This window comes from Heteronotia binoei, chromosome 2 (genome assembly GCF_032191835.1).
Source record: "Heteronotia binoei isolate CCM8104 ecotype False Entrance Well chromosome 2, APGP_CSIRO_Hbin_v1, whole genome shotgun sequence".
In the NCBI taxonomy this organism is placed as follows: Eukaryota; Metazoa; Chordata; class Lepidosauria; order Squamata; family Gekkonidae; genus Heteronotia; species Heteronotia binoei.
The window spans coordinates 44,844,169-44,973,583 of NC_083224.1; the positions used below are offsets into that span (position 1 = coordinate 44,844,169).

At 44.4% G+C, this 129,415-nt stretch overlaps 1 protein-coding gene across 1 annotated transcript; it reads left to right on the top strand.

Moving 5' to 3' along the window:
* Nucleotides 1-40,759: 40,759 nt before the first annotated feature.
* On the top strand, nucleotides 40,760-121,032 carry ZHX3 (zinc fingers and homeoboxes 3). Its single transcript, XM_060230916.1, has 4 exons — nucleotides 40,760-41,033; nucleotides 85,216-85,325; nucleotides 115,067-118,034; nucleotides 120,647-121,032. The coding sequence occupies exons 3-4, from the start codon at nucleotides 115,205-115,207 to the stop codon at nucleotides 120,676-120,678; spliced, it is 2,862 nt and encodes a 953-aa protein (XP_060086899.1). The 5' UTR covers nucleotides 40,760-41,033; nucleotides 85,216-85,325; nucleotides 115,067-115,204; the 3' UTR covers nucleotides 120,679-121,032.
* The last annotated feature ends 8,383 nt before the right edge of the window (nucleotides 121,033-129,415 follow it).

The following is a 129,415-nucleotide window of genomic DNA, read 5'->3' on the forward strand; positions in this document are numbered from 1 at the left end:
GCAGCCAAATTTTGGGGGAGTTTGCCCGCCATAATGGGTGCCTGGCAAACTTAAACGAAGCAAAGTCTGCTTTGAGTTCCAGCTTTGCTTGTGTTCATTCCTCAGAAAGGAATGGCAAAGTAAAAGCAGTAACTTAAGACCAGTAATCTAATTAGCTCCTTGGTTTTGTTTCTTTTGATTAGTTGCTGTAACACTCCTGCTAATGTTTTGATGCTAGCTTCCTGTACTTTTGTGCTCCTTGAAAACAGAGTTGTATGGAAGGAAATAATTGCCTTTTTCCTTCTAATAGAAAGTTTGAGAAGTGGCAGGTTCTACTCCATACAACAGGTGAGAAAGAAGAGTGCAAATTCACTTGTTCACACACAGACCCCCCCCTCACCTCTTGGGTACTCAGATGCAAGGAGAGTGGGGACCAGTGGATCATTACCATCAGGAATGGCTGTATCTCTCCAAAACACTTAAAAATTGAATCACTGTTTTCATAATAAACTTGTAGGGCCGAAAAATACCCCAATTAGGGAGTAATATAATATCCCAACAGCAAAACCTTATGGTTTTATTTGGGGGTTCCCCAGGTTTGTTCTTGTTCTCTCCCTCCCTCTCTGTAAGTGTTAATGGCTGTTCTTAGAGAACACTGTTTCCTACTATACAAGTGGCAATATACTAAGAGAGAGAGTTTCTTGAGACACTTCTGACTGGATTCTACCAAAAAACACCATGTGAGGTAAACTAATTCATCCCAATAGTATTTCCATGGTTCAGAAAACTTAAAATATATTGGAAGCTGCATTGCAAAGTACCAGTCCCTTTTAAGTCAAACAGCTAGGAAACTGCTGTGGGCAGCTTGGTGAAAGAACATCTGTTTTGGATGCAGAAGGTCCCAGGTTCAATCCCTGGCGTCTCCACTTAAAGGGACTAGTAGCAGGTGATATGAAAAACTTCTACCTGAGACCTTGAACAGTTGATGCCAATCCAATTACACAATGCTAAACTTGATAGACTGGTGCTCTGATTCAGTATAAGGCAGCTTCCTATGTTTCATCATAGTAGATCTGAAGCAATTTTCTTCTGTTTGCATCCCTACATTATCGGATATTGCACAATGACCATCATTTGCAACTGGACTGATCTGTTTGTGGTTGGCATGGCATAGTGCAACACTACTGCCATATCACATGAACACATAGATGAACACATCGACGAAGCTACTTTATCCTGAATCAGATCATTAGTCCATGAAGACCAGTATTATCTACTCAGGCTGGCAGGTCTTTTAAGCCACCTACTTACTACCTTTTTTTAAAAAAAAAACCAAAACCCCAAAACTTGGAGATTCTGAGAACTGAATCTGAGATCCTCTGCATGCCAAGTAGATGCTCTATCACTAAACTGTAGCCTCTCCAACCCATTCAGAGATGTGTGGATACAGCCAATCAAGCTGGACCTATGGAAAGAAATGCAAAATAACAGCCATTATCTGAAAGCAGTCTGTCAGACTGAGGTGTCACATGGCTCTGGTCTCTTTCCAGGATATTTAATTAGGCAGGCAAGGACCTATGCATAACTGAAAGTAGCATTAATATTGCACAGGAGGATGCAATGAGGCAAGACGGGGGGAGGGGGGGAGCCGTTGCCGTGAAAGGCCAGGAGACAGACAACCCAACCAGATGTAAACATCACACCAGCAATTTATATCTTTCCCCCAGACCCAGGTGGTAGGCAGAGACTAATTAAGAAGAAAATTGCTCTAATCCAGCAGAATTCTTAAAAATATTCAAGGAGAGGATAAATAGGATTCAGGGAAAGGATAAAAGAGAAGAGCACAGTAATCAAGGCAGCTCTTTATCAGAGCAAGGGTACAAAATGGGAGCCCTGAAAAGAGAGGATGGCATAATAAGGACCAGCTCCAGGTAGCTGGTCACATTGGACGGAAGCCTGAAGCACCCTACTACAGATTTTCACCACTTTCTACAGCCCTACACAGTTCTGAAGCATTTGTCCATTGCTTTGGAAGTTCCCAGGTTGTTTACTGCTAGTTCCACAATATTTTTGTCCATTCTGTAGCCATTAAGATTGGCTGTTGCTCTAGTCACTTTGGTCCTCGATAACACAACAGAGCAGTCAGCTAGCCAAGGGGCAGCCTAGGTTATGTTTGCCTCTTTAAATAGCTGATTGGTCTGCATTAAGTAAGCAGGCAAAGCTCTCTATGGCTGGGAACCAAAAGTTATTACCAGTTCGCTGTAGAGTATAGCTGTTAAAGCTGCAGGAATACAGTCAAAAGTTGGCCAATGGTGCTAGCAGAAATGGCCATGGCAACAAGGACCAGTGCTATAGTGATGAAGACAGAGCAGTGGTGGTGGTGGGGAGACTGGAAAAGGGACAACATTAACAAGGTGTTTCAGTCTGCAAAAGCTAATGCTGGAATAGTCTTGTTAGCCTTTGAGGTGTCACTACACTCCTGCTTCTCCTAGCTACAGCTGCCCCTGTGCAAATCACCTTTTACACCCTGACTTAGTGGTGTAGGAGGAAAAAGCAGCTACACCCAGCTGATAAATGAACAAAGCAATCAACTGTTGTATAGAACACCCAACTGAAGGCAGGTCCTATCAAATAGGTCAGTAGCAGAAAATCAAGAAGCATTCTCTTGGGATGCCATCCTAAGAACACTTTCCTACGAGGATTAAGCCCCAGTGGACAAAATGTGACTCACTTCCAAGTTGACTTAAGATTGTTCAATAGATGTCTTCCTACAGTGCTGTTTCCACCCAACATCGTCAAGTGCCAACTTTTGCATCTCTAATTCTTAATGTAATGTTAGACCGAATTACACTTTAATGGGCTTAGAAGGGGACAACTCTGTTTAGGATTGCACAGTTAGTTAAGACATTGCTTCACTTGCACAGTTAGTACTACAGTGGAAGAGTGAGGTCAGCTGCCTTCACACATGTAGTTGTGCTATCTAGCAGTAGGTTAGAGACACTGGAACAATTACGTACTTGCAGAGAGAGACTGAATAGAAGTTGCACATATTCTGTTGAACACTTACAGCTGCCTTATACAGAGCTAGGCCATTGGTCTTTCAAGGCCAGTATTGTCCCCTCTGTCTTGCAGCAGCTGCCCAAGATCTCAGACCTCTTTTGCATCACTGACTACAGCCTTTTGTCCGAGCCAGCCCTAGACTGTCTGGCACCCTAGGCAAGGCTAACTTCAGATGCCCTCTCCCCACACTGATAACATCACCAAGTCATGTAGGGGGTGCCCAATTCAGTGCCCTGAAAAGGCTGGCGCCCTAGACAATTGTCTAGTTTGCCTAGTGGCAGGAGCAGCCCTGCCTTTTGTATCCACTTGATTTTGTTTTCCATCCACATATAATCAGAGCTCATGCTATGTACAATCCTCCTGTTATGCACTGACAGCATTTTGTGTGAACTGGACAATGCATATATTTTCTGTGCACCGACAACTTCCATGTGTGTAACTAAACTGGCACTTTAGTTTTTGAAGGAACTCATTTACGCATGCCAAAGATGTACATGTAAATTGTGCACATTGCCCCATTGATAGAAACTGGCAACTGTATATACTGAAGAGTGTCCTGAGCATATGCTGTCATCACATGAGCCTGGAGCATGAAAATCAAACATCTGAAAAAAGCTTGTCAAGTCGTTTAGCTGAAGATGCCGGGAGTTAGAACCTGGGACCTATTGCAAAGCAGATGCTCTACCACTGAGCCACAGCTGCTCACTGAGTCTCACACTCTTCCTTCTCATTTCAGGTGGGTAGCTGTATTAGTCTGTACTAGCAGAACAGCATTTGACTCCCATAAACTCTTTAAAGCCGCCCTGAGCCTGCCTCGGCGGGGAGGGCAGGATACAAATAAAATTATTATTATTATAAATTACAACAAAGTTCTCCAGGGTATAAGCTTTTGCAAGTCAGAGTTTCCTTCATCAGATATATACTAATGTCATCATGCACTGTTTGGACTAGTAAGGGTTCACAGAGACATTGGTACAATCCCCAGTGTCTAGGAGGGTCAGGCTTACTGAATGGGCATATCTGAATGAACTTTAAAGACTTCTATTCAGGAAACACATGTGCATCTTTGATCAGCTTTGCACACAGACAGCTTCATTAAATACTTCGCTTTTCAGTTCAACAAGGTTTAACTACAGACAACCACTTATATCTCTACCTAAACTGTCAGAAATAGACATATATGTTTTTTTAAAAACGCTCTGGGAACAAATCTATATGCACTCCAGAAATTATTTACTATGCATCCTTGTTACTTCTGACTAGTAATCACATAATTTGTTAGTACTGGAGAAAGGGGGCTGAATCAGTAAATTTAATATCAACTCTTCCTACCCATAGCTTCTCATTATCTTGAATCCAATTCCATACTGTTAGAGGGCTGGCCCTGGAAGAATACAGTTTTAATTTAAGCAATGAACTAATTCAAGCTCATTTAACTTTCCAGTAGGGATACTAAAAACACAAAGCAATGGATCATAAGATATACACAGCCAGCTATGCACACCCACCTGTCCATGAGCACCAGATAATCAGACACCTTTCTACCTTTCAAAGTAGGGCAAATTTCAGTGCCACAAAAATTTAAAAGGCCCAGCACTCTAGCTTACCAGCTCTAAAGGCCAAAGCAATAGTTCCAGTCTATTCACATACACAAGCTAACAACTGCAGATACAAGAAAGCAGACTGATATATTTCCATACCAGTACAGTCTGGCAACACAGAGAGATGTTTCTATCACAAGACCCATAATAGAAGTTGCCTGCTGTGCTAGAAGGGCTCTCCCTTAGAATTTTCCAGTCAGCACACACACTTCACAAGAACACTCACACACAAAAGGTACCCCCCTCAAGTCTTCACTACAACAGCATCAAACAAGTTTCCTAAAAGCATAACGGTGACACCCCAGCCACATGCATTGAGCATATGTTACCTGAGCAGATCTTAACTTCGACTTAATGAGTCTTGACCTTTGAAACGGTCACTGCCTTCAGAATCCCCACAAGCAGCTGCATACAGACACCGTTTCATTCAGCCCCACCCACACCTTCCTGATGCTTCCTGTTTCCTTCACACCTGAGAAAAGGGGAGGGGCTTGTACTGCAAACATCAGCAGGGAGGGATACTGTCATTGGAGCCCACAGCCACCACCAGAGCTCTCCTTGCATCAAGCAGCTGCCAAGAGACACAAGTGATTTAGCGACTGCTGCCACCTTCTTCAGCCAAACCTGCACTGCTCCTCACTCCACTTGTCAGAACTGCCAGATATCACTTGTTTATGAGGAGGTGTTCTAGCTGGTTGGCTGACAGTTCTCTTCATGGGCAGATGTAAATGCTCTGAGTTTTGCAAAATGAGCTGCAGGAATGACAGTGGGGTGAATATTTTTGTAGGAGGCCAGTTCCTCTTTTAGTGTTGCAAACAGACCAAAGCATGTCTCTGGTGTTGTGCCAAAGAAGAACAGAGCCTGGCACTCTTGCAAAATGGGCATGAGGGGAACTAAAGTGTTTAACTTAGCCTGCTTATAGGGTTGCCAACACCAAGTTGGGAAATTCCTGGAGACTTGGTGGGGAGCTCAGCAGCATAGAGTGCCATCAAGTCCATCCTCCAAAGCTGGCTTTTCCTCCAGGGGAACGGATCATCAGGGGAGCAACAGTAATTCTGAGAGATCTCCAGGCCCCACCTGGAGGCTGCCAATCCTAACTTATGTACCTTTTAGAACACAGAGATGTTTAGTCATGCAGCATTTCTTCCTATACTATGGTCTGCCCCATGAATGCTGAATTACTGCCTGTTGGGATGCTCTTAAATGCTCAGTAGCAGGGCCAGTAAAAGGGAAGGGGGGGCGCCATTAGCTCTTTACTATGAATGGGCATCTTGGAAACCTAAACCATGGATATATCTTCCCAATATGCATGGCTGCCATTTTGTATGAGCAGGAAAGAGAAGAGATTGGATTTATATCCTGCCTTTCACTCATAGTGGCTTACAATCTTCTTTCCTTCCTTCCCCCACAACAGACACCCTTTGAGGTAGGTGGGGCTGAGAGAGCTCTTTCAAGAACTGTTCTTGAGAGAACAGCTCTATGTGAACTGTGACTGGCCTAAGGTCACACCAACAGCTGCATGTGGAGGAGTAGGGGATCAAACCACTGCTCTTACCACTACACTAAACTGTCTGTTATGGTTTAGGGAAGAAGTAAGGAATGCACAGGAACAACTGAAGTGAAGAAATAAACTGTGCAAATATTCAAATTATTGAAATATGCACACTAATCATAGAAATATGTATAATATACAATAGAATTCACCCCATACAGTCAACAAGATTTACACACAATTCATAAACATCCACTTCAGTAGCTCTTATAAGAAATAAATCCAGGTTGCTTGGAATTCAGTGTAGCAATGTTCTTCCATAAGCTGCTAAAGCAAAATCCTTCATGAGCTGCCAAAGCAGTACCACCCCGACACCTCTGCTGGCTTGTGAAAGTGTTTTGCTTATGGTATCATTTTACTCTGCTCTGGTAAGACCTCACCTTAAGAAGGATATAGACAAGCTGGAACAGGTCCAGAGGAGGACAATGAAGATGGTGAGGGGTCTGGAGCCCAAGTCCTATGAAGGTTAAAGGAACTGGGCATATTTAGCTTGGAGAGGAGGCAGCTGAGAGGTGATATGATCACCATCTTCAAGTACTTGAAGGGCTGTCATATAGAGGATGGCGTGGAATTGTTTTCTGTGGCCCCAGAAGGTAGGACCAGAACCAATAGGTTGAAATTAAATCAAAAGAGTTTCCGGCTCAACATTAGGAAGAACTTCCTGACCGTTAGAGCGGCTCCTCAGCGGAACAGGCTTCCTCGGGAGGTGGTGGGCTCACCTTCCTTGGAGGTTTTTAAACAGAGGCTAGATGGCCATCTGACAGCAATGAAGATCCCATGAATTTAGGGGGTGGTATTTGTGAGTTTCCTGTATTGTGCAGGGGGTTGGACTAGATGACCCTGGAGTAGGGTTCCCAATCCCCCCGCTTTAGCGGGAGACTTCTGGGTTCCCAGCTTAATCTCCCGGTCTTCAAAAATTGAGAAGCGGGGGGGGGGGTGGAGGGGGGGAGAACATACCTATAGAGCTCCTGTTGTAGAGCTCCTGAGCAGTTTGTAAAATCCCTGTCCCTTTAAGGCTGGGCAGGAAGGAGGAAACAGGAAGGGCTTCGGAGAACGGCCCCTCCCTTCTTTGCTTTCGTTTTCTCAGCAGGCACAGTTCTCCGGAAGAAGACCAAGTAAGTATTTGTGTGTGTGTGTGAGAGAGGGAGGGGGATTCCCTGGTATGGAGGCCCTCCCTCCCTTTAGAAAGTGTGGGGGGGGAGGGAAATGTCTACTGGGCACTCTATTATTCCCTATGGAGAATGATTCCCATAGGGAATAATAGGGAATTGATCCGTGGGTATTGGGGGCCCTGGGGGGGCTATTTTTTGAGGTAGAGGCACCAGATTTTTAGTATAGCATCTAGTGCCTCTCCCCAAAATACCCTCCAAGTTTCAAAACGATTGGACCAGAGGGTCCAATTCTATGAGCCCCAAAAGATGTTGCCCCTATCCTTAATTATTTCCTATGGAAGAAAGGCATTTGAAAAGGTGTGCTGCCCCTTTAAATGTGATGGCCAGAACTCCCTTGGAGTTCAATTATGGTTGTCACACCCTTGTTCCTGGCTCCACCCCCAGCGTCTCCTGGCTCCACCCCCAAAGTCTCCTGGCTCCGCCCCCAAAGTCCCCAGATTTTTCTTTAATTGGACTTGGCAACCCTACCCTGGAGGTCCCTTCCAGCACTATGATTCTATGACTCTATTCTATGATTCACGCTCACAGCTTACTCAGGGATTTTTCCTTAACAAACTATAACCAACTCATACATTCGCAAACCAGAACTGGATTTCTTACAGGGCTTATGGATACAATATCTGAAGTTGGACTGCATTTTTGAATTGGAAAAAAAAAGACCTGGAGGAAAGTGATTTATATACACTATAATATAGTGGGTTCTTATGCAATCATGAGGCGAGGTGGTAATGAACATAGCTCTTTTATTGAATACAGCTTGCTATAGCGCTGCCTTAGAAGACTAAAAACTGGGCCTACGGGGCCAACTATATATACACACACAAAGTTCCCATGCTAGCATGCTATTGGACCATTCAAAACAGCAGGGGGCTCGTGATTGGAGCAGGGCAGTAGAATTTGGATCCTACTGCCTATTTTTCCTGAGTCCCCAAGCTCAGTTCTACAGGTTCCAATGAGCCAGGCAAGAACTCCATATCATAGATACAATTCTAGTCACATATACAACATACATGGGGATTTATGTTGAGTGCTGGATGTTTATGAATTGTGTGTAAATCTTGTTGATCATATGGTGTGAATTCTATTGTTAGGGTTTAGGAGCAATATGCATATTTTCCACGCTCCGGGATATGTGAACTGAATGTTGGATTTTTTGTGATTCATGCATACGGAGGCAGTATGTACTCAATAAACACATTTTGTCTGTGTTCACACAACACAGAAACCTCCTGTACTGTGAAGATCATGAATCATATGCACTGCCAACAAGTGTGGGTGGTAGGCTCCCATATGCACAGTTGTAACATCTAAAGAAGGCAGCTGCAGAGATGACAATCTATGGAAGTGCATATTGCTGTGTGACATCCTCACACCCTTCTTCCCTACAACCCCCCCCCCCCCCAAAAAAAGCCCTCTCTATTTCTCCTTTTCCTTCTCAAGTCTCATTTGGAACAAAGAAAACTTATTACTGTAGTTGACATTAATTTTACTCTGTTTCATTCCACTTCTGGAGACTGTATCACCAAGTGCTCTATTTGTAAATACCCATTGTCCTTTTATTGAAGATATCTGTAACACTTGCATTTAACAGCCTTTTTATTCTGCAGCTTCCAATTCCAGGGGTGGCCAAACTTGCTTGATGTAAGAGCCACATAGAATATATGTCAGATGTTTGAGAACTACAAGGAAGGAAGGAAATAGATGGGGGAGGAGAGGGAGGGAGAGGTGGAAAGAAAGCAATTTTAACGTTATATGCACTCTCCAAGCTGCCGGCTAGTTTGACTTGGAGAAGCGATTTAAACAGACAAAAGCTTTCTCCAAGCTGGTGGATGGGGTGGTGGGGGCTTCAAGAGCTACACAATATGTGTGAAAGAGCCACATGTGGCTTCCGAGCCGCAGTTTGGGCACTGCTGCATTAGACAGTCTGTCTTATTCAGGGAGTCAGGAAAAAAACCCAGAATCTTATTTCGCCACAAGATGGCGATGCCCAATCTCTTCTGAGCTGTCTCCCTGCCTCCTGTCCTAGCTTTGGTTATGGGCCAGCAACACACATTCTTTCAAAAGAAATAGGACACGAGCACAGACAGTCTCACCTATGATTGTTAAGATTAGCATGGTTATGTCCTAGAACTGAGTGCATAGATCACAAGAGGACAAACTTTCTCAGTCTAAGAGCCAAATTGCACATTATGCGGGGAAGTGGTGATCAGAATTTATGAGAACAAGTAGCTTTCTTCAGAAATCTACTCAAGTCTATTTGGTGGACCTACTATCAGGGAAGCATACTGAGGAGTGCACTGCTAACTTCAAAAGTAGTCATGTGCAGGGGAGGGGGCTATGGATTGGGGCACTGGTAGTAGGGCCATATCCTTTCCTTAGTCAGAACTCAACTTCCCCCAGGTTACTCTCAGCCCTAAATTGGTGAGGGGGGGGGGGGGGGAGAGGGGAAGCAGGCACAATTTGGGATTTTCTCTCTACCAAAACCTCCGATGCAACTTTGCAGAGTTCCCTCTATGCTGAGGTGGTGTAAGCTAGCTCACAGTTTTTTAGCCTCTGGCTCACATGTTTTTGTTGTAGCTCAGAAAGGATGGCCCCAGAGCAAACTAATTTATGCAGTAGCCAAATTGCTCACTCACAACTTTAATGCCAGTAGCTCACAAGACTCTATAGCTTAGAGGGGCGCTGGATGCAAGTCTCACATTTCTCCACTGCCCATACTTCACCCTCCTCAGTGCCACACCTCAGCCCTTCCACACTGCTCTCCTCCTGAGCATGAGCACAGCAGTTCTTTCTGTGAACTTACTTCTCGTCACAGCAGTTTCCCCTCCTCCCTGTTGCTATAATTCCTTTTTTCTCCCCAGCAATCTCCACAGTTTGCTTGTATAATATAGTGGGTTCAATGCAATGAAGAGGCAAGGTGGTCGTGATAATAGCTCTTTATTAGGTACAGCATAGTATAAGGCTGTACTCTGAGACTGGAGAACTGGGCCAACTATATACAACTCAGGGTTCCCGCACAAGCACGTTATTGGGTCATTCAAACAGGCCAGGGGCTTGTGATTGCATCAGGGTGACAGGTATTTGTATCCTGCTGTCCATTGTTCCTGAGTCCCCAACCTCTGTCCTTTTGGCTCCAATGAGCCCAGCAGGAACACACACACACAAGAGTCTTCATTACGGTCCGCATACACAACAGCATAGGTGCCAGAACCTCTTTAATCTCATCAAAAGCAAACACCTTCTTTAAATGATAACTCTGGATTACAGAAGCAGAAAACAAATCCTCTCCCCTTTAAGGGAAGCCTTTCTGCCACAAAAAGCTTCCAGTGCCCATTTCCAGACATTAAACCTCTGTTACAGGGGCATGACTTTTTTTTTTTATTTGAAGAAGAGACTGGATTTTATTTGAAGAAGAGACCTGTCCTTCACTCAGAGTCTCAGAGCAGCTTACCATCTCCTGTCCCTTCTTCTCCCCAAAACAGATACCCTATGAGGTAAGTGGGACTGAGAGAGCCCTCAGAGAACTGCTCTTGAGAAAACAGTTCTGTGAGAACTGTAGCTGATACAAGGTCACACCAGCAGCTGCATGTGAAGGAATGGGAAATCAAACCCGGTCCTCCCAAATTAAAGTCCACGCTCTTAACCACTGCACCAAGCTGTTGTGCAGGCCTTTTGGCAACCCTAAATAGAGAGCTAGCCAGGCAAAGCAGCTGATAAAATGGTGTGTGTGTGTGGGGGGGATTCTTATGTGCACCTTGGCCAAATCTGGATTTCACCTTTTAGATATTGCCAGCACTGTCCTAAATAACCATGCCATCCAAAAGTAGAATTACACCCTTCTAACCTCATTGAATTCAATAGAATGGTGTAACCCTGTTCAGGATTCCATTGAAGATATAATTTCAGGGAGCAGCCATGTTGGTCTGCACAGTAAAATAGCTCAATTCAAGTCTGGTAGCACCAGGCTTAGAGACTAACATGAATTTCAAAATATACGCTTCTGAGAGCCAAATCTCCATTCATCAGCATGCAGGGGGCTCTGAAAAGCTTACACCCTGAAACTCTTGTTGCCAACCTCCAGGTGGTACCTGTGGACCTGGAATTACAACTAATCTCCAGATGACAGTGAACAGTTCCCCTAGAGAAAATGGCTGCTTTGGAAGGTGGACTCTATGGCAGGGGTGGCCAACGGTAGCTCTTCAGATGTTTTTTTTGCCTACAACTCCCATCAGCCCCAGCCATTGGCCATGCTGGCTGGGGCTGATGGGAGTTGTAGGCAAAAAAAAAAAATCTGGAGAGCTACCATTGGCCACCCCTGCTCTAGTGCATTATACCCCACTTAAGTCTCTCCTTTCCTCAAATCCTGCCCTCCTCAGGCTCTCCCCCTCCCCCGATTATTCAGGTATTTCCCAACCCAGAGCTGGTTGGTAAGGTGCTACTGGATTCAAATCCAACTATAGTTTTACTGATCAAACCAGTGAACCAATAGCTAGTTGCAAGCCTGAGTGTCAGAAAACATTCTGATAAGTGACTAGATAAGGGTAGGAGTGTCAGCTCTGGGTTGGAAAACAAGAGGAGATTTTGTGGGTAGAACCTGAGGAGGGCAGGGTTTGGCAAGGGGAGGGACGTCAATGGGATATGATGCCATACAGCCACCTTCTAAAGTGGCAATTTTCTACAGGTTAACTGATCTCTGGAGGTTGGCAGCCGTAGTAAGCGCCATCTGCCATTTTCTCCCTCTCCGTGCCCCCCTTACTTTAAAAGATGAAGAAGAGATTGAATTTATATCTCACCCTTCATAACCCAAAGGAGTCTCAGAGAGGTTTACAATCTCCTTTCCTTTCCCTCCTCACAGCAGACACCCTGTGAGGTAGGTGGAGCTGAGAGAACTCTAACAGAAACTGCTCTTGAGGGGAACAGCCTTGAGAGAACTTGTGGCTGCTGACCCAAGGTCACATCAGCAGGTGTATGTGGAGGAGTGGGGAATCAAACCCGGTTTTCCCAAATAAGAGCCACATGCTTAACCATTATACCAAACTGGCTCTCTTTACTTTGATATGCTCCATTTTTTTCCTGCAGTATTGACCTTTCAGCCTGACTTACTTTTTATACCAGAGCCAGGATGGAAGGATTGATGCTTCAGGTGCTGCAGTGAGATGGGGAGTAGACCAGACTTTAGCTCTCTTGCTCTGCATAATCTCGGTTAAAAGAAAAAATAGACCTCCCCCCTCTCACATACTGGCCCATGTTCTTTAATTATGAAATGAAAAGGGTTGTCTGTCTCCCCACCCCTATTCAGGCTTGCAATTGCTGGGGTTTGTGTGTCACAGCTGCTGGGTGTATGTGTGTGTCATGTACATCAGAGAGAAGGTGTGAGCAATCCTACTCTATCCTCACCCCTCCCCATCTGTGACTCCTGATTAGTTGCCAGGCTAGCTAACTCAAGTAAAACTCTTTCCCTCTATCCATGTAGAGTTGTCAGGTAATCAGCAAGGGATGAGAGGGACTTACCTGAAGAAAAAGAAAGGCCAAAGCCTCACAGGAATTGATGTCATCACACCAATGCCACACAGGAAGTGATGTCATCACACCAATGATGTCTAGGTGATAACCTGGTATTTGGGCAAAAACTCTATGGTAAAACTGGCTTCTATCATAGAATTTTTGCCCAAGTACCAGAATGTCACCTGGACATTGCTGGTGTGATGGGTCTATCAGTGGAGGACCAGCACCTCCACCAGGAAGTGGGGTCTGTCAATCCTAGTGCCTCCTTATTGTAATTGGTTTGTTTCTACCTACCCTCCCTCTGTCTGTCCATCCAGTCTGGCAGTAGGTAATGGGCACAGCCTCTTCCTTGCTTTCCTGGCACATGAGCAGCCCCAAATAATGATCTCAGGTGCCCAAGACCTGTGGTTATCTGAGGCCAGAAAGTCCTTCTGAAGTCAGACAGATAATTTTATGATGGATGGAAAATTTTATTTGTTTACTAAAAACATTTTATGCCAACTTTCCACCAAGATTAGGGTTCTCAATACTGCAAACAGTCAAAGTATTAAACCACATCTTAAAAGGCACTTATATGTTAAAAAAATTAAAAAAAAAATAAATCAATACATATACATGTAAACAGTAAGAAGTAATAATGGAGGAATGACAGACAAAGCAGAAATTTCTTCACATGCAGGCAAAAGATAGTGACAGAAGGGGACAAACAAATCTTCTGGTTGGTACAAATTGTTGACCTGATACAGACTCTTGAAGTCAGCACTCACTGCCCATATTCTTTGTCCATTTATTGGAAGCAGAATGACACAAAGGGAAAAAAAAGGTCTGAAATTTCCAAAGCTGCCCACAAGTTTGTCACAATATAAACAGAACTGGTATCATAATATTTACCTAGACATACATGGCTGCCACTTAGTTCAATAAATATTGAAATGCTGAGTCATTTTGCTGGTCATGGGCTTTTCCATGCTTCTAAATCATGTTAATTAGAACAGAGACTGCAATGCATATACTCTGGTGCATGTAATGGATAATTGAAAGATGAGAGTCCATCTCTTATGCTATTTTCCCCACTAAACTTGACTTTCTCAGAACTATAGCCAGCAGGGGGGCACAGGGGCCACTATTGAAAAAGTCCTGCCTCTACTTGCCATTTGCCTGGCCTCTGCAGGTGATGTCACAGGAAGCAGAAGTTGTAAGGCAGCTCTTAACTAGCGGGCAGGACAATTATGGGAGGGAGCGGTCCTTCAGATATCCTGGTCAAAACTGCAGCTCGGGAGCCACATGTGGCTCTTTCACACATATTGTGTGGCTCTTGAAGCCCTCACCACCCCATCAGTCAGCTTTGAGCAGACATTTCTCTCTTTAAATCACTTATCTGAGACAGCAAGCAGCTTGGAGACTGTTCTATTTAAAGTTAAAGTTGCTTTCTTTCCACCTATTTCCCTCCTCCACCATCTATTTGCCTGCCTGCCTGCCTCCCTTCCTCCTGCTCTCAAACATCTGATGTTCATGTCCTGTGGCTCTCAAACACCTAACATTTATTTTATGTGGCTGTTAAGTAAGTTTGCCCTGGTCCCAGGCCGTTCACAGCTTTAAGGAACAAGCACTTTGCATTGTGCCTAGATTGGAAACAAATGGGCAGTCCGTAGGGATCTCTCGGCACTGAGTCAATTACAATCCCTGTATTCCACCTCCACCCCAATAACCTGGCTGTGGTCTGTTGCAAACTGAAGTTTCTGTGCCATTTTCAAAGGCAGTCCCACATAAAGCACATTTGGCTCTGGAAAACAGAAACAGAGATTTTGTTTTCTTAGCAGGGTTTCCTATGTCTTAAGTTATGTTACAGGCAAAGATTTAACAGGTGTAGCTTCCCTTAGAGTAGGGTGTGTGTGTGTGTGTGTGAATTTTCACTGTTGAATTTGTCCCTGTTACGCAACTAAAGGCACAGAAACCACAACAGGAAGAAAAGTGGCCATTGTACGTGGAAATTACATGGGGAAATAGTTTACTGCTTTCAACAGGGAACCCAAGGAACAGTCAATTCCTCCTCCTTTGCTATGTTCGTCCAAAATCTGTGATTAAGCAGGAACCCTCCAGGAATTTGAAAAAAGAGAATGATTAGAACCAAGGGGTCTTTTTGTTCCTATTTCCCCCTCTTTCTTCCATAACAAACCATTTGCACAGGGGGCATGGGGTGAATTTGGCTCAAAGCTTATGCATATAATTGATACTCTGGGTTATTACAGATAGCAACGGTGATATTTCATCTAGGATGTTTACACAATCAAATGATCCATGACACCATTTCCTTTAGAAAAAGATCCATTAAAATGCATGGCCAGAAGCCATGCGGGCCTTAGCATGCTACTCAATTGCCAGCTCTGGATGCGATCCGTTCCAGATGTCCAGACCATGTTTTAAGACAAGCTCAATGTCATGAAGGGTGACAGACCTTGGAATTACTGCTAGTGTGTTGATGACTAGCTGTGTGAGACAACGTCACAACTGACTCCAGTGCCACCCGTTTGTTTTGAAAAAGCTAAAATAAGTAGCCACAAATGTTTAAAGGGATAAATGGCTACAGCCTCCTTCAGTACAATCTTCAAAGACTGAAGGAAATTTCCCTCAGTGTAGTGGCATCTTATTACAAGGAAAAGAAGATGGAATTTTTGTTTCTACATTTCTGAGGAAATAAAGTGGAGAGCTGCTCAGATCTGTCAGTTTCAAGATAACTGTATTCTCAGTTCCTGTATTCTCTGTAAACCTTTTGAAAAACCATTTTGAATACATATAGCTTGTTCTGATCATTTTCAAGTGTGACTGGGGGGAAATTCTGTTGCTGAAAAAGAGAATCGTGCATAGGAAGGGACTTTGCCAAAGAAGAGGCCATGGCTCAGTGGTAGGGCCTCTGTTTGGCATGCAGGTCGAGGCTTCAATCCCTAGCAACTTCACTTTAAAAGATTGGGTAGTAGGTGATGTGATAGACCTCTGCCTAAGACCCTGAAGGGCCACTACCAGTCTGAGTAGACAACAGCCCCACAGCTAGGAGCCATGGAGAGAGGGGGCTGTGGAGGGCCATGGGGGAGGGGGTCCTTTAAGCCGTGCAGGAGGCCAGTGCCTGCTCCTGCCACCCCTCCAGCATGATTTGGACCCCACCAATCAGCTGATCTGTGGACCCTTTAAGTGGCACTGGAGTAGGGTTGCCAATCCCCAAGCGGGGTCAGGGGATCCCCCGGTTTGGAGGCTCTCCCCCCACTTCAGGGTCATCAGAAAGCGGGGGGAGGGGAGAGAAATGTCTGCTGGGAACTCTGTTATTCCCTGTGGAGATTTATTCCCATAGAAAATAATGGAGAATTGATCCACGGGTATCTGGGGCTTGGGGGGGCTGTTTTTTGAGGTAGAGGCACCAAATTTTCAGTACAGCATCTAGTCCCTCTCCCCAAAATATTACCCAAGTTTCAAAACGATTGGACCAGGGGGTCTAATTCTATGAGCCCCAAAAGAAGGTGCCCCTATCCTTCATTACTTCCTATGGAAGGAAGGCATTGAAAAGGTGTGCTGTACCTTTAAATGTGATGGCCAGAACTCCCTTTGGACTTCAATTATGTTTGTCACTGCCTTGATCTTGGCTCCACCGCAATGTCTCCTGGCTCCACCCCCAAAGTCCCCAGATATTTCTTAAATTGGACTTGGCAACCCTACACGGGAGGGGCAGCAACTGCTTCTGGGTGCCCCTCCCTTATGGTTTAAATTGTGCAGGAGGGAGAGGAGCAGTCCAGGGGTGAGGCTCTCCCCCCAAAAAAAAACTGTTAGGGGGCCAGGACCTATGGGCCTCTGGTTAGCTACAGGCCTGGTAGACAATATTGACCTTGATGGGTCAATGCTGTGGTTCATTATAAGCACAGCCAGTGTGTGGGAGTAGACAATGGAGGCAGCTGCCTGGGGTGCTGCCTGGCCTATGGGCGCCATTAGGTGCCCCATCCCCACACATCACCCATGCCTCACTGCCCCTTTTGCCCACTCAGGTCTCAGGCTGACTGAAGAGACAGTGCGGCTGTACTCCAAGGCTGCCTTCCCTGCAAGGAAAGGCAGCCTCGGAGCAAGGCAAAAGCATCGCACTGCCTCTTTTGCCCACCCAGGACCAGGTGGATGAAAGAGGCAGCACTGCACAACCCCCCCCCCCCATTTAAATACTCCTGCCGATCTGCTGATTGGTGAGGGTCTTTAAATGGGAGGGGGAGGCAGATCAGCCACTTCTGACACTTCTCCACCTAGCAGGGAGGCAGCAGAAGCAGCCCCACCTCCCCCCCCTTTAAAGCCCTGCCCATAGGGGGCAAGGATGAGGGGGCAGCGGCCTGGGGCAGCAAAAGCTCAACTCTGCCCCTAATTATAAGGGAGCTTCATGAATACCTGTTAACAGGGTCAGAGGATTTGCGAAGCCACCTTAGAGATTGTTTGGGGATGCAAGAAGGAAATGGTAGTGCTCTTGTGGTACCATCTGACATGGATCAGGAAGTACTAGCTGCAGTTATCCATGTCGTTGCCAGATCCTCATTTCAGGTGAAAGATAATATAGTGATTCTCCTTGCAGGAAATTTGAAATGGCTGCCCCACATTGTTTCCCAGCTTCCCCAATGGATTATTGACACATGGGGGGCTGTGGTGGCCAGTCTGATTGGCATTCAGGGTGGCGTTAGCAAACAGCTGTAGTGATGGTATCATGGAGGATTTGAAGAGGGTAAACGTCAGGAAGAAGCCATCATTCTCTAACTTACTCCTGCAATGGTAGTGAGATGAACCTGTGACAAACACACATGAAGCTGCCTTTTACAGAGTCAGATAATTTGAACATATGAAGCTGCCTCATACTCAATCAGACCATCAATTCACCAAGGTCAGTGCTATCTACTCTGACTGGCAGTGGCTCTCCAGGGTCTCAGGCAGAGGTCTTTCACATCATTTACTGCCAGTTCCTTTAAATGGAGAAGCCAGGGATTGAACTTGGGACCTTCTTCATGCCAAACAGATGCTGGACCACTGAGTCACAGCCCCTCCCCTCATTCATCATCATTATTGTCTGCGTTGACTGGCTGTGGCTCTTCTGCATCTCAGTCTTTTATATCACCTTCTACTCAATCCTTTTAATTGGAGATGCCTTCTGCATCTGGGACCTTCTGCAAACAAAGCAGCTGTTCTCACTGAACTATGGCCCCTACAGCTAATAGTATGATGCCTATAGTTGCCAATGTCCAGGTAAAACCTGTAATTCTCCTGGAATCGTAACTGATTTCCGGGCTACTAAGATCAGTTCCCCTGGAGAAAATGGCAATTTTGGAAGATAGAATGAATGGAACCACACTCTTGCAGTTGGGGTGGGGGAGGGATATGGGGGGATGTCATCAGCCAACAGCATTACATCACTTCCAGGAAAAGCCCTGAAGTGACATTAGCCCGCTCTAGGAATTTCCGATGATTCCCACAGCAGACTGATTTCACTTCTGTCTTTTCCCTATAAGCAATATAACACTATCAGCTGATTTTCTCCTGCTGGCCACTGAAGCAGTGACAAGAAATAGGAGCCAGAGGCAGGGGATTCCCTGGCACTGTTGTGAACCTTGAAGCCCTAGCTTCCTCCCAAACATAGCCCACCATCAGCACCACCTACAAAACTTCAGGAATTTCCCCAGTTGGAGATGGCAACCCTAACTGCACTTGTCTCTTGCTTGCCTGGCTTTCTCCATCAGCAGCAATAAAGGAGAGCAGCTGCTAAGTCAACTCCCGATAGGTAAGTAGTCATCAATCAGTAGCTGCACCAATAGCCTTGCCCTTTTGGTGACTGTGTGTATCTCCTATGATTTATTCATTATACACATACTGACTGTCTATCTACCTACCTACCTACACACACACATGATAGGAGATGGAGTGGAAATGTATTTTCTGCATTGTTAATTCAAGTTTTTGCTCGGCTCAGCTTCTTGAGCTGTCTGCTGAGCATCTCAGTGATTTTCAGTTTCCAAGTAAACTTCATATAAAAGGTGTGGGCCTTACAGTAGGGGCAGCCTAAGAGGAAAAATGACCCCGGAAGAGGACCTATTCCAGCCTGCCCTGCCTTTCCCAAGGGGGGATAGAAGGAAAACCTGCCAGCTTGCCCTCTGTGTGATTCAGCCAGCTGCCTAGTGCAGGACAAGTGTTGCTGTGGGGGCAGTTGCTGCTGCTTGCCGTACATGGAGTGAAGGTCATTGGCTTATGGTAGCTTCGGCCTCACAAAAGGTAGTTAACCCCTGGGCCATCAGCCCCAAAGGACATCTCTTGGTGACCTTAATAACCCAGTGGTCTGCCCCTGCCTTTTTTTTTTTGCTGTCAAGTCACAGCTGACTTATGGATAGGGTTGCCAACCCCCAGGTGAGGGTAGGGGATCTTCCAGTTTGCAGGCCCTCCCCCCACTTCAGGGTCATCAGAAAGCAGGGGGGTGGGAAATGTCTGCTGGGTACTCCATTATTCCCTATGGAGACCAATTCCCATAGGGCAGAGGTGGCCAACAGTAGCTCTCCAGATGTTTTTTGCCTACAACTCCCATCAGCCCCAGCCAGCATGGCCAATGGCTGGGGCTGATGGGAGTTGTAGGCAAAAAACATCTGGAGAGCCACCGTTCGCACCCCTGCCTTACGGCATAATGGAGATTTGATCTGTGGGTATCTGGGGCCCTGGGGCAGCTGTTTTCTGAGGTAGAGGCACCACATTTGCAACATAGCACCCAGTGCCTCTTCTCAAAACACCCTCCAATTTTCAAAAACATTGGACAAGAGGGTCCATTTCTAGGAGTCCCAAAAGAAGGTGCCCCTATCCTTCATTATTTCCAACGGTAAAAAAGTAAAGGTAGTCCTGTCCTTTTAATGGAGGCTTAATATATGGAAATGGAACTTTCTAGAGATGTCCAGGCATCTAGAGATGTCTCCTAGTTCCTCTGCAGAAAATGGCTGCTGTGAAGGGTTGCCAAGTCCCTCACAGCCTCCAGTGGGGGACCTGGAAGTGACATCACTGCACCGGCAATGCCACACGGCAGCCACTCTAGGTATTTCCAGTAGGGTCGCCAAGTCCAATTCAAGAAATATCTGGGGACTTTGGGGGTGGAGCCAGGAGACTTTGGGGGTGGAGCCAGGAGACTTTGGGGCGGAGCCAGGAGCAAGGGTGTGACAAGCATAATTGAACTCCAAGGGAGTTCTGGCCATCACATTTAAAGGGACAGCACACCTTTTAGAATGCCTTCCTTCCATAGAAAATAATGAAGGATAGGGGCACCTTCTTTTGGGGCTCATAGAATGGGAGGTATTTTGGGGAGAGGCACTAGATGCTATACGGAAAATTTGGCATCTCTACCTCAAAAAACAGCCCCCCCCAGAGCCCCTGACACCCGTGGATCAATTCCCCATCATTCCCTATGGAAATCGTTCCTGGAGGTGCATAATGGCCGTGGGGGTGGAGCTTCCCCCGCCGGCCAGCTGGCTGGGGGAGGGGGGAAGCTTGTAAAACCAGGGGATCCCCCGCTGGGACCTGGGGATTGGGAAGCCTAATTTCCAGGAAAATTCCTTGGTTTTCCCGGACACTTTAGCCATTTGGGAGGAAAAACTCTATGGTAAACACAGAGTTTTCCCAGAAACGCCTAAAGTAGCCACCGCTCGACATCGCTGGCGCGATGACATCACTTCTGGGTGATGTCATAACACTGGCGACATCGGGTTGAGAACCTCACGGGCTGGGGAACCTCCGCCCGGATCGGGAGCTTAGCAGCCCTACTGCTGTGGAAGATGGACTTTATGACATTATGCCATCACTGTGGTCCCTTCCCCCCCACCTTTACCCACAACTCTCTAGGAATTTTCCAATGTGGAGTCGGCAACTCTAATCCTGCCTTTAGTGCTCTTCCATGCAAAGACATATTGAGAACATTCAAATCATGCATAGTGTTGCCATTTCACAAGCTGTTCATTTCCAACTGTTCAATGATACACAACTTTGTAATTTGTAGTTTTCATTAATTTATTGTAGTTAAAGCCCACTTTTCTGCTAGACTGACTCCCTAAGCAAATTTAATGGTATACACAAAGCAAACAACAATTGCTATTGAAGCAACTTGCAGAATTCTGTCTGATGGGAGCATTAGCATTTTTGTTGGTTGGTTGGTTGGCTTTTGTGAGAAGAGAATCCCAGCAGGAGAGTGGGCCTTCTTGATTCACTGAAAATGGCAATCTGACAATTAAAAGAACTGTGCCTTTGCTCTCTTTCCAAATCTGATATGTTCATTTCTAGTTCTCTCTCTGAGCTGCCTGTTGACCCAGATGCTGTTGTTCCTTCTTCTACCCCAACCAGATGTTGGTAGTTATAATTCCTCACTTGAGCCAGGCTTGACTTGTTGCTCTGCGTCTCTTCTCTTATAGTTCATTATGTCTTTAACCAAAAGAAGCTCTCTTTGCTTTTTGGTCACGCAGACAGACTCAAGCAATTTATTTCAAAATAAAAAATGACCAGGGGTTGTTTTGTAGAAAAATAGGTAGCGGAGCTCATTAGCATTACTCATTAGCATATGCCACCGCCCCCAGCCAAAAGCAACCCGATGCAAGAAAGGAGAGCCCTGGGCGAGTGAGGCCTGCTTCGGCTGGCTAGAGATCCAGCCAGTCCAAGCAGGCCTTGCTCACCTGGGGCTCTCCTGAGCCGCCACCCCCAGTCAAAAGGCCAGCAAGCCACCCACCACCCAAAATAACACAAGAAGTGGAGAAAGGGTGGTGCGGGCTTCTCCAGGAGTTAATGAGGCTCCTGGGAGTGTGTCAAAGCCCCTTGTGGTGGGCTGACTGCCCACTCTCCTGATCCAGGGATTGTTATGCAGCTTAACCTACTATTCAATGGACAAGGTAGGTGAGGAGGAGGGGGGACCCTCAGAAAGATTCAGGAGCTGTGCTCCTATGAGCTCCTGCTGAATCAGAGGCCTGAAAATGACTATGGGCAAGTGAATTATTTTTTGTTGTCCAAAAGCCAACCCCCCCGCCGCTAATATGTTTCCTTTTCATACCCTATATCTTGATTCACACCAAGTCTCTCTCCTTCTCAGCTCCTCCCTTTTCACCCCCTCTATCTTTAATTTTCCTTTTAAAAAATTCCAAAATGAATCTCTCTGCTGTAATGATTTTCTCTTCATAGTATCTGAAGAAGTAAGCTCTGTCCCATGACGCCTGAAAGCTCATACTGAAACAAATGTTGTTCGTCTTTAAGGTTACACTAGACTTCTGTTTTAGTTCTGACCTGGATAACCAGGCTAGCCAAATCTAATCAGACTGCAGAAATTAAGCAGGGTCAGCCCTGATTAGTATTTGGATGGGAGACCTCCAAGGAAGTCCAGGGTTGCTATGTAGAGGCAGGCAATGGGAAACCACCTATGAAGATCTCTTCCCTGTGGGCAGAGTATTTAACATAGCAATAGTGCACAACTGGCTTAAAGAATAGATAAAGGTTTATTTAGAAACTAACATACTTGATAGGGAAGAGGACAGACAGAGATAGATTCCTAACTATATCTCTAGGTGAGAGAGGGGGGAGACTAAATGAAGCACTTCCAAGGAGAAAGAAGAAACTGCCCTAAGATTAGCAATCTGGAGACAGACAAAGGATGACACTTAACAGGAGACAAAAGGTGCTGTCCTACGACAAAGGATAAATGGACACAAATCTGACATCAGGAATCACAAACTTAAAAACCTGTGGGAGAACACTTTAACCTTCCAGAACATTCATTGGGCGACCTCAAAGTTGCTGTTTTACGGCAAAGGAACTTCAAGAACAGAATGGGGAGGGAAACTGCTGAATTACAAATTATTATGAAACTTGGAACAAACACCTCCCCGGGACTGAAAAGGGATATTGGGTTTTTTAAAATCTCATTACATATGCTAAACCCACTTTCACCAAGTATGGCTATATATCCACAGTATTCCAATGTATTTTTCTTTTAGGATAGCATATCAGTATACTGTTTTTGTATTGACATACTCATACAAGGAATATTGGCTGTTTATCTCATTACATACACTAAACCCATCTTCCACTATATTTTAAAGTTTTTTTTCCTAGTGACAAACTAGAATGGTGTATATATTTATGTTACATGATAAAAGGTAAATTAGTTGGACAGGAAAAACTTCCGGGAAAGAAATGCCCTTATTTTGACCCTGGCTTATTAGCAATAGAATAATGAACAGACATTCTCACATTCTGACATGTTACTGTTTTATTAGTTTCCCATGCTAATGCAACCCAGATCAGAGGTTTGCTGAATTTGTTAATTTTACTATTCCACTATTAGATTTTAACTTTGTACCACTTTGCATTCTGAAGCTCACCAAGCTATATGTAGCTCTGCTTACTGTACCGCATTCCTTGTCTGAAGAAGTGTGCATGCACACGAAGTCTTACATTCAGAATAAAGGTTTGTTGGTCTTAAAGGTACAACTTGACTACTGCTTTGTCTCACTGTCCTACCTAATTGTCTTCTTGCTGTCCCTTTAAGGGTTTTCTTCTCTTCTTCTTTGTATGTCAGACATTTGTCTTTTCTAACACTTGAAAACCTTATGGGGTCACCGTAAGTTATCTGCATGTTGACAGAAGTTTCTACTCTATGGTTTTTCCAGTGATTCCTGGAAAGGCCAAAGATCACTTCTGGGTTTTCCTGGGAAATCATGTCACACTGTCAGTCCAATTGCCATTTTTCCTCCAAGCAGTAGTGGGAAATGGGAGTGGGGGTGGGGAGGCTGGCAACCCTGAAAATTGTGTCGGAGCGGGAGTAGCAGAGTGAGGGAGATGACTTGCCCGACACAGGGCTTCAGGAAAGAAAATCAGGCCGACACGTGCAACTAGTGCCAAAAGGTGTATTAACATATATACACAACAAGTGCTCTCTTGTGCAGTCTATACAATATCACCTCCACGGACAAAGTGCTTCGCCTAACCACCATCTCACAGGGAGATACCTGTGTGATGCACACACAGATCATATATAGTCCAAGCAGCCAATCCTGGCCGTGCTGACTCAGCAGATTGCATCACTTGGCTTCTGCCGGCTCAAGCCGGTCTGCTGATCAGGTCACTGTGACCTAGCCTGGCAGCTAGATCGCCAGCTGTCATACTGTAGCTGTCAGACTGGGTTTATGTAGATTCTTGCTCCAACACACCTCCTAATCTATTTAAACCCAGTGCACCAAAACACTTTACACAGTTTACATACATGTCCACCTGCAACATTACAGTTCATATTTACGTAGCTCGGAACCCTTTCCGGAATTCGTTCAGGAACTCATCATGATTGTAAAACACATCATCGTGTTCCTGTTCAGCCAGCTCTTTCAGACGCTTGGCTTCAGCCTCCTTCTCCCTTGCCTCGCACTCTGCCACCCAGGCTTTCCATTTCTTAGCCTTTTCTTTTAACATTTCCTCTAGTCCGGGTGGGTCTGGATTGACAGTCAGAGTGACATAGGGACACTTGTACCTAGCGGGACGTTGGCCTGTTTCAAACCATACAAGGCTTTGTTCAGTTTTAACACACCACTCCCACCATCAAAACCGGGGATTTGTTCCATAAACAGCTCCTGGTCTAAGGGGGAGTTCAAATAGGCTGTCTCGAAGTCAAAGTGATGGGCTTGTTGCCCCGTACTTCCAGCCTTACACAATGCTGCCCTGAGGGTTTCAGCTTTTAAAGTGGGGGCAAACACTTGCTGATAATCCAATCCCTTCCTTTGGCTGTACCCTCTGGCCACTAACCTGGCCTTTCGTTGCACGGCTCCATTTGCGTCTTTCTTTAACCGGTAGGTCCACCTACAGGAGATAATGTTCCGGTTGCCCGGCCTTAGCACCTCAGTAAACACTCTGTTTTTCAGCAAGGAATCATATTCCTTCTGCATTGCGGCAAACCATGCTAGCCTTTCTTTACTATCTAGCTTCAGCACCTCCTCGTATGTTTCAGGTTCAGGGGTGCTGACTTGGTTTGCACTTGGGAACCCGTATCTAGCAGGAGGGATGCCTTTTGTGGCTCTAGCCGACACCCGTGGCCCTGTGCCAGGATTCGGCTCACCTTCTCCAGCCCCACTGGGTGCCACCTCCTGGGCTGGGCTTCTGGGCTGCGCTCCAACATTCTTATCAGTACTTGGCAGCATTCCCAGGTCTCTTTCCGTAGAGTGCAATCTTGCCCAGCTGGACTCACTAAATCCAGCGGACCTACTAAAGGTTAGCTTCGCCCGCTTATCACAAAAGCGATATGATTTGGTTTCTGGCTGGTAGCCCAGAAAGGTTAGGCTCACTGCCCGGTCACCTCCTTTCCTTCTATGTTTCAGAGGAATATTCACCCAGGCTTGGGTTCCAAATACCCTCAGAAAGCTCAAATCTGGGCAGTGGTTATATAGCCGCTTATAAGGCAAATCATTTACAGGCTTACACCAAACCCTATTATGTACGTATGCCGAGCAATGCATCGCTTCCGCCCAATAACGAATTGGCAGCTTTGCATCCTCGAGCATGCTGTGCATTAATGTTTGTAACACGGCGCCTGTTCGCTCGGATAGCCCATGTTCTTGGGGCGTTGCTGGGTTCGTCAGACGGTGGGCGATGCCCTTGTTCTCCAGCCAACGTTTCATCTGGTTAGATAAGAATTCCCCCCCTCTGTCGGTTTGTACAGCCAGGAGATTAACCCCTAATTGTCTCTCCACTGCTTTGACCCACTTGGTGAATGTCTTATACACCTCAGACTTATGCACCATGGTGAAAACCCACGCGTACCTCGTGTGGTCGTCGGTGGCCACCAAGCAGTATCTCCTCCCCGACAGACTCTTTGGCAATGGGCCAATAACGTCTAAATGGACTAGTTCCAGGGCTCGTGTGCTTTCCCTTGAGCTTTCTTTAGCAACAGCACACGCCTTGCTTTTGGTCTTCTTGCAGACCTGGCAATCCAAGTAACATTTGCAAGGATTTACTTTCAAACTAGGCACAAGCTCCAGGGTTTTCTTTAACGCCCTAAATCCGCAGTGCCCAAGTCTCCTATGGAGCAAATGTATACAATTATTGTGCACAGGCTCATTCGACACCTGAGCCACCTGGGCACAATCACTCTGGACCACATACAGTTTACCTTCCCTCTTTCCTGTCACAAGCAACTTTCCCCCACCTCCCAGGATTTTGCAGCAGGTTTTCTCAAATCTCACCTGGTATCCCTGGTCAAACAGTGTGCTAACACTCAACAGGTTAGACTGCAGTGAGGGTACATACAACACATTTTGCAACATACATTTCAGTGCAGGAAATTCCACATTGCCTGAGCAAACAGAATTGGCAGTGGTCCCATCAGCCAATCTCACATACTTATGCTCAGGACTGTCAATGTTTTCCAACAACTCCTTCTCGCAGCAGAGATGGCTCGTTGCCCCGGAGTCTAAAATCCAAGCAGACCCTGTGCTCTCTACTGCAGACGTGACCAGCCGGGTTGCTTCCTCACACGGGCTGGCGGTCCTCCGCTCTCGCCGCACACGCCCCCGCCTCTTCTCCCTCTCAGGGCAAGCTCGGAGCAGGTGCTGCGACGACCCGCATCCATAGCAGCGACGGACTGCAAACGCAGTCGGCTCCACTTCCTCCACCTTCGGACGCCTGCCAGCAGCAAAAGCTGGCTCATTCTTGGCTGTCTTCCCGGACACACCGATAACAGCACGCTGCCTGGCCGACACCCCCGGACAGCTCACAGCCGCAATTCTCTCTTGGAAGTCAAGCAGGTGGGCACAGACGTATTCCATGGTCAGGGTCGCTACGTCCACCGTCTCCAGAGAAGTTATCAGGGGAGTGTACTCAGGTGGCAACGACGACAGCAAAATGTACACTCTGTCGTCTGGAGCTACAGTCTTGCCTCTTGCCTCCAGCTCAACGAAACAGTCCGTTAGCCGTTTGATGTGATCTTTCACACACCCTCCAGCCGGCATAACGGTGCGGAACATCCTCCTTGCCAAGGCCATGAGGGAACCAGCAGTGGTGCTAACATGCACCGCACTCAACGCGTCCCAGGCAGCCTTGGGAGTGTCCTTCCCTCGCACATAAACCAGCTGGTCATCTCCTATAGACAGCACTATGTTGGCCAGTGCCTTATCCGATAACACAGTCTCGGCAGGAGATAAGTCAGCAGGGGGGTTACTCACGAACAGCCATTGCCCTTCACGCTTGAGGTAGTGTTGCATTCTCAGGCTCCACACCGCGTAGTTGGCTGAGGTGAGCTTCTCAACGGCTACTCCAAGCTGTTGCTGAGCCATCGTGCCGACTCCTCCTCACAGCTGGCTGCCGACGTCCCTCTGGCTCTCAAACAGAGAACGGTGGTGCTTCTGTGTCCTTCACCGGCGTTCCTCGCCTCCGGCTCTTTCCAAACTCACAGTCAGCTCAACTCTCAACTCTCTCCTCCGCGCAGCGGAAGCGTGCTGGGCCCATTCACCTAACTAATACTAATAACGGTTTGCAGTTTGCACAGTTGCTGTTCTGTAGTTAAGTGCAACTACATCCACATTAAACATTTTATTAAATATTCTTAAAAGAATGGGAGAGTGTAATTTTTATTATGCTAACACACTTTGCCTCTGAATGTGCTAGGTAGCCTACTCCTGAATAACTTTAACTAAGAACATATTTTCCACAGCAAGTAATAGAGGAACACTTAGGCAGCGATCCTTTCTGTGAGAATACAAATCTTGTAAGTACATATAAGTATGCCTACTTAAATCATTAAATGCTTGAGGGCATTTATGCATTTCAAGTAGACTGTATTTCGACTCTCATTCCAACTTTCTCTTTGAAAATGGCACATGGATAGGAAAAACCACTGAAAAAATATACCCATCTTCTAACCAAACATTTCTCTGATTTTCAGTGCTGTTTAATGTCCTTTTGTTCCTTTTTAATCTGTTCTGTTCTGATAGTCAAGCATCTCATTCCCTTGTACTGCTGTTTAGTTGAATGGGTTAGCTGATTTCTGCTATGGAAATTCCTGGAGATTTGGGGATAGAGCCTGGGGAGGGTGGAAGAGGAGGGAAGAGACCTCAGCAGAAGGGCTGGCCCTAGACTGTCTGGCACCCTAGGCAAGGCTAACTTCTGGCGCCCCCCTGCACTGATGACATCACTGAATCATGAGGTGAAGGTGCCCAATTTGGAACCCCCAGAAGGCTGGCACCCTAGGCAATCCCCTAGTTTGCCTAGTGGCAGGGCTGGTCCTGCTCAGCAGGCTATAATACAATGCAATCTGTCCCCCTCCCCCCTCCAAGGTCTCCTCTCCTTCTGGTGAACTGATGAACTGATTTGTACAATCTGTTGTAATTGCAGGAGATCTCCAGGCCCTACCTGGAGGTTGGCAACCCTACTATTTCCCCTATTTCGCTTCTGGGCTTTTACCAGAAGTGATACATTTTTTTTTTTAATTCTCCTGCCACTGCTTGCAGCAGCAGCGACAGGAACTTGGGGCAGGTGATCCTGCATCCCCAGTAAAGGCTTGGCAGATAGGCTAATGGGGTCTGAATGTGCTGAGACTGAGAGGCAAAAAGATCTTGGGTCATAGTGGATAGCTCAATGAAAGTGTCAACCCAGTGTGCTGCAGCAGTGAAAAATAATAATAATAATAATAATAATAATAATAATAATAATAATAATAATAATAATAATAATAATAATAATAATAATAATAATAATAATAATAATTTTTTATTTGTATCCCGCCCTCCCCGCCGAGGCGGCAAAATCTACGTTAGGGATTATTAGGAAAGGGATTGAGAATAGAATGGCCGATATTGTAATGACCATGCTGGCTGGGGCTGATAGGAGTTGTAGGCAAAAAACGTCTGGAGAGCTACCGTTGGCCACCCCTGCTGTATGGCTTAGCCTCATCTGGAATACTTTTCCTATGACGAAAGGTGGGGACTTTTCAGTTTAGATAGAGATGACTAAGGGAGGTTTAAAAAAGGATGCATGGGGTAGAAAGAGTCGACAAAGAAAAATTTTACTCCTTCTCTCAAAATACTAGAACTTGAGGGCATCCAATGAAGCTAACAGGAAGTACGTTCAAGACAGACAAAAGGAAATACTACAATACACACAGTGTGCTTGAAATGTGGAATTCACTGCCAGAGGATGTTGTGATGGCCACAGGAATAAACATCTTTAAAAGGGGATTAGAAAGATTCATGATGGCTAAGTCTATCAATGGCTACTAGCCATGATGACTGTGGGGAACCTCCACACTCAGAGCCAATAAATTCTGAATCCAAGAGCCAGGAGGCAACATCGGGGAAGGCCTCTGCCCTTTTTTCGGCTGTCCAGAGGAACTGGTGGGACACAGTGCTGGACTAGATAGATCCCACATATCGTTTCCATTAAGGATGAACATATGAAGCTGCTTTATACTGAATCAGACCCTTGGTCCATCAAAGCCAGTATTGTCATAAGAACATAAGAACATAAGAGAAGCCATGTTGGATCAGGCCAACGGCCCATCAAGTCCAACACTCTGTGTCACACAGTGGCAAAAAATGTTATATACACACATACACTGTGGCTAATAGCCACTAATGGACCTGTGCTCCATATTTTTATCTAAACCCCTCTTGAAGGTGGCTATACTTGTGGCCGCCACCACCTCCTGTGGCAGTGAATTCCACATGTTAATCACCCTTTGGGTGAAGAAGTACTTCCTTTTATCCGTTTTAACCTGTCTGCTCAGCAACTGGCAGCAGCTCTCCAGGGTCTCAAGCTGAGGTTTTCAACACCTATTTGCCTGGACCCTTTTTTGGAGATGCCAGGGATTGAACCTGGGACCTTCTGCTTACCAAGCAGATGTTCTACCACTGAGCCACCGTCCCTCCCCAAGATTATTGGTCTGATCCAGCAGGGCGCTTCTTATGTTCTTACTCTGTAGTCTGGAGATCAGTTGCAATTTCTGGAGAACTCCTGGTCTCATCTGGAAGCTGGCAACTTTCATTGCCAGCTCTGGGATGGGAAATACCTGGAGATTTTGGGGGTGGAGCCTCGGCAGAATGGAGTTTGAGGAGGAGTGGGACCTTAGCTAGGTATATTGTCTTAGAGTCCACCATCCAAAGCAGCCATTTTCTCCAGGGGAAATCTTGGCCATCTGGAATTCAACTGTAATAGAAGGAGATCTCCAGGTGCCACCTGGAAGTTGGCAACCCTACATGGCAATCCAAGCAGGGACCCGCTTTTTTTCTTGTATTAAATTACAGTGTTGGGCGTATGAAGTTAAAGAGGGTAAGGACAAAGAAGAAGTTAATAAAACAGCGCACAGAACGATAACATCAAAATGCTGCAATTGTGTTTGCAAAAATATGTCCTCCCCAAATGACTGGCAATAGGATGGACATTTTGGCATTCATAAACACAAGATAAGTAGCAGGCACTTTAGCTAATTCCCTGCTTAGTCATAATAGTGGTTGGCATTGGCACTGAGGGCAAAGCTTGGACAAGTGAGTTTCTCAAGATCCTATCTGTCTAGCTAAACTGTAGTAAAAACCAAGAAGGTACTTCGCATGAGGCAGTATTTCCCTGTATTGTTAACATGATTTTTTTTAATTATCAAGTCATAGCTGGCATGGCAATCCCATAGGGTGGTTTGCTATTGCCTGCCTCTATGTCAGGACCAGGCCGGTAGCCAGAATTTTAAAAGTTGGGGGGCATGTAAAAAAGTCAGGGGGCACTTAGAGGCTCCCCTCCCCTGGCTGCCACTGCCATGACTCAGGCCACCCAACTCAGGGTTCCTAACCTTCCCTCCTACTGCCACCACTTGAAGTCTCTTTAGGTGGCATGGGAGGAGTAGCAGCTGCTCCTGGGTACACCGCCTGCGCAATTTAAATTGTGGGGAGAGGGGGCCTCTCAGCTTTCATCCCTGGAGGGGGTGGGAGGGAAGGTTGGGGCACTCATCAGGAAGTCAGGGGGCACGGCCCCCACAGGCCTCCCCTTGTAGCTATAGGCCTCATCAGGCCCCTGGTATTCTTGGAGGTCTCCCATCCAAATGCTATCCAAGGCTGACCCTGCTTAGCTTCTGACAAGACTGGGTTAACCTGGGCTATCCAAATCAGGGCAACAGGATAAATAGTGTATTAATATGTGGTGCTAACAATAGCTTGTTTCTAATGGCAGAAGGACTTTCAGTCGTCATCAGAAGAAGGGAGAGCAATTTTCATCTATTTATGTTCTGCTTTTCATCACAGTAGGAACCCAAAGCAGCTAACAATGGTGGTAGAAAGCACAGTCAAGTCGCAGCCAATTTATGGCGACCCCTCATGGGGTTTTCAAAGCAAGAGATGTTCAGAGGTTTATCATTGCCTGCCTATGCATGGCATCCCTGGATTTCCATTGCAGTCTTCCATCCAAGTACTAATCAGTGCTGACTGTGCTTAACTTCTGAGCTTGGATGAGACTGGGCTAGCCTAGGCCATACAGGAAACAAATACAACAAAAGCAAACAGGGAGGGGGCTTCTGAGTGCCAACCAGACCTTCTCTCTGTGCTAGTTGATCTTCCAGACAGCGTGCGGCTATGACCCTCAAGTTAAGAGCTGAAGAGACAGAGCACTCTGTCTTCTGCCTTTGGTGCAGTGTTCCCTCTAAGACAGCTGTAGAGTTTTGTGAGCAAAAATTCTACTTTGTGAGCTACTGGCATTAACGTTGTGAGCTACTGCATACATTACTTTGCTCTGGGGACATTTTTCGTGAGCTAAGATGAAAATCTGTGAGCCGGAGGCTAAAAAACTGTGAGCTAGCTCACACTAACTCAGCTTAGTAGAATTTTAATTAATGTGTTAATTAGTTATGTTCAAATACCTTGTAAAACTAATGTATTGATTATGTTGTTAGCCGCCCTGAGCCTGCTTCAGCGGGGAGGGCGGGATACAAATAAAAATTGATTGATTGATTGATTAGAGAGAACATTGCCTTTGGGCATGTCCAGGTCTTTAGTACCTATATGAAGAGAAGAAATTGCTCAGCTGCTGCTGCCTAGCAGGATCTTTTTAGGGTTGCCAGCCTCCAGGTGGGAGCTGGAGATTTCCTGCTTTTACAACTCCAGCTGGCAGAGATCAGCTCCCCCGGAGAAAATAGCTGCAATAAAGGGTGGACTCTATGGCATTGTACCATGCTGAGACCCCTCCTCTCCCCAAATCCCGCCCTCTCCCAGATCCACCCGCAATAGGCTTCCCAAATCCCCCGCCCTGCCGAGGGACCCCTGAATTAGCAGGCTTTCCCCCCGATCTCCAAAAACGTGGAAGCGGGAGGGGTGGGGTGGGGGGAACGGCGCGGCCTCCCTTTGCGAGGTGCATGCTGGGACTCGTAGTCCTTGCGTCCTCTCCGGCTGCTACAGGTGTCTCCTCGGGGAGTCTGGCCGGCGGAGGGGGGGAGAGCTCCGCCCCCAGAGGACCATGTGCGTTTCTACCTCCGGAGGCTTCAGTCGCTGATTGAAAGGCTTCCTCTTGGGATGGGTTGTCTGTGTTACTTTGAAGAAGTTGGCAGCAACTCATGAGTAGAGAGGCCAATCCCCCTTCAGTGTTGCCAGAAATGGGGGGGGGGGAAGTCTGCTGAGTACTTCATTATTCTCTGTGTGGAGATCGATTCTCATAGGGTACAATGGGGAATTGATCTGGAGGTTTTGGGGGCTCTGGGGGTGTTGTTTTTTGAGGAAGAGGCACCAAATTTTCAGCATAGTATCTAGTGACTCTCCCCAAAGTATCCTCCAAGTTTCAAAACGACCATGGGGTCCAATTCTATGAGCATCAAAAGAAGGTGCCCCTATCCTTCATTATTTCCTATGGAAGGAAAGAAGACATTTAAAAAGGTGTGCGGTCCCTTTAAATGTGATGGCCAGAACTTCCTTTGGAGTTCAACTATGCTTGTCACACCCTTGTTCCTGGCTCCACCCCCAAAGTCCCCAGATATTTCTTGAATTGGACTTGGCAACCCTAACCCGCAAAGTTTCCTGGTATTACAGGTCTGGGAACCCTAATCTTTATTCTTCTGCTGCCTCCATCCCTCTTCCCACTATGCTATTTCTAGGGGCTGATTCCTGAGTCCCAGTGTTAAATAGTGAGTTCGATGCAGTGGAATTCAACAGAGGACATGCTTTATTGCTACTATTTACTAACAAGACAACATGGTGGGACTGAGACCCCTCTTATAAAATATGTAACGAACCGCCCCCCAGAGTCCCATACCAAATCACTGCGGTCAAATTTCGCGCCCTAACTGCTTATTGGTTTAAACTTGGAGTTCAAATCCATCAAGGTAGTCTGTGGTTCCCCCGCGGTCGAGGCTGTTGGGAAGCCTTAAATTCAGTACACAACACCCAGGAACAAAATCCATGTACGTGTGAGGGGGAGAGGGTGAAAGTGCTTCTCTCTGCCACATGCAAAGGATGACCTATGGCAGCACTGAGCCACACAGCCACATTAAGGAAGGGGGAAGGACAGAGATAATCAAACCTTCTTCCTCTGAACTGATGTCTCTTAACAGTCAACGCAGAAAGCCTGTTTGGCAAGCAGACAGCAGGCAAAAGATACTGGCAAAGATAGTAGGGGTGTGAAACATTTGGCCTGGTTCAAACCAGTGACTGTTGTTTGTGCTTCCGCATTGTCTAGTCTGCCATCAAGGCAAGCGAAAACACAGCAGCCGGCTCTTAGCAACTGTCTCTGTGACACCCTCCTCTCTTTCTGTCTGCTTTACCGCACCCCTCCAGGTCAGAGGGAATCCCCACTGAGAGGAGGAGGGAGTTAAAGGGATTTCCCAGCCGGTCCACTTTTCTTCCAGGAGGAGTGATACATGAGCCATTTAAAACCACAGAGAGAGGCAGTGGGAGGAAGCCTGGCAGAGAGTGTTGTTTCCTGTCTCTTTCAGCTGGCCTTTGAAAGGAGCTCCTATTTTACTTTAGCAGATCAACAAAGAAGCTTTTGAAAGAGGTGATTCAGCAAACACTAACACAACAGAGAAGAAAGAGGGGAGAAATCAAGACAGAAACTCCAAGTCAGTTTCCCCTCAAAATGTAAATTCTCATGCAGTGAAATGGAATCTAACTGAAATCAGATAATTTTTTTTTCTCCAGGAGTGACTAGTTTTGAAATGTCGACATCACTGATCCCAGGTTTTGGATCAGAAGAGCACCAGGTGTTTATCAAGTGTCTTCTGTCAAGAGGCAGTTTGGTGTAGTGGTTAAGAGCGGTGGACTCTAATCTGCAGAACTGGGTTTGATACCCCATTCCTCCACATGTAGCTCCTGAGTGACCTTGTGTCAGTCATAACTTTCTCAGAGCTGTTCTCTCAAGAGCAGTTCTCTTAGAGCTCTCTCAGCCCCACCTACCTCACAGGGTGTCTGTTGTAGGGAGAGGAAGGGAAGGAGCCTCCAAGTGAAGGGCGGGGTATAAATCCAACCTCCTCCTTTGCAGGACTGTAATGGAATGTTTTAAAAATATCAGGAAACATATTCCTAGGAAAAAGACCAAATAAATAAGATGGGCACTTCAAGGGCATTACATATCACAAAATCTAACAAAATTAGCTAATTGCTCAGCTCACTAGCTCTGTTGAGCTAGAATATTATGTACCATCTGCAGAATGATATGTGGCAATAATGGCAACATCCTTCTTGGTGGTGGTCCCATACTTTTGAACTCTTTTCCCAAACAGACTTGCTTTGCCAGCATGTTAATATTATATCAAAGGAGAGTACACTCCATCATATTTAGCAGTGCTTTGTTTCATTCCTGATTTGTTATATAAATCTTAGTATTATTCGCAATCTATTGATTTGCTGATTCTCTAAAAATGTTCTGCTTTTTGTTCTTATTCGTTTTTAGATTATTTTTGTTCTTTGTAAAATACATACAGGTTTAATTTTATTAGTCACTTGGGAAGCATTGCTAAGAAGAGGAGTGAGACTTAAAAATAAACACAAATAAATTCATAGACAGAGGAGCTCATCGGATTATCTATGTGATTTACCCCAAATTTGGTGAACTTGAGTTGAAGTCCAACTGTTGGCATTTTGTTGATTTGACTGTTGTTGTTTTTGACTCTGTTGATTGACAAATTTGTGTCTTTTCCTTCTATTTAAGGCATCACTTGTATTCCGGCATTTATTTATTTATTCACATATCTATCCTGCCCTTCCCAAAAATGGGCTCAGGGTGGTTCACATCAATAAAAAAAATTACATGATTATAAAACAACTAGCTAAAACAACCAAATAGACATATTCCAGATTAACAAATTTATAATTCTGATGACGGCCAGTTCAGAAACTTAAGCCCTGGCTGACACAAACAAATGGAGTAGTCAGAACAAGTCCTGCTCAACTGGTATTCACAGGTAGGCCTGCATGTGGCAGGGAGGCCATGTTGATGTTTAATTATGTTTAATTTAATTTAATGATGCATAAATTGGCATTTTGCTTATTTCTTGGCTATTAGAAAGTAGGGAGCCAGTGTGGTGCAGTGGTTAGTATCAAACCAGGATCTGGGAGACCCAGGTTCAAATGCCCACTTGTGTTGCAGAAAATTGTTGAGTGACCTTAGACCAGTCACTGACTCAGTATAATCTACTTTACAGGGTTGTTATAAGGATAAAATGGAGAAAGGGAAAGCAATATTGTAAGTCACTTTGGGGAGGAAAATGGAAAATAAAATAAAGCATTTTATGGCTGATTGTTTTACTGGAAATTGCCACAGAAGCCAGTTGCCTAAGAACTTGAGGTGAGCACATCTATTAAATAAAATACACCAAGTTTAGAACAGCATGTTACCAGGGATGTGCAAAACAGGTGCTGTATTACATGGTCATATGATTATATAAGAACACTGCCAACATGCTGCACTTGGTGAGAAGTGCACAAAGCCAAGGATGGCTGGGCATCTTTTTATCTGAAGAAGAAAACTAAGAGTCCCAGGCAAACTGGCACAATCTTCCTTTGTACTTTTATAGTGGCCAGAATTTCGGGAGCAACTGAAATGTGGAATTTGCTGCCAGAGGATTTAATCTCTCTCTCTCTCTCTCGGCCTGACTTCGCGAACGAAGATTTAAGAAAGGTTCAGTAGTCCACGTCTGCTGCAGGCTCGCTGGTGGCTGACAAGACCAATGCGGGACAGGCAGGTCCGGCCACAGTGGCTGCAGGGAAAAGTCTGATTTGGGGTTGGTGCTGTAGCATTACGATTCTTCCTCGATCTCCTTTTGTCCTCAAGACCAGCTATGCGTGCAGAGGATTTAATGATAGCCACATAAATAAACAACTTTAAAAGGGGATTAGATAGATTCATGGAGGATAAGTCTATCAATGGCAACAAACCATGCCAACTGAGGGGAACCTCCACATTCAGAGGCACTAAACATCTGAATCCCAGAGCCAGAAGACAACGTCAGGAGACGGTCTTAGCCTCTATGCCCTGTTGTTGGACATCCAGAGGAACAGTGGTTGGCCACTGTGAGAGACAGGATGCTGGACTAGATGGACAATCGGTCTGATCCAGCAAAGCTCTTCTTATGAGTGAAGAGGTATTTCCAAGCAAGGGTCACAACTGAGCCGCTTGCTTAGTTTGTCAGAATACAATGCTACGGTACTTTAGGTGCGGCAATACAAGTTATTGTTTCCAGCATGGCAGCTAAAGCGGATCTTCAGGACTGGGCTGTTGAGCATTGCAGGCATACAGAAATTGACAGGAGCCTTTCCAGTGACTCAGAGGCAGGACAGAGCTTATGGATGGGTGTGCACAAATATATTATTAACAAAACAGGTCATGCTGGGAAGTCATCCCTACATGGAAATAGCAGGAATGCGGGAAGCATATTAGCAGGGATCTTTATTTATAAAATCACACTCACCTACATGAAGCAAGTTTGTGTTCTTTTGGTCCAAACAAAGACAAGACTGAAGGTTCGAGGATGAACAGTTTCTATATTGTCTATTATACATGTAGAAGGCTGGGCTGGGGATAGGATTGCCAATCCCCAGGTGGGGGCAGGGGATCCCTGGTTTGGAGACCCTCCCCCCGCTTCAGGGTCATCAGAAAGCGGGGGGAGGGGACGGGAATGTCTGCTGGGAACTCTATTATTCCCTATGGAGATTTATTCCCATAGAAAACCATGGAGAATTGATCCGCGGGTATCTGGGGCTCTGGGGGGGCTGTTTTTTGGGGTAGAGGAACCGAATTTTCAGTATAGCATCTAGTGCTCTCCCCAAAATACCCCCCAAGTTTCAAAAAGATTGGACCAGGGGGTCCAATTCTATGAGCCCCCAAAGAAGGTGCCCCTATCCTTCATTATTTCCTATGAAAGGAAGGAATTGAAAAGGTGTGCCGTCCCTTTAAATGTGATGGCCAGAACTCCTTTTGGAGTTCAATTATGCTTGCTACAGCCTTGATCTTGGCTCCACCCCTAATGTCTCCTGGCTCCACCCCCAAAGTCCCCAGATATTTCTTGAATTGGACTTGGCAACCCTAGTTGGGGAGGTGTTATTTTCTGAAACTATTAAAATGCTTCAGAGGGCAGCCATTTTGGTCTGCAGTAGAACAGCTAGATTCAAATACAGTAGCACCTTAGACACCAACAAGATTTGGTTGGTATGCGTTGACAAGGGAGCTTTGACTCTTGAAAGCTTAACCTCCCCTCCCCCTCCGAATCTTGTTGGTCTCTAAAGGGCTACTAGACTCAAATCTAACTATTAGAATGTTGCCAGAGTCTGGGTCTCTTTTTTGGGGATGACTTTTGATTACATTCCCTGCAAGGGGCTCAGGATAGCACAGCATATATGGTTTCCCTTTCCACATTTTATCCTCATCATAACAACTCTATTTGCTGCATGTAGGCGAATGGGGATTTCACCTGGGGTCTCCTAGTTCATAACCACAACACTATTTCTTAACATAGCAGGGGAGATACCCACACAAAGTGGTAACAGGCCTAGAATGGCACTTGTGAAGATGCTCTGAACAAACAACTGGACACCACAACTGATGTACACTGCTCTGAGCCTAGCTTTTGATGGTGCACCACTTGTAATGGCGCCCAAGGTCAGAAGATTGGGGGTGCTACTGGAACCTTCATTGACAATGGATGCCCAGATAGCAGCCACTGCCAAATCCGCCTTTTTTCCATCTTAGGCGGGCAAGGCAGTTGGTCCCTTTCCTCGACTGTGGCAACCTGGAACTGTGATCCATGCTACGGTCACCTCGAGATTGGACTACTGTAACACCTTCTACATGGGGCTGCCCTTGTCTCAAATCCAGAGACTGCAGCTGGTGCAGAATCAGTCAGTCACAGTCACATTTTATTTGTATCCCGCCCTCCCCGCCAAAGCAGCTCAGGGCGGCTAACAGCAAGAACTCAATACATACATTGTGCAATAAATAACATTTAACTACAATTAATTAAAATCCATTAAAATTCTAAAAACATTAATACATTTAGTGCTATAATCGCTGGCAAGTTTACTTGGTAGTTTAGTAGTTTCAGCTGGTGAAGGCCGTTTGGAACAAGATGGTCTTGCAGGCCCTGCGGAATTGTTCAAAGTCCCGCAGGGCCCGCATTTCTTCTGGAAGCTGATTCCACAGCTGTGGAGCCATAACAGAGAAAGCCCGAGTATGGGTACTCTGGAGTCTTACCTCTTTTGGCCCGGGGATAGTCAGCAGGTTCTTCCCTGCTGACCTCAGTGCTCTCTGGGGTTCATACGGGGAGAGACGGTCCCTAAGGTAGGCAGGTCCTCGGCCATATAGGCCATATACAGAATGCAGCGACTAGGCTGTTATTGGGGCTCCCCATGTGAGCACATACAGCCTGGGCTGCGGGAACTGTACTGCCTGCCAATAGTGTACCAGATTCCCTACAAGGTGCTGGTTATTACCTTTAAAGCCCTATATGGCCGAGGTCCTACCTTAGGGACCGTCTCTTCTCATGTTCCCCAGAGGGTACTCAGATCAGGGATACAGAACCTGTTATCAATCCCTGGGCCGAGGGAGGCAAGATTGAAGACCACTTGGGAGAGAGCCTTCTCTATAGTGGCCCCCTATTTGTGGAAACAACTTCCAGAAGAAGCAAGAGCCTTGCGGGACTTTGTCCAGTTCCGCAAGGCTTGCAAGACAGCTTTATTTCAGCTTGCTTTTAATTGATAGCTACATATGAGGATACTCAAGAAGACTGAAGTTATTGAAATGTACCATTAGCACCAAATTGTTTTAATATATTGTTCAAGGTTTTAATTAATTAATGCTTAATAAACTTGAAACTTAATATTTGCAAATGTTTTTATTTTTGTGAGCTGCCCTGAGCCTGCTTCAGTGGGGAGGGCGGGATATAAATCCAATAAAATAAATAAATACATTTTATAGGGGAAGGCGGTTTAAATTTTTAACTTAATAAGTAATAAATAAACTAGACCACCATCCTGTGTGATGTTTTTATGGCTGAAGAAACAACAATGGCAGGTTGTCAACAGGCGGGGGGGGGGCGGTCTGGTTCTTTTAACAGAGGTATCATTTACCTCCACGTCATGAAAAGCTTCGATTGCTAATTTCTACCCATGAAGCCTCTATTAAAGGACAGGACGTTATTCTCCAAGCCTGTTGGCAACCCTGAAATCTATACATAAGGTACCAACTGGCAAAAGGTTGTGGAATCTTGGGATTCTCTCTCTTTTTAAGTCACTGGACTGGAATCTGTCCCTTGCGACATAAAAACAGCCCTCAAACAAACAAACAAACCAGAAACTATTTTGAGAACACCTTGGAAAATTAATAGTTTTTCAGAAAATAACATAGTTGTTTTCAAGTGACTACACTTATTCAAAACCCATGTATGCATAATTTTTAAAAGGTACATTTTATGATGGGCCAAACCCTTTGCCCTGTGCTACACCAGACCGAAAGAACACAGAAGGCCTTACACACTTTACTTTTTCAGTGGCCTATTGCCAAAGGCTGCCTGCAGCTCTAGCCCTCTTAGCAAATTTCCCCACCACTTCTTCCTTCTCCTTCACTCTGTGGCCTGGCTTTTGAGGAGATGGAATTGGCGTGAGCCAAATGCAGGCCAAATCATCAAACAAATCAGGGGTGCAATTCTACCCTTTCGTTGGGTCTTCCTGGGCCATTAACTGTCCCCCATTGTGGGGCTGCAGGAACGTGAGCTTATTGTCTCAAACTTGGGTGTGTATATGTGCAATGATCCCACTACTCCAGGGAATTAATTTAGCCCTGCAGGCAATCTTTCTATGTGCCAATACCAATAGGTCCTTATCTACCAGATCTTAGGGGATTTGTCCCCAGATCTTAGAGATGTAAGCGACTGTCTCCCAACCTTAACATTCAGGATGAGCTACATGTCTTAGGGGAATGGAAAATAATGACTTTTGGCTATTTGAGCCATTCTGTAGTCTTTGACAAACAAGCATCAGAACAGTCCGGGCGCATGTACGTTTGGAGGAGCTCCTCTATTGAACATATCTGTTCTATTCACAGGAAGGAAAGCGACAAATTCATTTTTCTTTCACTTTGAAGTGTGTGTGTGTGTGTATTAGAGAAACAGTTGAAAAAAAAGTCCCCCCCAAAATGGGAGACTAATTGGAGGGGGATAGGAGAGAGGCAAGAAGCACAAGCATCTCCTTCGCCAAACGACACCCGCCACCCATCAAAGAAAGAGAACGGGAACAGCCCCCTTTGCTAAGCGAAACTACGGCGCAGGGATTCTAGCAAGTCGACAGAGCGCATGCGTACACCACGGGCCTGACACCGGTTACGTCACCCCCCTCTGAGGCCCCGGCTCTCCCCTTGAGTTGCCAATTCGCGCTGAACTTTGTGTCTGTCGCGCCCGCCCGCGCCGTGCTCTTTCCCCCTTTCCCCTCCACCCCCTGCCATACGGAGTCCACCCTCAGCCGTAACGTTGCTTCTGTGGCGTCGATTCGACGGTTTGTCCTCCCCCCCCCCCCCCCCCCACTCCGTCCAGCTCCTCCTCTTCCACCACGCTAAACAGAGCCACAGTTGGGGCCTCGGCTACCGGCTACCTCAGACATCTTCCCTCACCTCACGGGCACTGGGACCTGGCGAGGCAAAGGGGAGAAGTTACCGTTGGAGGAGGTGAGTCCTTGGGGACGCGGGAGCTCCGTAGGCTACATGCCTTCCCTGGAGCGCTCTGAACTCCCCCTTCATCCTGGGGTCCCGCCTCATGAGGGGAGGGGAGGGGGGTTGCATTGCATTTTCTCCATCCCGGGATTCATACCTCATTTACCCCGCCATAACCCTCCCCACCCCCCAGTTCGGTCTCACCAGTTTCCTATAGTCCTCTTCCTGAGATTTCCTCTCCCCACAACTCCCCCTCCGTAGGACTCTTTCCCTGCCCCCTCCCACTTCTCTCCCCTGTTTGTCTCATGATTCTTGACCCCCATTCCCGCTGGTCCTGCCCTTTTCGCCGGACCTCGCTTTCTCCATTCCTTCCCCCCTCTCTGCTTGAAGTCAGACTTATCAGTAATTTCTAAGCCTTCCTTGCTTCTTCTACGACACTCCCACCCCACGAGGTCTCCCCACACTGGCATCCATCTCCCTTTGTCTTAGCACCCCCCCCCCTCCTTTCTTGCACTCGGGGGATTCTTAATTTCTTGATACCCGCGTTGCAGACAGCTTTCCATCTCTTTCCACTTACTTGTGGAGTCTGCCTCTTTCTTTGCTCGGTTGTTTTCCCAAACCCAGCTTTACCCTGGTATCCATCCCCAGTTACAAACATACACCTCAGTAAAGACTTTTAATAATATCATTCTTAGATTCCCTCCTTACCCAGCTTTTTTGCTGCCAGTACAGCAGATTGGGCTTCTACATGGTGCGTTTCCCTGCCCCAGACCCCCAGCAGTGAAGCTTTTCCATTTTTTAAAAAATCAGCATTTAAATGTTGTTATAGGGGTATATAACAATAAGTGTGTAACAGGTTCTGTCTTTTAATTTCTCTTGCTTGCAGAGATGTCTTTCTTCTTATTTGTCTGCAACGGAAGATGCTAGAGACTTACTTTTAAAAAATGAAAGCTGGAGATTCAGGGAACCTGTTAGATGTATTGTATCGTTATAATGATATTCAGTTGCTGAAGATACCCCAGGGCTTGAAGAATCCCATACTTCTTAATTAAAAATAAAAAGCCTTTCAGTGGGGGAGAGGAAATGGCTATGGTGTGGAGAGACGGGGCAGGAGAAATGATGATGGGTGGGAAAACCTGAAGTTTCCTACCCACTCTGCAACCATTCAGGCTTTTCTTTGACCTTTCTCAAAACAAGTTTGAGAAACATTGAAAGAAAGCTGGGCAAGCTCTGAGAGGTAGTGCATGTGCCACAATGCTGAGGGGAAGAAGGGGAAAAAAAACAGTTCACAAAAGAATTGGTCTCAAGACAGATAACCCATGTGAACATGGCCTCTGTCTCCCACTTGAAAGTCATTAGGAACTCCATTTTTCTCTGTGGCTTTGGCAACTGATGGCCACTCTGTGAAACAGGATGCTGAACTAGGTGGACTACTGGTCTGATCCAGTAGGACACCTCTTAAGTTCTTGCTTTATGTTATTAGTCTGTCCCTTGACTTGAGACAAAAGGAAAGGACAAGATGCTGATGGTTGATGTTACCTTTTCAAGATATCTCTTCTTTGCCCAACTTTTCTGAGTTTCTAACTCCTGCTCCCCTTAGTTTCATTATTATTTTGGATGTCTGCTTCTGCTTCCTCTTTCTATTCAGTTCCAGAGCTTCATTTATTTTAATTCCCATTTTATTTTTCATCCATCTATTCTCATACAGATTTTCACTGGATGATTTCTTTTATTGTCAAGCTATTCCTTCATTGTTGCTTTTCTGATTGGGTGGCATTTGCCCCCATGCCCTTACTTTGCTTTTGACTTTAAGATGGACTTCCTGCTGCCAGTAAGTGATCTGTGATATTTTGCTTAGCAGAAGAAAATAAAATATTGAGAGAGTTTTATTCTGGTTCCAAAAGATGCCATCACTATGTTGAGAGATCAGGCTGTGACAAACAGTTGAGATTGTCAAAAGTCTATTAGTTTGGAAATCAGTATTTACTTCATTTATGTATTACTTTTCTCCACAATGGGGACCCAAGTGATGTACAGCTTATTTGCCTTCTCCATTTTATCCTTACAGCAACCCTCTGAGGAAGGCTAGAATTAGAATATGCACGTGGCTCAAATTCAACCAGCAAGCTACCATGGCAGAGTAGACCTTCAACCCTGGATTTCCCAGGTCCCAGTCTGATACTCAAAGCACTACACCACGGTGGCTGTCTAGTCAGTTTAGTGAGAGTGTGCACACTTGCGGTAGCAAAACCTTCATAGTTGTAGATCATTATGTATTGATGATTAATTTTTTTCTTATCAAAGATTTCAGGTTTTCACGGCTGGTAACATCATTAGGGTTTGTAGAATCTTTTGGGCTCAAGTGCTGTGTTCTACTGGAGAAAGTTTTCCTTCCAGACGTTTCGTTCTCAGCTGCAACGGCACTTGAGCCCGAAAGATTCTACAAACCCTAATAATTTTTTTCTTCTTTAAATATCCATATTTTATACCAAAATGAACCTGTTAAGTTAATGTTCTTGCATAATTCTCTCAGATTTCAAGTTTTCATAGGATGTGGGTGTCTCTTCTTATGCTGCCAACCCTCTTCCAAATATTTCTTCATAGCCATGAGGATTAGAAACTTACATTTTGAACACAACAGCTGAAATTTCTCAGAATGCCATTGTTCTGAATGCACTGACTGGCTACAAGGAGACGACATGGATAGCTTGATGGGCTAGTAGAGCATTGAGAGTGGTTGGCATATGTGTCTCAGAAGAATCACATTCGTTCCATAGTACACGTTTGCTTGTCCATCATGTTGCTGGCATGCCAGCTTATTGTGAACAGTGTATTACCTATACAGTATACCTGTGTTCCTGTGCCAGGCAGCTGATTATGCAATCCATTTTGTAAGGTGCTATTAGCTTTAGTCACATCAGAGCATAACAACTGTGTTTGGTAAATTAAAACAAATGTTAGCTTTTTACTTAAAAATATCTTAGGTGTTTTGGTGCTTAAAAATATGTTTGTGTTCTTTTAATTGATAGCCATTTGGCAGTAACAGTTGTCTGCAAAAGTTCACACCGTAATGCTTTTTCTGTTTTACACTGTTGGTTTTTTTAAAAAATCCCTTATTGGGTTGTTTTATATTGTGAACAGAATGATATGAGAACTTGACTAATGCTGCTTCTCTTCCATCTGAGTACAGTATGATCCCCGTACAAATAAGGATATTTTTTTCTTTGTAGTTTTACACCAAATTGTTCTCAGTTGTGTGTGTGGAAAATGCAGGATTCAGATCCCAGTTTCATCTTGGCATTGTTTGGGTAATTTGCCTGGTTAAGTGGCACCACTGTTGGGCCAAAGTACAAGTTAGAATTCTTGCATGTAACTTACTCTAGCATTTTTAAAAATGAAAATTAGCCTTGGTAGATTGCAGTCTTGAGCAAAGGACATGTGGGAGATGAGGTTGGTTTAATCTTTTATTTTAGCTGTTTTTCACTCAGAATCACCTGCTTATTTGCTCTTTTTCCTGTTGAGGAAAAGCTATGATGAACTGTATGTATTCAGCTGCAGGGAGCTGGCAACTGAAGAAGGGGGGAGAGTGACCTTGAGTGGAAAATGGCCAGTAGGAAAAGAGTTTATCAGCTTCTGCAACCCACCCCTCTTCTGCTTCTGTGCAACCTCCAGTGGCTTTTTTTTTTTTTTTAAATGTCAGAGGAAAGCTGGATGCAGTGGTGTACATATGTGCATTTTAAAATGGTGTTTTTTAAATTTGGATTTCAGGAAGGGCCTAAATACCATTTTGGGATTTGGGTTCATGGGGATGGAGAATTCTGGAATTATTTAGGTTGGCAAGTTGGCTAACAAGGTCCAGTTCTGTGGGCCCCTCTGAGCAAGCTGACCCGAGCCATCCTACTTGTCTCCATTGTTTCCTATGGGGGGAAAATTCAAAGAAGCCAATAACCAAACACATGCAAGAACAACCACTGTTCAGAAGCCTCCAATGCATACAGAACCAACAGATTCATTGTCAAGCCTGAGAATTCCAGCAGAACCAATGCAAGTGAGGGACAGTGTTGTAAGCTCAATACAACCAATGTTAAACCAGAAAATACCATCAGCATCCAGGGCCAGTGTGGCAAGCCTAACAGAACCAACAGCTCTTCATTATTTGTGATCCAGTTCTCTCCCACCCCTGTAAAGAAGAAACACAGAAGCAATATTCAAGGAGGTTTTGTGCCATTTGCTTCTGTTTGTTTTAACTTGAGATACTCCTTGTTCCCTAACATCTCTTGTTTCACTGGTATTGTGGGTTTTTTTTCTTTATGAAAGTGGCAAGAGCAACATTGTTGGCACCATATTTATTTTCTACACAGAATTTCTCCCCATCATGTCTGATCTTCCCTTGTCTTACTTATGTTGCCTGGAAAACCTGTAAAATTGAAGAAAAATGCCAACTTTGAATATTTTCAGATATTTCTGAATATTTTTTCATGTTCCTGAATATTTCCTGAATTTTTCAGGAATTGATATCCAGTAATCTCAAGAATCACGAATATCACTTGTATACCTGAATATACCTGAAAAATATTGATACGGTATTTTTCAGACATATATTGGGACTATAAATATCTAAATGCACATATACATACATATAAATGTGTATTTTGACTGTACCAGTCAGGCGTCTCCATCTTTACAACAGGAATAGCAGCAACCTGTCAAGATTGGTAGCCACATTTGTCTGTCTGTAGCAGTAGAAAAGAGCAAGATATGAACTCATACATCCCACAAATTTTGTCTGTCCTTAAGGTGCTGCTGAACTCGTTCTCTTTTCTGCAGCAGTTTGTCTGACAGAGTACCGGTAGTTGTGATAGCATTCAAGATTAAAGGCCGATTACCTGTTAAAGGCCCTTGGTGGCCTCGATGAGGGAAGAAAGGCAGGGTATAAATTTCATAAGTAAATAAATGGTATAGAACAGAAAGACTGGTTATAAATTTTGTAAATAAATAAGTAAATTATATAGAACAGTCGCATAAGAATAATTAGCTGAAGTTGCGGACATGAACTGATTTGGATGACATCACTTAGAGAACAGACAGCAGAACTCCAAGGATCACAGATTGTCCCATCTTGACCTAAGGACTGACCTTCCCCCTGCCCCCTTTAGCACCTAATGTGTTTGTGTGTGTCAGAGACAGGAGGAATGTTGTAATCAGGCCTTCTGACAATCTTGCATTTATCGTCCAGGCAGGCAAGATCTTACTGGGCTCAAGGACCTCTTATTGCATACAGCTGGCAGCAAAGGATTTTGGGAACTGGAAATATTTTGAGTGGGATGCCGAACCCAGATGGAAAGAGCGTGTGCTAAGGTCTTGCATCACTTTCACTTGGATGGTTAACATTTCTGAGAAATGACTGGTCTGGGATTAGGATGTTTTTAAAACTGTGCTGCAGTTCTTAGGAGGGAAAGGCTTCTTTTGAAATGGAATACTTTTATGTCTTCCCCTACTTGTTCACACCTACAGTCTCTTCTTTTGTCTTCCTTACCTCTCAGAAAAACTTTCTGCTTATGGATGTTGCAGGCAAACATAATTTTTTTTTTCTTCCAGACTTTTTAGATTTAGTTTACTCTGTTCTTTTTGTGTGAGAACTTGTATTTTGTAAGTCCCACACTTAGGATCATTGTGTCCTAAGAAACTTTGATGGCTGATTCTTCATGGATTTAGAGAAGCCAAATGTTTCCTCATAAGTTGGAACATGCTATGCTGAGTGAATTTGATTTTTAAGAGAACAGAGGAAAACAACAGAGCTACAAAATGAAGCAGAGCACACCACCAGTGAGGTGCAGAAGGAAATGAATTCAGAAAATAAATTGCTTTCTCCTGCAGGCTTCATTTCAGGATACCTATGTGTTAAATATATTGAAACTTTCTGTGTCAGCTCTTGTTCAGGTACAGTTTAACCCTCCCACCTGGCAATGGTGATCTTTAGAATTTGAAATGTTTACAAACCGTTGTTACAAACTGAGTTCCAACATTCTCCTCTTAATAGTTCTGTTCGTTTCTCAATCCGAGCCTTTTACAGTGCTCATTATGCTTTTCCATAGTCTGGGGTTTCGTAAACATATCTGCTGTATTGTGGCCAGTATCACAATACCTTATGTTTATCAACCCTTCCATGATACATGATCTGACATTTTGGTACCGTATGTCAGTGTACCTATTCCTTGTCTTTACTCCTTCCGCTTTTGCAATCTCAATCACAGCTTGATTGTCTTCCAGAACTTCAACAGGCTTCTCTGCCTCTATATGCAGGTCCTTTAGTAGCTGTCTAAACCATTCTACCTCAGTACAAGCGGTAGAAAGGGCGCAGAACTCTGCTTCTGTGGTGGACAAGGCAACCACACGCTGCTTTTGTGTCTTCCAGCATACTAATACCTCTCCCAAATATATGGAAAGACCTGTTGTTGACTTTCTGGTTTCACAGTCACTTGCAAAGCTTGCATCTGTATACACTTTCAGTGCTAGCTCCCCCTTAGGTTCGATATAAAGACACCAGTCAGCAGTGTTCTTTAAATATCTCAACACTCGCTTAGCAGCAATCCAGTGATTCTGCTTAGGGTTCTGGGTAGCTCTTGCCAACAGATTACAGGCTACTGATATGTCTGGCCGTGTCCAATTACTGATATAGCTCAGACTACCCATTAACGACCTGTACATTTCAACATTACATGGTGGGCTATCAGTAACATCATTTACAAAGCCAGTCACCATAGGGGTTGAAACAGTTTTGCAATCAGTCATCTTGTACTTGTCCAACAAATCTATGATTTTAGGTTTTTGTGACAGTTTAAAACCTTGTGTAGTTTTTGCAATATCTACACCCACATAGGTCTGTACAGTACCAAGATTTCTCAGTTTAAACTTCTTACTTAAGGCTGAAACAATATCATCTGTTTGTTTCTTTGTCTTGGTTAGAATCCCCAAGTCATCCACAAAAGTAAGAACAATACATCTTGTTTCACCACTTCCCTTGGTAAACACACATGGATCAGCAATGCTCTGGGTAAACCCTAGCTGTTTAAGTGTACCCACTAGGCATTTTGACCATTGATGACCACTTTGCTTTAGACCATACAAGCTCTTATTTAGTAACCAGTATCCCTTTCCAGTACCAGGAATACCTTCTGGTCTCTTTAAATAAATTTGGTGCTCCAAATTAGCATTTAGGTATGCCACACAGACATCCAAATGGGTAAAATGGAGTTTTTCTCTGGCTGCCACAGTTAACGCAGTCAGAAGTGAACTGCTCTTTAACGTTGGAGCAAACACTTCGTCATAAGTCTCATTAGTCTGTCTGCAACCTTGTGCTACAAGCCTCGCCTTATACTTTTTTCCCCCAGACTGGTCTGTTTTCACCTTGTATACCCATCTACTGCCTATGGGTTTTACACCAGCAGGTACAGTATCAGTCTCAACATAAACATTTAAACGTTTCAGGGAAGAAAGTTCATCGTCCATAGCAGCCTTCCAGTTACACTGCTCTTCCTTGGACAAAGAGAAAATGTCAGTATATTTCTCAGGCTCATGTATAGCAGACATTACAGGACTAAATCTCTCAGGAGCTCTTCTTTCACGTGTAGATCTCCTCAATGCAGGCTCATCAGTTGGCACATTCCTCCCGGATAATTCCTCACGAGTAGGCTTCTCCTCCATCTCCTCCTCGTCAGGCATCTCGTCTTTTGGGGTTAACTCAGCCGCCTCTCCCTCCTCTGGGTTGCTAGGCATTGAGCTGACTTGTAACCGGATTCCCTGGTCATCCTCAAGACAGAACGCTGGCGATTGGGTGCAACGATCCCAGCCCTCTGATCTCTCCAGAAACGTGGCTGAAGCACTAATCACCACCTCACGACTGTCGAGCGTGCCAAAACGATAACAGCTCCCGTTTCTCTCATACCCGAGAAACCTCATACGTCTAGCCTTCAGTTGGCCTTTACGTCTGAGCTGTTGAGGAATATGAACAAAAGCTGTAACTCCAAATACATGCAAATTTGCCAAGTTAGTTACCTTGTCATGCCATAGGCTTGCTGGTATTTTGCCAGTAGATGAACACCAAACTCTGTTCAGGTTGTAGTTGGCACAGCACATAGCCTCTGCCCAAAATCTCCAGGGCATATCTGCATCACGTAACATACACTGGCACATGTCTTGCAATGTACGGCCTCTTCTCTCACAAAAAGCATTATGGGTAGGTCTGTATGGAGCAGTCAATCTGTGCTCAATCCCAAGCTCTGCAAACAAACTTTGAAAACGTTTATTAACAAATTCCGAGCCTCTATCAGAAATAATGCATGCAGGCACATTTCCAGTTTTTCTCTTAACAAACCTTAGCCAATTCTGCATATTTTGAAAGGTTTCAGTTTTAGCTTTCAACAGGTAAACAAAACCATACCTTGAATAGTGATCTTCTATACTTAAGACATATTTGGCCCCGCCCACTGACTCCTTAAAGGGCCCTATCAGGTCTAAGAACACTAGGTCAAGAGGTTTCTTACTAGTAAATTTACTTGGAGTACGCACAGGAGCTTCTGTAGACTTTACCAGCTTGCAGATTTCACAGTCAAGAAATTCCTTGCAAGGTTTAAGACTAAGGCCTTCTGCCTGTTCAACAGTCTTCTTTAGAGCAGGAAAACCAGCATGGCCTAATTTCCTGTGTAAAAGATGACAGCAATTATCATGCACTGGTTTATTTACACAGACGTTATTACACGTTTGTACCTTGGTATGCAAGAAGTATAAATCTTCCTTAAGCATTGCCTTTACACACACACCGTCCTCGGTCCTCAGCTCACAGCACGAGGTGTCAAATTGCAGTTTGAAACCTTCCCTGCACAGAGCAGACACAGACAGCAGATTCATCTTAAGTGAAGGAACAAAACCCATATGCAGCTCCTTCCTTAGGCTTGGCAGGAACACTTTCCCTCTGCCAAAAACAGTTGCCTTAACTCCATCTGCCAAAACAACAGACTGGTTATCAACAGGTGTGTAAGAAGTAAACAAACTCCTCTCTCTACAGAGGTTCTCCGACGCTCCGCTGTCAATTAGGAAAGATTGAGTGTGGTTAGTTGACTTACCAGTAGTAACGAGATGCACATTACCACTCTTATCAGCAGACCTCATTTCAGACCGTCTCTCTTTCCCTTTCTGGCCTTGACAATTCCTAAACAGATGTCTAGATGAGCCACACCGGAAACATTTCTTCCTTACAGCCATTACATTACCTGTTTGACAGTCAGGATCCTCCTTAACAGTAAATCCACTGCCCCTCTCTGGCTTACAGACAGGCTTTTTCTCCACACGTAGAGAGGAATTGGACTGTCTCTTGCCATATTCATCAAGAAGCCGTCCAGTTACGACGTTCATGGTCAACCCTGTCTCAGGCAAACCCTCCAGGCTCGTTATCACAGCGTCATATGATGCATCTAAAGAACTTAAAAGTATGCACACCTCCTGTGATTCAGAAAACATTTGGTTATGCTCTCTTAGCTCTAGAAACATCCTACGCATAGACTCTATATGAGATAACATATCAGCATTAGCTGCCAGCCTGGTATGCAGAAGCTTCCTCACCAAACGAATCTGAGAACCGACAGTTCCTCGGACGTAAATTTCCTTCAAAGCATTCCAGCAGTCATTAGCCGTCTCCAGTCCTGCTATATGCACCAGCTGGGAGTCGTCTAGAGAAAGACCTATTAAAGACAAAGCCTTAACATCCTTTTTACGCAAAAGGTCTGCAGCTTTTCTGTCCTCAGCAGCTTCCTCTGCCTCCTCAGCAGCCTCCTCTTCACCCTCCGGGCTACTGATAGGAGCAGCCACCACCTCCCACAGCTCTTGGTGCTTTAATAACAGACTGACCTTCTGGGACCACGTAGCATAGTTAGTCCCATTCAGCTTAGTAATGCTGAGCCCAGAGAAGGAAACAACATTTGCAGCTTCCATCTCTGCTACTTATCACTGGACACCTGGGCAACTTGGCAGTCTGCCTCCGTCTCTTCCAAAAAACTGTGTTGCCTCCTCTGTCTTCAGAACAGCAGCACCTCTAGAAACACTGGGAGCTCTGGGCCCAGAACCAATGTTAGAGTATTTTGCACGCAGCAGAAGAGCTGAAGGAGAGGGACAGGCAAAACACAGGAATTAATAGACAAGAGAAACAGCTGTATTCAATGGTAGATATATTTACCAGGAAAATATCCAATATTCAGAGTCGTTGCCAGGCCAAGGTCATACACAGTAATCAGTACACACTTCAGTAGATAACAGTATACAGCAGTAAGTATACACAGCACGATCCAAGCACAGTAGCATAGGATCCAACACCAGCAGTGATCGCTGCCACCCAGATAGCGGGCCTCACAGAACCCACAATCCTTACAGGCAGACTGAGCAAGCTCACTGAGCTTCCCTAAGTACACATACCAATCATCAGGGTTGCATCAGCTCTGTGAGTCAGCACAAAGCCTAATTACAGGTGAGGTCATCCCACCTTACCTCAGTAACAGGTATCAGCTGGATCATGATGCAGCATGACTCAGCATGACATTGCAGAAACAACATTACTATTACTAAGATGGAGTCAGTCAGCCATTTTAGGACTGAGTTCCAACAATCCTTATATATTAAATACATATTCATAGCAGTATTGTCCCAAAGCTATCAATATAGATAGATGTTCTTCAGCTCATCAGGCTGTTGGGTTAAAGCAAACATATACATTCTAAAGCTGCTTTAGGGTGCATGTAAATGTCTACAGTGAGTATTCTGCAGATGTGATGTCATGGTATTTCAGATGTGCATTTTAACCTGTGCATTTCAGAATCAGCGATTCTGGAGTGGGCAAGCACTTTTCATCTTCCACAGTGAAGACAGGGGCAAAAAATGCACTCAGCTTCTCAGCTGTTTCCCTATTGTCCTTCAGTAATCCTTTTACCCCTTAGTCATCCAAGGGCCACTGCCTCCCTGGTTGGTTCCCTGCTTCTAATGTATTTGAAGAAATTTGTATTGTTGGTCTTTATGTTTTTTAAGTATGTTCCTCATATTCTCTTTTTGCCTGCCTCATCATAGACTTGCATTTTATTTGCCGCAGTCTGTGTTCCCATTTAGTAACCTCACTTGGACTAGCTTTCCACTGCTTAAAGGAATCCTTACCTTTTACAGCAGAGGTGTCAAACATGCAGCCCGGGGGTCCAAATCAGGCCCCTGGAGGGTTGCTATCAGGCTTGTGAGCAACTCATTGTTGTCTGCTTCCTTCTCCCTCTCTTGCTTCCTTCTATACCACAACTTGCTTTGCCAGGCCTACTCAATTGCACAGGAGCTACAGAGCAAAGCTCCTCCCTTGGGAAGGAAGTGGGGAAAGAGAGCTAGCTTTGCTAGGCTCTCTCAATTGCACAGCAGACCTAGTGAGCCAAGCCTCCCTTACTCCATTAGCTGAGGCTCAACAAGCCAGTGAGGTGGATTAGGCTGAATGTGTGTGCTTGTCCGTGTTCCTTATAAAGTTTATATCTCCTCAACCTGGCATTACATTTTATGACACGCATGGCCCGGCCCAACAAGGTGAAAATCCGGCCCTCATAACAAATGAGTTCGACACCCCTGTTCTACATCTTCCATTACTTTGCTTGTTAACCATGCAGGCCTTTTTCTATACCGATTTGTGCCTTTCCTAACCTGCGGTATATATTTTATCTGACCTTGGATTGTAGTCTTAAATAGTCTCGAAGCTTCCCCAAGGGTTTTGTCTCTATTTACCTTTCCTTTCAGTTTCCTCTTAACATGCTCCCTCATCTCAGAGAAATTACCCCCTTTAGAGTTAAAATTTTTTGTGTTGGTCTTTTTGGGCAACTCAATATTTATACAAGTGGTGAAACCAACAACATTATGGTCACTGTTCCTAAATGGTGCAATCACTTCTACTTCTCTCACCAGGTTTTGGGCATTACTTAGGATCAAGCCTCTCCCCTGGTAGGTTCTGTGACCATCTACTTTATAGCACAGTCACTGTGCAGAGGTAGGCAATGGCAAACCCCGTCTGAACATCTTTTTTCCTTGAAAACTATATGGGGTCACCATAAGGCTGTGACCTGATGGCACCTCTCCCTCCCCTCTCTTTCACACACACACTCTTGTTCCTGTGCCCACCTCCCCTTTTTATTTGGACTGACTTGATCCCTTTTTTTACTGACCCTTGAACTAGCCAGCCTCTTGTCTTACCTCTACATGAGTACACTGGTCCCATCTTGGAACATGAGATGCAAGGGCAATAAGAGGTTATAAGAAAGAGACCAAAAGAACAGCTCCATAAAGATTTGAGGAATGTGCTATAGATCTCTCATTGTTAATAGTATGTATAGTGGCTTGGGTCTGCCAGAGTGCTTCCTTAGGCAGGATCTCCACCCACAGAGTACAGCTTTCTCACTCTCCTCTTTTGGGGAGGGCATTTGAGGCTGCAGCGAGAAGGGGGGACAATAAAATTGCACTCCATGGGCAGAAATCCCCAAATCTATTATAGTCTTTATGTTGTTTTCACAAAAGCCCTGTGAAATAAATCTATAATGTTTTCATTCTACAAATATGGCCTCAAAATAGTATTTAAAGCTTGATTTCTCTTGGGTCATTGCTGTCGTTCCTTGGCCCATATTGGGTCTGTACTGTAAAAGAAAGAGGAATGGATAGAACCAGTTGAAGTACCACAAGTGCAATAAGCTTAAGAATTTTATAGTATTTCAAGCTATTTTAATGTCTTTGTTACATCTCTTAGGGCAGATCCTTTGTGGATTCTGCAGATAAGGAACTGAGATTCTAATTCAGTTGGGATCAGAACCCAGGCCCAAAGAAGAGTTTATCTGTTGTACAACACTGCTTATTAGAATTCATTTTTCTGATTGTAGGCTGTGTGTACACTAGGAATGTAGTATTCCCAGGCTTTAGGCTTGATCCCCAGAGGAAATAAAAGAGCTTAAGTTCCCACTGTAAATTTAATGAACGCTTAGAATTAACATATTGTAGGGTAACTTATTTCCTTACCTTAATTAACCTTGCAAAAGCTCTGAGAAGTAGGTCACTGCAGGTGGACAGAATATTCTGCCAAAGGCTACATATGAGATTTAAACCAGAGCTAATATTGTATCCAGGGTACCACACTTTCAATTCATGGAAGTTCTCTGGACCAATTTTGTGGCACACAAGCATTTTTTGTAAATATGTAATTGCAGGAGCTGATGTTGGCTGCCATTGAGAAATTGTTGTTTCTACAGTGATGGCTCTTGCTTTAGAAAAACCCACAGTGATTTTTGGATACATTTAAGTTCCTATTTGAGAGGTGACTGCTTTCACTTGTTGGGAAATTCATTTTTGGTCGACTTTAGATGGTTGCATGATGTTCGTGTTTGATGCTACTTGCATAGCTTCATGGTATTGGATGAAGAAACTATCACATGTGTTAATTTTAGAAAGGGGTTATTGTGCCTTGTGTTGGATTAGGTGAAAGAATAAAGTTTGCCAGGCACCTTTAAGACCAATAAAATTGTGTTCAAGGTGTAAGCTCTTGTGTGCAAGCACACTTTTTCAGATATGGAAAGTTTATACCTTGAATACAATTTTGTTGGTCTTAAAGGCTCCACTGAACTCAAAACTTTGTTCTGCTGCTTCAGACTAAAAGAACTACCCATGTGATTCTAGGTAAAGGAAGATACAGTAGATAACTAAATGAGCTGACAGCAGCTGATTCAAACAATTTATAAAGCAGTTTTGGGCTGGGAGGATTGTGATGGTTTGAAACAAGATAAATAGGTGAAGCCATTCTGTTTTACTGGACTAGCACTTTTGTTAAACTAAGAATACAGCATTTTTTTGGCTGCTGAAGCAGTGTATGTAATTTGGAAGTTGACATATTAAGAAAGCAACACAAGAAGAGAAATATTTCAAATGTGTGTGAATCCTGCATGCATTAATTATTTTATTTTGAGTGTAAAAATGGGCTTACAAAGCACCTGACTAGATCATATATGTGGCTAGCGGCTGTATTCGGGATCAGAAATTGAGCACACCTACTTCTATAGGTGTAAGTACAGAAGAAGTGGCAAGTTGGTTCTGTCTGTTCATATTAGGAAATACAGAATCTCAGTTATCTGCATTCTCCGAGAATCAGAGTCATTGTTATAGGGGAGATGCGTGATCCTTAGGGAGATATGTGCCTTAGGCTGTAATCCCGTTTGGGGTAGTTTGAGGCAAGTGCATAGAGAATATGCAGCACTGGGAGGGGTGATATAAGAAACCATGCTTTTCTTGTCATATTCCTGATTTAAATCATCCTTCTTCCCAGAGCAGCTGTTGACTTGGGTGGAAATGGGGTGGAGAGAAGTTCTAGATAATGGATCTTTGACGTGTCTTTTTTGGATCTGAAATGGCTGGCACTAAAGCTGGTCTCTCTGTTAGTAATTCAGCTTTTTTTTGTTGTTGAGGCGCACATTCAGCTCTATCTAATACTAAATTACCACCCTAGCACTCTAAGGTGCTTATCCAAAGCCCTAGAATTTCTTCAGCACCTTTAAAAACAAGAGTGTTCATTTTGCTTAGGAATTATTCAGGGCATTGACTAGGGATGTGCAGAAATATTTTCTGGATTTGGATAGATTGAACCCTCAAAATATTGGTATTTTTCAATATCTCTGAATCCTAATACTAGTATGGTATTCAGATTTGGGAAAAAATTGGCTTTTATTCAGTCTCATCTGTACCAGTAGCCGATCAGATCCTCTGTTCTATATTTGGCTTAAACAATACTCAAAAATACTGGTAAGGTATTTTGGGTTTTTTTAAAAAGTTCAGTTTATTCCAAATGCATGCCCCTCATGACTCAGCCATACTTGCACTGAGGCTACTCTGTGTGGAAAACCATTTGGTTCTTACATCTGACAGCCTTTCTCCATGGCATTGCAAAGACACCTTGCCTAGGTAAACGAGTCTTGCACTTTGTTCCTGTTATTGGCATACCATCTTATCAAACAGAGAAACCTTATGTTTTGATAGTATTCTGCAGTTTGGGATTACTTCACTCTAAAGATGCAACGCCATGTTGTCAAAGTGAGCAATTCTGGAGGGAGGGAGATGCTAAATACCTTAGGCTGTAATCCTAAACACACTGACTAAGCAGTAAACTCCATTAAGCTCAATTGGATTTATTTCTGACTAAACAGGCTTAGGATTTCATTGCAGAAAGGTGCTTAGAAATTTCAGCTATTTCTTCAACTCAGCAAAAGATCTGGTTCCTATAACTGTGTCCTTCGTCCCTAGGAATTTCTGCTACTGACTTGAACTTATCAAACAACATTTTGTGGCACATTCAACATGCATGATGTAACATAAGCTTTCTTGAATTTCTGTCCATATAATCAGTTTTATTTTAATCATCGTCCAGAAATATAACCTAATTTTCTAATCCAAGATGATGGGGTGAAAAAGGTAACCAGGAAACATTTCTTATATTCAGTAATATTTCAGTGCTCTCTGTATCATAGAAATGTGTTTGCCTTGTTCTTTTTTAAATTCTGTTTTGGATATTTCTGTTGGTTAGCAAAATAGCAAAGGGGCTGTTGGAGAGTAACTTCAATATTCTTATTGGGGTTTCTTGACTGGTTTAGAGAGATTCCTCTGAGTTCAGTCAGAAATTCTGGTGCTAATTTGAACTGTTTATTAAACATCTTATTGCATCCCTTTCCCTCTTCTGTCTTAAAGACGTTCTTCATCATTACCTGCTGTGTTGCAGTGGTTGGCTATTTGTGATTGCTGCAAGAACAGATACAGTTAATCATGGTTCAGGGGCTATGGTTAAAATTCAGTTTCATTTTAATCAGTCAGATTAACCACACTTTTCTAACGCAAATGAGAAACCTATATTATGTATTTAAACTTCCGGCACACTATTCTGATCTGCAAGTCTAAAACACACTGTCTTTCAGCCTTATTGTTGAGGGCTGCTTCATAAGTGGTCAAGAAAACCTTAAGAAAAGCAAAGCACCTCAGGAAACATGGCTAATACATGGAATAGCTTCTTTCCTTCTGAGTCACTAATGACTCAGATGTTCTAGCACTGTGTTGTGGCCTTGGTGTGCTAATGCTGAGCCATCTGGCTTTTTAATAAGCGTCAAAACTATGATATTAACCATCTACAGCTTTGTCAATTCTTTTTTTAGAGTAATCCTGCTGCTTGCTGCTACCAGGGCTGGTTTATCTCACTAACCACTTCGAATCTACCTTCTGAGACAGTTTCTGCATTTTTGCTAATCTCCATCTTGGATGTGGCTGAGTGTTTGAAGATGCTTGTTCCTACAAGATCTATTATCAGCCACTGTTTGAACTTGGGCTTTTTCAGTGACTGCCTCATGCCTCTGCAACAGCCTCCAAGAGGGGCTGCCACCTTTCTGACAAGACTGTAAAACATTGCTTATTCTGGAGAGCTTTGGGGCACCCTGAGCCTGACCAAACAGGGATACTCAGCTGGTTTGGGCCCAAGTTGTTTTAGTTTTTCCTTTTTAATGTGTTAGTTTTAACATTTGGTTTTATTAGGTTATTCATATTGTTTTTGCATTGTCATTACCCAACTTGGGTTCTGGGATACCTGAGAAAAAAGCAGATATATAAACATTTTAAATTTTAAAAAATGATCTTTTTCAAGAGTTCAGTTATAGATCAGACTGCCTTGCCAGAGCAAAGCCTCATTGAATCATAGAGTCAGAAAGGACCTTCAGGGTCAGCTAGTCCAGCCCCCTGCACTGTGCAGGAAATTCACAAATAACTCCACACACACACACCCAGTGACACCTGCTCCATGTCCAGAGGATGGCAAAAAAAAAAAAAATCCTCCAGGACCCCTGGCCAAACTGGCCTGGAGAAAAATTGCTGCCTGAACCCAAAGTGGTGAACAGTATTTTCCCTGGACATATAAGAAAGGGCCATGAGAACTAAGCACTGATGCAACCCTTCCTGCCCTCCTCATAATCTGCCTAAATTCACAGAATCAGCATTGCTATCAAGTGGTCAACTAGCCTGTTTGAAAACCTCCCACCACCTCCCAAGGAAGCCTGTTCCACTGAGGAACTGCTCTGTCAGGAAGTTCTTCCCAAGGCTTTTTTTTTTTTTTTTTTTTGAGCAGAAATGCACAGGAACACAGTTCTGGCTGGCTTGGCACCAGGGAGTGTGGCCTAATATGCAAATGAGCTTCTGCTGGGCTTTTTCTGCAAAAATGCCCTATGCTAAACAATGGTGATGTCAGGGGGTGTGGCCTAATATGAAAATGAGTTCCTGCTGGGCTTTTTCTACAAAAAAAGCCCTGGTTCTTCCTAATGTTTAGTTGAAAAAACTTCTGATTTAATTTCAACCCGTCAGTTTTGGTCTGAACTTCCGGGGCAACAGAAAACAACTCTCACCATCCTCTATATGACAGCCCTTCAAGTACTTGAAGATGGTTATCATATCCCCTCTCAGATATCTCCTCTCTAGGCTAAACAGACCCAGCTCCTTCAGCCTTTCCTCATAGGACTCCGTCTCCAGACCCCTCACCATCTTAGTTGCCTTTCTCTGGACATGTTCCTTTCTCTGGACATGTTCCAGCTTGTCTGTATCCTTCTTAAATTGTGCCCAAAACTGAACACAATACTCTAGGTGAAGTCTAACCAGAGCAGAATAAAGTGATACCATCACTTCACTTAATCTGAGACAGTTTCTGCAGTTTTGCTAATCTGGACACTATACTTCTTTTGATGCATCCCAAAATTGAATTTGCCTTTTTAGCTACCACATCATGTTGCTGATTCATGTTTAGTGTGTGGTCCATTAAGACCCCTAGATCCTTTTTGCACATACTGCTGCCAGGACAAGTCTCCCCCATCCTATAATTATGCATTTGATTTTTCCTACCTAAATGCAGAACTTTACATTTATCCCCATAAAAATTCATTTTATTTGTTTTAGCCCAGTTTTCCAGTCTGTCAAGATCATCCTGTATCCTGACTCTGTTTTCTACTGTATTTGCTACCCCTCGCTATTTAGTATTGTCTGCAAATTTCAGGCATCAACTAAATAGATCTTAATATTTTGGCATCGAACTTTACAGATGTGTAAATCAGCTTCCCAATGGTAGAATATATTCTATGATAGTCTCACTGGTAAGTCAAAGATAAACTGCCCAAGTGAATTGATCTATGGCTTGTGTTGCATTTGTTAAAAGATGAACGTAGCATGCTGGCAATTAACATTTGCTCATTCAACAGAAATTACATGTATGATACTTCAGAGTCACGATCAGGGGTCATTTTGTAGAAAAATAGATGGTGGCGCTCATCCAGGGATTGTTATGTAGCTGCACCTACTATTCAAAGGACAAGGTGGGAAGGAGAAGTTGGAACTCTCAGAAAGGCTCAGGAGCTGCACCCCTGTGAGCTCCCGCTGTATCTGAGGCCTGGTCACGATTCTTACAATTGTACTGAGAAGTGCCCTATTTATTCATATTCAGAAATTACAGTGGGGTCTGAAAGGCATACATAATCAGTTTCCCTAATATTTCTTGCTAGTTACCAAATTTCATACTCTTTTAATGAATGTGGCATCAGTGCTTTTGGTATGAAACAGATGAGAAATCTCACAGTACATAGCTTTCTCATCAGAATGAGTGGTTTGTGCCAAGTATATGTACCAGCATTGCAAATGGATTTTGCTAGCTTTTCACTTTCTCACTGCCTGTGCTTGTGGGGTCTGGCTCTCCTGATGATTGCTTGACATGGATGTGTGATCTTAAAACAAAAAGCTATACAGAGGTATTTGCCAAAGTGATGACCTCTAGTGGAGGAAAGTGCATGGGAAGCCATGGTACCTTTCCTGGAGTATATGTTCACTGCACATGCTACATATAGTGGTGTTCACTGCACATTGGATGCTTGATTGTTACAAGGTGGCATGATCTTAGAAAATAATGATTTCAGTTTGTTGGCATAATTGCATATAAGGAGAAGATACAATTCACAATTAGACATTCCCATTTTTATACAACAGATATCTTGTCACATTTATTATAGTACCACTGCAGATAGGCTGTCTGAACTGGATAGTCATGTTTTGATCCACTGGCTGTGAGAGATATATACAAGCAGGTGCTGCCTTATTCATTTCAGTTATGTGGATCAGTCTTTGTGGAAAAATAGACTTAACCCAATGCGAGATTGTTCTATAATACCAAAAGAAATGTATGTGTGGAACCCTATTGAACTGTGTTACTGCTGCATCCCATATGGATCTTGTTTAGTGTGTCTAAAGGTTTGCACTTCTGAGTAGAGCCATACATACACATTAATTTTATTTGTATAATAGTAAAGAGGGGGGAAAAAACAGGAAAAGGTGTATGTGTTTCCTCCCAAGGCACTTAGGAAAAACAAGGGCAAAGTAAATACATTTAGTTTAGTTTAGCTGAAGTATACAAATGATATTTGTTTGCAAGGGTATAATCTTCAAATTGCCTCTCAAATATCATTTGTATCTAATTGCTAGGAAAGTTTGTTGCAGTTATTTCCCCCCTCTTGGTAAATAAGCAGTTCTGAGGCTGTGGATGACACAGATTTGTTTCATTGGGCGCTAATATAAAACTAGACATTTTACTCAATGTGAGTGATTGCCCTTCCTTTTATACATGCTGTTTGCTGAAGGCCATAAAGTTATCCAGATTTTTCCTTTGAGAGCAGCATTTAGTAATCAGAATCCACCACACCACACCTTTTTTTTCTTCTTAGAAGCAATTTGGAACTTCTTGAATACACAGGGAACAATCTCATTCTCATAATTTGTTGTTTGCTAGATATCTCTATATTTGAATGGCAGTAGCTTGAACATCAATATTAAATTTGTAATAGAAAAATGCCTTCAAGGGCTTCAAGTGTTAAATTTTTCAAGGTATTTTATAACGTGGTTGCTTTCAAGAACTGTAGATATATTTTGCTTGGGGCTGATAGTCTTTGTAGTGTGAAATTGTGAGCAAATAGGATACACGGTATCAATAGGAAACCTCATATGGATTAAAGTAAGCCATTGGTTCTTAAGACTACCTATCATGAATTAAAGATGGGTCACCACCCTCCTGCAAGTGATCACAAGGCTAGGAGGGAGGATAAGGACTAGGGCAAGCTGGGAAGGAGGCAGCTTCCTTCTGGTGGGAGGAAAAGGAGCATTCCTCTCTCTTCCATTTCTTTTGCCTGTAACCTCAGAGAGGGAGAGGCTCATCCTGTCAGCTACCAGTTGCAAACTTGCATGTTCCACATAGAGGTTGGCTGGCTAAGCCAAACCCTGGTAGCATGAGAGAGGTGACAGATGAGAAAACCTATGCTTGTTGCCTTCTGGATCTGTACTGCCAGTGACTGGGTCCAAGCCAAGCCTTGACCTGTGGTGCTGGGTTTGGCTTGCTGCTGCCAGTGGCATAGAAGGATACAGACATGTTCTACTCCTGTTGTCTCCCAGACATCTGCCATTGGGAGCTATGACTGAGTTGAGTCCTGTGCCACAGTGGCTCAGTTTGATCCCAATCAGGTGGTACAGGAGGCAGTAGGTGTAGCCTAATATCCATTACCTCCTGAATGGATGCTGTGGATGGCTGGCTCCAAGCTGTGTCCCAGTGGAGGTGCTGGTAACTTTATTGTATCTCAGTTTATTTTACAACACTAAGGTGGAATATAATAAGTACCGTACATCACCCTGAACTCTTTTAGAAGAAAGGTAGGTAAAAATGTGATAGGATAGTCAACCCTTTTCAAGTGTTACTCAACTAGCTTACCTGTCTCTCGTTTTCTCTAGTCTTGTCCTGTAGTTGCGGGGAGATGAAATCATCTGCTTTTTTATTGTTGCACTAAGTAGCAGTGAACTTTCCTTTATTTTTCCTGCAAAATATTGTTTCTTCAGACATACCGTTGAAGCACAGAATCACATTTCTGAAGTGTGAGCCTAAACATATAAAATGTGATTTGGATTCATATGTCTATAAGTGTGACTATTAGACAATGTGCTCATCCAGATGGTTGCAACATCTCCTGCTCAGTGTATACTCAGTGGGAGACTTGAGTTTCTTTCAGCATTGCATATGAAATGGCTGTGAGATACAAGCTCTTGCTTGATATTGCTACATGTTTATGAATAATAAAAATGGGGAGAGGGACCATAAATTGTTTAGTGTTGAATGCTGTGAGATTCTTGTATTTTATATTAGGGAATGTGAAAGTGGCATGGAGTTACTTAACAATAGGGTACTTCAAGGTGGAGTCAGTTTTGTAGAAGTATGCTGCATCATACCTCAAACAATTTAAGCGCCCTTGAGATATTCCTGTTTGTGCAAATATGACCTGTAGCTCAGTAATCCTGCTGAAACTAAGGCGGGCTGGTTCTGGCCCATACTTGAGTGGGAGACTTCTTGGGGGCCTTATGTGTGCTGCCTTCAATTTTATAATGGATAAAAGCTGGGCTATAAATATAGTAAATAATTAAACCGCAGTTGAACAGCTTCTTGATGTACCTAAACTGCTGTTCTGTGGTGAGCTTTCAGTGAGGAGAGTCAAGAGTAGGAGATGACCCCAAAGTAATAGCTGTGGCCAATGTGTCTGCACAGCTGAATAATATTGTTGGCATTCAGTTGAAGGCAGTAAGTAGTGCCATAGATTTTAGCTTAAACCAATAGGCAGCTAAGCCTATTTCTGTTCTAAAAACAAGTAAAATGCCAAGAGAAGAGTTAAAACCATGTCTCTGTTAGGGGCCAAGAAAGATCATCTCAGGGCAATAAACAAAGCAACTTTTTCTTATTAACTCTTTGGTCATCTCTTTGCGGTCACATTGTGAATTTACCTTGCCTATAAAAGTCTCCTTCACTTTCTTTCAGTGTTTTTAGTACAAGCTTAAACAGCTTTAGTAACAAATCTCTAATTGTTTCCAGTTGCTTAGATTTCTAGATCAAATACAACTTCTTTCCCTAGCTAAACATATATATAGTTTTGGGGTCCTTTCAGTGGGGAAAAGAAGAAGCTGGGCTAGATAGAGCCAGGGGGACCCTTCTACATACCTCAAGTGAAGGGCCAGTGCCCAAGGAGAAGACTTTCAGAATGTGTGTAGTAAACAAGTAAGCAAATGAACATTTACCATGCCAAAAAAAAAGTGGATGAATCCTGGATGTTGAACCGTCTACACAGAGGTGATTTGTGTCTGTGGTTTGATCTAAGCTAATAGCCAGAAATTTCATTGTTAGAGATCCTAAGGATACATTGGGAAGGGGGCATTGTGAGTCACTTAGGAACAGCAAAAACCTAAATGTTTCCCATATGCTTATAATTTAGTAATATAAATTGAATTGGATTTTAGGTACTGTCAGAACTCAATGAACTTCAAACGGATCCCATACTCAGTTGCAAAGCTAGGATTTTATTGAAGAGAACTAGGTGCTGGAAAAGGCAAGATAACAGTAATGGCGAGAGCCAGCATCAGCTTGATTTTATACACGTAAAGCAAACATCTCACAAAGCCACAATTCACATTGTAGGGCGCAGCTGTCTTCTCACCATCACTATCAGTAGAGAGGATGCCTCCCTACTTCGAAGGCCATGCTGTTCGGCTTCAAAGGGTCCCAGTGTGAGAATGTGCAGAGACAAGACATAATTCACTCTACAGCCCCAAATATTTTGGATACCAGTGGGGCAAGGTTAATTACTATTCAGGCACTCTGGGTTAGACAGAGGTTACAACATGGAGTCAGTTTGGTTCAGTTGCAATATAACTCTAAGACACAGTAAAACTACCATACAGCATTGGTCACATTATAGGGGACCAGCAGCAAAGATACAAGTTCTGACATACTGCCCCCCCTAAGCGCCCCCTCCCGCGGGATCGGCTTTGGGCTTGTGTGGGTACAGTAGGTGAAACTTTTTTAGCAGTTGCGGAGCCACTACGTTCTGAGATTCGACCCACTCGTCACAGCTCGGGGGGAAGTGTTTCCACCTGATCAAATAATACAGTTTCCCCCGTTTGACTCTGGAGTCCAGGATCTCCTGGACTTCATGGTGACTCTGACCCCTCACTGTCGTCGGAGGGGGCGGTGGGGCCCTGGGATGGAAGGACGTAGCACCAGGGTCTTTCCGAAGCAAGCTGCAATGAAAAACAGGATGGATCTTACTTAGAGATTTGGGTAGTTCGAGTTCTACCGTTACTTTATTTATCACCCTTTTGATTTTGAAAGGTCCGAGGAACTTCAGTGCCAGTTTGCGACAGGACTGAGGAAGGGGGAGGTTTTTTGTTGACAGGAAAACTGTATCCCCCACCTTTAGGTCCCACTCCGGAGAGTGTTTTTTGTCAAATTGTTTTTTGTATGCTTTTTTCGCTTCCTCCAGGTTTTCCTGAATTCCCTTCCAGCCTTCACGAAGTCCCTCCCACCATTGTTGGCACGATGTCGGTTGGGATGGGTTAGCTGGGAGGGCGAGCGTGGGGAACGGCTTGCCCTCGTAACCATTGATGATTTGGAAAGGGGAGGTTTTGGTTGAGCTATGGAGGCTATTGTTGTAGCCGTATTCTGCAAAGGGGAGGAGGTCTACCCAGTTGGACTGTTGGAAATTAATGAAGCAGCGGAGGTATTGCTCTAGAAGGCCATTAACCCTCTCCGTCTGTCCGTCCGACTGGGGGTGGTAGGCCGAACTCAATCCCTGCTCAATACCAGCCAGTTTGCAGAACTCCCGCCAGAAGTTGGCAACGAACTGTGTTCCGCGGTCACTAATGACCTTGTCTGGGAATGAGTGTAGGCGTACAATGTGAGTGAAAAAGAGCTGGGCAAGTTTCTTGGCGGTAGGTAATTGTTTGCAAGGAATGAAGTGAGCCTGCTTTGAAAAGGTATCGACTACGACCAAGATGACTGTCTTGCCCTGCGAAGGCGGGAGCTCTACAATAAAGTCCATGGAGACTACCGACCAAGGTCGGGTTGCTGTAGGGAGGGGGACTAGGTGGCCCGGAGGTTTGCCCCCCCTCCGTTTTGCCATGAGGCACGTGGGACATGACAGTACAAATTCCGAAACATCTTTTTTCATTTTCGGCCACCAAAATTGGCGGGTGAGCAGGTTGAGCGTTTTAACATAGCCAAAGTGGCCGGCCAAGCGGCTTGAGTGGCAGCGGTCCAAAACCTCTTTTCTGAGGGGATCGGGCACATAGATTTTTTCATTATGTAAATAGAGCCCGTTCTCGGCTTTGACCAAGTTGGGGGGGCGGTCAGCTTCTTGTTTGTACTCCGAGAGGAATCGAGCAAGCAATTCTAAGTCCGGAGGGTCGGTCTGTTTGCCGGAGCGGGTGGTGACTCCCCCCGCGATGGCTGAGGGGGAAATTAGTGAGTCTACCACCTCCTCTCTAAGACTGTCGTGTTGGGGCAGGCGGGAAAGGGCGTCCGCTAAAAAGTTCTTTGAGCCTGGGATGTGTTTCAGCACAAAATCAAACTTAGCGAAGAAGCCTGCCCACCGGATCTGTTTTGCAGTCATTTTGCGACGCCCAGTGAGGGCTTCCAGGTTTTTGTGATCGGTCCAAATTTCGAAGGGGACTCTTGCTCCTTCAAGCCAGGAGCGCCAGGTCTTTAGGGCAAACATGACTGCAAACGCTTCCTTGTCCCAGACTGACCAATTCCTCTGTTCATTGGAAAATTTCCTGGAAATATAGGCACATGGTCGGAGCGCCCCATCTTCCCCCCTCTGCATCAATATGGCTCCCACAGCGGCGTCGGAGGCGTCGCATTGGACCACGAAGGGCTTTAGTTCGTCAGGGTGTGCCAGCACGGGTTCGGAGGTGAAGAGGCGTTTTAGCTCAGTGAAAGCTTTTTGGCACTCCGGCGTCCACGTTAGGCGTGCGCCGGGTTTTTTAGCCTCGTCACCTTTTCCCTTGGTTTTGAGGAGTTCTGTAAGGGGGAGCATGACCGTGGCGAACCCCTTTATGAAGTCGCGGTAAAAGTTAGCGAACCCGATAAAACTTTGTAATTGCTTGCGGGTTCGAGGGGGTTCCCAGTCTAACACCGCTTGGACCTTTGCGGGGTCCATGGACAATCCCTCCCCCGACACCCGGAAGCCCAAATAATCAAGTTCGGTCTTGTGGAATTCACATTTCGACAGTTTGGCATACAGTTTGTGTTTACAAAGGGTGCTTAACACTTTTCTGACCAAAGGCACATGAGACTTTAGATCTTGTGAATAGATAATGATGTCATCAAGGTACACCACCACCCCCTTGAACAGGAAGTCCCGCAGCACTTCATTGATAAAGTTCATAAAAACGCCCGGGGCTCCCTGTAGCCCAAACGGCATGACAAGGTATTCAAATTGTCCCAGTGGGGTGTTGAAGGCGGTTTTCCATTCGTCCCCCTCTTTGATGCGAACGCGAAAGTACGCGTCCCGGAGGTCGAGTTTGGTAAATATTTTCCCCTTTGCTACAGTGTTTAACAAGTCCTTTATCAACGGGATCGGGTAGGCGTTGGACATGGAAATCCCGTTTATCGCACGAAAATCTGTGCAAAGTCTAAGCGACCCGTCCTTTTTCTTTCGGAATAGAACGGGGGCGGCATGGGGGGCTGTGGCCGGTCGAATAAAACCACGCTTTAGATTTTTGTCCAAAAACTTTCGGAGTTCCGCCTTCTCCGCCCAACCCATGGAGTACAGTTTCGCTTTGGGAAGCTGCTGCCCGGGGATTAACTCAATGGCGCAGTCTGTAGGGCGGTGGGGCGGTAGCTCATCCGCTTCCTTCTCGCTAAACGCCAGTTTTAAGTCTCGGTACTCCTTGGGGATGGAGGCGACTTCCTCAAGTGTGAGGCATGCCCGCATGTTTTGGGGGGGAGCGTGCGGCCCCCATTCGGGGCGCCAGTGGTGATGCTCGCACCTCCAATCTGGGAACCGGACGATCTGTTCCTCCCACCTTATGTCGGGTTGGTGGCGGGCGAGCCAGGCTGAGCCAACTACCACGTCGAAAGAGCAGGAGGGGGCAATTACGAAAGTCTCAATTCCCCAATGCTCCTCGGTCCCTACCGGGACCGCCTGAGTTTCTAAAACACATGGTTCCCCCCTCATGGGCCCCCCGTCCATTTGCTGGAACTGCATCGGTTGTGGCAGGGGCGAAGTGGCTAATCCCAGCGCCTCAACAAGGCGGGGGGTGATCAAGTCCCTGTTACACCCTGAGTCGATTAGTGCTCGGGCGTGCATGAATCTCTTTAGGTTCGGGTTTAGGAGGGTAACGGCCATAAAAAGTAAACCCCCAGTTGCTCTCACCGTGAGGAGTGCCGGCTGTTGCTGGACCTGCTTTGCGGCACCCATTAAAGCAGGTCGCTGTCGTTTCCCGCCGACTCGGTGTCGTCCGACTCCTCGGTCGATTCTTCGACTGCCGCCAGGCTGGTGGTAAAATCCTCGTCAGTCGCCAAGGAAGTGGCGACGGAGCCCCGACTGGGCTCCTTCGATCGGCTGCTCTTCTTCTTTTTCGGGCCCGGGGTGGTTGGCCGCGCCGTGGGTGGTGTGGATCCCGCTTTCCCAGGGCAGTTAGCAGCAAGATGATTTGGGTCCCCGCATTGGAAGCATTTGCGGGCGGGAGACGGGGTGGAGGTCGTCGGGGCCTTCTTCCCTTCCGATTTAGTTGGGGTGTGTTTGGCTCCCTTCCTCGCTAGTTGCTGTCTCCTCATCCCCACGTGTTGGAGGTTGGTTTCCACCTCCCCGGCCAGTTGGATCCAGCCGACCAGCGTATCGGGCCTCCCCTGACTGTAACAGCGGTCGAGGATGCTTGGATTCAGCCCGTTGATGAACGCGGTGTATTTCATGACCTCGTTCCATCCCCTTGCTGCCGCGCAGTACCCCAGGAATTCGGTGGCGTACTCGCGGGTGGAGCGGTTGCCCTGTTCGATGCGTTGGAGGGCAGCGACCGCCTTCTCTTCCCGTAAAGGATCTCCATACTGGCGGAGCATCGCGTGCAGGAACCCTGCCACGGTAGCTAATTCGGGCTTTCTTCCCATGAAAAGCCCCACGTACCACTTGCGGGCCGCCCCTCTCAGTCGAGACGCGATGTGGTACACTCGGCTGGCCTCGGTAGGGTAGTCGGCACCCCAGTGGGTGAAGAACGTGTCGCACTGAATAGTAAAGTACTCCACGTCCTCCGGGTTCCCATCGAACGTAATCTTCAACTCCCTTCCCCGGCCCTCGGCCCCACCAGGCGCTTGCGGCACCCCAGGCGGCGGCGCGGGGCCCGGTAGGGCCGGCGGGATCGGGACGGGCGGTGCAGGCGGCGCCGGGGCGGCCGGGGCCCCTGGAGCCGGCGGAGCCGGAGGTGCCGGGGCTGCTGGGCCCACTGGGGCCGGCGGCGCCGGGGCAGCCGGGGCTTGCGGGGCGGGGGCCGGCGGGGCGACGGGCGGTTGCCCCAGTGGCAGCACTCCATACGGTATCCCCAGGACCGCGGTTTGCAAAGTGCGGAGCTGGTCGTGGATAGCGCCCAGGTTCTGCTGCACCTCCTCGGCCATCGTCACGCGGGAGCGGTGCACATCGCCGTGGATCTCCCGCACCCAGTCGAATAATTCGTTGCGGAGGGTCCGGATCGGGTCTTCCCCCCCTCGGGGCTCCGTACCCTCCGCCTGGCCCTCGTCGTCGTCTCCTGCCCCTCCTTCGCCCAACATGCTTCGGTACCGCTGCTCCGCGGCGTCGATTGCTGCCGTGGACTTCCGTGGGCTCCAGGTTCGCGGGGCCGGGAAAGCGGCGTCGACCGAGAAGGGCGCTGGAACCTTAATTTTGCGTCGGACCCCCGTCACGTTTGGGTCGAGTGGCGGGTCCTCCGATGGGGTGGTGGGCTCTCCGTCGTCTGGTACTTTTGCCGCCATCGGGCCAAGCCTCCAGTACAGATAAGCCACGAACAATGGGATTACTGTTATAATGTCAGAACTCAATGAACTTCAAACGGATCCCATACTCAGTTGCAAAGCTAGGATTTTATTGAAGAGAACTAGGTGCTGGAAAAGGCAAGATAACAGTAATGGCGAGAGCCAGCATCAGCTTGATTTTATACACGTAAAGCAAACATCTCACAAAGCCACAATTCACATTGTAGGGCGCAGCTGTCTTCTCACCATCACTATCAGTAGAGAGGATGCCTCCCTACTTCGAAGGCCATGCTGTTCGGCTTCAAAGGGTCCCAGTGTGAGAATGTGCAGAGACAAGACATAATTCACTCTACAGCCCCAAATATTTTGGATACCAGTGGGGCAAGGTTAATTACTATTCAGGCACTCTGGGTTAGACAGAGGTTACAACATGGAGTCAGTTTGGTTCAGTTGCAATATAACTCTAAGACACAGTAAAACTACCATACAGCATTGGTCACATTATAGGGGACCAGCAGCAAAGATACAAGTTCTGACAGGTACCAGATGCTGTTTATCTAGACTATAGGTTCTGTCTGATCCTTTGTTCTAAAAGAGAAATTAAATCTGTCCAGTTACTTGGACATTGTTATCAATACCCGACCAACACTTTTGTACCTGACAACCAACCAACCACAGCCTGATTACTGGCAGTAATTATATTTCATCTGACTCCAAAGTAGGCAAGTAATGAGAGGCCTCTAAATAGCTGAAGAAATAATAATAAAGTGGAAGGGAAATGTGGTGTTCTGAATTGCTTTATTATTTTTATTTAAAACATTTATTAGCTGCCTTTCTACGTACAGTAACTCGAGGTGGCTTATGGTGCATGCACAATGAAATACATTAAACCATCAAATTAAATAATTTAAAACTGGTATGCAGAAAAACTATAATTGAATGCTGTTATAAATAAAACTGTCTTCATCTGCCTCCTAAAGGTTAAAAGTGAGGGGCTGGGTGCACCTCCATGGGAAGGTTACTCCATAGTGATCAGGCTACCACTGTGAAGGCCCTATCTTGTGTACCCACCAGATGAGCATCCTTGGTTTATGGGATGATCAAGAGGGCCTTTTCCTGTGATCTTAGTTTCCAGGCAGAATTTTTTTTCAGCAGTAGCATTTGAGGAGAGACTGAGTGTTCAGTTAATTGGAAGCAAAGAGAGGTAAGATGGCAGGGCTAGAGAGGAACATGGTAGTGCAGCATATCTTTTGAACAATACCTTATTCAGTCTATAAAATGGCTGAGAGATGTTAAGACCCAGAATTTTTTTTTAAAAGTTCCATCATGTGTCTCCCTCCCTCCAGCACTTTTTCCAATGAAACTTAAGTGAAAAGCTGAAAAAAATGCAAGTATTTCCTTGTTTGGAATGATTGAAAGCTTTTTAAAGAGAAGGCTTTACTCACAACAAGTAGCATGAAATTGTTGTTTAAATCAGTCTATGGCATTACATTGTGATAATTTCTGTGTATTATGTAGACATAGAAAAGAGCAGGGACTCATTTGCATATTAGGCCACACCCCGGACACCATTGTTTCATATCGGCTTTTTTGCAGGAAAAGCCCACCAGGGCTTCATTTGCATATTAGGCCACACACCCCGACACCAAGCCAGCCGGAACTGCGTTCCTGCTCAAAAAAAGCCCTGAAAGAGTCCAGTAGCAATTTAGATTAACAAAATTTGTGGCAGGGTATGAGCTTTCATGACTCACTGCTCACTTCTTCAGTGATTCATGAAAGCTCATACTCTACCTAAGGTGGTACTGGACTCTTTTCTACTACTTCTAATAGACTAACATGACATCTTGATCTATTTTGTAGACATGCTCAACATGTTTTTCAAGAATATGTTCATTATTTAAATGTAGTCTGGGTAAGGGTGGGGTGGGGGGTGGGCTCCCTCTGGGAATCCTACCCCCCCCAGGGAAAGTGTATGCGCAATACATAGCCTCTCCTCTCCCGGTGTAGTGAACGCCGCGTGGTCACTGTCTGGCTATGCCTGGCAGATGGTCACTGCAATGGCCTCCCCTGCATTACTGCATCCGTAGCAACACCTTCTCGCTGGTCCCCCCCGTTTTCACAGAGTTTGCTACGTCATGGTGCGACCGAATTGTCCGGTGGTATAACCGGATGGGCAGGCTGGGCCCACCAACCTCGCCAGCCTAAGAGAAGGAAAACTCTAACATCAAACCCGGGCAGATAGAGCTCGTTAATGTAACACCTACCACCTGGAGGACTCGCTGCCGGCGTCCCGGCTTACTGGGCCATGGCAGATGACCCCCAGGTGAAAGGGTGGAGCCAGTACCGCGCACACTGCGCTTCACCTAAAAAATTCCTCTGCGCAGGCCTGAAGGGCATATCCACATACACAACCAACAACGCATCAAGTCCTGCAGCGATGGGCAAGGGGCGAAACGGCAGGTGGAAGGTGCCACTGGAAGCCGCAGTCCCGATCCTGCATGTAGGCGGTTCAGGGTATTGGTCGCCTGATGCTAACCCGGAGACGAAAGCATTTTTCGGCAGCACCCTGAACGACCAAGCAGCCTTATCTAGGGACAGCACTGCTTGCTCCACACGGAGAGGGGCCTAGAAAAGGTGGCCTAAACAAAGCTCGTCTCCCCCACCCCAGTTGGCTAGCCGCGGTCAACGGGCATCCTTACTTGCGGTCGAAAAATAACAACAAAGAAAAGGCATGCACCTGCCTCACAAAGTGTGCAAAAACTAAAGCTTGCGTGTTGGAACATCAGAACCATGCTTGACACAGTAGGCAGTGGTCGCCCTGAACGACGCTCTGCTCTAGTTGCCCACGAACTTCTCAGGTTGAATATCGACATAGCAGCTCTCAGTGAGGTCTGTTTCCCTGAGGAAGGTAGTCTTCAAGAACACGGTGCTGGCTATACCCTCTACTGGTCGGGTAAGTCAAAGGCTGAGAGCCGCCTTTCTGGCGTTGGCTTCATGGTCAGGAACTCCATTGCCTCCAAACTCGAAAACCTGCCAACAGGTCACTCAGATCGCATCATGTCCATGCGCCTCCCACTTCAAAACAAGCAGCATGCAACACTCTTCAGTGTGTATGCCCCAACCCGATCCTTTAGAAAAGAACAAGTTCTATGCTGATCTACGCAACCTCGTACGGAAGACCCCTACAGAGGACAAGGTGATCATCCTTGGCGACTTCAATGCCAGAGTAGGTAAAGACTCGGAAGCCTGGAAAGGAGTACTTGGCAAACACGGCATTGGCAACTGCAATGACAACGGGCGCCTCCTGCTAGAATTCTGCATGGAGCACCAGCTCACCATCACCAACACTATCTTCCAGCAGAAGAACAGTCTGAAGACAACCTGGATGCACCCACGGTCCAAGCATTGGCACCTTATCGACTACATTCTGGTGCGCCAGAGAGACCTTCGAGATGTCTTACACACCCGAGTAATGCCCAGCGCAGAATGTCATACGGATCATCGTCTTGTACGCTGCAATCTCCGTCTTCACTTTAAACCCACACCCAGGAGAGGAGGTATCCCTCAGAGGAAGTTTCAGGTTGGCAGCCTCCAGTCAGCCGAAGTTAAAGCTGCCTTCCAGGCAAAACTCCAGTCAAGAATTGAGGACCCCATTTGCCCCACAGACCCTTCTCCAGAAGCACTCTGGGAACACCTAAAAACTACCGTCCTGCAGATCTCTGAAGAAGTCCTCGGGTTCTCCACAAGGAAGAACAAGGACTGGTTTGATGAGAACAATCAAGAGATCCAAGAATTACTGGCAAAAAAGAGATCTGCCTACCAAGCACATCTTGCTCAGCCCTCCTGTCCTGGGAAAAAAGCAACCTTTCGCGCTGCATGTAGCAACCTCCAGCGCAAGCTTCGAGACATTCAGAACGAGTGGTGGACCAAGCTTGCAGAGAGAACCCAGCTGTGTGCAGACACTGGTGATTTAAGAGGGTTCTACGAAGCCCTGAAGGCAGTATATGGTCCATCATATCAGGCTCAGAGTCCCTTGCATAGTGCAGACGGCCAAGTGCTCCTCACAGACAAGGCATCCATACTGAACCGGTGGTCGGAGTATTTTCAGGTTCTCTTCAGTGCCAACCGCGTAGTTCAAGATTCAGCACTCCACCTCACCCCACTTCAACCGGTGAAAACAGAGTTGGATGAGATCCCCACCCTAGAAGAGACTGTTAAAGCCATCAAGCAACTGAAAAGTGGCAAGGCAGCAGGAGTTGATGGAATTCCACCAGAGATCTGGAAGCATGGGGGCACAGTACTACATAGCTCACTTCACAAAGTACTTGTCACCTGCTGGGAACAAGGCAAATTACCACAGGACTTTCGTGATGCAATCATCATCACCCTATACAAGAACAAAGGGGAAAAGTCAGACTGCTCCAACTACCGGGGGATAACCCTGCTCTCCATCGCAGGCAAAATCCTTGCCAGAATACTCCTGAACAGACTGGTGCCCACCATTGCAGAAGAACTCCTCCCAGAGAGCCAGTGCGGCTTCAGAGCTAACAGGAGCACCACTGACATGGTATTTGTTCTCAGGCAGCTCCAAGAGAAATGCAGGGAACAGAACAAGGCTCTGTATGTGACTTTTGTCGACCTTACCAAAGCTTTCGATACCGTTAGCAGGAAAGGCCTGTGGCAAATCTTGGAACGTTTAGGATGTCCCCCAAGGTTCCTCAGCATGATCATCCAGCTACACGAAGACCAGCGAGGCCAAGTCAGACACTGCAACGACCTCTCGGAGCCCTTCCCAATAGGCACAGGTGTAAAGCAAGGCTGCGTTCTCGCGCCAACTCTCTTTACGATCTTCTTTAGCATGATGCTTCAAAGAGCCGCAGTAGATCTAGATGATGACGATGGTGTCTACATCCGCTATCGCACCGATGGCAGCCTGTTCAACCTGAGGCGACTAAAGGCCCACTCCAAGACAATGGAAAAACTCATCCGAGAGCTACTGTTTGCTGATGATGCTGCACTTGTCTCCCACTCGGTATCAGCTCTACAGCATATGACGTCCTGCTTTGCAGAGGCTGCCAAGCTATTCGGCCTAGAAGTTAGTCTGAAGAAGACAGAAGTTCTCCACCAGCCTGCACCCCAGGAAGGTTATCACCCTCCCTCATCACTGTGGGTGAATCAGTTCTGAAGACAGTCCAGCAGTTCAGCTACCTGGGGTGCATCATCTCCTCAGATGCCAAGATCGACAAGGAGATTGACAACAGGCGGGCAAAGGCAAACCGTGCATTTGGCCGACTGCACAAAAGAGTGTGGAGCAACAAGCATCTGAAAAAAGGCACAAAGATCAATGTTTACAAAGCGGTTGTGATTACAACCCTCATCTACGGCTCCGAATCGTGGGTTTTATACCGTCATCACCTGCGACTTCTTGAGCGCTTTCATCAGCGCTGCCTTCGCACCATCCTCAACATCCACTGGAGTGACTTTGTGACCAACACTGAAGTCCTCAAGCGGGCGGAGGTTACCAGCATCGAGGCACTGCTGTTGAAGACGCAGCTGCGCTGGGCAGGGCATATTTCTAGGATGGAAAACCACCGCCTTCCCAAGATTGCCCTGTATGGCGAACTCTCCACCGGCCATCGAAATAGAGGGGCACCAAAGAAGAGGTACAAGGACTCCTTGAAGAAATCCCTTAGCACCTGTCACATCAACCATCACCAGTGGTCTGACCTAGCCTCAGATCGCAAAGCATGGAGGCACACCATCCACCAGGCTGTCTCTTCCTTTGAGAACGCATGCATAGCTGGACTTGAGGACAAAAGAAGATTGAGGAAGAATCGCACTGCTACGGCGCCAGCCCTAAATCAGACTTTTCCCTGCAGCCGCTGCGGCCGGACCTGCCTGTCCCACATTGGTCTTGTCAGCCACCAGCGAGCCTGCAGCAGACGTGGACTATTGCACCCTTCTTAAATCTTCGTTCGCGAAGCCAAGCCGAGAGAGAGTCTGGGTAACAATATGTTGTAATGTGTTGGATAAATTATTAATGAGCTCAGTTTTTTCAACCTAAAACTGATAGGCAAATATGCTAGTAGTTCTACCTATTGGAATTTGAGACTGTCACTCTTCAAATAGATAAATTATTCATTTTATGTTGTTAAAGAAATAAATGTTTCAGAAAATATTGCGTATATTACAGGTCCCCCCCAACTTCATTTCCCCTAATGGCCTCAAAATTTCTAACAAGTTTGCATTTCGCAAATGTTCACAGGAGGACATTTCTTCAGCATTTCTTCAACTTGAAACAAGGTGACTTATAAGGAATGATGATAAACAGATACTAGTCAGAGTGAGACATTGTACTCATTTCTCTTCTTCTCTCCTTCTCCACTTGCCTAAGTTGCTTCTCAGTCAAATTCCTCAATGCTGACAAATGAGGCTAGCCAAAGTGACACAAATCTCAGATTTCTACCAGTGCATCATAGGCCTCTTCTGATATTAAGGGGGACAGGAAGGATCTAGAAAATAAGCTACCTCTGGGAGGGAGAGGGTTCAAATTGCAGACTCAGTAGGTGGTCTTAGGTAACCCACAATCACCCAGCTTCAGTCTCCTATCTGCAAAATATAGATGATAATACCGGCTGTATCCTAGAGGGACATTGTAAGAGTAATTGTGATAATGTGAAGAACTTTAGAGCTTGCAGAGTTACAAATACTGATTATTAAGTGGTTTTGGGTATGGCTCAGTACTAGAATGTAGGCATGTAAATAAATTTAAATCTTTGCTCTCTGTTATCATTGAACTAATATATCCTTCTTCACTGCATTAGAATGACTGCTTTTAAATCTGCACCTCTGTTACAGCAAATTTAGCAAATGTACAGTACAGTAAACATGCAGTAGCACAGCAAATGATTTTGAGGTGATGGAAAAGCCCTCAACTACTCTTGTATGAGCTGCTCCTACAGAGAGACAAGGAGGGCCAAGAAATTGATGGATATGGGCCTGAAAGAGGCAGGACACCAAGGAAATGGGAAGAATGAGGATAGGAAGGGGGAGGGAGGTTTTTGAGACGAGGAAGAAAACTGGAAGAGATGGAATGAGAAGTGGCACGGTGATTTGAAATAACCACCCAGATCTTTGGCTTCCGGCTGTTTGCTGTAATAGCCCCTGTTGTATAACAAGAATTAAACAATAAGCAGCCTAGACAAATTTCAGGTCATAGTATGTTGCTATGGAACTTTATACAGGCCTTTCAAAATAAACCCACTTGCTCAGCATTTTGTTTGCACTCTCATTATGCATTAAAGTGTTTTTCTGGCAAATTGTTAGGTAACTTCATAGCACAAAGCCTTGGTATCCAGTAACGGCTTTTTTCCAAAGAATGTTGAAATTCTAACCACTGAACATACGTCTTTTGTTTCTATTCTTATCTATGAATATTAGGCATACATTTTAAAATAGTTATTACCCCTCTTGTGGGGTCAGACTTTTTATTACCTGTGAGTGACTATGGCAGTATGGGATCATTGGACTTTTTTGTGACACCCCCCCCCCCCCAAAAAAAAAAAAAAACTTGTCTGTCACTTCAGGCTAGAAAACATGATGTTCCTTCCCAAAGATTGTGGTGATGTCATAAACAACATTTAGCTGTTATAGTTACCAAACAGTGTTGGAACCCTGTGTGCTGAGTGAGCTAAATATTGTGAAAGCGACTTTCCAGTTTGAGCCTGAGGAGGAACAAAACCAGGAATAGTGGTAATTGGTATGGCTACCAATAGAGGTCAGTTGTAGGGAAAATGTGTTGTTTTTGGAGAGTAGGGGAGCTTAAGACTGGTAAAGGAGAAGAGATGAGTAATTCTGAATTCTGTTGAAAAATTTCTGAAGAAATAGTAAGATGCCTTGTTTACAATCACAGATTGTAATATTAGGTGGAACCAGGTGATACTGCTCAAATTTAAATGGCATCTGTAATTGTATGGTAATATGACCTTTAGTAACTTCTGATCTGTTACCCCGTAGCTACCATGCCTCTATTTAGTTGGGCTGCTAATGGCCATCGGAGTGGTGGCATTGTTGGGTTTATTTCAAGTGAAATATAACTCTTATTGCCATTTCTCCCTTTTAACAAATTTGCAGACAACTATTTAACATATACATTTTTGTCTTCCTTTTTCACTTTGGAAAGTGTGGATGTAATATATTTGTGTACACTTCTAAAAATACTCAATGTTTACCTGCTTGGGAGCCCTGAATGTACCAGGTTTCTCCGGGTTTGTCCACATCAAATGTTGCTTTAGAGAAACATGAGTCTACCTGGTATTTTCCACAGCAGTCATAGGCTGCAGAAATACCTTGACCAGCGAGCTCTTATCTATCCTGCACATTTTATTTATTTATTTAAAACTTCTGCATCTAGCCTTTCCAGCCAAGTGGGGGCCTCAGGGTAGTGAATAGTAAAAAAACATTAAAAGTCTACTTTAAAAACAATGCATCAGTTAAAATGAACAGAACAATAAAACAGCTATTAAAACAGCAGTTTAAACAAACAGGAAGGAGAGGTGAATAAGGAAGCAGTGATTTTTTTTAATCCACTGCTGTGTGGTAGAGGGAGACAAGCAAATCTCCCAGAGAGGGAACTCCACATGTTTGGTTCTACAACCAAGGCCCTTTTTGGGCTGCCAGATGTCTAAGCTTCAGATGATGCCCCCTTGCCCGATAACTATAATGATCAGATAGGTTAACATGGGAGTAGTAAGTCTAAAGATGTATAGTGTTTCAGTGGTCAATATGATCTCCTTGAATTGGGCCTGGAAGCAAATTGGAACCCAGTTTGGATGGTACAAGACTGGAATGATGTTGTTCCTATGACCCATGGCCAGCCAGCATTCCCACTGCAACATTCTGTACTAGCTATTGTTTCTGCGCACACTTCAAGGGGTATCCCCTTGTATACAGCGTTGCATTATCTAATCTAGATATTACCAGGGCATACACCACAGTGTCAAGATTACAGTGTACAACTGTTCCTTCAGAAGTGTCTTGAAGCAGCTCTTCCTTTCCAGCAGAAGCTGGCCATGTAGAATGCTGATTGGTTGGCCTTTGTGGGGTTGCCAGGTAACTTCCTCCATTAGGGTCGAATTAATGACGAGCTAAACACAGCCCAACAATGGTGCCCTTCGGCACTGAAATTTACCTCATTTATGCTACACAAATCAGTTGATGAGTTAAATGCTAGTCAGACCTAGCCAGCTGTGTTTACACTTGATGGGAGCAAAAATCTCACACCATAATATGGAAACAAATGTGATATCTGATGACACCTTCAAATCAAACATTTAAACTTTAGTCACCCACCATGCCAAAACACACACACATACAATGTTTTTTAACAATGCAGATTAAAGTTGAACACAGGAGATGAGGACAATTTAAAAAAATCAACTAAAGTTGAGTGTGGCAGTGAAAGAGTTAAGCTATGTGGAAAATATTCTGTGGTGCACCCCTTCCCTTGGTGCCTAAGCACATGCTTATTTTGCTTAATGATTAATCCAGGGCTGTTCTCCATCAGTTTCATGTAGTTTCCCCCCCCCTTTAAAAAATGAGTATTCAGGTCACTGAATGTTCATGTTAAGAGCGTAAGAGAAACCGTGTTAGATTTGTTTCAATTTATATTCTGCCCTTCCTCCAAGCAGTCTCAGGGCAGATCACAAAGTAGGTTCTAAAACACATCAAATATAGTTTCTGAAATATAGTATTACAGAGAGTTAAAAAAATTTGAAACAACATAATTAAAACAGGTCACGCAGTTTGTATACATGTATAATGTACAATCTGGTGCTATTGGGTCTCTGAGGTCTTGGTCTGGGCTGCATAGAGGTGCTGAGCTTCAGCAGGGGAAGCTGAGTGTTTATTGGACACCTATCACCTCAGCCAAAGGCCTGGCAGAACCATTCCATTTTACGGGCCCTGTGGAATGGTAAATAAGTCCCACAGCACCCTGATCTCAGACAGGAGCATGTTCCACCAGGTCAGGGCCAGAGCAGAAAAAGTCCTGGCCCTGGTTGAGGCTAAGCAGATGTCCCTTGGGCTGTGGACAACCAGCAGATCTTGATTGGCAGAGCACAAACCTCTCTGGGGCATGCATGGGGAGAGACAGTCCCTCAGGTATGTCAGTCCCAGATTGGGCAAGACTTTAAAGGTCAATACCAATATCTTGAAATGGATCTGTTACTCAATTGGTAGCTAGTGGTCCATCTAGTCCAACAGTCTGTGTCACACAGTGGCCAAAATTCAGGTGCCATCAGGAGGTCTGCCAGCAGAGCCACAACTCCAGAAGCCCCACCCCCCATTGCCCCCCAGGCAACAAGAATACAGAGCATCACTGTCCCATGTTGTTACTTTGAAAGTTTTTTTAAAGAAAAAAAAGCAAAAAGGTAAGATAGCCTGCCTGAAGCAGGAAAAATAGATAGGAATAGTATTGGATCCAAGTTCCAGTTGACTCATTTACTAATTAGTACATCTAGCAAATGGGCTGCAAAAGCAGGAGAGGCTGGGAAAGCCGGATGAGGAAAAAGATAGCACTGGAGGGAAAAAGACCACTGAATTCTGATTTCTAGGTATGTCTGTTGCAGACATAATCTGTGGAATTTCCCAGGGAACACATCCAGTCAGCTCTGTATTTGGTGACTGAGCATGCTGTTTCAGCTGATCTGTTTCTTGATGTCCAGAGTAGGCTAGCAGAATGATTTGGCCTTGTGGTCAGCAAGATGGCATACATGTATTCTGTATGTCTGGCATTTCATGGCATACTCAGGGTGGGAAGGTACGTACTTTCCCAGGATGTTTACTACAGACAATGTGCTGTGGTTGTGGGCTGTTCAGCATGTAGCTTGGAAGCATGGAAAGCTGTTTTCTGAACCGGTTACCTTAATGACATTCTTTCTAAAAGAGGGTCCCATGCAAGCATCCAAGGTTAATTAAGATATTTTTAAATATAAATGTAGTCTCTAAAGGCAGAACATATTATGGGGAGAAAGGGAACAGCAGTAGTAATTATCAATAAGCAGCTTGTGCTTGATGACAGCTCCTTAGCATACCCTGTGATTTCTCTGCAGTGAAATCAGAGCTGATAAGAGTGTCATATGCTGTCATTTGACCAAAAGTATGTGTACTCTAGCTGAATTCTAACAACCAGTTGTACTGGAGGATTTGAATTTAGTTGCATTTTAATTAGTTTAGATATAAGAGATGTTTTTTTTAAATTCTTCTGGGTGTATGGTCTGGGATGCTATGTGTTTTATGAGTGTGCACACAGGATCATGCTGTTATTCACATTGACTATTCCAAGATAGAAGATTACCTGTCTCCATAGTCAGTGTCACTAAAATGAAATTGCTACTCTGTATGTGAGCATGCATTAAAAGGAGGGGAACTCTAGGTGCTCATTATCTATGCAAAAATAAACTGATTTGATAGCACTGGAGGGAAATTAATCTGTATTAAGTGGTTTTGGGTTCAACTGTAAGAGGTCTAGATAACTCATGACTCATCAAGTCTGTGGAAACACACCCTCCCCCTCAGACTTGGCACACCTCCTGGGCAGGGCCAAGCTTCCACACAAAACAGCACATGATATGGTCAGTCTGTGTATTGGGAATGTACTACTTGAAGAGGAGGATCCCATAACAAGATGGTTTCCAACAAAAAACATGTCTTCATGTAGAATATTAGCATATTGGGAAGAAGGCTCATCCTGGAACCTTTCCCCTACCATCTAATTTTATTTCATTTTTCCCGCTGAAGCTTGTATATATGGATAAAGAGTTTTTATTTTATAGAAAGTGGGTAGGGGAAGGCATATGCATAGCCATTGTAAATGTAGTGGTAGGAACAGCCATCACAGCAGAAGTGCTGCGCACAAGCTATAGTGCAAAAGGAAAGGGGCTGTGGGCTTAAATTAACCCCTGGACCCCAGGAGGCACTGTCCACAATACTCAGATAATTAAAAAAATCAGGGTTGAACATTAATAAGATTTATAACTCTTATTACAGCAATACTTTATATAACTTCACCTTTAGCACAGCATACTTATTTTTACCAGCATATAGAATAAAGGACATTTATGCTTCCAGAAAGCTTTTTTCCCCCCTCAGTCCCCTGCTTGCCAGCCTACCGATACCTGGTTGGAGAGTTGCATATTTCAACCAGTAATTAAGAGAAGGAACAACACAGGATTTCAGCCATCTAGTTTTCGATGTGTAGGGTATTTTCAACATGAGTGGGAACTGGAGGTCAGCTGTAAGAGGGGCAATCTGCAAAAATTGCTGTTACTTCTATACACAGAAATCTGCCATTGGGTCCAGCTCACGGCGAGATCCATGAATGGATAGGCAGTTAAATAAATAAATAAAATGGCAAGAATGAGATCTCTTGATTTGGATGAAGAAGTGGTGAGTAGGAAAGGGATTTAACCCGTCCTCTTCCATTTTTTCAACCCAGTCTCCCCACCCCTAACTACAGCTACTCTGCTGGAAGAAATAGATTGGAAGCCATCTAGTGCCCATTTGTTTCCCCTGCAGAGCAGATAGCAGCTCCTGGAGGTCCTTTGAATTTGGGTCGCACATGCACCCGCTGCTTATCCAATGTGAAATTCATTTGTAGGTTGCCCCATGCCTCATCTTGTTAAGCCTTAAACTTATTCTGTAGTGATTTTCCTTGCAGACTGTAATTATGCAAAGCAGTAGTAAAATGTAGGAGACTATCCAGTTTGCTATTGCTAACTTCAGCATCTGCCTCCCATTGCCAGTTACTGAATATCCTGAAACGTAATTTTGTAGGAGTAATAATAGTACCTTACTATTTATGTAACAAATTCATCTGGCACATATCACTTTAGTAGCCTTTAAATAACCCTGTAAGGTAGGACAGTATTAATAGCCCCACACCATAGATAGTGCTGATAAGCAAACCTTGTTGAAGGCCATTTACAGGGCAACCCTAAACAAAGTTACACCTTTTAAGCCCATTGACTGCAACAGATTTGGAATGGTGTAACTCTGCTTAGGATAGTTAACTCTTCTTAGGATGCACTGAGGTGGAATTTGAACTGGGCACCTCTCCAGTTGCACTTTTTTCTCTATTATAATAGTTCCTTTAAGGGATCTGTAACCTATGAGATACCTTAATTATACCACATTTTGCTAGAAAATTTGAAATGGGACTTCACAGCATCACAAGCAGGCCTCAGATTCAGCAGGAGCTCACAGGAGCACAGCTCCTGAATCTTTCTGATGGCTCTTCCTCTTCCTCCCCACCTACCTTGTCCATCAAATAGTAGGTGCAGCTGCATAACAATCCCTGAATGTGGAGAGCCAGCCAGCCACCAGTGGCTTTCCCACGCCCCCAGCAGCCCTCAATAACTACTGGAGAAGCCCGTGCCACCCTTTCTCCATTTCTTATGTGATTTTGGGCAGTGGGTGGCTTGCTGGCCTTTTGACTGGGGGGGGGGCAGCCCAGGAGAGCCCCAGGTGAACAAGACCTGCTTGGGTTGGCTGGATCTTTAGCTAGCCCAAGCAGGCCTCGCTCGCCTGGGGCTCTCCTTTCTTGCATTGGGTTGCTTTTGGCTGGGGGAAGGGCAGGGGCATATGCTAATGAGCTTCACATATTTTTCTATGGAAGGCCCATGAGGCAGGGCTTCTTCAGTAGTGGCCTCCCAGGTTTGGGAATTTCCTGCCTTGGGAGGCCTATCCCCCCTCATTCTTTTGTCTTCCAGAGAATGTATAGTTCTGAAGGGCCTGGAGGAGGGGGGTGCTGAACCTAGCATTTTATTTTATCCTATTGTTGCTTAGGTTGAATTTTATAAGCTGTTATATTCATCATTGGTAGGATTTTAGAGCTGCTGTATTTTAAATTGTTTACTGTTCATTCTAATTGAGAGGAATTTCAATGGAGCAAGTGGCAAGTTCAGATGGTGGATGTCATGACATCACATTCCTGCTGAGCTTTCTCCCCAGTTCCCACCCTCAGATCTTTAGGAATATCACATTCTGAAGTTGGCAACCCCAGGCGTTTTTTGTTTGTTTGTTTGTTTAGCAGGAACTTCTTTGCATATTAGGATACACCTCCCTGATGTAGCCAATTCTCCAAGAGTTTACAGTAGGCCCTGTAAGAAGAGTCCTGTAAGCTCTTGGAGGATTGGCTACATCAGGGAGGTGTAGCCTAATATGCAAAGGAGTTCCTGCTACAAAAAAAAGCCCTGGGAAACCCTACCTGGACCTGAGACAACTGAATCAGTGCTCCAGTTCACCTGGCAAATTAGGGCAGAATGTGGATAGGAATGTTCTTTGGGACACAGACTGTGTGTCTTGTACTCTGTAAAGCAACTTGATGGTGCTATATAAATAAAAATGAGTAGCTATGAGTAGCTATAATTGGGCGGGGGCATAAAGAACTACAAGGGGATGAAATTGTAAGTACAGTATGGCAAGGCAGTAGGAATATGTTCTCTACCTCCAAAGCAGCAGCTAACTGGGCAAATAGGCTGACACAACAGGCACAGGGAAATGCGCAAAAGAGAGAAAGATAGTGTCATTTTTTAAATCTTTGCAAACATCCTTGCACCTCTCCTCAGGAACCAGGTTTGACTAAAAGCATGTTAAACCAGCAGCAGGGATCATGAATTCCTGTTAAAAGCTGTGAAATTACAGTATCTTGAAGTTTTGTTGTTTGTTCTGTGAATTTTGTATTGGGGAGAGGTTCACATTTTTTACAGGCACCTGTTTGTTAAATTGATTGATAGCTTTTAAACAAAGAAGATGGTATAACTGTGTCCAGATTCTGAATAGACATAGTTAACCAAGCACTTTGAAGGAGGAAAGGATGCACAAAGTGCAAAGTCAAACTATAGATTTAAATGTAGCTATGGGTGAATTTATAGTATTGGTTTGGTTGTGATGGCTTCTCTAAATAACTTTCTGGAGAACTGATGCTTTCTGTATTTGGGACTTCTAGCTAGAAAATGACATGAATTGCTTCTGGTGATTTGAATTTCAGGGGGCAGTTCTTATTCTTTTTACTCTTCATGTTTGTTTTTTTGCTTTCCCTTAAATAAAAACCTCCATGGTTTGTTGAATGATCATTAGCCATAATAGTGAATAACCGTAACAACTGATAGCCAGTATTGAGGACTATTAGGGGGAGGGAGTCACAGTTTCTCTTGAGCCCACTTCTTGTAAACTTCCAGAGGCAATTGTCTTGACTGCTGGAGGAAGAAAAAAGCTTACCTAAAATGGATCCTGTTTTTGATTTACCAGCCAATTCTTATGTTTTTCACCCTGTTGTTCAAATGGGAAGGTAAAATAGGGAAATGTTTACTAACAGTCCCTGAAGACAAATAAGCACTTTTTTTTTCTTATGGAGAAATGAAATATAGTTATTCTATTATATCTGCCCGTATCTTCTAGAATGGACAATTGCAGCACTCCTGCATGTATTTTTCTTCTAGTCTCTCAAAGCTTTCCTACTGATAGTGAAAAGGGAGAAGAGTGCAATCTGAGATTTTGTCATGGTCCAAAGAGAGGCTAATTCTTGATGGGTTAGGAGGAAGGGAAGACAGAAGCTCAGAGAGACAGTAGCTTCCTTTTCTGGGCTGATTTCTCCCTGATGAGCAAGTGTTTCTGTCTGTATAAAAGTTTTGTATATACATTGTCTCTCACACCTATGGTGTCTCACACTAATGCTGAAATCTGTGGTGTCCCTGTTGGTGGAGAAGGGGTACCATGTGCTATCTCCTAAACAGTAATCCTTAGTGTTCTATTAGTTGAAAATGGCTACAAGTAACTGCCTTGATCCAAAGCACAATCCAGTCATATAAAAACATTTATTAGAACCAACATGAATAACATAAACTGTGTGCAAGCTGTCAGGTTCTCCAGAATTCTTCATCAGGTTGGATGTTAATGTTTATATTAGCTGCTTTTTTGTGTGTTTTCAATTTTTCCTTTTCATCCCTGCATTTTCCTAGAAGACCAATAATACAACCTGATATCAGCACCATTTTAAATCAGCATACCTGTCCAGTATTCTACACAGGATTCTTGCTAGATGAGATCTTAATATCCTGACCCTGCCTATACCTTTAAGAAACAAACTTCAGTTTTTATGAAAGCAGTTAAATTTGTAATAATGTTGGACTAGAATGGCCATTCTTATCCTTGAAGAACTTGAATTGGTAGTAATGAATTTCTAGGCATTAATACCATCTTGATTTCGCACAGATCTGATTCCAGAGGGCTGCAGTGGTCAGGACGCATAGGTTGCAGGATGCCTACAAGGAAAGAGAAGCAAATGGCAAAGAATATATTAAGGGAACATTAAAGATCTACAGGTATGTATTGGCCTTGGCATTAACACCACTTGAAACTGCTTCACTGTTGTACATTTAATATGTGATTGTTTTTTTTTTTTACATAAGCTATATTTCAAATATATTTTTCTTCTTCTAGCCAAAGTTAAACATTCCTCACTGGCTGCAAAGTTATTCTATATCTGTCATTGTTACTCCTAAGGCGTTTTCGCACAGGGCTTACCCTGGAGCGAAGTTCCTCTTCACCGCGCAGCGTCTGCGCGGATTTCGCACCAACTGCTCCGCAGAACCCGGAAGAGCCGCAAAGTCCCGCGGCTTTTGCGTCGCAAATGTAAACTGGTTTTTGGCGGTTTACATTTGCGACGCAAAAGCCGCGGGACTTTGCGGCTCTTCCGGGTTCTGCGGAGCAGTTGGTGTGAAATCCGCACAGACACTGCACGGTGAAGAGGGACGTCGCTCTGGGGTAAGCCCTGTGCGAAAACGCCCCTAGTCTTCTATATAAAGTGACGAGGTAGAAGTAGGGATGGGCGTGAACCAAACCACAAAGTAAAATTTGTCACAGATTTTGCACTCTTCATGAACAGACGTTTGTGGTGGGTCTACCATTACAAACTTCCACGAACTTTTAAAGCAGTTTGTGGCGGTTGGTGGATGGAGCAGAAAGAAGGGGTTTAAAGGGACTCCAAGTCCTTTAACGAACCTGCTTTCTGTTCCCCGCAAAAACAGCCAAGCATTGGGGAGGCACTGCAATACATGGTTTCCTCATTTCTGCTTCCTCTTGTGTACAGTTCACCCCCTCTCCTTTTGAAGCAGGCAGGGGCAGGAAGGCACTGAGATAGCATAATGGTGGATAGCATAATTGGTCTGCAATAAAAAAGGCCAACGCCATGCTGGGAATTATTAGGAAGGGAATTGAAAACAAATCAGCCAGTATCATAATGCCCCTGTATAAATCGATGGTGCGGTCTCATTTGGAGTACTGTGTGCAGTTCTGGTCGCCGCACCTCAAAAAGGATATTATAGCATTGGAGAAAGTCCAGAGAAGGGCAACTAGAATGATTAAGGGGCTGGAGCACTTTCCCTATGAAGAAAGGTTGAAACGCTTGGAGAAACGTCGACTGCGGGGTGACATGATAGAGGTTTACAAGATAATGCATGGGATGGAGAAAGTTGAGAAAGAAGTACTTTTCTCCCTTTCTCACAATACAAGAACTCGTGGGCATTCAATGAAATTGCTGAGCAGAAAGGTTAAAACGGATAAAAGGAAGTACTTCTTCACCCAAAGGGTGATTAACTTGTGGAATTCACTGCCACAGGAGGTGGTGGCGGCCACAAGTATAGCCACCTTCAAGAGGGGTTTAGATAAAAATATGGAGCACAGGTCCATCAGTGGCTATTAGCCACAGTGTATGTGTGTATATAAAATTTTTTGCCACTGTGTGACACAGAGTGTTGGACTTGATGGGCCGTTGGCCTGATCCAACATGGCTTCTCTTATGTTCTTATGGTTTGGTTTGAAGTAAAAAAAACCTGTAGCTGTGATATAGCTGTGAAAGGCAGACGTCTTCATGGATTTAGAGCTATGCTGCTGGGTAAATTAGGATTAACTTTCACTGCTTGTGTTCTTGTATTCCTGTGTCATTAAGCCTATTTGCAGATCTACAAGGTGGTAGAGATGAGGAAGGCCATCTTCTCTGCTACTGTAGTGTCAGTAGAATCTTGTTCCAATAATTATTTTTTATAGTGGCTGCTTGTGACTTGATAACTCCCTGTTAGTGATGTCAGTTTGGCCTTTCATTGTGATGTTTTTGCAGGGTTCTCTGCAGACAGATCTTTCATCCATTCTGGTTTGGTAGCCAAACTGAGCATTTGCTTGTCCTGTTGTTATGGATAGATTAATAATGATTATGCCTGTGGATGGTGACAAAGTCCTTGGGAGTGTGAGAGCAACAGTTGTGCTCTTGATCCATGCCCCTCCTGGTGTTTAAAATCATGCCAAGAAAAGGGTGAAATCACTAAAGCCTTGTTAATTGAGTGGGCTCAACTTGTTCTTTTAAGACAACTGCAACTGGTCCAGAATGCAACAGCCCAATTACAGTCAAGGACTAGCTAATGGGAACATTTGAACCAGCTGCTGATTTGTTTCCAAGTTTAATTCAAGGTGCTGGTTATGAACTTTTAAGGCCCTTTGTAGCCTGTAGTTCACATAGCTGAAGGACTGTATCATCTCTTATATTCTCATATGTCATGGTATTCAGGCTGCCACCTGCTGGCTGTTTCCCCACTCAGGGTGGCACAGCTGGTATTAAACAGAGCTTGAGTATTTTCCATCATGACATCCACATTAAGGATTGGGCTCCCTAAAGAGATGGAGCCCCCTTGTTGAAGATCTTCAGAAGGCACTGTGAGTCTTATTTGATTGCCAGAGGTTTTAATTGGGTATGAACAGCATTTTTTTGGGGGGGGGGGGTAGGGGGATATTTGATTTTTTTATTTGGCTTCCGTCTGTAATATTTCAGTAGCTGCTTAAAAGCCACCAAATGGAAAGGCAGTAAGTATAAATATTCTAATTAAATACATTTGAATGAAAATGCCCCCTCCCTGAGCTATTTTCAAATAACAGGGATAATGACAGTCTCAATAGATGTCTTTTTTCCCTACCGGGTACATTTTCAATAGGTATGCAAGAGTAACAGTTAAGCTGAACCACAAAATACGATTGGTTCTCTAAGGCAACTGCTGTTATTCCATCACTGGCTCCTACTGTTCAAGGCTTATGGAGATATCTTGGGTATTGGGGATGAAGTTTGGATGACACGTCTTCCCTTCCATCATTATACCTTGTTAATATCTACATCATAGAATCACAGAATTGGAAGGGGCCATGCAGGCTATCTAGTCCAACCTCCTGCTCAGTGCAGGATCAGCCTAGAGCAATCCTGACAACTGTTTGTCCAGCTGCTACTTGAAGACTGCCAGCGAGGGGAAGTTCACCACCTCCCTCAGTAGATTCCACAGTTGAACAACTTTTGCTGTAAAAAAGATCTTCCTCATATCCAGCCAGTACTTGCCTGCCCTTAATTTAAACCCATTCTTGTGAGTCCTATCCTCTGCTGCCAACAGGAAGCTCTCCCTACCTTCCTCTAAGTGTCAGCCCTTCAAATACATATAGAGAGCAATTATGTGCCCCCTCAGCCTCCTCTTCTCCAGGCTGAACATTCCCAAGACCCTCAGCCTTTCCTTATAGGGCTCATTTTCTCCACTGCATCTCCTCCGTTCTGTCCACATCATTTTTGAAGTGAGACCTCCAAAACTGCACATAATATTTCAGGTGCAACCTTACCAATGCACTGGGATGATGACATCTTGCAATTTGGACGTTATACCTCTGCTGATATACCCCAAGATGGCGCTACATCACAATGACTGCTCATATTTAATTTATGGCCCACCTGTGCCCCAAGATCTTGTTCACGTGCACTGCTACCCAGAAGTGTATCCTCCATCCAATATGCATGTTGCTCATTTTTTTTACCCAGATGTAGAACTCAGCACTCTGCCTTGTTAAATTGCATCCTGTTACTGTTCCTCCCAATTTGGTGTCATCTGCAAATTTAATGAGTAGCCCCTTCACACCCTCATCTGGATCACGGATAAAAATATTGATGTACCGGGCCCAGAACTGAACCCTGTGGCACCCCATTGGATACCTCCCTCTATTCAGATGAAATGCCATTGACAACTGCTCTTTGAGTGCTGTTCTCCAACCAGTTCCCTATGCACCAAGCTATCCTAGAGTCTAGTCCACATTCCTCTAGTTTACCCATCAGAACATCATGGGGAATCCTGTCAAAAACTTTATTGAAATTCAGGTAAGCAGCGTCTACTGCATTGCTTTGATCCAGTAAGCTTGCCACTTGATCAAAAAAGGAAATGAGGTTGGTCTGGCAGGACCTGTTGGGGACAAGTCCATGCTGACTTCCCCAGATCACCAGGTTGTTCTTTAGGTGCTCACAGATTGATCCCTTTAAAATCTGTTCTGTTATCTTCCCTGGGACAGAGGTCAGATTGACTGGCCTGTAGTTTCCTGGGTCATCCCTCCTCCCTTTTTGATAATTGGGACAACATCTTCCCTCTTCCAGTTTTGTGGCACTTCTCCTGTCTTTCAAGAGGTCTGGAAGGTGATGGACAAAGGCACTGCAAGCTCTTTAGAAAGTTCTTTGAGCACTCTTGGGTGCATACCATCTGGGCTGGGGGATTTGTATCAGTGTTACTTTAATTCTTGGACAAGCCAGCCCTCTGCATAGCAAGTGCTAGGCTTCCATAGATGCTGTGCTCCACCCATACATATGTGGTATGATGAAACTGAATGCAAAAGCCAGTGTGAAGATGATGATAGTCATCAAGAGGATCTTAGATGTCGGCAGTGGCAAGGTTGAGAGTGGTAGGTTGTGAGGCAGGGCTTCAGCAATTGGGAGAATTGTCAGCCTTTTGAAAAATGGGGCCTCAGATCTATAAGATGAGAATTGTTCTTCAGTTTAGTGACTTGCAAATGTAACAGCCTCATCCACAGCTCCTAAAGTGACAGACCGGCAGCTGTTGAGTTTTGAAGCTGGGCCGTCAGACAGTTAATGTCTCTTTTGCTATGTACTCCCATTTGACACTGTTAGGTGTGACTCTTAGGATGTTGCTGTGGGAAAGAAGGTGCTTGCTTGAAGGTGTTATTTTTAATGCCATCAGACTGTGCATTTCATGCAATTAATTTTAGGTTTAAATCTGACCTCCTACATAAAGGTGTTTCTTCTGTGATGTGGGTCATAGATTTTAGTAGCATGAGTGGCACTTTCAGAAGTTTGTTTGCTATGAAGAAGAAACTGACGCAGGATGTCTTCTTATCACGCCTGGTGTACTTGGGCTGAATAAGGTCTAATGGTCTGATCAGCAAAAAGTCTGGTTGTACTCCTAGACTCAGCTTTGCTGTTTGAGAAGCAGGTTGGAGATTGCCAAAAGTGTGCTGTTATCATTTGTATCTGCTTTGAAAGCACTCTCCCCTTCTCTATCCTGACAATCTTGCCACATTGATCCATGCTTCTTTAACCTCTAGGTTGGATTGCCATCAGCACTTTCTGTTGAACTGCCCTTGAAGTAACTTGGAAATTTCACCCTTGTACAAAATGTAGTGGCCCACCTCTTGGTTGGAGTAGGGGTCTTTGCACATATAGCAACTTTTTCACAATAGCTGCAATGGTGGCCTGTTCTTTTATTAGCACACTTCAAGGTGCTAGGGTTAAGCCCTTGATGACCTCCCTATATAAGCCTCTTGTCAGTGTAGATGAGCCCCCTGCCTCCACCTGAGGTTCTCTCTTTTTGGAAAGTACATCTGATCTCTACAGCAACTGTAACCTTTTTGGTGATTATGCCTGCCTTGTGGAACTGTCTGCTAGATAAGATAGTTGGAGTGCACTCTCAGACAAGGCTTAGAAAACTTCAGATGGCCTTTGTATTCCAACATATCTTTGGAAATTAACCCCAACGAATGTTGATTTTTTTTAATACAGTTTGTCATTGTCAGGTTTTGGTTGTATATATATATATGCAGGGCTGAAGTTTGAGTTTGGATTGCAAGAGGTATGAAGTGGAACAGCTGGGTGACTGTTGCAAGCCTGCTTGTCTTCTACAGCCATTTCATAATACAGAAAGTGACAGGTTCCTACAGTGGCCCCTATGCACTGGGTAATCATGTGGGTAATCAGGCACTCCTCCCTCTGAGGCAGGACATCTTGTGGGTGATTCCTAACCTACTTGCAGGGAGGCAGGACTTGAAGTTTAACTTCCTATTTCGGTTGGGAGTCACCCTTCCCTCAGTTCTTTTCCTGCCTCAGAAGGGAGAGCACCTTAATCAGGCATTGCCTGCTTCACTTTCTTCTTCTTGAGGACTTGTTCTTTCCTTTATTCCTACTAAATCTACCTTTGACTTCTTACCTTATCTACTCTATCCTACAATTCTTTTCTAGGCACGGAGACATAGAATAGGCATTAGATAGGCGCTAGGCTGTCAAGGTGCCTTTTTTCAGCCACGATTTGGCGGTCAGCCATTTTAACTGCAATTTTGCGCCGTTGCGGGTATCGTCTGGGGGAACTCGAACGGCCCATTGGCCCAGGAGTAGTGCATATGGGGCCTGTGTTCCTGCCAGTCAGCTATGGGTCTAGTCGGCTCCACACTGAAGGCGATCCCTGGGTCGGGCCTCCTGCTGACTGGGAAAGCGCGCCAAAGCGGCAAGCAGACTGCACGGCAGTGTGTACAAGGAGAGACTTGCAGATCCTGGGAGGTCGTGCTGTTTCGTCTAGGTGGTGAGCTAGAAGCCGAAAGGCTTTCCTCACAGTATTTGTATCATGTCTAATCCTGTGTTCCTGCTAGCCAGCAGGAGGCCTGACCTGGGGATTGCCTTCAGTGCAGAGCCGACAAGACCCATAGCTGGCTTATTCGGATCTCCCCACCACAGCCGCCTCATCGCGTCTTTTGGAAAAGCGCACCAAAGCAGCAAGTAGACTGCACGACAGCGTGTACAAGAAGGAGAGGCTTGCAGATCCTGGGAGGTTGTGCTGTTTCGACTAGGTGGTGAGCTAGAAGCCGAAAGGCTTTCCTCACAGTATTTGTATCATGTCTGATCTGGTGGGCTTGGCTCCTTCTGCATCCACCTTGCAAGGAGACCAAATGCCCAATGTTCCTGCTCCTTTGCAAGGTAATCCAGTCCCAGTTGCCTTGCCTCCAGAATTTTTTACCCAGCTCTCTGAGCAGTTAATAGAGGGGCTTTCTAAGGCACGTAGCAAAAGAAGTAGAAGACATAGGTCTTCCTCCTCTTCTTCTTCTTCCTCCCTTCCCCTCGTATAAGTCAGAAGTCTTCCAAGGGAGCTAAATGGCCAACTAAAGCGGTCCAAAAACTGGGGAACAGAGATATTACTGACCCGTCCATGGGCACAGGCTGTACTATGGGGGATGATCAAAGCAACAGGGAAGAGGAAGAATTCTCCTCGGGGGAGGAAGAGATGGATATTGAGGTCCCTGAACCCTCAGCCAGATACTTTAAAGTAGAAGATAATACCTATACGCTGGCAAAAACCTAAATGGCCCTAGATTTACATGATGATCCTGATGTAGAAGAGGATCAGGAACAACAACCCAGTAAGTGTTATAAGCAGGGGGATTCAAAATTTTTCCCCAAGCAGGCTGTATCTGGCATGTCATTTCCCTTTCCCTCATATTTTGAAAGGCAGATGAGGGCAGAATGAAAGAAGCCATTTGCCAATAAATACCCCGAGTTCTTTAAAAGATTGTATCACCTCTATTCCTTCACAGACCAATTTCTGAAGGTTCCCTTGGTAGATGGGCCTATCATGGCATTGCAATGTTCTGGCCTTGTGTCAGAAGATGGGCATGGCTTCTTAAAGGACAGCCTGGATAAGAAAGCAGATTTTGCATTACATAAGGCCCGTGAGGGCGCAGCCATGATTCTAAAGACATCTGCTGTGGGTTCCATGGTTGCATGGGCCAGCATAGTTTGGATGAGAAAATTAATTCAGATGTTACCAGATGACAATTCCAAGGCTCTGGATGGAGCAAATAGGATCCTGAAGGCAATCTCCTTCCTCACGGATTCAACCTTAGATTCAGTGGTGTTCGCCTCTCATCCACTTATTTCGTCCACTATTGCAGCTAGACATGCAGTGCGACTCAGGGCTTGGTCAGCGGATTCTCATTCCAAAAATATTGTTATGGCTTATCTGTTTCATGGAGGTAGACTGTTTGGGGAGGATCTGGATAAGATCCTTGTGGAGACCAAGAACAAGAAAAAGACCATGCCAAAATTTCTGCTTAGACAAGACAGAAGGCAGCCCTTTTCATCGTCCTTTTGTACCCAACACACTGCCTAGAGCCAGTCAGGATTCCCGAAGGTCATCATGGAACCAGAAGAACTCCTTTTGTAGGCAAAGCTTCCCAAATAGATTTGGAAAGTCAGGCAACAAACAATCCACCAGACCAGACAGAGATCCTAAGTCCAACAAGGCATGACTGCCTTCGGTTGCCAGTCGGAGCAAGGCTTCAGTATTTCGCCCCACAGTGGATGACGTCTCCAGCAGACAGATGGTGCCAAGAAGTTATCTCCTACGGTTACAAAATTGACTTAATGTCCTTCCCACCTCCTCGATTTGTTCCTTTCCCAATTCACAGAAAGCCAGAAAAGACGTAGTGAACTCTGCAAGCTATTCAACACCTCCTCGACATAGGAGCGATAGAAAGAGTACCAGTTTCGGAACAATATCAAGGAGTCTACTCTATTTTTTTCGCGGTTCCAAAGAGATCAGGGAACTGGTGTGCTATATTGGATCTAAAGTATATCAACAGATTTGTAGTTCCAAAGCACTTCAGAATGGAAACGCTGAGAGTCATAGTGGAAGCACTACAACCTCAAGAGCTCCTGACTTTGATAGATCTCATGGAAGCCAATCTGCATGTTCCAATCTTCGTGGGGCATCGGAAATTTCTACGATTTTGTTACAGAGGCCAACATTTTCAGTTTTGAGCCCTCCCCTTTGGTCTGGCATCAGCCCCCTGGGTGTTTACGAAACTTCTGGTGACACCAGTAGTCATGCTGAGAAAGGGGGGCATACATAAATACCTGTATCTGGACGACATCTTGTTTCGTGCTCCGTCTCTGGAAAGAGCCCATCAGGACATGCAAACAACCGTCAACTGTCTTCAGTCCTTAGGATTCCTGGTGAACCTTCAGGAGAGTTGCTTATCCCCTTCCCACCGTTTGGAACATCTCGGGGTATTCCTGGATACGCTGACTACACGTCTGTACCTAACAACCCAGAAGGCTGCACGTATCGGAGAGGCAGCGAGGACGATTATCAGGAGCAGACACTTGTCCCTAATGTCCTTGGCTGCGCTGCAGGGTCTCATGATTTCCATGATTGACACCTTTCAATGGTGCAGGTTCCACTCCCAAAAACTACAAGCGTTCCTTTGGCCATACCAAGCCAAGATCTCTCAGAAAGTAGATGTGCCAGTTCGGGTTCCCCTCCCAGTCAAACACAGCTTGATATGGTGGACGAAAAGATCGAATTTGTCCAAGGGGAAAGTATTCTAGATCGCGGAGTATCGTCAGATTTTTACAGATGCCAGCCTGTTGGGTTGGGGAGCTACCCTTCAAAATTCCTCGATTCAAGGGAAGTGGTCTCGGAAGGAGACCAGTCTACCTATCAACATCCTAGAGTTGCGTGCCGTTCGACTAGCACTGATTCAATTCTCTGGCAAGGTGGAAGCGGTTCATGTTCTCACACGGACCGACAATGTGGTTGCGAAGACATATATAAGCAAACAGGGGGGCTCCAGGTTGGAGGGTCTACACAAGAAAGCCTCCATGTTATTTTCATGGGCCCAAGTATACCTGGCATCGATCCAGACTGAGCATATCAGGGGAGCAGACAGCATCAGAGTGGACTGGCTGAGTCATCAGGAGATCAATCAGTTGGAATGGTCTCTCAACCGCAGGTTGTTCAGACAGATTGTGAAACATTTCGGCCAGCCTCAAGTAGACCTGTTTGCCTCCAGCACAAACTATCAGATGAAGCGATTCTTCACAAGGTACTATTGTCAGATGGCAGAAGCAACAGATGCTCTAACAACTCCGTGGCCAAGGGAGCTACTCTACGCATTTCCACCTATTCCTCTTATACCCAGACTGATTCGGAAAATCAGGGAGGGAGGGCCGATGTAATACTATTTGCACCACATTGGCCGTGGTGCCCCTGGTTTGCAGATCTAAAGGAGTTGTCTGTGGAAGCTCCAATGACAGTTCCTGTTCAGGGGGATCTCCTTCAGCAGGGTCCCATAGTACACCCACATCCAGAGTGGCTACACTTAACTGCCTGGAAATTGAGAGGGAAAAATTGTTAGGACTAGGATACTCCAGTTCCGTAACAGAGACTGTAGTCACTTCTAGAAAGCCCTCTACTCAACGAATTTACAACGTTACATGGAAAGTGTTCGTTCGGTGGGGCCGCTGTAAGCGGATTAACTGTCTGAGACCAAGATTGAGAAATGTTCTGGACTTTCTTCAGGAGGGTCTTACCTTGGGTCTTCAAGCCTCCTTTCTGAAGAGGCAAGTGTGGGCTTAGCATCTGTTTTACCTGAGTTTGACAAGGTGCCCCTATTTAAGCATCCTCATGTATCATGTTTTCTTAGGGGTGCGACTTTGTCTCAACCACCTCAAGTGCACAGGTTTCCTACGTGGCGTCTCAGTACAGTTCTTGCAGCCTTAACCAAGCACCCATTTGAGCCCATTCAGGAATCTTCCATGAGTTATCTTCGGATGAAGACACTCTTCCTTACGGCAATTACGTCGGCTCGACGGGTTTCAGAACTTGGAGCCTTGTCTATCAAATCTGAATTATGTGTTTTTCATAAGGACAAGGTCGTGCTGCGAACAGATCCTATGTTCAGACCCAAAGTTTCCTCTGCATTTCATTTAGAGCAGGAGATATACTTACCATACTTCTTATTTATTATTTATTTATTTATACAGTGCATTGCCAAGGCATATAAAATTCAGAACGTTCCAGTGCCCAAGGGTATAACAGCTCATTCTGTTCGTAGTGCAGCTACCAATGCTGCATTGCATGGGAGAGCTTCTGTTAAAAAAATCTGTAGGGCTGCCACCTGGTCATCCCTATCCACATTTATAAGACATTATAAGATAAATACCTACTCCTCAGCAGACGCAGCTTTTGGCCGTCGAGTGCTGCAACAGATACTGGAGGAGGAGGACAACATTTCCATACCCTAAATTGGGATACTGCTTTGGGATGTCTCACAAGATGTCCTCCTGCCTAAGAGGGAGAACGACCATTGGGTACTTACTGTGAGGGGTCCTTCTCCTGAGGACAGGAGGACATCTTGGCCCGCCCAGGGCTTGTTCTCCTTCTCCAGACACCTGTTCCAAAATAAAATTACCTGTTTTTTCTGTGGAAGTTAGTTATAGACAGCAGAAAATAGGAAACGCTTAAGGTTAAAGTATGGATATTTACCTTAACAGCAGGGTACGTGACCTTAGTATAGGGTTAGTATGGTACCGACAACGGTATGTTGAAGTTCTTTACCTTTCATGACAACATACTGTTCTTAATTCTTCCTTCCTGTTCGAGAATGTTTTTTCTTCTTGTTGAGTGTTATTAACAGTTTTTTACAAGTCTTTTTTCAATGAGTTACTGCTTCTCGGAGTACCTGAACTGAGGGAAGGGTGACTCCTAACAAGAACAGGAAGTTAAACTTCAAGTCCTGCCTCCCTGCAAGTAGGTTAGGAATCACCCACAAGATGTCCTCCTGTCCTCAGAGGAGAAGGACCCCTCATGGTAAGTACCCAATGGTCGATTTCCCTTTCTTTGTGTGTATGTGTGCTCATACCTGAAAGTCATGACAACTTCTGATGACCCCTGCTGGGGCCTGGAGGACATTCAGAGACGTGGCTTGATACGGCCTCTCACTGCTGATATTTCAAGGAGGTCTCCCATCCAAATACTTGCCAGGGTTGGCCCCGAAATCTGATGAGATCAGGCTTGCTTGGGCTAACCAGGTAAGGGCCATGCTTCCCTTTTTGAGGTGAAGAACTGCATGTACTGAGCTTCTATGTGAAGCAACCACCTCACATAATATGTTTTGTATATGATTGCAGATTGCAATTTTGGCCATTAAGTGTAAAACCAAACTTTTAACCAGTCTGATCTTAAGATCTTTGTCTTGAAGCATTTGTTATAAGTTGATACCGCTTCATATGTTTTTAAGTGGGATCCAAAATATGTCCCTGTTAACATCTCCATGTTCCATTTGCTGATATTGTAGGCATGGATCCATATAACAGTCTAAAACAAGCCTACAGAGCTCACAATAGCAGGAAACTTTGATAAACTGTGATAAGCCTATAGGAACTATTTGTAGGCTATACTCTGTCATGTAGGGTTTTTTGATCTTCCTTTTACTCTTCCAATTTATGGGGGATTGAGGAAAATCCAGTCATTTAGAGGAAATGGGTATACTTTGCTGATTTTGTTTCATCTTCAAAACACTAAGAAACACATGGAATTCCCAAGCAATTCCTTTCTCATTCAGGAGTTCTGTTAGTATCACATTTGGTTTAATTGCTGGCCACAGATGATAGCTGATGCATAAATTTTCAGATTGAGGTTATGGTAATAACACAAAAATCTCCTGACTGTCTTGGAGAACAGAACCAACCCTTTATGAGAGCATGTAAAGAGTAATGGAGAATGTTTTAGACTAAGAATGGAATGACCCGCATTTAAATCTCCACTTAGCCATGAAGCTCTATGGGTGACCTTGGGACAGTTGCACACACAGGGAGAGAGATCGTAGGTATGTGCAAGTGGCCCAACCAGCCCTCCCTGCAGGGTTGTTGTGTGGGTAAAATAGGGATGAGAGAACCCTGAGCTCTTTGGAGGAAGAATGGGATAAAAATATGATGAAAGCCTTTTGATCCATTAAAAGCCCCTAGCTTGATTCTGATAGTTTCCATATATGGGTGATGCTTGAGGATCAGTTGCTTATCTCCTACAAAGCAACAAGTGCTTTTAAAGTCTACATGCAGCACTTTTACTGTTGTATTTTAGTGGCTATCTTGAAACTTTGGGGGTCTTCATCTGTTCCCTACCACCTGCTTCCCTAGCTGCTGTGATGTGTACGGGAGCTGCACCAGTTGCTTGACTTGGCCTCCTTTGACCTTTTGTATCTTGGCATTGGAAATGCACTGGGTCTTTGGCAGAATACAGTCAGAAGTGTGTGTGTATGTCTGGGGGGGGGGGCATCTTTTGTTCAGACACTGCCAGCTCCTGCCTCAGTATGGAACAGTTTGTTCTGCTGAAAGAATAAGCCAGTTCAGTAAGCAGAAGCACACAGAGCTGTAAACCACTGTATTCAGAAAGCTTCAGTATGCTTGATCTTTTCCAGCTATCTTGTTGCAATGCTTTAAGTCAGGGAGAAAAATGTTTTCTAGACTCTTTTTCATGTTGAGTTAGGCACGGTGTTCTATGGATGTGATACAGAGACTATTACAAATAAACTAAGGCTAAGAGAGGACACCTATGGACCTTTCCTGTTCCCCTATCACAACTTTCTGCATTTGGCATTCAGAGCTTTCTGAGGATACGAAGATCTGTGACTCATACCATTTGGGTCCAATCAGTAGTACAGTTCATGAATTATCAATGCCTGCTAATAACCTGCGTTCTGAATTTATTCTTAAAATGTGACTAATTTGTTTAAGCACAGTAGATAAGGACTGGCTCTGAATTTTTGTATTGCCATTTGTGTAATTCTGGCATAGAACTGTAAGTTAAGAGTTTTCAAGATGTCTTGAATATGTCCATGAACTAGCTGAAATCTCCTCCTTTTAAAAATTGCTAAAACTCCGGTCTGAAAAGGTTTTTCACTGAAGTTGCTTGTTTACTGTTTTATTGTTTCATGTAAAAATGTTGTTAGCCGCCCTGAGCCTGCTTCGGCGGGGAGGGCGGGATATAAGTATGAAAAATAAATAAATAAGTACATGCTTGTTGGAGAGAGAAGTGAATGTTACTTGCCATAGGAGTTTTCCTGTTTATGTGTAATGTTAGGATTCAATCTTATGTGGGACTGACCAAGGTAATAAAAATAAATGTTAATAGTTTATTGCCAAATAAATGGTATTCTCCTGACTTCCTTGGATGCTCTCAGGTCCTATGGTCTGTAGCTCCTCTCTTCTAGGCAACCTGGATCTTCTGGAAACTCTCATCCTCTACCTTCCTATTAGGATGTGTTTCTAAATTCCAATAATCACTACATTAGGTCTGTTGACCTGTCTAGTCTATCTGTGGAAATGTGCTAACTGTGATGACCTAGCATCTTTTAATCATTGTATCAGATATTCAAAAGCTTGAGTCTGCTTCTGTAACCAGCCACTGCTTTCTGCTAATGAGCAATCCCAGCACAATGTGGTCTGTAACAATAATTTCTAGACTAATCAAAGGTTATAGAAATCCCCTTAAAGAAGCACTGCTTTATATTATTAATTAATATGTTTCAACTTTTACAATTTCACAATTCTATACCCTGTCCAAAACATGAATTTTCACTTTGCTAGATTTACAATGCTAAAAAGAAAACAAACAAAAAATTCAAGATACGTTATAATAAAATTATTTTTCAGTTAATTGCTTCATATCTTTCTCTTAAAATATATCATATAGAAACACAATTTAATGTGCTTAATTTTGGTTTTCCTTTTTTGCTCACAACAGGATTTTAGATTTGTTTCTACATACAGTTACAAGCATTTCCTCTTAGTCTAACCTACCTCATAGGGTGGTTGTGAGGATAATGTGGAGAAGAGGAAGGACGGTGGCCTTGTTTTTGGTGTGTGATAGTGAAGGAGAAATTTTCTTTACATAGTTTTGTTTCTGTAAGACATGCAAGAGCTCCTCTAAGACCAAACACTGATTCTTCAGTTCCGATTATGGTTGCTGTGTACAAAAATCAGAAGACTATTTGATGCTGTCTTTGCAGTCCAGTTTGGAGGTGCAGTGTAATTTGATAACAGAAATTCATTATTGGGTGGTTGTGGTAGGGATGGTACTGAAATATGCCTTGTCTTGCACAAGCAGAAAGGCAAGATAGGATACAGTCACGTTGATGTGGCTCAAGGGCTCCTTGCCATGAATTGCTTGTGCAAGAGCTTTTGTGCTGACAGAAATGTTCCATAGGATTCATTTTGATGTGTGTTGCCCTGAGCTCCTGGGAGAAAGGGGAGGATAAAAAGTTTAAACAACCATAATAAATATTTTCTTTCTGCCAGATACATTTCTAACACCATTTAAGATCAGGAGCATAATGTTCCCTCCTAGAATTTTGTTCTACATAATGCAGAATAGTAAGAAAAAATTGAAAAGACAATTAAATATCTGTGATCAGAATCAACAAAATACCTTTTTATTAAGACCAGCCAAAATGACAGCGAGCCATGTGCAAGCTTTAGAGTTCACCAGAGCTCTTCAATAAGCAGGATGCTTAACAAAACAAAGGTGGAGATGTTTTGTGGGAAATAGGTTATTACCCCCTGTGGAGGTATATACAGTTACCATAAATGACTCCCTGCAACTACAAGCAAGGAGTCATTGACAGGAATTTCCTTCAGAAAACAGAATTAAAAATTTTCAGAGCTCTCTTTCAGTTTTTAACAGGAGCTGTGAATCTAGGGAAGCAAGTGCTACACTGACAAAAGGCCAGACATTTCTTACAGGATCCAGCAAACCAAAAGTAGAGTGTTGGGTGTGCTGCAGCAGGGAAGAGGAATGAATAGAAATTGCCCTCCTGGCAAGCCAAAATGTTTTTCTGCTCAGTCAAGGGGTAGTAAGCCATACTTATCTCTTGTATCTTCAAATTCTTTGAATGTTGAAAGAGTTTAAGTAATTGGTTTTGTGGCTTGCTGGGAGGAGCTACCACAGGAAACAGTGCATGTGCATGAAGCAAACCTACATTTCTGGACTGCAGCCTTTGTCCAATCACTGTCCCTTTATCCTCTAGAACCTCCCACTGATAGTGTCCCACAAACTGACTCAGAGCAGAGGCTGAAGAAGTTACCTGCTAATTACATTGTTTGACCTTATAAAAGCAGGAGTTTATATCTTCATTATGATTGATGAGCAGCAGCTAATGCTAACTGGCAATTTTTTTTATTCCTCTAATTGGATGTTATTTGCAAGTTACGCTTGGTCATGTTTTGCTCTTTGTTTTTTAGGGTCAAGAGAAATTGCTCACTCAGTAAGATGTTCCTACCTTGTTTTTCTTTTTAAAGCAAATGTACTTGTAACCTTAATGACTGTAATAAGGATTTCTTACCATCTCTGTGGTAGAATGGTATTGACCCCTACATCTTGGATCTAGCCAGACCCTCCACATGTTCTAAGCAGGAATATTCTATGTGCAAGAACCAGCTGGAAGTGTTGTACTGATATAACTTCTGCTTGTGTGAGTTCTGTAGGGCTAAATGAGGAACACAACTTGCAAGTTGTTCAATTTGTCAATACCCTCCAACATATGGAACAATACAACAAGATTTATATGACTAAACTAAAAGGTATAAAAGGGAAAAGAGATGTGCAGCAGATAATGTATTTAAATTCAGTTAAGTAACTGGTTATTATATGATGCAACTTTGTTCTGAGCAAAGTCCAGCTTTTCTGATCCATCAAGTGCCAGAGTCTTTCAATGCAGGCTTCTTCCTTAAAGGAACTGGACATCACAGAAACCAAGCTTCAGTTTGAAAAATACAGCCCTACGATAATACTATGTTTCCAAAAACAATACCGCTGATATCAACTTTATCCTTCTTTCTAGTTAACATATATAAATTTCAGTTACAAGGTGAATGTATGTAGCTCCCCAAAATACTTTCCTTTTGCTAAGCTCTGTACACTGACTACACTTCTATTGAGTTAAACTAACTAGATCTTCTTCGTGGTCTCTGTGCATCACACTGATGGGATATAGGCGCCTGCGCCGATCTCGATCGGTATTCTTGAAAGCTGCGGATTTCCGCGCCCCAGGCCCAGTGCGCATGCGCAGAAGCCCCACTGCGCATGCCCACAGGGACCGGAGCGGACATCCCGCCAGTTCTCTTCTGACCGCTGCTTGGATCGGTCGATCTCTCGCACGGTCGGTAGAAATCCTTTTCTTGGAAGTTGCTAGTTGTTGGATTTTGAACGTTATAGGACTTTACTTGGCATAGACCACACAACAGTCTTTTTAAAGACTAGGGAGGGAGAAGGCGAAAGATTTTTCCGAGATTTTTCCCTCAGTTTTCCCCTTTTTCCCGCCTTTCCCTCACCCCCCCCCCCCCGTATGGAAAAACGGTGGGGATTTTTCAAAAGGTGTAAGAACTGCGGTAGCAAGATCTCCCCCACAGACGGACACCTTCTTTGCCTTTTTTGCTTGGGAAAAACGCATATCCCCGACGCGTGTGTCCACTGCGCAAAATTTTCCCGCCAGACGAAAAAGAACCGCGCGGGTCGTTTAGCAGCGGCACTGATGGAGAAAGCACTGTCGCCTAAACGAACGTCGGCAGCGACGCACACCCCGTCGACATCGGAGTCGCTCGGCGCCGACAAGAGCACCTCCGACGCCGCCCGCCCCACAAAATCGGGCTCGGCATCAAAGTCCGCCTCCTCCACTCCTGCAAAACGGCCAAGGGAGGAGAAGGGACTGCAGCCGGAAGCGAAGAAAAAGAAAAAATCGGACAAACATCGATCGTCCGCAACTTCGCTACCGACGTCACCATCGGGATCGACGGCGAAAGTACCACCACTGAAGCTGTTCGCTTCCCCACGCCGCCGGTTAAGCCCCCCGGTGTTGGCATCGATGTCGACGCAGATCGCCATTTCGTCAGACTCGGATCGCGACTTAGAGCTATCCCAGAGATCGGGAGCGGAGAGCAGTCCACTGGAGATTCACACCGTGGAAGACACCGCTCAACCCCGAACGCCGATCAGGGAACCATCAGTCAGCCCCGATCGTCGGCAAACCCAGAACCCCAAGGAAGATCGATCTACCACGCCGAGAGAGGACCGCGGGCGCGACCGTTCAAGAAGCCCTCGGCATGCTCCCCGGTATCGGCATCGATCCAGAGATTCAGAGGAGAGATCTCGCAACAGGGATCGTTCTCCTCCGAAACCACCGCCTACAATGTCGTGGGATCAAAGACAGTGGCAGTACCTCTACGGGTCCTGCCCCATGCCTTCTATGTTCCCCTGGTTCCCTCCCAGACATCTGGATTGGGACCAACAATCGGAAGCATCTGTCAGATCCCGAACGTCATACCGACCTCGACACACGCCGTCGGCGTCGGTGTCGAAACCACCGGACACATCGCCACCGAAAGAGCTGAAGACTACCCCACGATCTCGGAGCCCCGAGCGGAAGACTCCCGAGTCACCAAGGGCCCAAGAAACACCCAAGCATTCCTCGGAGCACTCAGAATCCAGAGAAGGCTCCCCAACATCCGGGGAAGACTCTCCCCGAGAGGAAATTTCTTCGCCGGAAGAGCCAGCTCCATCCAGCAAGGTAGGCGAAGAGTTGCCCATATCTCCATCAGAGGACTTAAAATCATATGGAGATCTAATTAAAAGGATGGCACATACCCTATCGCTACCGACGGTCCAACCCAAGCCGGTGGTTACCGATAACGTGTTCGATGTCGTGCAATTGGATACCTCGACGGCCATAGCTTTACCACTTACTACGGTGATGCTACACACGACAAAAGCATCGTGGGACAAGCCAGCCTCGACACCAATAAGCTCCCGAAGACTCGACCACATGTATCGAGTTCAGGAATCCACAGCCGAGTTTTTGTTTACCCACCCGAAACCGAACTCGGTGGTGGTGGCGTCCTCGTCAAAGGCCAGAAAGACACATGCTTCTCCTCCAGACAAGGAAGGAAAGAAGTTGGACAATTTAGGCAGAAAAATTTATACGGCGGGCTCGCTGGGTATAAAGGTGGCAAATTATGGCGTGTGCATGGGCCGCTACCAATACGCCCTATGGGACCAGTTATCAACACTTCCGGACCTGTCAGAACAAGCCAAACAGGCACTCAAGAAGATTCAAAGGGAAGGCATAGCACTAGCTAAGCAGCAAATTAATTCGGCTAAACATGCAGGTGACATCTCAGCAAAAACACTCACCTCGGCTATCACCTTGAGACGCCACTCTTGGTTGAGGTCGACGGCACTCCAGCCGGATACACAATCCTGCATCGAAGATCTCCCCTTCGACGGAAGTGGGCTATTCAGCTCCACCACAGACACCATATTGCAAGAGATGGACAAAAGCATCAAAACATCTCGCAATTTGGGGGTTCCCATGTCATCTAGAACCCAGGGGAAGCGCTCCTGGAACAAACCTTGGAGTAAGAAGCCATTCTCCAAGCAACCCACAGAGCAACAATGGAGGCCCAAAGGTTCCTCAACCTACTCCAAGCCGCCGTACAACCCGAAAACGAAGTACTCACCTAATTCGTCACAGCCATCCAGACAAAAGGGGAATAGACCGTCCAAACAGGGTCTTTGACTGCCTTTCCCCCTGCTTTGCCCCCTACCTTTCGGACTCACACCATACCAGACTTTTCCCATACTCTCCGGTATGGTCCACAATCACTACGGACAAATGGGTTCTGTCGATAATCCGCGAGGGTTATCAAATAGAATTCAGAGAAAACCCCACAGTTCCCACTGTCATTCACACCAGAACATCTCTCACTCTACAGGAGGAGGTCCAATCGCTTCTCCTAAAAGATGCGATAGAGAAGGTGCCAACCAACCAAGAGGGGCGAGGGTTTTACTCCCGTTATTTCACCATCCCCAAAAAGGATGGAGGCCTTCGACCCATCATGGACTTACGAGGCCTAAACAATTTCATACAAAACCACAAATTCAGAATGGTCTCCCTACAAAACATCCTACCCCTACTGAACCAAGGGGATTGGATGGCCACATTAGACCTGCAAGATGCCTACTTCCATGTGACCATACATCAGGGCCACAGAAAGTTCCTCAGATTCACAATTGGAGACTCCCACTACCAATACAAAGCTTTGCCCTTTGGCCTCTCTACGGCACCGAGAGTTTTTACAAAGATCATGGTGGTGGTGGCTGCTCATCTACGTCTACAGGGGATCACTGTCTTTCCCTATATAGACGACTGGCTGCTGGTAGCGAGTTCGGAAAAACTTTTGACACGGCACGTAGAAGTCACCTTAGCCCTTCTGCAAAAATTAGGCCTACAGGTCAACCTAAAGAAATCGGCATTGCAGCCCTCCCAGAGGGTGCAATTCATAGGGGCCATATTGGACTCAAAGGCCTGCAGGGCTTTCCTGCCGACACAAAGAGCGGAAGACATCATATCTCTAATACACGTGTTCCTGACCAACCCTACAGTCACGGCGTTCCAAGCTCAACGCCTCCTGGGCTTAATGGCAGCGACCACGGCAGTACTGAGATTCACCAGATTCCACATGAGGACACTGCAACTGTGGTTCCTACGTGTGTTCAACTGCCAAACAGACCCCCCTTCACGCCAACTGACGGTCCCACCGTCGGTGCTCTGGACCCTGCCCTGGTGGCAGGAGAGACAGAACCTCCTCCAGGGAGCCCCGTTCCACAGGCAGACTCCCACGCTGACTATAACCACGGATGCATCCCTGTGGGGCTGGGGTGCACACGCGAACGACATGTGTGTGGGGGGCAAATGGCCTCAGGATCTTCTGCGTTACCACATCAACTTCCTGGAGCTGTTGGCCATACATCATGCCGTCCTCTCCTTCAAACACCTGATTACGGGGAGAACGGTAGCGATCTTGACAGACAACACCACTGCCCTATCTTATGTGAACAGACAAGGCGGCACGGTTTCGAGGAAACTGTGCTTTCTGGCCCTAAGGATTTGGGAAATCTGCAGAGAATTGGACACAACTCTAGTAGCCACACATCTGCCAGGCAATCTGAACGCCTGTGCGGATTACCTCAGTCGAGGGGGAGCCTCTCTCCACGAATGGGAACTCAATTGGGAGTTCCTTCGGCCGGTGTTCCAGAAATGGGGCACACCGGAAGTGGACGTGTTTGCCACACGCAGCACCTCAAAATGCGAAAAATTTTGCTGCAGAGGGGGGGCGGACCCCCTATCGTTGGGAGACGGGTTACTGATCCCATGGTCCCGCCGGCACGTGTACCTCTTCCCACCGATCCCACTGATCACGAGAGTGGTTCACAAGATTCATTTAGAACGCCCCAAGGGGATTCTCGTCACACCATGGTGGCCCAGACAACAATGGTTCTCCCCGATACTGCGGCTGTCTCACGGGAGGTTCCACCAATTTCCAGTGAGCTCAGACCTTCTACTATCTCACGAGGGCAGGGTGATTCACCACGATGTACCCCACCTGAAACTCACAGCTTGGCGGCTGGAGTGACGAGATTGTCGGACAGAGCCCTTGACGTCATGCTGAATAGTAGAAAGTTATCCACGAGGAAATCGTATCAGTATAAATGGACAAGGTTTGCCCAATTTATTAATAAGACTAATAAAGAACCTAGGACAGCAGGCCTACCACTAATATTTGACTTTTTGCTTTCACTAATGGACAAGGGGCTAACCGTGTCATCGGTGAGGGTATACCTGGCAGCTATATCGGCTAACCATGAACAATTGGGAGGCCATTCGGTATTTTCTCACCCTGATACCAAACGGTTCTTAAAGGGCTTAGCAAGACTGTACCCTACGGTACGTGACACAGCCCCGGCTTGGGACCTTCCAGCAGTGTTGCAGGCATTAACGGGAAAACCCTTCGAACCAATGGCGACATGTTCCTTGCAATTACTGTCTTGGAAAACAGCCTTCTTAGTGGCCGTTACCTCAGCCCGCAGGGTCGGTGAACTGGCAGCGTTGCGCTGCGATGACCCATACTTGAAATTCAGTGCAGAAGGAGTGAGGCTGCGCCCGGATGTAACCTTCCTGCCGAAAGTGACATCTGCCTTTCACCTGAATGCAGAGATATGCTTACCTGTGTACTTTCCAAACCCAAGGTCAGACTGGGAGAGGAAACTTCACACTCTAGATGTAAAGAGTGAGGCCTGGACGTAAGGACACTAGACTTTTTGTCTCATATTCCACAACATCACAAGGTGTAAGAGTATCGTCACAGCGAATCTCCAAATGGATAACTGAGACGATAAAACTATGCTACTTGTTATGCAAGAGACCCCTGCCAAGACAGATTAGAGCTCATTCCACTAGAGCCCTAGCGACATCGGCAGCCTTTATGAGAGGAATCCCACTGAAGGACATTTGTGATGCGGCCACTTGGTCCTCCCCGCATACGTTTGTAAACCATTACGCGTTGGACCTGGACTGGCGTAGGCGCTCATCAGTGGGCCGTGCGGTGCTTCAAGAGGCTTCTCGATGATGGACCGTTGCACCCTCCTCCAGGTAGGACTCTGCTTGCTAATCTCCCATCAGTGTGATGCACAGAGACCACGAAGAAGATGAACAGGTTGCTTACCTGTAACTGATGATCTTCGAGTGGTCATCTGTGCAGTCACACTACCCGCCCTCCTTCCCCTCCGCTGCCGGTCCATCTCTAAGGGCTTACGCAGCGGTCAGAAGGAACTGGCGGGATGTCCGCTCCGGTCCCTGTGGGCATGCGCAGTGGGGCTTCTGCGCATGCGCACTGGGCCTGGGGCGCGGAAATCCGCAGCTTTCAAGAATACCGATCGAGATCGGCGCAGGCGCCTATATCCCATCAGTGTGACTGCACAGATGACCACTCGAAGATCATCAGTTACAGGTAAGCAACCTGTTCTTATTGAGCTTCCACTGGAAGCTACAGAAAGTGTGCCCATGTTACTAAGACTTTTCACAAGTATACAACTGGTTCCAGGTGCCTTTCCCCAAGGGCCAGATGTGGATTTGTACCCAGTCTTAGATTTTTGATTATACACAGAGTCTCCATAACCACAAGTCAGGAGGCTTTAATTCCCCTTAATAAAGTGTTTACTCCACTACCATGCTTTAGATCACTAGTCTCAGCCTATAGTTTGGGGCCCTCAAGTGCATCATGGACCCCCATTTGCTGAGATGCAGCTCTCTAGGCAGCTGCTGTTTATTTTGGGTGATTTTTTTTACAAGGCATGCTACTAATGTACGTGAATAAAAACAGAGGAGCCATATTAAGAGGATAAGCATAGCAAAGTGAGGTCAGAGTGGTGGAGAGAATTCCTCTTCAGCATAGACAGAACCAGGGCACCCCTCCCCTGCCAAAGCACTTTCTTCCCTTCTCTTTCTTCCTTGGCCAAGCTTATGCTCATTCCACCATTAAATCATCCTACACTGCTTGTGTGCTTCCTGTGCAAAGCTCCCACTGAAGCCATAACTTTTGGCAACTCCTCTTCCTGTCACACTGTTGTCATGTGACTTTCTTTCACACTGTTGCAGCTCAGTGCTACTGCCAGGGCATTAAAGATGGGTCTTGGGTTGGAAAAGGTTGTATATTGTCTAGGTATTGAAGGCATGTTAAGGAAAAATTAATATGTGCTAAGAGATTTTAAGAATCATGCTTTGTGGCACATGTTCAACTTTAGTTGCTAAGCGAGGCTTGGGAAAAGGTCACACTTTTAATCTTCCAGTTGTAGACTTTGGCCTTGGCCAGACCAAATGTTTTGCATTACAAACTCTTAATTCATTAATTCCATGAAACATTTAGAAACAAGCCACTTAAATCCTGCCAAACTGAAAAGAATGAGAACATTTATAGCCATCAGCATATATTTTAAGTTTAACTACAGTAATCTATAGATTCTTTTAATTGTAGTTCATATTTCCTCCAAAATTGTTATCTTCTTAATAAAAGGTAATTTCAGTGTGCTTATTGTCATCCAAATAACTTGGATAACACTAGCAGTAAGACTGGATAGTAATATATGCCTAGGTTTTAAAAATTACATATTTAAAATCATTAGTATTGAAGTTGATCTTCCAGAAAATAATGCTAGGCATTAGAATCCAGGGCATATTCACAAACTAAGATTATAAAATTCACAAAGATGTTTGTAAATTACTCTATTCTTAAAAGTAGACAGGAATATATTATCAGAATGTCTTTAATATATTTTAATGCACTGAACATAAGAGAAGCCATGTTGGTTCAGGCCAATGGCCTATCCAGCCCAACACTCTGTGTCACATAGTGGCAAAAAACCCCAGGTGCCAACAGGAGGTCCTTCAGTGGGGTCAGGACACCAGAAACCCTCTTGCAGTTGTCCCCCCAAACACCAAGAATACAGATCATCACTGCCCCAGACAGTTCCAACAATACAGTGTGGCTGGACTTTATCCAATGCTATAATATCTTTTTTGAGGTGTGGTGACCAGAATTGTACACAGTATTCCAAATGAGGCTGCACCATCAATTTATACAGGGACATTATGATACTGGCTGATTTGTTTTCAGTCCCATTCTTAATAATTTCTAGCATAACATTGGCCTATTTATTGCAGTCGCACACTGTCTTGACATTTTCAGTGAATTATCTACCACAACCCCAAGATCTCTCAGTCTCTGCCAGTTCACACCCCATCAACGTATTAATAGTTAGGATTTTTGGCCCCAATGTGCATTACTTTGCACTTGGCCACATTGAACCTCATTTGCCATGTTGATGCCCACTCACCCAACCTTGACAGATCCCTTTGGAGTGCCTTACAATCCTCTCTGGTTCTCACCACTCTGAACAATTTAGTGTCATTCGCAAACTTAGCCACCTCATTGCTTACTCCCAACTCCAAATCATTAATGAACCCATGTAAAATATGCGTTTGAGAATCATCTGTAACAAGTAGAAGTTGAGTTATTTTCTTTCTTGGACTAGCTGAATGAGAAGAGAATTTGTGTCTCTACATTTGTCTCAACCTTTTTGAATGAACAAACATTTTAAGGTGTAATCTCTTAAAATGGATGGCCAGGTTTGAGGTGGACACTGCTTTCCGGTGCAGCTTTCCCCAGTGCATAGAATGGAAACACACATCAGTGTTGCCATTCTTTTTCAACCCAAAGACTTCTTGAAAATACAAAAGTATGAATCCCTGTACAGGAAAAAGCACTACGAGAAATGGCCAGTGACTCACCCTCCTCCACCCCAGCTGGACAGGTGGGGAGCAGCTGCCAAAATTGAAGTAAGGTTATCACTGGCAATCTGCTATAACTGGTAGACACTTTCACCCTCTGTAGCAAATATTTGAAATGTTTTTGAAGAACTTCTGTTTTTGCACATGTGTAGCTTTCTTTCTTTCATTCATTCAAACATTTATTTTACTTCAACTTCCAACTGCCTGGAGTATGATTTAAAAAAAAATACAAGAAGTTAACATCTCCTGAATTTGATTGCAACATCAACATAAAGTAGTTATTGTGGCATTGAGTGTTTTTATTATGTTGCACCTAGATAGTTCCATTTTGCTTTCCTCTACTTTAACTGGGATCTAACAGATCCCATTTACTTTTCAGCAAAATTTTCAAAGGAAAGAAGATGGAGAGGGGCGAAGGGTTTGAAATACTAGAGGCTAATTGTGGCCCCCTCAATGCCGAAGGCTACACAGAGTATGAAGTGGCACAGGTTGGGGAAAGAAAATATCTGCATGTTTCTAAGGGGTTTTGTAGATGACTGGAATGGTTAAAGTGGAAATGGTTAAGACTTTTAAATGAACCATCTCTACATTTAAAAAATAGATCTAGTCTGTTCTGATGTTAGATGAGAAATGTTGCTCTTAGCTTTGGTTCCTTTGTGACTCTGCAAGTACAAGTTCTCCGTCTGCTTTGTAATCAAAAACATCCTGTTAAGATTGGTCTACTTGGTATACAACTCAAGTTGCAAATGCAAGTCTGCGCCAGACTTTTTGCATGAGCTTATATAACTGTTCGGGGTGGAGGGGGGAAGACATGTACAAACAGTCCTTCTGATTGCATTTTGCCTGGTATGTTGTCACTGTGCTAAAATTCAAACTAACTTGACACAGAGTGAGCCAGGCAAATAGTAACTTTTTCTGGGAATTGAGTTATAATATCCCAAATTAAGTGGCACTTTTTAGTTTTTTAACTGTATTAAAACTGATGTGTTTTCTTAGTTGTTCTGTCATTGACACTTGTTATTACTTTATCATTTAGATCCAGCCATGGAGTGAGTCCTACTTTTGGCTAGAGTTATATTCATAAGGGCCCTTGGTATAGAGTTAAGATGAGTAAGGTGCAAAGGTATGGGCCTTTCCATAAAGGAGTAGCATCCTCCAACTCCTACATAGTTAGAGTTATATTCATGAGGGCCCTTGGTATAGAGTTCAGATGAGTAAGGTGCAGAGGTGTGGGCCTTTCCATAAAAGAGTAGCATCCTAACTCCTGAGCCTGTTGGGGGAGGGCAGGATATAAATCTGATAAATAAATAAATAGTTTTTCATTGGAAATGACAACAATAAGATCTTGCTTTTCCTTTCCTAGGCTTGTTTCAAGTTCGCCATAAAGAGTATGGCTAAGTGTTCTGAAGGAAAGAGAACTAGGAATAGTTCTAGGCTAGATATCCCAATTGTATTCCATTGGAAGTGATCCTCCTGGAGAGACGGAAAGAGCATTTTGTTCTTTTGACCTTAGAATATATGTAAACAAACCCATAATAAGACACACCCTCTTGAATCAGTTCTACAGGTATAGCTAATGTTGTTTGCTTATGTTGCTGTAATTGCTGCTGGAGTCAAGGTCTATGGAAATTTGCATAATGAAGCATTTCTGGAAATCTTAATTTATATTTATTCATTCATCTGTTAAGCTGTACATCTTACATTACTGTATGTGTGTCTTTCCTAGTGTGGCATATGGGAGTCATGTGACTCATTTGAGGGTAATACCAGATTTGCTTCCTTCTCTGTAAATCCTTTCTAAAAATCCTTTTTCTCTCTCACATGTATGAGAGAGTCTGTAAACTGACCTTTCTCTCATTATCTGTTTATGGTAATAATGGTAGTTTTATGACAATAATGGTAAATTTAAATCTTTCTTACTCTGCTGGACAATGTGGCAAATGTAGGCTCAGCAGAACAAAAAGTCCCTTCCTCTCTTTTAAAAATATGTTACGATGTGCATTTTACCACAAAGTTAACCAGTAAAGCCATTTTCTTGACATTGTTTTGATTCCAGGGCTGGTAAATCTTCTGTTGTGTTCATACTTGGCTCCGATGAAGTTTTAGGGTGGCTCCCCATACTTTCTATGGCTTGGTTAACCTACTTTCGTGTTTACTTGCTCAGTTGTAATATATATATATATGTATTGTTTTTAACAGCTGCCTCATGGGATAGGATGGATTTAATCTTTTTTTCTTATGAGAATTGTCCCTTGGGTCTAAACAATTTTGATGTAATTTTTATTGTATGTAACATAGGAAAAGCCATGTTGGATCAGGTTAAAGTCGCCCATCCAGTCCAACACTCTGTGTCACACAGTGGCCAAAAAACCCAAGTGCCATCAGGAGATCCATCAGTGGGGCCGGGACACTTGAAGCCCTCCCACTGTGCCCCCCCCCCAAACACCAAGAATACAGAGCATCACTACCCCAGAGAGTTCCAATGATAAGCTGTGGCTAATAGCCACTGATGGACCTTTGCTCCATATGTTTATCCAATCCCCTCTTGAAGCTGTCAATGCCTGTAGTTGCCACCATTTCCTGTGGCAGTGAATTCCATGTGTTAATCACACTTTGGGTGAAGAAGTACTTCCTTTTGTCAGTTCTAACCCAACTGCTCAGCAATTTCATTGAATGTCCATGAGTTCTTGTACTGTAAGAAAGGGAGAAAAGTATTCTTTCTCTACCTTCTCTGTCCGATGCATAATCTTGTAAACCTCAATCATGTCACCCCTCAGTTGACATTTTTCCAAGTTAAAGTTCCCCAAGCGTTTTAACCTTTAACCTTCACAGGGAAAGTGTTCCAACCCTTTAATCATTCTAGTTGCCCTTTTCTGCACTTTTTCCAGTGCTATAACATCTTTTTTGAGGTGAGGTGATCAAAATTGTATTCCAAATGAGGCTGCACCATCAATTTATACAGGGGCATTATGATACTGGCTGATTTGTTTTCAGTTCCCTTCCTAATAATTTCCAGCATGGCGTTGGCCTTTTTTTATTGCAGTCGCACACTGTCTTGACATTTTCAGTGAGTTATCTACCATGACCCCGAGATCTTTCTCTTGGTCAATCTCCACCAGTTCACACCCCATCAACTTGTATTTATAGTTAGTATTTTTGGCCCCAATATGCATTACTTTGCACTTGGCCACTCTGAACCTCATTTGCCATGTTGATGCCCGCTTGCCCAGCCTCGACAGATCCCTTTGGAGTGCCTCACAACAATATTTAGTGTCATTCGCAGACTTAGCCACTGCTTACTCCCAACTCCAAATTATTAATAAAGTTAAAAAGCATCGGACGCAGTACTGAGCCCTGCAGTACCCCACTGCTTACCACTCTCCACTCGGAAAATTGCCCATTTATACTCACTCTCTATTTCCTATTAATTAGCCAGTTTTTTATCCACAAGAAGACTTGTCCTTTTACCCCATGACTCTCTAGCTTACTAAAGAGCCTTTGATAAGGAACTTTATCAAAAGCTTTCTGGAAGTCAAGGTAAACAACATCTGTTGGGTCCCCTTTGTCCACATGTTTGTTCACCCCCTCAAAGAACTCTAACAGGTTAGTGAGACAAGATCTTCCCTTACAGAACCCATGCTGAGTCTTAATAACTTTTGTTCGTCAGTGTGCCTACTAATTCTCTCTTTGATAATGGTTTACACAAACTTTCCTGGTATTGAAGTCAGACTGACTGGCCTGTAATTTCCCAGATCTCCTCTGGAACCCTTTTTAAAAATGGGGGTGACATTTGCTACCTTCCAGTCCTTAGGAATGGAGGCAGATTTCAACCTGTTAGAGTTCTTTGAGGGGGTGAACAAACATGTTTTTGGCATATTTTTGTCAGGAGATCCAGAATTTCACTTTGAGTTCTTTCAGAACTCTCAGATGTATGCCATCCGGGCCTGGTGACTTATTCGTTCTTAGTTTTTAATTTGTCTATCAGTCATAGGACCTCATCTCTCGTTACCTCAATCAGATTCAGGTCTTTTAACACTCCTCCCAAAATTAGCAGTTTTGGAGTGGGCAAACACTTCCACTGTGAAGACGGAGGCAAAAAATGCATTCAGCTTCTCAGCCATTTCCCTATCCTCCTTCAGTAATCCTTTTACCCCTTAGTCATTGAAGGATCCCACTGCCTCCATGGCTGGTTTCCTGCTTCTAATGTATTTAAAGAAATGTGTATTTGTTGGTCTTTAAAGTTTTTGTAATATGCTCCTCATAGTCCCTTTTTGCCTGCCTGATCACAGTCTTGCATATGATTTGCCACAGCCTGTGTTCCCTTTTATTAACCTCACTTGAACTAGCTTTCCATCGCTTAAAGGAATCCTTCCTACCTTTTACAGCTTCCATTACTTTGTTCTAACCATGCAGGCTTTTTTAAATATCTATTTGTGCCTTTCCTGACTTGTATATATTTTATCTGCGCTTTTGGGATTGTAGTTTTAAATAGCCTCCAAGCTTCCCCAAGGGTTTTGACCCTATTTATCTTTCCTTTCAGTTTCCTCTTCCCAGTTCTTCCCGGTTGGAGAACTTCACATTTCAGCACATCAAATCAATGCCCTAGTTGAAACTTTGGGTGGGAAGGATTATAAATTGAATTCTCAATCTGATTGATTGTCATAGCCTAGTGGTGGGAGACTAGATCAGAAATATAATTCCCTCATGGCAACACTGATTTAAAGATTTCCTCTATTTTTGGTTTATATTTGTTCCAGAATTGCAGCTATATCACAATGTGTTGCTTAAGTAAATGTTTCTCCTTAATTCTTTTTAACAGTTTTTGTTGGTAAAAACTATAAAAACTTTCTAGTCAACCAAACTGATCTGATTTTATATCTTGTGAATTAGTTGTGTAACTGAATATTGAAATGCACATAGTGCTGATGCTAGTAGCTGGTGTGAATCTGTAACCTAACATGCTCTTTGTTTGTTTTCATAGATTCAGATTCAATGGCTATTGCAACACTTGACACCCGTGTTTCCAATTATCATGGGCTTTCTGGAATTCAGTCTGCGAAGCATTCTCAAAGAGTAATGATTTACTTGTAAGCGTCAATCATCTCTATCAGTTGCAATAATGGCCAGCAAAAGAAAATCCACAACACCCTGTATGATACCGACAAAAACAGTGGCACTGCAGGAGTCTCAGCCAGCTGCTGTTGGAGCTGATCGTGAAGGATTTCAGCTGTCTGTTACTCTTGCTGCTGCTTCACCAGTTACTGAAACTATTAGCAGTAATCCCAACACTGGAACATTGTCCAATGGACATAGAGGTATTTTGGATGGTGATACTTACAGATGTAGGTATTGTGATTTTGGCTGTCAAGATGTTAGTCAGTTTCTTGGGCACTTGGATTCTGAGCACATAGACTTTAGCAAAGACCCCTCCTTTGTGTGTGTGCAGTGCAGTCTCCTAGTGAAGAGCCACAAAGAGCTTTCTTGTCACAATGCAGAGAGCCATGCTGGGGAAGCCAACTTAATCTGCAATGTTGCAAAACAAGGCAATCACGTGATTGTGGAGCAAACCATTGGGGATGCCACTTCCACTAGCCAAGTCTTTTCAGGGGATCTTCCAGAAGAAGGCCAAGACAGTCAAGCTGAAATTATCATTACCAAAACGCCCATTATGAAAATAATGAAAACAAAACCTGAAGTGAAAAAAATTCACACGCTGAAAGAAAACGTGTCTAGTCAACCAGTCAACGATCCAGAGAAAAAAGGAAGTGAACAGCCATTCACCAATGGACCTGCACCAGCAAGTCAGTCAAATACAGCGAATCACTCAAATACAGCAAGTCAGTCAAATACAGCGGGTCAGTCAAATACAGTCAAACCAACACCTGTTGTCAATGGCTCGATAGTAGGAAGTTTGCCTGTTTTGCAAGCAGGCATTACCCAACTTGTGCAACTGCAGCAGCAACCACAGGTTCAGCAGCAACTACCCACATCAAAATCCCTTCCCAAAGTAATGATTCCTTTGAGCAGTATTCCAACATACAATGCTGCAATGGACTCCAACAGCTTTCTGAAAAACTCTTTCCATAAGTTCCCTTACCCTACCAAAGCTGAGCTTTGCTACTTGACAGTGGTGACCAAGTACCCAGAAGAGCAGCTGAAAATCTGGTTCACAGCCCAGAGATTGAAACAGGGTATCAGTTGGTCACCTGAGGAGATTGAAGATGCGCGGAAGAAAATGTTCAACACTGTTATTCAGTCCGTACCCCAACCCACCATTACAGTGTTGAATACACCTCTGGTTGCAAGCCCTAACAGTGTTCAGCATCTCATTCAGGCCAGTTTGCCTGGCCACACCGTCAGCAAACCTGAAGGAGCTGGTGGTGTGCTGGTTACCCAGCCCATAATAACTAATGGACTTCAGAGTACAACTTCATCTCTCACAATAGCAGTAACCTCAGTTCCAAAGACCCAGATAGCCAAGCAACCTCCTGCGGTGTCAGTTTCTAGTCCTGCATCAGCTGTGAAAGCTGTCAGTGCCTCTCAGACACAGCCCACGGTTTGCCCAAGCATATCTTCACAGGAATTCCTAGACCCTAACATATACAAAAATAAGAAGTCTTTTGAACAGCTGTCTGCACTAAAGACTAGTTTCTGTAAGAATCAGTTCCCTGGCCATGCTGAAGTTGAGCGACTGACAAAAATCACAGGCCTTAGTACAAAGGATGTTCGAAAATGGTTTAGTGATAGGCGGTACCATTGCAGAAATATAAAAGGCAGCAGAGCTGTATATGCTGGAGATGATACAATAATCATAGACTCAGTGCCTGAAATTACCTTCACCTCATCTCCCAAAACAGCCTCAGAATTACCATCTGCAGCAGCAGCAGTGCCTGTAACTCATACCCCAACCCGTCGGCAGTCCTGGCATCAGGCCCCTGATTTCTCTATTACAAAATACAAGGAGAGGGCTCCTGAACAACTGAAAGCCCTGGAAGGCAGCTTTGCACAGGATCCTTTTCCTTCAGAGGAGGAGGTAGACCGTTTGAGGAGTGAAACGAAAATGACAAGGAGAGAGATTGACAGCTGGTTTTCAGAGCAGAGGAAAAGACAACCAGTCAAAGAAACAGCCCAGCAGGTAGAGAACGAGGCTGAAGAGGACTCAGCGGAAGAAGAAGACTCCTCGGATGATTTGAGAGCTTCAAATGAAAATGGTTCATTGGATGCAGCCAGTAGTGCCCAGGCATCAGGTGAGCGCAAAGTGACTCCTATAAAAATCAATCTGAAGAATCTCAAAGTGACTGAGTCAAACGGCAAAAGTGAATTGTTGGCCTCAAGTGTAGACAATCAAAGAGAGAGTTCTCCTAGCAAGCCTGCTGCACCCCAGAAACCTAAACAAAGCCTTAAAAAAACAGCGCAACAAAGGCATTTGCTTAAACAACTCTTCGTGCAGACCCAACGGCCTACAAATGAACAATATGACAAATTGTGCTCTGAGTCAGGTCTTCCCAGAGGTGAAGTAATTCGTTGGTTTGGAGATAGCCGCTATGGTTTAAAAAATGGAAATCTGAGATGGTATGAGAACTACAAGCAAGGCATCTTTCCTAAAGGCTTAGGCGACCCTAGTGATGCCAAAGTGGAGATCCTCCAGGACTATTTTCAAAAGAACAAGATGCTCTATGAAGACAGTCTCCCAGGTTTGTGTGAGAGAACTCAGATGACTGCCGCACAGGTTAGGCTGTGGTTTGCTGAAAGGCTGGATGAAGAAAACAAGCCAATTTCAGATACTGGCAGTGAGGATCAGTGCTCAAGCGTTGGTGAGCCAACCACCAGTCACAAAGGAGCATCTGATGCCTTCTCTGAGGCTTCTGAGAACAGTGAATCCTGGGAGCCTGGAGGTCAGGAAGGCAGTTCAGAACTTGCAGATGGTCCTCTGCCCACAGGACATCTTGGTAAGAAACTTGTTAACTTCCTGACTGTTTCTGCTTGTGGGACAACTGTCTTTTAGCAGGCCACATTCTACCACCAAAAAGTGAATTTAACAACAGCAGCAGCAAAAAATAAAATAAAAATTCCCTGGGGGAAAAATCAGTAACTGTAAGTTCTTTAGAAATTAATTTTGTTTGTGTGGGGTGGGAGATGTCATTATATCCTCCTTCCCGTCATAAAATTTTTTTGCTTTCTTGGTTGCATGAAAGCAACACAGATGCAACTGTAGTCAAACTGCTTGGCTTTCTGTGGAGAAGTGGCTTAGTATATAACATGCTGTTATAATAGAAAAAGGGTTCATGTTGTTTCCTAGATTAGATGGATCCCACAGTTTGCCAAGTGCAGTAAATTGTATTTTAATCCAGGACACTTTTTGTCTCTCATCACTTCCATTCTGATTCATAACTTTAGATCCATAAGGTATTTACAACTGAGATATGATCAAATTGGCTGTTAATTTTAATAGCAATTCTCCTGCCATTCTAACTCAATAGTCTTTATATTACTGTTCCCACTTGTACTAGCAGCAGAGCTTTGCATCCCTGTAAATATGTTCTCAGGAAAATTGTACTAGGAAATTTTACGGGAAAGGAAGGGGGAGGGAGGAGTCAAAGCTTGGTGTGAATTGTTATTACGGAGTTTGATAGTTTTTATTACCACTTGCTTTTATGGCCCCTGGCATGACAGGACTTGCCCCTGCCTTTTTTTAAATCAACTCTTACACTGAGATGCATTATTTGTTTATTTACTTTATAGACTGTAATCAGACAACCAATGAACAATGCAATAGGACTAGGATTACAAAATTAAGGAGCAGTGAAAACAGCAAACTACCTAAATCAAGCAAACTGTAAATGATACATAAAGTTAATTGCAAGGTAAAGACTATGCAGTAAATTCAGGCGATACCTACAGTAATCATTGCAGTGTAGTATTCCTTTATAAAAGCTCCCTATTGGGCTGCTCATTCTACTAATCTGTTAATAAAAATACCCTATTGAACGTTTTGGTTGTGCACATTCTTCAGAATGACAGAAGTATTTATTTATTTAGTAGGCTTATATTCTGCCCTTTCCCGAAAGTGGGCTCGGGGTGGATCACAACATAAACTGTATGGAAGTCTTTCTGACCTCCTCAGGCAAGGCCATTCCATAAGTTGACGCCATCACTGGGAATGCATCTGTATGGGCAGGCGGCTCTTGATTTTGCTCATTAAAGAGTTGCACCTTTAGAAAACGTCCCTCAGTTGTCACAGTGGGACATAGTGGAAGGTGCAGCCAAAGGGCCATTCAAGGTTTCCACCTGAAAAGCTCACAGTGCAATTCACACCAAGCATTGACGCCCACCCCCAAACCTACCCCATACAATTCCCCATCATGGTTTTTCAGTGATATATCTGTCTTGAAATAAATGTAATTGGTCCTGATGGTGCTTCTAGATATTTATTTCCCTAGTCGGCAGCAATCTAAAACCTGAATCTCTACCCTTTACTGCAGCTTGCCATGACAGATGGCAGTTTTTAGTCTTCCCCAGGTGCCATTGGACTTCCGCTTTGTATAAGATACACAGTTATTTCACAGCAGGGATATTAAGTTTATGCCTGCGAGTGGGCCTCTGGGAAGTCCTCAGGCTTCAGCATCTTGCTGACTCCTCATCTTGCTGACTCCTTCTCTGCACCCCATCCTTCACTCTGTGTCTCTTTCTTTCTACATTCTGTTCTGTAAGCCATGTTGAATATAAGCCCTCAGGGTTTGCTTGTAATCTCAGGGTCAAAACAGTCAAATCATTGGGAGATCTGTGATTGGATCTTTGAATCATTTTGAAAATAGTCATGGAAGCCATGGGCGGAGAGGGGCAGTGTGGATTAGATATACTTTAACTCTCCCTGCTCCTCATGGAGCTTTGGTCTGCAAAACTGCTTGAAATGGGAGAAGAGTTAAAACCCCTCATCCTCACTGCATATCCCTGATCCAAATTACTCCCCCCATATGTTTTTATTAGCATTTTAAAAATGCTTGGATGTTCTGATCACAGATTTTCCCAGCACCTTCTTTCATGTGACCCTGCATTTCAACAGTGAGGAGGCTGACAAAGGGACAGGCAAAAAAGAATGACTGTGTCTGAACATACTTGTACATACCTAAGTTTCTTCTCAGTTTGTGGATGAACACAGATAACTTCATGGAGACAGTGGGTTTCGTAGAGGGAGGAGAGGAGTGGTGCCACGTGCATGTTCTTGAATCAAGTTCCCAGTCTAAGGGACAGCCAGGGGGAGAAAGGGCTGAATCATTTCAGAAAGCAGGGAACTTTTGGTCTCCTGGTGGTAGGAAGAGGAGAATAAAAGCCATCGTGGACAGAACCTCAGTAAAAATCAGGAAGAGTTCCAACCAGTCACCCGTAGGAGCAAGCAGGCATTTTAAGGCACGTTTCCCCATCAGTCCCCCCCTCCTTTAAAAAAAAAAACAGCTGAGGTCACAGTGACTGCTTTTTCAGCTTTCTTGGCCTTTCTGTCTGCTGATTTTTCCAGTGTTATAAAGTATATTGTGATGCATGTGTGTGTGGTTTTTCTTTTCAGAAACTGACAGAACCAATGCTGCCTCCCCTTGAAGGATCTGCTGTTAAATTTGTGAAGACTCAGCAGCGGTGGGGCTGGCTGGAATCTGTGTAGAAGGACCTGTGGAAACACTGCCACAATGCCAAGATCATCTTTTTGCAAAGCACATTTTGGGAGAGAGCAAGACCTTTAGAATCTAGCATAGGAGCAGAGCCCAACATATTACCCGCAGGATCCTTTTCTCTCCCGTCTGGTATAGGACCTTCTGTGTTATTCTCCACTGGACTTTCCTCTGCCGCCTTCAAATTTCATATCCATAAGAATCAACTTTTTGAAATTACCAACCGGCTTTCAGAAGGATCATGAAACTTGGGCATTGTGTTAAACATTCTCTTTTCATAGACGAAGAACTATCATTTGGCACAATATATTTTAAATTTTTATTGTTCTACAAAGACTGGATCATTGCATATATTCTCATATTTGGGTCTCTGGGTCTGGAAATCAAGTATATTTGTGGGTAATGAACTGTGTACAAATTGAACACAAAACCAATAGAATGTGGATCTTTAGAACTTTTTTGTTGAGCATCATGGAAGAAACCTGTGGCATCAGGTATTGTTCTGTCCTTCATGTGAAATAATGTGAAATTATCCCAGCAAATAAGATGCAACTATTAAGTCTAAAATATAATTTTTTTGTAAATCCCAATTCAGTTTTCTCCCTGTTGTACAAAGCAAAGAAATTTTTCTTACTAAGGAGGCTACTGAGAAAAAAATGCAGGCTTTGAAATAATTGTGATTAGAAAGTCATTTGATTGGCAAGTGCCACATTTTACTTATAGAAACCTCCCTACATGGCTCAAAGTTGTTTAGATCTTATACTCTGCTTTTGTTAGAACAAAGCAGGGATCAAGTGCATCTTTAAGACCAACATAATTTCATTCAGAATGTAAGCTTTCATGTGCTAGAAGCACACTTCATCAGACAATAGGATGGAACAGCAAACAGTCCTAAATATAGAGGAAGTGAGCAGTGAATTAGTATGCAAAATCATGCATATTTTTTTAGCAGATTAAAAGAATCACAAATTGAGGCCTGGTGATTGTTAGTATGTGTTGACTGGGCTGAAACAACAAGAAGGCAATATAAATTGAAATAGCAGATTGATGTCATTAGGTGTGAAGTGCAATAAATAAGATAATAAATAAGACATCAGTCAACACAAACTAACAATCACCAGACCTCAACTTGTGATTCTTTTGATCTGCTAAAAAATATTTCCATGATTTTGCATACTAATTCACTGCCCACTTTCTCTATATTTAGGACTGTCATTCCATCTTATTGTCTGATGAAGTGTGCTTCTAGCACACGAAAGCTTACATTCTGAATAAAACTTTGTTGATCTTAAAGGTGAAACTTGACTCCTGCTTTGTTCTTCTGTTTCAGACCAACACGGCTGCGCACCTGGATCTATCTTCTTTTGCTATTTTGTCATTCTAGCCATGGATGAGCTGGAATAAATTGCTGGCAGCTTTATGCTATATTGAAGTGCACAATCTTAAAAGCATATACTAGTATCTTGAGAGAGGGCTGCATTTTGGCTCCTTGTTTTGGAAGGGTTTTATTTAATTGACTTCATTTCATATGGAATCTTTAATTCATTGTGCCAGAATTTTATTTCTAGCAGCAAGGAAATGTTTATTGATACGCAGGTAATTGATAGCACTAACTAATTAGCTGTTTTTCTGGGTATGCATATATGCTTTTGCTTAGGCCTTATGTGTCTTGTCTAAGTGCAGTATTGGATTACATTGTGCTGAGCATTTATCTGAAGGTCCCAGATAATCCCCAGCATTTTTTGTTAAAGATCTAAGGTAGTAGGTGTTTGGAAGTGCTTGTCTGGCTGACAGCCTAAAGAGCCACTGACCATCTGAGTAGATGTTATTGAGCTGTATGGTCTTGACAAGGCAACTTCATCTGTTTAGGTCTTTTATGGCAACCCTTCTGCAAAAAAGCTGAGAGATCCTTTGCTGTTCATTCTGTCTAGTTCTGATAGCTCAGAAGCCTCTTATCTTTCCATGTTCTTAAAAAGCATCACAGTAACTCAGTGTGTTGCATATTGCTGTGCTTGTGCAAAAGATCTTATCTTCAGATTGCTACTAGGGCTTGAAAGCTGCATAGACCAAAGCAAGGAAGAGGTCTGAATCCAAGGAGAGTTGATGCTTAGGAGGTGTGTGCCTCAAATTGCAGCTTAAGGGGATACTGATGACTCCAGAGAACAAATGCAGGTAAATGACTTGAGGTACCATCCCCCCAGCAATGTGAATATTCATTGTGGTGAAAAGGAAGCACATCAGAGCTCCCCAATGAAAGAGCAGCCTCATTCACATCATTAAGAGCTGGTACAGGAGAAATTCATGTTAGTCTGTGCCCTGGCTTTACCGGGCTTTCTTACATTCAAGTTTATATTCATACGCATTTATATAGTAGTTGTAATAATTGCTTTATGCCTAGAGTCTCCATTAAAATCTACATGCAGAGATTGCTCCATCATGTTGGAAAACTAAGGTAGCTCTTTAAGGAGAGTGTGGGTTTCATGTATACTTGAGAGGTTTGATAGGTGACTGGAAGCAGCCATTGCTCAGTTTACCACCATAACTGGATTTCTAAAGTTGCCGTTCTCAACATACTTATTTAGAAAGGAAGTTCTGCTGGTGCTGGAGAGATTCAGTTTCACAGGTGAATGGTTAGAGTGGGCAAGTTTAGTAGCAAGCTTAAGAAAAAAAATCCTACACATTCAGGAAGTTCTTGGGACAGGGCCAATTAACCCCTTTCATGAGTTAGAGGAAAAGTAATGTCTCAAAGTCACTGCAAGGAGAGGTGTCCCCTCAAAGTGAGTTTTATTCGCTCATGATAAAATGCACATTGAATATAGCTGGTTAAGCCTGGAGTGAGCATCCAATAGCTACACTTGTTATAATGTAGACACCTGTAATACAAGTGCGCAAATCTTAAGTGCTGTCAGATAACAGAAGTCAGTTAAGTGAAAAGGTCAAGATGGCCATTGGGACACCTGTGCCTTGTTTCACTGGTGTTTTGTGGGTGTGTGAACTCTGTTTGGCCTCCCCTGTTCACTACAATTCCTTGGGGGGCGGGGACTAGTTCTGTGGGCAGATAGGTACACATTGAATGAAGACCATCTACTAAACTAAATAAAATAATCTATTTGCAGGAAAGATGCATTCCCATATGTGTGGATCAGGTGCTTGGTGTTTGGTCAACTTGAAGGTTTATACTAGGTTCACAATCACTATTATTTCATCTGTAATTCAATTTAGACTAAAATCTGCTAGATTTTAGTTAAGTTTGGGGATTTCAAAAGATTGCATTCTGTAGAGTTTCTAGTGTCATCTTGTGTTTTCTGTTTACCAAATGTGCAGGTGTTGAAGCAAAACTCAAATGCAGATTGGTAGTTGCAGACCAGATATTGATCTCCTTGCAGTGGTTTTCAGAAGCATTTCTTGTTACAGGAAGCATTACCACAATTTTGCACAGGCCTTTTAATAAGTCAGTTATCTCTTCTACTATATATAAGAATTCAAAGTGGTTTGTGTGAGCAGGTTCTTGTATGGAAGAAAGACTTTTTTGGGGGGGGGGGGTTCCTCAGTCTCCCCATTGTTGTGCAGTAGTTAAATGTAATATTGCTGGAGACTGAATGTTTGTTGGTGAAACAAATTAATCAGGGTTATGTTTTGGGTGTTCGCACTGATGTCTGTACACAGTCTAACTTACAGCTGGAAAAATCAAATGCTTGAGAATTGGAAATTCACACAATATTGATTTTTGTAAGCCCCACCAGTTTTTTTTTTCTTGGAAAGCTGTTGGAATTTTTCGCTTAGGAAGGAGAAACCATTTGATTAGTTTGTAATATTCAGGTTTATTAGACAATGCACTTAATTTTATAGGTTGTTAAAGTGGTTATCTGGTTCTTCATATTGGATTGTATTCTGGTGCCCATATTTTACCAGGGTGGAGTTGGATGAGGTAGGATGGATTAAATTCTTTGATTACTATTTGATTTACTATTTGCAACTCCTCTCATTTTAGTGTTGTTGTTTTTTTAGTTTGCATTACATTGGTGTACATATTCACCCTTGTGTTTTGGATAGTGTACAAAAGAACAAACCTGTAAGGCTGTATTGTGAGATGCTGATTGCTCTAATTTACTGGTCATTGAACCAGATCAAATCTGAATTGTACTGACTCACCCTATAGTAGCAGACCTTTTGAGTCAAAATTTGTACTTTAAAAGTTGTGCACTTTCTTTAGCTTATTGGAAAATGACAGGCTTAATACTACTAATACAGCTCTTTGTGTAGAACAAGGGCTGATGGATGGGGCAAATTCTGTTTCTCAAACTGTGAGACCAGCTGGTGGGGCTCAGTAGATATGCTGGCTTGACAGTGGTGCTCCATGTGGCTGTCAGGTCAGATAAATATTATTACGGAGATACTATTTCATGCTGTGTGGCCTTCGCAGGCCATTTCTGAATCTGGAGCTGGTTCCAGGCTGATCATACACAGGCAGGATTATAATGTCATTCTTGATCATTTGAAATTTTATCCTTCTCCCATGCCATGCCATTTATAATTTCTAAACGGCAACAGTCAATGAAATGTGGGAAATATGGGGAATTCTGAATTAGAATGCAGGATGTTTTGAGATCATGGGAAGGGACTGGAGTGTGTTCAGCTGCAAGCACACAGTGTCCCTTCATATGGTATTACTCATACTAGAATTTTAATGTCATTCTTCCTGAGAAATACTTAGAAAAGCAAAGCGATTGAACCACCCATTGGAATGGGAATAACACATTGTAACATGGTTGATAATGCAATGGCAAGCTATAGGATCAGTAAATAGTCTCCACCCTGCAAAGGAATAGAGAGATGTACTATTTTTGCAAGAGACCCTGTAGTCACTCTGTTCTAGAATTCATCCTGTGTAACCCCCCCGTTGATCTAATTGACATTCATGTTCTTCTGCAGTTCCTTCAGTGTAGCCAGTGTTGAAATTCCTTATGGATTGTACTGTGTCTGGGGCAGATGCTGACATGTTTGTAATCTATGTTCTGTTAATTAGCACTAAAGAAATTTGGCTGATGGTCTGTTCCATCTCAGATTCTTCCTGTATGGAACCAGATTTAAAGGGAAGGTCTGCCATGGCTTAGAAATACCTTTCGTGGCTCAAAAGGAAGAGGCATGTGGAAAATGTGCTTGGGTGTCTGGCTGCAGCTGGCTTGTTCAGTCTGTCTAGACTTGGGTCTCCCCTGCAAGCATAATGAGATTTGCCGTAAGAGAGCACTGGAGAGGAATCCCATGGTCTTGATGCATGCTCATAGTTTGAATATTGGACAAAACAGACCTGAAATGCTGCTAAAGCTGAAAGGTCAGGTATCTTTTTTGTTCCTGGTTAGCATATAATTTTTCCCCACACCAATTGAAGAGCTCAGTTTTATTCAGCATCAGTAGTAATGGGAGAACAGTGGGGTCCTGCTGATTACATGCTCTTATAAAACAAGCAGCTTTTCTTCAGAATTTGCTAGCAATCTACTCCAGTGCAAAAATGGTTGTCTTTATATTATCACGTCTGAATGAGAACTGCCCTCTCTCTCTCCTTCCCTCACCCCAGTTCGGGGGAAGGGGGAGCAGGCTGCAAAAAGATCTGCAGGGCCTTTAGGGTGCTTTCATACAGGCTACACTGCTCTGTCAATCTGTCTTCTGAATAGATTGCTGAGCATTTGCCTTTGCAGGCTGAGGGGAAGCTACTTTATATATGTATGTATATATCCCATCAAGAAATGTTGAATACTTTAGAGTTTTGATTTATTGACAGGGCCACTATAATGTAGCAGTGAAGGGCCTTTTATAGTGATGGCTTTTCTTGCAATGGGCTAGCTCACCCACAATGTCACTTGGATAGGGTTCCATTTTTATAACTTTTGGTAGGGCTGGCTTACAAACTATGTAAAAAAAGATTAGGGATCTTTTGTACTTTTGGTAAAACTTCTTGAAGAGGAAAAAAGCTGAAACTGCAGGTGGATATCAGTTCTTCTGGCAGAGAGAACTGATGCCTGTCCTAGAATGTTACTCACTTTTGTTCAGCAATGATGCCACTTCTGCGAAGTGAACTGCAAGTTTCCCTTCATTTTGTATATGTGGCTAAGAGGGTGGGGAAAGTGCTTGCTTGTACAGTTTGGTGAAATGAGACTTTTTGGTTGTTCTTAAATAAACAGTAAGGAAGAAACACAACTTTCTGAGTAGTTATTGTACGGGGGTGGGGTTATCATTGCAATTTTAATGCTATTAAGATTTATTTTTATTTACTTTAAACTTATATCCCACCCTCTCCGCGGGAACGGAAGGAATAAGAGGAAATGAGAAGGCCACATATAATGAGTGATGGAGAGCTAAGAGGAGAAATCCCTCATTGAAATCTTCTGGAAGTTTTTGCGGGCACCTTTACATTTATTTCATTGATGTTAACAGAACTGAGCATTCTTTTTCTTCTCCCTGAAACAGCTGAGTTTAGGTTAGAATGGTGGTATGATTTTAGCAAAAAGATCAGGGCCTTCCTCTGGAACTATGATGGCACCAAACAAGTCAGCATTCATGTGCCCTGAAGTTCCCTGCAAAAAAAAAAAAGACTTTAAATGCAGTACATAAGATTATTGTAATATGACTCGATTGCTGTGGCTGTTCAGTGCTGGGAGAACCTTGGGCCTCTAGGGTACATTTGGGGCTACCCTGCTTTAGAGGAACAAATACAACACCAATGACTACAAATGTCCTTTTAAACAAAATACTGCAAGGATATGATTCCATGTTGGCCATCTGCCTAGGATTCCATACGCCTCCTAGGGTTGGGCGAAATAGCTATGGTATGCAACACGCTCAAGCATACAAACTTCCTATGGTGTGCCAAAGCAGCCAAGATCCTCAGGAACACTTGCTGAAAATATAGTGACTACATAGTACAGGCATGATGTTGCCTATATGCTTATTAAACAAAATAAATAAAATAAAATCTTTAAAAAGCCACGCTAAAACATTCAACATATTACAGTGAATCAAGGGTGCATGCTCCAATTTTCAAACTTGGCAGCAAAGTATACCACTTTCCAGTGTCTGCTCTGATCTTAAGTGAAAGCTAAAACTTGTTATCCACACCATGCCAGAGTGCAAATGTGAACAGGTTTGATGGTGATAACTGCTGATTGAGTTTCACTGGCTTCGAGCTGAAGCAGCTTCACACTGAATAAACCCATTGCAACTTTATCTTCCACAGCTAGTACCAAAACTGCCTAAGTTATTTTGAGCAATTTGGTATCTTCCACTAATTCTTTGTTAGCGCTTTAAAGAGGGAGGGCCAACAAATTCCTGATGGATGCAATAAACATGATAACTGCAGGAGCAGCCTTTTTAAAGTAAATTGTCTTGCCAGTATCATGAAGCTGGTTAGGATGTAGAGCAACCGATTCATTTTCTAGAGAAAGGGGGGGGGGTCCAAAACAAGTGTGACAAAAAGATGAGAGATCTGGCTGGTTTTGCTTTGTTTTTGCCATTGCTCTTTTTCAGGTGTCCCCAACCTTTTCAGCCTGCAGGCACCTTTGGAGATTTGAGAAGGGATGGGGAGTGCAACCACAAAATGGCTGACACAAGAAGTGAAGCCAAACTCAAATGGCTGCCAAAGGAGGCGGAGTAACAGTCTCCTTTCTCAATAGATCCAAGTGGGCAGCTGTGTTGGTCTGAAGCAGTAGAATAATGTAGGAGTTCTGTTGGTCGTGAAGGTGCAACTTGACTCCTACTTTGTTCTCATTTTGTGAAAGAATCACAGTAGGGGAATAGAAAGAAATGAAAGAAACTCTTGAGAGAGAAGGGGAAATGGAACCACACACTAAGGAAAGGCAGGTATACTTACCAGTTGCCCTCCAGTGGCTGTGCCTCCATGGAAAGCCGTTTCTTTTGAATGAGGGCAACCAATAGCAAGTAAGCCCTGGCTTATAATGACCACTCCCACTTGCTAAAAACCTCAGTTGGCCATGGGCATCATGGTAGGAAATACTGCTCTACTCTACAACATAAGAAGAGCCCAATACAAATTAACTTGAGGATTTTATTGGCTTGTCTGCTCCATCCCCCACAACAGCCAACTGATCACAATCAATAATAGTTAGGCAGTCCTCTTTAACAGTCAGACAAACACATATAGTAAATACTGCAGTGTATATTGGTGCTTACTGTTGGAGACTGGAATACCCTGGCCTTGCCCGCCCCCCCCCCTCACAGTTTGGCAACCTAAATAAATACTCAGTTCTGGCTTTGGGATGGCATCACTTTTCTAATTGGGCAAAAGAGCTGCAGCACATGTGTCACTGTGGCAATCAGACATGACATGAGGCTTCTGTTGGCCCCCTCAGGATGAGGACAGAATTGCCCAATTTTGTCGCTGCTGGCAGATGACTCAGAAGAGGCAAAGGCGGTCTAGCCACATGTAAATATTGTCTTCCCAAAATCAGCTGCAACAGAAAAGTCTCAGACTGGGTTAGATACCTTCTGCAGCTAGATTGGCTTGGAAATTTGAGCCGATCCATGGTGTCCACTTTGAGGCATACTGGCCTTGACAGTCCACAGCTGCTGATGAATCAACCGTGCACAGTGGCACTATTGTTTTGCTGCCATAATGGTAGCTGAAATACTACTTAGAAAAGCAAGTGAGTGTACTT

Excerpts from the sequence above, each read along its gene's own strand:
- ZHX3 (XM_060230916.1), top strand. The coding sequence starts at position 115,205 with ATGGCCAGCAAAAGAAAATCCACAACACCCTGTATGATACCGACAAAA. Across the intron at positions 118,035-120,646 it reads TCTGCCCACAGGACATCTTG|AAACTGACAGAACCAATGCT; the intron begins GTAAGAAACTTG and ends TTTTCTTTTCAG.